The sequence below is a fragment of the Rhopalosiphum padi genome, chromosome 1 (assembly GCF_020882245.1).
Source record: "Rhopalosiphum padi isolate XX-2018 chromosome 1, ASM2088224v1, whole genome shotgun sequence".
Taxonomy (NCBI): Eukaryota; Metazoa; Arthropoda; class Insecta; order Hemiptera; family Aphididae; genus Rhopalosiphum; species Rhopalosiphum padi.
Genome location: NC_083597.1, coordinates 3,753,953 through 3,898,131, shown reverse-complemented (window position 1 = coordinate 3,898,131; position 144,179 = coordinate 3,753,953). Strand labels below are relative to the sequence as shown.

At 26.2% G+C, this 144,179-nt stretch overlaps 2 protein-coding genes across 2 annotated transcripts; both read right to left on the bottom strand.

The window, feature by feature from the left end:
* Window positions 1–9,342: 9,342 nt before the first annotated feature.
* Window positions 9,343–11,069, bottom strand: LOC132918666 (uncharacterized). Its single transcript, XM_060980073.1, has 2 exons — window positions 10,994–11,069; window positions 9,343–9,986 (listed from the first exon to the last, which is right to left on the bottom strand). Exons 1-2 carry the CDS (start codon window positions 11,067–11,069, stop codon window positions 9,343–9,345), a joined length of 720 nt encoding a protein of 239 aa, XP_060836056.1.
* A 16,350-nt stretch (window positions 11,070–27,419) lies between these two features.
* Window positions 27,420–143,736, bottom strand: LOC132917254 (lutropin-choriogonadotropic hormone receptor-like). The gene is made up of 15 exons (XM_060977901.1): window positions 143,460–143,736; window positions 87,528–87,750; window positions 87,392–87,466; window positions 85,468–85,542; window positions 80,027–80,104; window positions 60,736–60,810; window positions 60,586–60,651; window positions 50,849–50,917; window positions 50,677–50,751; window positions 50,210–50,327; window positions 47,308–47,400; window positions 47,062–47,185; window positions 42,615–42,962; window positions 37,250–37,478; window positions 27,420–30,318 (listed from the first exon to the last, which is right to left on the bottom strand). The coding sequence occupies exons 2-15, from the start codon at window positions 87,740–87,742 to the stop codon at window positions 29,379–29,381; spliced, it is 2,580 nt and encodes an 859-aa protein (XP_060833884.1). The 5' UTR covers window positions 87,743–87,750; window positions 143,460–143,736; the 3' UTR covers window positions 27,420–29,378.
* Between the last annotated feature and the right edge of the window lie 443 nt (window positions 143,737–144,179).

The window sequence follows — 144,179 nt, the reverse complement described above, 5'->3', positions numbered from 1 at the left end:
AAGAATAAATCTCAGGAATAAATAATATATTAAAAAGCTTGAATTGGCGTCAGATATTGTTCTTTTTTTTTATAATGTTGTATAGATTAAAATGTTAAAATATATAATAGAAGCTTTAATAATATCTCTTTAAATTTAAAACTGATACCTAACTTTTTTATGCTCCAATAAAAGGTTTTTCACACAGAAAAATAAATGGTCTGTTTGTATTTTTTATACTCATCAATAAATCATATGTGTGTGAATTATGATTGTACTGTATGGTAAAATGTAAGTATTTATGTGAGTTAACTAAAATATTTAGTGTGATTAATCTAAAAAAATAGTATCTGTAAGGTAGCTTTTAAATTATTTAAAAAAGACTATGCCAATAGATTGTTTCATTATTGATTGTGTGAATAATACAAAAAAAAAACAATTAAATATATTATGCCATTATCATATTATTTTTCAATTCAAATTTACTAGATAATTTACTTATATTAATTTTTTTTTTCTAAAATGAAAAACATTATTATCATTAAATAATGACGTATTATAATATAAAAGCTACAAAATGTTAGATAGTAAAATAAAATTAATTTATTACAAACTTAAACTATTTAAATTGTACACTTTCCTCTATAATTAATTAATATATTCAAGTTATTAGAAAATATTTAATATCGAAATATAAATTCATCATTATATTTAATGCTATATACATAAAAATAAATTAAAAACAATGTACAGCCTGATACTGTTTGAACTTGTAATTGTTGTTTATTAGTTATTATTTAGAATTTGGAATTTATATTTCATTAGAACTCCTTTTTAAAAGTGTTCACTGTAAAATTAAAATGTTTTATGTGGTCCATAGTTATGTCCCTTGAGACAATTTTACTGTATCTAATTAAAACCACAATAACATATTAACACGTTAGTGATAATAGATAGTAATAAATTTAAAAAATAAAAAAATCAAATGAAAAATATTACTGGTAGGTAATAATTAACTATAAGTGGATATTTTCATACTATATATTAGTAAATACTAATAAGTACGTATATTAGTTATAAGTTATAACTTATTATACTCGATGACTTCAGTTAATTCATACTAAATTGTTCACTGAAATTATGATTAGTGTTCATAGTTTAAAAAAAAAACACAAATCATTAGAATATGAATAGCTTTACCTAACTATTAGGTAGAGCCGTAGAAACGTATAATACTCAACAACAAACATTTTCATACTCAATTATAAGTTATAACCACAGATGTATAAAAAGTATTATACAACAGAAATACGAGTATACATTTATATTATATTATAATAATTATTATAAAGTTCATTTTGCCGTACCGAATTTTTTCTTATTGACTATTACATACCATTAATAATTATTATAATCTTTGGCCAATACATAGTATTATACTTTTAGCCTATATAGGTATATATATTATTTCATAATTTTAATTTTTATCTAATACACGTTATATTCTGCATAGTTTTGGAATAATTTATTGCATTTTAATATATAACCATGTCAATTTATTTAAATGTAGTTTGATATTATTCTTTTATTTCATTGTATACATAAATGTATACCTTACTGTTTTTTGATAAATAGTGCAGTTAAAAAAATCATTGTAAATGATGTAATATAATAAGTTACCTTAATCATTCAATATTATGTATAATAAATTATAATTATGTCACATACGTATATTAAGTACACATTTAACCCTATTACAAAAACAAACAATACATATTATATGTCAAACTTTTCCTTATGTAATGTAAAATATTAAATTAACTTTTCCAACTTATAACTTGTTTACATTAAAATTTATTCTCATATAGCTTAACATAAAAACTTTTAATGCTTTAAGATTTTACAGACAACCTTACTATAATAGAAGTAAATAGATCATTATTATAGAAAAGGCGCAGACAGTTTAAATATGTATATATGTTTATTATATTGGAAGTCTTAAATCTAGAATACACCTAACTAAGCACTTTAGTGAACATTCAATAATATTATTAAGGTGGCCACATTAAATCTACAATAAGCTACCTTTCAAACTGAAAAATGTGTAGACACTGCTCTTATTTGAAAAACATACATTCGTATCTTCACAAAAAGACAGAATACTACTCCTTAAATAGTATAAAAAAGTTAAGAGTTTTAAAATATGGACTTTAATTATATTTAAAAATTCTTAAAGTTAGATTTTAAATTAGTGCATTAGTAAAGAAAAAAGGGGGGGAGCATGTATAATGAATTATTCTATATATAGTCTTATTCAGCAATCTTAAAAGAACTTCGAAGCTCTTAATCTCATGAATTTAAAAATAAGCTTGAAGTCAAATAGAAGCCAATCCTGTATTTTTTAAGCGTAATATTTTTGGCTTACGACTATTCTCATCCATTTTTTTATTTTAAATATTATAGCTTTTACATTAAATGTTCAGCCATCCATCGCATTCAGTATCATTTAATTATTAAAGTTGGATGTAGTATCTAACGTTATTCTAGCGTTCTAATTGTTCGCTATTTTGATAATTATGATGAATAGTTAAAGCATACACATAAAAAATAACACATTTAATCAATTTGTTATAAAAATTGTATTTTATATTGTGGTACGTTAAAAGTACGTGATACGTATGATACGTACGTACGAGTATATATATTTCAATAGAACATAAAATATAAAATATCATTTATGGATTATTATTTTATATAATTATTATTTATTACCTATTATTATATTATAAATACAATAAAATACATTACATAATAAATTATAATCATACATTTCAGTCATTTTAGAAAGGTATTAGACGTGATCAATTTTTTTGTTAAAAATACAAATACTTTTACGTTATATTAAGCTTACAACAGTACAAATATGAAAAATTAATAAGTGTTTTGTAAAAATATATACAATATATTAAATTAAAATATGTTAAGTATTGTACAAATAGTTATAAAGTTAGTTTTTTTTTTATGTACAAGTTGTTTACATTAAATTAATGTAATATTTCTCATGTATATTGAAATTAAATATAGAGGATAGTTGAAGTGTATTTTATTTATCTGAGAAAGACTTAAAACGGAAAAAATTAATGTTCTAATTTATTTCGATTAAACATTTGTAATTAGTACCGATTATGGTAAAACGAAATGGTAAGTGTTTTGTATGCTATTAATTTTAATATAATATAACATATCATGACAATTATTGAATATAATATTATAAAATATAGTATTTATCCATATTATATAAAAATATAAAAAATAAGCCACTCGTTGTAGTCTTAAAAATATTCAGACTATAACGTCAAATATAATAATATATATGAGAACATTTATTTAAATTTTATAATTTATAAACACAATACATTTTTTATTTACCTTGCACAGAAATTTCATATGATCATATTTTTTCATTTCAATACGGAATATATACGAAGAGATTTTGTTATACTTTTGAATGCAGCATGTTACAGTGTGATCAATTTCCTGTCACCAGAACGTCAAATTATGGATTATATTAAAAGACAAAAGTATAAGTGTTGTTAAAGTTTCACGTCAAATAAATTATTGAATTATTCATTAGGTAACTTTTTTTTTTATTCAATTTAAAAAATATATATATTACGAACTAGTGTCATATATTTTGCCTAAAATATATTTGTAATATAATTTGTATTTTGTTTTATTTATATCGTATTTAATTAAAATAGTGCTTAAAATTAATAATAATTTTACACTTAAAGTTTTAGCGTTGTTACTGACGTACAAAATAACTGTACTGCTGAAGATGGTTATGTTAGGTCTCCGTTTGAAAACCACTTTAATATTGTCATAAAAATGTTATCGTTAAGTAATCCGGTATCCGTTGGTAACGCAAGGCATGTGTGCGCAGGACGACGCGACACGTATATAGTCACTATAACTGGCCTGTGGATGAACGCAATATAAATGTGCAAGGACCATATTTATAATAATACCTACAGTTTATATAGGTACTCGTGTGTAACAAATATAAGCGATTTTTTTTTCATTTTCATCTGTTTGTTGGAATCTTATATTGTTTAGTAAAATAATTTTATTCCTTGTAGTTGTATGTGTAGTTGCAACCAGTGCTTTAATTGGGGGAGGACGTGGGGGGGACGAAGTCCGCCTACTTTTTTCTTTTTTCTTTAGCGTACCCCTTCTATTAAATTAAACGGAATGCTGGAAACGCAACATTTGATGTAGTGAATTTGTAAATCATTAGTTTTTTGAATTTTTTCTGATGCAAAATATACCTCTATAACCTATTAGAGCCATAATATTTGTATATTTGTATAAACTATGAAAAAAAAAATTGGTTAATAATAATAGGTAATTAATATAATCAATCGTTGGACTGCGGCGACCACACCTAGACCTTTTTTCTATGCGACCGCTGTAATCCTAGATATTGTGAACGTAACTATTTTTCAATTTTATTAAAATAAGATATAAAAGAAGAAGATGTCAATATATCAAATCTATGAGTGTTTTTTTCAACAAATTCTACACTAATTCGCTTTTAACATCGATTGGTCACAGTTGAGTTAATTGCTCATTTTTTGTAGGAAATCTATAAAAAAAAAAAGTATTCGTAACTAGGTGTTTATAAATAATAAACTTGACTAATCACGCGATAGACGGTCATTTGTAGGAATACATTTTTTGTGAGTGTTCAAGTAATTTTCCCAAGTATATTCGTAAAAACCCCGTTTCCTTGTGCGTTATCCACATTGTCGACACGCGAAGAGCTACGGCAGGTTACGTTCCGCAGAAATGACAATTCGCGCCTACGTCGGATCTAGTGAGCAGATATTTTATTATTATCATTTTTATTATTCTTATTCCTAATCTTATTATTATTATAAATATTACTATTTTTATTATTATTATAATTATTTTATTCTTAAAATAACTGTTATTTATATTATGCGATTATCGGCTTTTGCACTATTAGGGTTTCGACGGTTTCTTGTTATCTGCCACAAAACACCGGACCGGTCCTGTGTTATCGCTAATGAACTAGGTATAAAAGGCCCTGTGAAACGACCAGCATTGACATTCACTGTCTTTCCTCCGTCGTAGCAAGACCCACCCGGGCAGACTTGCGCGATTAAGGAAGGCATCTGATGTCTATATTTTTTTCAGAGATATTTTGATATTTAGCATATTTTATGTTTCCTGCACATTATATCGCTTTTACTCAAATTATTAAATAGTTATTTTATTCATACCTATTCGTAGCTCTAACATTTCCTTAGTTCAAGCTCTGGTATGCACAAACAAAATTCGACCTTGGCTTTGTTCCGTGGCTTATATAAGTCTGGCACAGTTCGGTCGCAAGACTGCCAGTGTTTGGTGAGTTGCGGTTGCGGGAACACTGATCGTTCACGTCTGTATTAAATATTTGTGTATTTTATTTTATTTTTTATATATTCCCTTATCACGCGATAAACAGTTGTTTGTAGGAATACATTATTCGTGAGTGTACAAGTAAGTTTCCCAAACAGAACGTATATTCGTAAAAACCACGTTTCCCTGTGCGTTAACGACATTGTCGACACGCGCAGAGCTACGACAAGTTACGTTCCGCAGAAATGACGATTCGCGCGTACGTCGGATCTAGTGAGCAGATGGCACGGTTCCAGTGACTCGTCAGAGTTCCGCGTTACGGGTGTATCGCTCTCGTTTGAGCTGCCCGTCTCGTGTGCCACTGTAATGATCTGACAACGCGTGCGATTCGATTCTGATCCGATTATTCGGTGGCTGCGACGTCGTTGAATGACATACGACTCTGTTCGAAACATTGTACACATTACGATAACGTTAATTTATTTTTTAGTGTTTGTAAAATTTTAACTTTTAGTAATTTTTGGAATGAAACACTTCATCGGCTCCAGCGCCAGAACGTCTTGTGCTTACTTCAAGGCGACGTTCCCTTCTATATGACGCTTGTAAACTTTCCATCTCCCTCTTAATTTCATTTACACTTTTCTTCATCTCTTTACTTATTTCCATCCAAAAATCAATTTTTTTTTTGTCATCTTGTATTGATAATAATCAATAATGACCAATAGGTCGGATCCCATAGAATTGGTCTGGCTTTAAACATTTCATTAAGAAGTAGACATTCTTCGTCCGTCCAATTCATTATTTATTTTTTAATGATTATAATAATTAATAAAAAATATAATAGTTTTTTATATTTTTTTTATATTGTAGTAATAATTTCTGGCTATTATCACTTATGCTGGCCATTCGATAACGGAAATTCAATAATGTACGCGTTGCCTATAAATAGCCAGGTAAACAAAAGGTTTGACAAAAGTATAGTGCATAATTATTATTGGTAGCAGAATTATTATTGGTAAATATTTCCTTATATTTTCTGAAATCGTAAATCATGCTAACATTATTTTTTCTGGCATTGCCATATCTAATGGCTGCAAAAAAGAAATTGTTTTCCGATCGCAAGATGAAAGAACCAGAAAGAAAAGGTAATGAAAAAATATCTGGTAAATAATATTTATTAAAGTATATTACTAATATCGGGGTTTAATTCGAATATTTTATAAAAAAATGTAGGTAATGGTTTATAAAAATATTAAAAAATATAAATTTTTAATAAAATCGTTGGTTTGTTAACAACTTGAAAGTATGGAAAAAAATGTTTTCAAAAACACGAATACTTTTTGAAATAATGAGTGTTATGATAAAAGAATCATCCTGTAGATTTCCGATGAAAAACCATATTTAAATTAACTAATATCATAGTTTCACATGTACACTTAGGGTGATTAAGAACTTTTGGGTTCGGCGGTATTTTCAACCATCAGAGTTTTCAATTAAGTCATAAATTCCAATGATAATGGTACTAATAAAATTATTGTAGAGGATCGAATCGATTAACCGCACATCAATTATCCACCTCAAAAAATGTTTGTACAAATTTATTTTTCGTTTAATTTAATTCAGTTTTATCATTTTTTATGTTCATTTTATCGTGTATATATTATGAAATGCAAGATTATTTTATTATCTTTAATGGCTTATATATCATATTATAGGTACGTTATACACAGATTAAATTAGTTTACTTTATTTTTAATGCTTAGTTAATTATCTGTATAAATAAATTATCCGTACCGCCTCCGCCTCGGTCACAATTAATGCAGAATATCGACGCTCTACTGTACATTATGTATGATGATATTTACCAGAAAGATATATAGGGAAACAAATTTCATGCCGGTTTCGCACCAAAATGGTGGGGACCGGTAAGACTATACAAACGCGTAGGAAAAAGCGTGTTCCTCACGGATCAACAACCACCGCGCAAAATGCACGTGTCATGTCTTAAACGCGCGACATCCACAGCACACCCACACCCCAACACCACCACAAACAGACAACGGCAGGTAACAATAATTATTGGTTATTTTTTTTTTATCATTGCCCGCACACAGCCAACAACAACAACATAGTGGACAAGCGGTCAACAGCCACTACCCCTCTACAGCAAGCCGCGGAACTGCTGAAACGCAGCCAGCAGTTACTGCAGGCCGCGAACGCGGAGGCAGCCGCCCACGCGACTACGGCGGCACGGGTTCGCCGGATGTCCACGGCAGAGCTACGCCGAGACCCGGTACTGTGGGTAGCCTACACCCGCGGGTGGGACGACCGCGCGGCGGTCTTCAGCAAGGCGATCAACGTGGGTCCGAAACCCGCAATAACCGACAGGTCCCAGTGCCCAAGACGGCCCGTACAGCCAGCTGGCACACCGCGACCGCCCTCGATACCGCAGTCTGCACGGTTGCTCCGACCACCCCCCCAACCACTCATGGCAGTACTGGTCCCACGACCAAAATCGTTTAAACCGCCATCACCGCCATTGACGAGGAAAGTGGACCAGAAAAGTGCTCAAAGAACACCGCCAGAACAGACGACAACAGCGCAACCACAAAATTCGAGGCAACGCTGGAACCAGTCTCGGATGCGGGAATACCGGGGACAGAAAAAGGCCGCCAATCCCACCACCTCCCAACAGTACCGCCTGGATAAACCGGCACCCTCAACCACCCAACCGGCACCAGGCCCAATGTTCCTGGAGGCAACCAACACGCCTGTCCCCGAGGCCAAGACACCGGAGGTAGCAATGCCTACTGGACAAACCGAGGCCACGGAACAACCGTACACCGCCACTTCAATACCGGTCGATATGAAGACATCACCGGATGAGGAGAAGGAGCTGCTGTGTGACATGATGGATGTTTGTCCCCCAGACGACGTGGACACGGTGTTCCAAATCACCAGCCCCGACCCCACGACGCCACCCCGACATGAGTAGACAGTCCGAGCGCGACCGCTACACTCAGCCGGAAACTGTCTACTCCAGCCACCGATCCACCAACACACCCACCGGAAGCGGCCGGACAACCGCCGTCACTATTCTGTGATTGATACGATGATAGCATACAACACGTGTGTCAGCTCGATTATATTATTTTCTGGCCGTTGCACCACATAATAAGAAAATTGTTGCACCTAGTTTTGTTTAACCTGTTATATTGTAAAATACACTGTTTCATACTTTATATCTAATATGGTTTAATTTTTTCTACTTTAGATAATCCTATAATCCTGACATTGCAATTATTACTCTGAGTATAATTGAGCTCTTACTAATGTATGAAAGTGGGTTCAGTGTTGTGCAAACCAACCTATCGTTAACACCATCGTGTTTTTATTTTGTCGCGGGTACTCATTTTACCTTGTTTTAAGTTTTAAAGATTTTTTTGGATTGCCAAATTTGTTTATGCATTTCAAAAAAAAAAAAAAAAACAGAAAAATCAAGATTTTCAATTGTCTATAAATAGCTTAAAAAAAGTACCCGTTAGGTACTTAGTTATATTGTGTATATACCTATATAGGTATATCGTATCCGTATACCTATATGTTGTATTAAAACATTTTTTATAAAGTGCTGATTACATGCAAAAATGCTTCATTCAGTAGCTAGGGCTTTAGCCTCTCCCCCAAATCTCAAACGCTAAATTATATATATATATTATATATAATATAAAAATTAAACCGTATTAGTTATGAAGTATGAAACAGTGTATTTTACAATATAACAGGTTGAACAAAACTAGGTGCAACAATTTTGATATTATGTGGTGCAACGGTTAGACAATAATATAATCGAGCTGACACACATGTTGTATGCTATCATCGTATCAATCACAGAATAGTTTCCGGCTGAGTGTAGCGGTCGCGCTCCGGACTGTCTACTCATGTCGGGGGTGACGTCGTGGGGTCGGGGCTGGTGATTTGGAACACCGTGTCCACGTCGTCTGGGGGACCAACATCCATCATGTCACACAGCAGCTCCTTCTCCTCATCCGGTGATGTCTTCATATCGACCGGTATTGAAGTGGCGGTGGCCGGTTGTTCCGTGGCCTCGGTTTGTCCAGTAGGCATTGCTACCTCCGGTGTCTTGGCCTCGGGGACAGGCGTGTTGGTTGCCTCCAGGGACATTGGGCCTGGTGCCGGTTGGGTGGTTGAGGGTGCCGGTTTTTCCAGGCGGTACTGTTGGGAGGTGGTGGGATTGGCGGCCTTTTTCTGTCCCCGGTATTCCCGCATCCGAGACTGGTTCCAGCGTTGCCTCGAATTTTGTGGTTGCGCTGTTGTCGTCTGTTCTGGCGGTGTTCTTTGAGCACTTTTCTGGTCCACTTTCCTCGTCAAGGGCGGTGATGGCGGTTTAAACGATTTTGGTCGTCCCACCCGCGGGTGTAGGCTACCCACAGTACCGGGTCCCGGCGTAGCTCTGCCGTGGACATCCGGCGAACCCGTGCCGCCGTAGTCGCGTGGGCGGCTGCCTCCGCGTTCGCGGCCAGCAGTAACTGCTGGCTGCGTTTCAGCAGTTCCGCGGCTTGCTGTAGAGGGGTATAGTGGCTGTTGACCGCTTGTCCACTATGTTGTTGTTGTTGGCTGTGTGCGGGCAATGATAAAAAAAAAATAACCAATAATTATTGTTACCTGCCGTTGTCTGTTTGTGGTGGTGTTGGGGTGTGTGTGTGCTGTGGATGTCGCGCGTTTAAGACATGACACGTGCATTTTGCGCGGTGGTTGTTGATCCGCGAGGAACACGCTTTTTCCTACGCGTTTGTGTAGTCTTACCGGTCCCCACCATTTTGGTGCGAAACCGGCATGAAATTTGTTTCCCTATATATCTTTCTGGTAAATATCATCGTACAAAATGTACAGTAGAGCGTCGATATTCTGCATTAATTGTGACCGAGGCGGAGGCGGTACGGATAATTTATTTATACAGATAATTAACTAAGCATTAAAAATAAAGTAAACTAATTTAATCTGTGTATAACGTACCTATAATATGATATATAAGCCATTAAAGATAATAAAATAATCTTGCATTTCATAATATATACACGATAAAATGAACATAAAAAATGATAAAACTGAATTAAATTAAACGAAAAATAAATTTGTACAAACATTTTTTGAGGTGGATAATTGATGTGCGGTTAATCGATTCGATCCTCTACAATAATTTTATTAGTACCATTATCATTGGAATTTATGACTTAATTGAAAACTCTGATGGTTGAAAATACCGCCGAACCCAAAAGTTCTTAATCACCATAAGTGTACATGTGAAACTATGATATTAGTTAATTTAAATATGGTTTTTCATCGGAAATCTACAGGATGATTCTTTTATCATAACACTCATTATTTCAAAAAGTATTCGTGTTTTTGAAAACATTTTTTTCCATACTTTCAAGTTGTTAACAAACCAACGATTTTATTAAAAATTTATATTTTTTAATATTTTTATAAACCATTACCTACATTTTTTTTATAAAATATTCGAATTAAACCCCGATATTAGTAATATACTTTAATAAATATTACTTACCAGATATTTTTTCATTACCTTTTCTTTCTGGTTCTTTCATCTTGCGATCGGAAAACAATTTCTTTTTTGCAGCCATTAGATATGGCAATGCCAGAAAAAATAATGTTAGCATGATTTACGATTTCAGAAAATATAAGGAAATATTTACTAATAATAATTCTGCTACCAATAATAATTATGCACTATACTTTTGTCAAACCTTTTGTTTACCTGGCTATTTATAGGCAACGCGTACATTATTGAATTTCCGTTATCGAATGGCCAGCATAAGTGATAATAGCCAGAAATTATTACTACAATATAAAAAAAATATAAAAAACTATTATATTTTTTATTAATTATTATAATCATTAAAAAATAAATAATGAATTGGACAGACGAAGAATGTCTACTTCTTAATGAAATGTTTAAAGCCAGACCAATTCTATGGGATCCGACCTATTGGTCATTATTGATTATTATCAATACAAGATGACAAAAAAAAAAAATTGATTTTTGGATGGAAATAAGTAAAGAGATGAAGAAAAGTGTAAATGAAATTAAGAGGGAGATAGAAAGTTTACAAGCGTCATATAGAAGGGAACGTCGCCTTGAAGTAAGCACAAGACGTTCTGGAGCTGGAGCCGATGAAGTGTTTCATTCCAAAAATTACTAAAAGTTAAAATTTTACAAACACTAAAAAATAAATTAACGTTATCGTAATGTGTACAATGTTTCGAACAGAGTCGTATGTCATTCAACGACGTCGCAGCCACCGAATAATCGGATCAGAATCGAATCGCACGCGTTGTCAGATCATTACAGTGGCACACGAGACGGGCAGCTCAAACGAGAGCGATACACCCGTAACGCGGAACTCTGACGAGTCACTGGAACTGTGCCATCTGCTCACTAGATCCGACGTACGCGCGAATCGTCATTTCTGCGGAACGTAACTTGTCGTAGCTCTGCGCGTATCGACAATGTCGATAACGCACAGGGAAACGTGGTTTTTACGAATATACGTTCTGTTTGGGAAACTTACTTGTACACTCACGAATAATGTATTCCTACAAACGACTGTTTATCGCGTGATAAGGGAATATATAAAAAATAAAATAAAATACACAAATATTTAATACAGACGTGAACGATCAGTGTTCCCGCAACCGCAACTCACCAAACACTGGCAGTCTTGCGACCGAACTGTGCCAGACTTATATAAGCCACGGAACAAAGCCAAGGTCGAATTTTGTTTGTGCATACCAGAGCTTGAGCTAAGGAAATGTTAGAGCTACGAATAGGTATGAATAAAATAACTATTTAATAATTTGAGTAAAAGCGATATAATGTGCAGGCAACATAAAATATGCTAAATATCAAAATATCTCTGAAAAAAATATAGACATCAGATGCCTTCCTTAATCGCGCAAGTCTGCCCGGGTGGGTCTTGCTACGACGGTGGATAGACAGTGAATGTCAATGTTAGAGCCACGAATATAGGTATGAATAAAATCACTATTTAATAATTTGAGTAAAAGTGATATAATGTGCAGGCAACATAAAATATGCTAAAAATCAAAAAGTCTCTGACAAAAAATATATGTTTTCCTTAATCGCACAAGTCTGCCCGGGTGGGTCTTGCTACGACGGAGGAAAGACAGTGAATGTCAATGTTAGAGCCTCGAATATAGGTATGAATAAAATCTTTATTACTAAAAATCAAAGTCTCCGACAAAAAATATAGACATCAGATGCCTTCCTTAATCGCGCAAGTCTGCCCGGGTGGGTCTTGCTACGACGGAGGAAAGACAGTGAATGTCAATGCTGGTCGTTTCACAGGGCCTTTTATACCTAGTTCATTAGCGATAACACAGGACCGGTCCGGTGTTTTGTGGCAGATAACAAGAAACCGTCGAAACCCTAATAGTGCAAACGCCGATAATCGCACAATATAAATAACAGTTATTTTAAGAATAAAATAATTATAATAATAATAAAAATAGTAATATTTATAATAATAATAAGATTAGGAATAAGAATAATAAAAATGATAATAATAAAAAGGAAAAGAAGAATCTAGAACCTTATCCGTGCATCTCCTCGACAGGAACCGAACGAAATAATCTCCCCTCTCGGGCAAAAAATTAAAAATTAAAATATTAAACAATTATTTATTATGTTCAATGTACAAACTTTTCACGGGATCTTTAGATGTTTTCAGAGTTTTTTCCAACGCGTTCTTTTCGTATTCGCGTACCTAGTTTGCGTCTTTTGAAAGCCGTGCGTATATACGATTTTTTCGCCGTACGATCGCCGACAACAGTCCCCCGGACGTTTTTCTTCATTCTTTTTATTTTCGCACATAGGATCGCGGACGCCGATCGATGTACGTGATATTTATTCTAATGTTATTGCTCTAATGTACACGTATATAATATACGTTTGATTCGAAGCCCATTTGTCGATGTACAATACTGTTTTTTTTTTTTATTCAATAAATTGCATTATATATTTATATTATTTTTGTTGTTCTCGGTAGCTAAACCTTTACGTCATACTTATATCTTCAACCATAAAGCCGTTTCTCGACGACGTTTGTGTCGCATAATACTGTATGTCTGTATACATGGGTGTATTGGAGTATATATATATAGGTAATGATACATGATAAGTTTTTTGTAGGTGTATTGATGGAGTTATTATAATAACATGTTATACATCTTTATAAATCGTAATTTAAATTATTATGGCATTGGATGATGTGTAATAAATAAATAAGTGTTTCTTTATTTTAAAATATTTTTATATAATAAATGTAATGATTTTTGGGGATTATGGGTGGCTGAAGGTGATGTGGGAGGCTTTGCTCCTCACAGTAATATGATATTGAATTTTGTGTAGAACGCTAGTTCATCCGATATCCACTGAGTCCCACTTCTAGTTTTTTTTTCCAAATCAAGCACTGGTTGCACCTTTATGTATCAACGATAAATGAGTATAATCAAAAATTATTAATAATGCCTTAATTGTTTTTAGAATAAACGGCCAATTTTTGATTTTTAAACAACGTTTCAATTGATTAATATGTTAATACAAAACCTTTTTAGATTTGATTTAGCGACGAAGTCTTCACTGATACTAAAATGCATAGTTCATTGTAAAATACAATAGTCTCTTTACTGAATTTGTTATCATAATATTTTATAATTGATAAATATTACAATATAAAATGTTATTTTAATTGACCTTTTTATATTTAAACTGATGGTATTTTCACACTGCAAGTTTCTCTTTTAGGATACACTTTTTATTCATTTATCATAAATGTCAAATATCTGACTATTTTTTTTTCAATGCTATTGTTTTTTATGATAACCATGACAATAGTTTTCAATAATAAATTATTCCTGAGGGTATTAAAATAACTTATCCTATTTTCACTTGGATCTGAACCCGTTATTGGCTTGTAATTATTTTGAATGAGACACCAGTAATATATTATTATATGTTCTCGTATGTATGAAACAACTGAAAACAAACAACTGACCATTATTACACTGTCCAGAAATGATTATATTTTTGGCAAGTATATGACTTTAAATCAAAGTCCAATTATACTTATCATTTTTTTTTATAATACAATTATTTTCCCTAGCCATATATTATGTATTAAAATATTTTATGTATTTTTACGTTATTGAAAATATTATTTATCTACTTATTATATGTTGAATACAACATTTTTTACTAGGATTTAAATTTGTATACAATTTGTAGTTAACAATTTTAAAATCATAATATATTTTGTAATATAAATTAGTACACCATCATGAATAAAAATATTAATTTCAGACGATTGGTGCAAATAAAATATTCACTTAACGATGAACAAAATTTTGTTTTAAGTAAAAACAGTTGATTTATAATTATTTCGCTCCAATGTATAAGAAAAAAATAGTAATCGTTTTAACTATAACTTATGCCATGAGATGAAAGAGTTTAGGACGATATTAAAATACTTGGGTTATCCTTAATTTTAGTGCTAGCTATAACTTTAACCATTGTTAAGCAACGTTATAAGCCACTGTTCATGATGATCCACCACAACTCGATGATCCCTTAAATATACAATAAATAAAGACGATTGTGATTTTTTATTGTTAATTCCAAATTATATGGTAACACGTTATAAATCTGAATCAAGTGAATGTTATTAAGGTTAGTTAAACTAAGTCGGTACAAAGTTTTATTTGTCACAAAATTGCACGTTTAAGGGTTTTCGTAACTATGCAATATTAAATTGTATTTTATTAAAACGCACGTTTTTCGTATTATAAAAACATACAGGTATTGTAGGTATAATATTTGTAGTTCGTGTTACTGTACTTTAAACTTAATGTGAAGTAATAAAGATAAAGAAGCTGTGATAACTAAACGTTCGATAGACGGGTGGTTATATCATAATTTATAGTAATACAGTACTATAGTCTACCCTCCATAGCTACACGAAGAAAACCAAGAAATGTACACGATGGTGAAATTTAATAAAATTTAAATTAGTTATTAAATTGTACCTACACTGAAAAATTGCTTGCCAATACATAAACAAATGTTATTTTACAAGTTTTGAAATTTTAATTGCACATTTTTCATGTGCTTACTGCATAAAAAAACTAGTTTTTAATTATAATTAATAAGATTTGAATTGTTATTGAAAATTAAAATGTTTATTGAGGTGAAAAGATGCATTGATGTGTGATTGCGTGAGTATACACAAGAAAACGCAATAAAATCTAAACAGTTAGTGTTTAAACAATAAACATACTTTAAGTCTTTGAATTCTTAAAATTAAATAAACCATCAATGACAAGTAAAATAAATTAAAGATCAGATATTAGATCGTGTTTTGTTTAGCAACTATTCTGTATACTCATACGCCATGTACTCATGCTATTGTCTTATGAAATCTAATGCAAATCATAAAAGTTATAAGTTTATCAAAATGTATCAATGTCAGAATAAACTGCAGCATATAAATATTACATAATAAACTTGCGGACCAAAAATAGAAAATATCTAAAGAATATTATGAAAAAATGAAAAAATCGATTTTAACTGAAAATTAATTATTATTTTCAAATAAGTTTATCAAACTACATTAATAAAATTTAACTCAAATACAAATCATTAATTTGAGAAGCTTATAAATAAAACAATTTCTCGCAAATACACAATTATTATTAATCATAGTGATGTAGGTACTACAATTTGTAAGATACAAATATGGTACCTAAAAAAAATTACAAAATTATTTTTAATGGTTATTATATAAAACTATTGACTATAAGAATATTTTATTAAGTTACACAACTTTGTAAGTTTTAATAATCGCCATGATCGTTTGGTAAACATAAATATTAAAAATATAAGACCTGTTTATTTTTCTATTCTATTATTGATCTGTCTGTATGTGCCCGTCACTTCAATTCCCAAATCTTCTGATATCATATTACTACCAAAATTTTAGTCAGACTTTACATGCATTATAAATCTCCTGCTGTCTCCCCTTAACACAGTTTTAAACAAGCTTTTTCGAGACAATATATTAACCATTATCTTATCTACTGTATTTTTCTATAGTTAACTCATTATTGTATTTTATCTTCACGGTACCATATCACTTTATAATCATGGCTATGTGTATTATGTAAATATTTTTTCCCGTATAACTGTAATATCATTTTTGATTTACAACAATAATATTTTGTTAAAGGTTAAATTAAAATAATAGACTAGATATATTATTTTATACTGTGTATTTAACTTATTCTAACTATTACATTATTACTTCTACCTATATGCATACATTGAATAATAATGTGTTATCAATAAACGTTTTTAATCAAATAATAAATTATTCTAAGGATCGTTCGGGGAAAAAAATTTCATCATAATTTAAATTAAATTAAAATATTATAATAAATATTAGGTTTTTAAATTTTAGTCACATTTTCACAAAAATATGTATAAATACAATATGACAGTATTTTCAAATATATGATGTATAATTTATAAAAAAAAATTACCAGTGTAACCCTGTATTTGGCCCTAAAAAACATAAAATTGTAACAGAGAACAAAGATTTTATTTTTGGTCTGGTCCCTAAAATTTTTACTAGCTTCTGGCTTTACTTCAAAGAAAAACAAACACACACCGCACCCAAAATATTGTGTGTATATTATGGTGAATGTAAACATACACGGTAACGTAAACGCATTATGAATATTTTATAAATAACGGAATTTGTGTTTTTTTTTTTAAGTTTTAATCTTGTATTTACAACTAATACCTGTCACGTATTGCTATTATATAATATAATATGATTTACACAGAAAACACGTAAACAGAAAAATGTATGTAGAGGGTGTATTAGTCAAAATCAATATAAATTTAAATTTCAAATTTATAATACATACAAAAGACATTTATTCATAAAACATTGGAGGAGAGGGAAATTTCAAACGCCTGGAAATTTATTTTATACGTTTTTATAATTTTCAGGAATAATTTAAGTTATGTATGATCTACTCCAAGTTATGATTATAAATCGATAATAAAAATAACGTTTAATTACGGAATATTTTCTGTATAATATTTAATAGTTAGCGTAACGTACCTTTTTTACTAGTAATTCCATTTGAAACGTATAATTTATGTACTTATCTTAGCGCTAATATCTATATTTTTGTTTATTTTTGTTTTACTTAATACATTTTTCAAGGAATTTACAGCGTCGTTGTTATATCTAACACGTAACAATTAATAAATTAAGTGGTCAAAGTAAAAAATAAAATATTTTTATTTTTATTTTTATGTGCTATTGATAATTGTTCAATAATATTTCATTAATGTTTGTGTAAAATCCTTTATACTGTCAGCACGAGACACGCTAGCTATAAGTGCTATTTTACATGATTTTGTTTCCATGCATCACTGAAGTCAATGTCAAGCAAAAAAATATCACAAATAACGTGGAAAAGAAAGAAACAAGTTTAACGTACCAGAGTGACAGCAGTAGGTATTTTGGAAAAAAATAGTCGATCAAAAAATGAAAAATCTATTACAAATTTAATAAAAAAAAAAAATAGAAATTAATGTACCTATATTATAACCAGTCACGTTACAATAGCTATAAATAAGCAAAGATCTATTAAATAGGCCCCAACAAGAGTGATGTTAGATTGTTATGAGAATCAAAACATTAATGAACATTAATTAAAATATTGTGGCTGTCTGATCAAATGTAGAGGTTGGAAATTATATTTTAAATAGGAATAAATTAAAAGTATCAATATTATGCATTGATATTTAATACTAATATATTTACTAAATCTTTTTTCTTAATTATTTATTTTATATATTGTGCTTATTTTACATTTACAAATATTAATATTGTATTATTATAATTGTTTTGTTTTGTTATTATATTTTTTTTTTTATTAATTCATTTTTATTGTTTTTTGTCATACAAAATTTTACTGTTTAAAAGTATGCATATTTTTTACTGTAGTTTAAAAACAAAATATTTTTAGAAAGAAACAATTTATGTGCATTTAAAATCGTTAAAAAAAATTAATAATAGTCATCAAAAATAAAAACGTGTTTGTTTTTCAAGCAATAAAATTCGGGTTTTCCTATAAAATGTTTCACCTGAAAATATACTGTTATGTTATGTTTCATATGTTTCTTATATTATTTAAATAATCTTTTCATTAAATAATGTTTTGAATTGAATGATATCACAGACTATTTTTAAAACAGTATTATTTTTATATATTATTATATAATATAAAATATGCATATGTAATTATTACCTACATTATTAAAAATTACGTCGTTAAAGATAATATTAAAAAATAACCGTTTACTTAACGAATTTTATAAAAAGTTAAAAGATATTTTTATAACATATTATTATTATTATTATTATTATATATATCATTACTTTCATGAAACGGTTTTTCCTGTCCTCAGTCACAGCTCATAATTCCGTTTGGTGTAAGCTTATGGAAAATAATGTTTAACATATTAAACTATATAGCAGCAACATCATCAAACGTTTAAAATAACTACATCGTTTGCGTACCATTTCCTTAAGGTAGGTAATAGAAAATAATTAACATTTTTACTCTCAGAGTATATATTTTAGTTTGTTGAACAATCTCTTGAAAGTTAAAACTATAAATTCACTTTGTAAAAAGTAATGTGACAGATCTAGTTACCTATCGACAGTATATATTCTTTATACTCTAGTTCTCTAAGATAATAGTTAATACCTACAACTGTTTATAAACGATAAAGTCTTTTCCTTCTATATGATTAAAACATTTATTTGGATCTATTTATGTCAACTCTTAAATTCCTTGCGAATTTTTACTACCTATAGTGATCAGCGAATGATTATCTACTATTTTCTATGACCGTGAACTTTTATCACAATTTATACAGAGTGAAAAAGGATGACATCCCGTGGGAAATCCGTACTCAGTATACTTCGATTAAAGATTGTATTTTTTTATTACTCAAAATTGATGTTTTTTGATTATAACAAGGGTTGGAATCCTCTAAAATTCCCGGGAACGTTGCTTTCCGTAAAATTATGGGAATATGAGATCCGTTTCCGCTATTATAAAAATTAAAACGTACCTATATTTTTAATTGATTTAGGTAATTCATAGTTTTTGGTTAAAATGAGATAATTAAAATCGAATATAATATACACTTTTCCCTTGAACATGTAAAGCTAGTTTTAAAAAAATCATATGATACTCCTTCACCTACAAAACCAAATTTATATGAAGTGGCCAAAAATATGTTTTCCAACTGTATCTTGGTAAAAATTAAAATCTTTGAAAATTTTTTTCATGAAAATAGTGTACATCATAAAGGATGTATGCCCTTAAATCTACAAATAAAGTTTTCAAATTTGCACGTCAACCCTTTACACATAAAATGAAAAATACATCAAAATGTCCAGAAATAGATTTCACTCCATTAATATTAAAAATGAACTTTTTACAGTAATTTTGTGATGAGCACCATATTCTTATGAACAATCCTATAGTCTTATTAATATTCTTACAAAACTCCTTCCTCTTTTATAATTTTCTAGTGAAAATTAGGATTCTCAAAATATTATTTTTATAAATATAATGTACGCTATGCACTTGAACATGCTAGTATAGTTTTGAAATTTGTACGAATATTCTTCCTCCGTAAAATTAAGTAGAATAAAAAATATACGGAAAATGGCCTTCAATAGGTCTCCACATATTATCAACAATAAAAATTAACTTTTTGGAATTTATTTTTTTTTTGCTAACATAAAACATGACATTCAAGTGTAAACAGGCTAGCTTTTAAATTTGCAAATTTACATAACACTTCTTCCCCTAAAAAATCAAGTTCGAAGGGAGCGGTAAAAAATACATATTTTTAGCCGTTTCCTAATAAAAATTAAGATTTTCAAATATTTTCTTTTATGAAAATAATGTGTACCATACCTTTTGACAGTCAACCCCAAACTCAAACTCATTGCTTTTTTTGTGTCTAGGTCATTAAAAGTAATTGCGAATTAAAAGTATGTTTCTTCTGATAGAAAAAAATATAATTAATAAAATATACTTAAGTAAACACTTTTCAATATTTTTTTCAGGATCAAGAAATCTTGTGCACCAGCCTGGTCGGTTAAACTGTTAGCCTTTGTATTTTAGTGTTATGTAAAATTTATCTATTACTTTTATAAAATTATTGTTACTTACAAATGTATGTACCTACTTTCGATATTACGAATATTAATTATTCACAACGTAGCCAATCTGAACATTGTCGATATTCTAAAGAACATAAAATGTTTTTTGTACAAAATATATTTAGGTTATTTAATTGAGATGTATACCTGATGTATATAGTGGAACTGTGATACGTCGAAAACTTTGATAAATCAAAATAAATGTCATTCCCTTGTGAAAACCTCGTTTACCCGAAAGAAAAATTATAGATAACTCGAACATTCTAAGTTCCGAATACAGACACGTTTTTTATGTTTATTATTGTATTTTTGATTCGATTTATTTTCACTAAATTTGGTAATGTCAATTGTATTATATATTGTATAAAAATAGTTTGAATTTAAATCACCCACTATAGCTGTAATGCCTGTACTAAATCTTTGTAATAATTAAATTATAATATATATATATCAATTGGCAAAAGATATATTATAAATACATAATATAATAATATAATATACCTGCTATTAATTATTATTATCTAATTACAAAATATGAAATATGATTCAGGATCATAACTCATAATGTCCAATTAGAAATTTCTAAAATTGGATATATGTTTTCCACTTGTGGTTGGAAATATTAAAATATTTTTGTACTCACTACCAGTTAAAATTAAGAAAATGTAGATTAACCGTTATTTTATCTAAATAGGTTGTATTTAAATTTTTTTTTTTTTATTTCTCCTAACGACTCATTTAACTTTTCATAAGCTGTTCATGGTCTTGCAAATATTGAGACTAGGCCTTTGTCTATCAGTTATTTAGGTATATTATAAGTTCTTTAATTATTTAGTATTTGACTGTTATTTTATTAATTTATCAAGTAAACCAATATTTCAATGTAACACTGTAAACCGTTTTCGTATCACGACTACACGTTTACTACACTTGACAGATCCACTAAAAATAAATGAAAAGCTCGTAAACAAGGATACAATAATAAGCGATTACAAAGCGTATACTGTATTATGGTTTTTACTTATTAATATTATGTTTATTATAATATAATATAATATAATATGTTTAATGCTTGTAAATTATAATACTTACATATTGAATATAATATTTTGATACCATGTAAAAATATAATTAAAGCATAAACGTAATTATTATAACTTGTTTACCGTCAGCGTCCGGACGTACCAATTTTAATATTTGATCACTGCAGATCAACTCGATTACACCATAATATAATATTAATACGTGGTTGCACGGGTATATAAAAAGGCGAATAAAACGGTCTAGAACGTTCGGAAATTGGATATTATCTTATACACATTACGTACGCGCGATCAACCGTGTTACGATTTACTAGTGAGTATCACACACAAACTCAACGTGTACGGGAATGTGCGTGCTAATATAATCGGGAGATTTAATTTTCGTAGTCACGATCGTTTTTCTCCCTCGTGAATTTTACGTTTTCTTGACGAACCCTCTCGTGCAAACTGTCGTTATTATTTTTCACTGCATCACCTACTAACATATATACATGCAATAATCCACAAACATAAAATATACCATATAATATAATCTTTTTATTTATAGGGTAAGTTTTTTTTTTTTATAAAGCGCAGACTCTCTTTTCACTAGTTTTTTTTTAATGAACTATGTTTTTGAAACTATATTTTTATAAAAATATTCATTTTTTTGACTTCAAACACTCTTCAAATATTCATTTTGTTAAGCTGTTATATTATAACACGATAGCACAATCACATAGGTAGCGTATGAGTATCACAAGCTAATATAATATAGCTTGAACCTATATCACAAACATTTACGCATCCATACACGTGTGAGATGATATTTTTAGTTTTAAATTATGCTTGCTTATATTTTTTATACTAATATACAATATATTTATATTATACAGAATGATTCACAAAACACATTCACTGACATTTTTCCTTTAATAATTAATTTACTCAAATTCTATTTTTTGAATTATTTTTAGTATAATATTTAAGAATATTTATAGATTTAAAAATAAATTCAAAACTTTAAATTTAGACTATTTCTACCATTTAAGGAGTGTCTTAACTGTGATGTAACGAAACTTCTTTTTTTTTTTAAATAAAAATCATGTATATTATATTATTTATATTGTTAAACGAATTTCATGTCATAAAATTATTGGTGGAGATAACTTTATAATCATTGGAGTATTCGATTCGCATTAATTTTCAAACTCTAGATTCGAACTATTTTGTATATAAATATATAACTCGTATTTCTTAAGTTTAGTAATAATAATGACAGGATGCTGTTCAGTTGAGCTGTTGTTCTGTTGATTATGCATGCTTAGTGTAATATTTAAATTTTATATTAAATTGTTAAAAGTGCATGCATTGTGCGGGAAGTACCTATTTATGCGTATCCCTTCTAATTATAACACTGAATATTCAGGGTTTTTGCACCCGCCTCTCTATTCTAATTTTTATTTCCCGATTCAAAAACTGAATTATTAATAGAGTTATATATACTCGATAGGTATATAATGTATGTGTATAAAGTAGAATATCGGCTCGTTAGTTCGTTACATATTCGGTATGGAAAAACAACAACGCATTATGCCGGAAATTCCAGGAATCGTATACATATTATATAAATATTCAAAAATTATTGTGTTGGGGTAATGGGCTGTGGTCTCGAGGGTGTGACTTCGCGTGGGTTTTCCTGCCATTGCTGCCGGAAATAGCGTTGTCGTTACTGCAGTGCCGGTAAATCACACGACGGTCCGGCCGACCGCGTAACCGGAAACGCGTGTTTCGCGCTTGAAACGCTTAGAGAGACGGAGATTGCGTGTGCGAGTAAAACTTTTGCCATACGCGATTTGTCAGGCAAAACGGAAGTAACAATGGTGGTGGTGCACAGGTATGCTAGATTCATTATAGACCTCCTATCGTTTTATATGCAGTATTAGATTCTGAACGGAGTGATGAATTTATTGATTTTACAACGATGTGTGTTTTTTCTTTTGTATCTGTCATCACGTTTTGGAGTAGTAATAGTGCTTTGATTTTTAACTTTAGCCTCTCCCTAAAAAGGAAAATTAATCTAGTTAGTACCTTGGGGGGAAGTCAAAAGTACGATTATTTTTTCCCTCACCACTTTATTATTATATGATCTCGCACACAACTCAAGGAATAGATATTATATATTAATGAATGCGTTTTATGCAAATAAAAGAATAATACACGTATAGATATGTTTGTCAAGTATTATTTTATATATATATATATATAATTTGTCCTACTATTTTATATAGGTATGTATTTTTTTCGATTATTTATACATATTACATATATTATATTATAATAAAATAAAAATGGTCATTACGACAACACAGAAACAATTAAAAAGTATTATATTATGTGTATAATATGGAATGAGCGTGAGCTTAAAGTATACTTACTGAAATAATCCCTTAAATAATTAGCACCAATTAATAATTGATTAATTTTATTTTATATTCGCCATACTGTACCTGCTTTACATCACAACGCACGAGTGATATAGATCGTGGCTACCGCAGTCATTGGAATTCTGCTGAATACACTGGAACTCCTTCGAAATAATTTAGTATTTTATATTTTCCAGCTGCTATATACGCGTATAATATAATATAAATCAATAGATGTATATCCGTAGCGTTACAGAGGTTTATGACGCGTCTGTATAATAAATAAATGATAAAAAAAAAACCGGAAAAGAAGAAAACACCGTTGTTGTGTTTTTTATACGTATATATAGGTATATATATATATATTATTATGGCCACGTAACACGCAACATCCCTAGCTCTATTTCGAATATTATTAGATGCACTTCGGCTGAAAACAAAAAATTGGTCGCATAATAAAAAAATATGTTTACGATTGTTTTCTCTACGCTCTCGAAGAATTGGATGGTTCGATTTTCGGTCGAAATAATTCTCCGTTATTCTACAATATTATGTAATATAATATATTACAAATAACTATAATAATATAATACGGTTGTGTGTGTGTGTGTGTATTATAAAGCTAAAAACCAAACGGATTTGGAAATAGCCAACGTTTAAGCGCACGCAGTAAATCGACGGTTTATAGCTACGTCGTATTAACGCGCATCGTCCGCTTCTAAGGATTTCGCGTATATTCCCCCAATAAGAATACGGGATTTACTCAGATCGCAATAATTAAACCGGAGTGTATTATATTCACTGCTGCGGACCGTTTTCAGACGATAAATCGGACGAGAAACTTGGACCATAACCAAACAGATAACGTACCTATATGAAACCCTCACGGGGTGAACTGGTTTTATTGTTAATTAAAAACTTGAAATGATAATGTTCTAAACGGGTAAACCGTTAAACGAAGTCCGTATAAACTATATAATATACAGTAATAATATTATTATTATACAGCCTATAACATTATATTATAATACACCATATTATTATTATATTCCACGAATGTTGTGATAAAACACGCGTATGTAATCCCTGAAGGACGAGGACATCTTATATTATGCAAATGTATATGTGCGTACGCGATATGCCTACTTAATACCTAATAATCGATACTTACTCGGCGATTCGTCCGTTTTATGTATATATAGGTACTTGCCGTGTAAAAATGTTAGCAAATATTAACTATAATAATTGTTTAAACCTTAAAACCGATTATTATACTGTTATTGATATTGAATGACGGTAAAAAATGTATACATAAAATAAACCATCACAGTTTCAATATTAAAGTTCTCATATAATTTAATTTGAAATAAAACATGTTCAATTAGATGTAAACATCCAATTAGGCGATCGTATTGATATACTATTGTACGTCTATAGAGTATAGCTGTTGTACGCTTATATAAAACGTTATGGTGAATAATAATAATAATTATAATAATTTATGTATTTTATGATCGTTGGTTTGCGTCAAAGATAATATTCTGAGTACCGTTGGGATGATTATACAGAAATTAGATGAATGAAGTGAGTTTAATATCATTTATATAAGTACAATTTATTAATGAAATGCTGTTCGCTGGGAATCCCATCACTCGAGAATGGTTGTACCGGTATGGCTCATTTTTTTTTTTTAATATTCGGATTCGGAATAGTTCAAGTATGGGTTTTAAAGAAATAAAAATTGGTAAATTCGGGAATAACATTGCTTTTCCATGGGGTTTTTGTAAGAAATCGCAAAAATATGCGTGGATATTGACTGAAATTTAATATACAATATGTATGTGCACGTAAAGTTTTGATGACAACACTATACTATGGTTTAATATTTTATTATATATACTTTTTACAGTTGAATACTTTGTTTATAAGTTTACGTATGAGGATACTTTATTTACATTTATTTGCTTACAATTTTCAAATAGCTTTTCATAAATTCACAAAACAATCACAAAAAAAATTACCTGAACAGTACAATACAACGTTTTTATTTAAATATTAAACTGATTTAATAATTTTGTAGACCTTTATTTTCTAATTATATAATGTATTAAGGGGATTGGAAGCGGTAATTTTCTGTCTTTGTCTTACACACGTGGAACATAGGAAAAATAGATATACGTGCCTGACAAAAATTTAGGTACTTTTAGTTGTTCGATTTAAAATATGTAAAGATAATTGAATTGGTATACATGTTTACTTTGCATGGGTCGAAGCATATTTTTAATATTTTTAATATATTTAATAATAAAAATTGACAAATTTATCAAATTTAAAATATTTATTTTAAATAATAAAAGTAAACTTGTATACCAATTCAATTACCTTTACATATTTTAAATTGAACAACTAGAAGTACCTTAATTTTTGTCAGGCGTATAGCTATGTCCCACGTGTGTTAGACAAAGACAGAAAGTCACCGCTTCCAATCCCCTTAATATTACTTATATAATATATAATATCGTGATTTTTTATTTGCCGATAAAATGTATTTACATACCTATAAACTCTTGAAAACTAATTATAACTGGATGATAAATACTATTTTTCTTCATAAAAATAAAGATTAATACCTGTATTGTGGATGTCAGATAAAATTTCGTATAGTGTTAGACTGTAGGTATACACGAATAAATATTGTATGGTATAATAAATATAGATACTCATTTTTCAATATATACAATAAATCGACATATCATATTTTTATGTTATATAAAAGTCTCTTATAAATTCTCGTAATATATTTTATTTTGTCGATTTAGCTACGTATTTTTTCTCTAATATTGTTATAATAAACATATATTTATATTTTTGTTAGTTTGTTACTTTAGTAAAAATAGTAAATACATCATTGTACGAAATCGATTTTTTTTTTATATATTTATGTATAGATCTTCTGACATGCATTCGCTTGATTTGTTCACAATAACTCTTTAAAAAAATAAATAACTTACGCTGGCAATTGGCTGGTATTCTGGTACTCTGTTTTTTCCTATAATAATAAGCGAACATCATATATATTGTATTGTATATTATAAAACAATAAGAAAGCCCGAAGTTATACCTTATTATAATATGGAAAAATTGGCAATCAATATCAAAATTTGAAATAATAACCATCGCTGATGTAGGTTCATAAAGTTATTTATTTTATAAACTGTTTTTGAAACATGAAAAAAAAGTAAACTAAACAACACACACTTAGGGGGGTAGCTACTCAAAGTTATCAACACTATAAATATCTTTCGTAATATTATATTATAAAACAATGTCTATAGTCAAACCGTTATTCTTTTTTAAACTAAAAAAAAAAAAAATAATCATACATGAATATCGTACATTTGTAAAACAGTATAATATGGTACATAAACACTTAAATAACTAAGATTCTCAATATTCTATACAAAACATGACTTTTTGAGATTTTTTAAACACTTTATATAACTATATAATATTATATGTGTAAAGTAAACATACAACTAAAATTATTATTTAAACTATACAACATTAATTATTATTAATTATGTTGACTAATCGACTTTTCACGACATGCGTCGTGTAACGAAAACACACTCTATAATATGTGCCGCTATAACATACTATACAATACACGTTTTATATATATTATGTATATACAAGTCTGGGCATTAACGAGTTAAATTACTTTTGACTAAGTTTTATAAAAAGTTACTTTTTTTTTTAAAACGTATCTTCTAAGTTAAGAGTTTAAATGTATCCCATGATATGCGGTTAATAGTTACTAAACACTTAATTAATTGTATAGTCAGGTTAAGATAATATTGTTTTCATAATATGAACATTTAAAATAATATACTTACTTTATTTTGTGTAAATTAGTTTTTAAGTATAAAAAAAAATTGTTATGTACGTGTATAATATAATGTTAATTTTAAATTGTAGACTGCCGATGTGTTAAATTCATAGTATTTCTGATTTAAATATGGATCAAATCAACTTTCATGGAAAATTCCATTGCCTCACACACATTTATTAAAAATATTTAAATTAAAAAACTATCATCTGAGTGATTATTCAGTTGGAAATTTAAAGGGATACCAGTAATCGCTTGAAAATTTAACCTAAATAATTAATAACTCATAAGTATAGGATTTATCATTTGATGGCTTCTCTTTTAATCAGTGGTGGCTTGAGTCTTCATAACTCAAGGAGCAAGTTTCTAAACAACCCACCCACCCACCCACCAACTACATTTACTAGGACCAATGTAATATTTTTAGGTTCTTCTTTAGTTACATTTTTCATTAACTTTTACAATTTTCGATATGAACAAACTTATTTTTACTTGAACAATGATCAATCTTCTGTTATGAATTACGAATAAACCTATTACACTTTAAACATTTTTTCCCCCCATTTTCGGAGAAGGAGCAATCGCTCTTAGTATTCTTATAACAAACCGCCTCTGCCTTTTAATTAATTATTCTTATGTGTATTATATTGTTTTTGTCTTTGTGCGTATGCTTAAATCAATCGAATTTATTTATTGTGATTTTTTATTCATTGTAAACATTAAGAAAAAAAAATGTACCCTAATGGATTTATAACTAAGTTATCCAAGTTGCTTTTTTTCTATTAAAAACTGTAAAAGTTAAAAAGAAATAAAAGTAACTTACTTTTAACTGACATCAATCTACACGCATAATACCAGTTAAAAAATACGAATACCAGTTAAAAAATAAATAAATAGTAAATTCACCTAGCCTCGTGTATTGTATATAAATGGTATATAATATGTAGGTACACTTACCCAAACTTACCCATCTTAAATCCGTACACGGAGCTGGGCCAAAAATGGGAAGTGGTATTTATTTATTTTATTTTTTTTATATAAAAACCAGCGGTTTCATAATATCATCATCATCTCATCAGTAAAACGCGACGGGCCAAACTCGTGCAAAAGATCTGGCACGCGCGCGACATTAATAACTACGAGATCGTTGTCATCGAAAACGTGTCGGGCGGCGGCGAAGGTTTTGCGCTCGTGTTGGTCCGGTTTAATAACGTTCGACGGCTGATCGTTGGCGGCCGAAACGCCGGCCGGCGTGTTACTCGCCGCACCCGTCGCGCGATCTCTGCCGCAGTTGCACCGAAATGACCGACACGGAATCGTCGTATTCGTCGTCTTCGTCGCCGCCGCCGCCGCCGTGCAGCGGCATCAGTTCCAAGTTCTGCTGCAGCGGCGTCATCAGCGACGGTTGCTGCACCGGCGACGGCGTGTGCGGCGGCGAGTGCGCGCGGTGCGCCGCGTACTCGGCGGTGCAGTTGAGCTGCTGCTCCTGGAGCGGCGTCAGCGAGCCGGGCCGGCACGCGATCACCGAATCGACGGACGTGACGGTGGTCATCACCGAACCGCGGTGATGGTTGCTGCCGCCGCCGCCGCCGCCGCTCTGTCCCGCGTCGTCGTAACCGCCGCCGCCGCCACCGCCGCACCCGTCGCCGCCGCCGAATCCGCCACCGCCCCCGCCGCCCCCGCCGCCGTAGCCCCGGCGGTCCCGGTGCCGCTGCGCGTCGTTGCAGTGGGCCTTGCGCCGGCCGCACGGCACCGGGCCCGTCCCCTTGTACTCGTCGGCGCGGCGGCTGCACACGCCGAACCGGCTGAGCAGGACGAACAGGTCGCGGCGGTACTGTTGCGTGAGCAGCGCGTACAGGTACGGGTTCGCGCACGAGTTGAGCGGATAGAAGAACACCAACAGGATTTTGGTCTTGGGCACGTCGATGAGCGGGTAACCGGCGAGCGCGGTCAACCCGAAGAACGCCACTGGTGCCCAGCACGCGAAGTCCGTGAACACGAGCAGGGCCATGCGCTTGGCCACCGTCATGTCGGACCGGGCCACCGACGCCACCGCTTCCCGGCCGCCCCTGATCGACGCGTACATCTTGGCGTAGCACGCGCATATCAACACGAACGCCATGCCGTTGAACGTCAGCAAGGAGAACAGGTACACCTTGTCGGTGAACGTCGTGTAGTCCATGGGCAGGCAAATGCTGAAACGGAACAAACACGTATTTTATAAAAAAAATAAAGTACATAAAGTACGGACGATTAGTGTGTGACGTCACGTACGTTATTAATCCTTATCGATATTTCATTTCGGATCCAAACAAAACAAAATACACATTTGAAATGAATATGAAATAAAATAAGTTCGTAAGTTACAGTCTTTTAAAACAGCTGAATCTATTGGATCTATTCACAAAATAAAAATGCTCTAAACTGTTTTAAATTGTTTTAACAAACAAAATTAATTTAATAATTTATTTTGTATAAATTTTAAATAAGCACCTTAGTTTGTTTGGATCCAAAACGATCCGATTGATAAAATGTATACCATTTGATAACGCGTATGACGTAGGCACTAATCGAGCGTATTATTGTCGTATGTTATTATCGCGGTTAGTGCCTATAAACAGTATAAAACTGCTATTTTACCACCGATGTAATAATATGTGGACCGCTCCACATGTAGTTCTGTCCTGGCACAGCGCTGATATGTTATTTTGTATTTTTTTTTTTTTTTTGTTTAATGTCAAGTGAACAATATATGAATTACTATATGTGTAAGTAATAGTTTAAAATGTAAAATCAATTTGAAAACTCAACGAGAAATGAGACGATCGTCGTTTGCGAATCGCATACAAGACTACGTGTAGGCGAGGACGTGTGTGATAAATAGTTAGTATAGGAAAAGGAAACATATATTTTCTATAGGAAATATCGGTTAACGTTTGGCGAGGGGAACTCCGATAATATGTTTTCGGGAAAACAATGTAAGAAAATTAATCTAATTTACCAAAAGTTTTCTTAAACAGTTTAAATGAACAGCTTGTCTCTTTAATCTAAAATATAGAAGATAGATTTAAAGCTTTTTGGTGGTAGTCACGATGAGAGCAGGCAACTTTGAGGATATATGATGCAAAACGTAGACATTTACGTTGAACTCTTTTCGACATTTTGAGTGTTACACTGTCAGTAGTGGCTGGCAGATCTCAAACGACAAAACTATATTCAATTAGAGGGCGAAGGCAAACTAATGAACACAGAGAGTTTTTAATGAAAAACATTATTTAAATTCGGAGAACATTCGTTGGATAAATTTTATCCATGCCAATATTGTTATAAATATTATAAATTAAATTATAAACTAAAACGTATAGAGTAGCTTAATTCATAACATCAATTTGAAAGCATTATAATTAATAATTAGAGCCTATTATAAAATATTATCAAAATAACAATCTGTAATTTGTGATTTTTATATTTATTTATCTGATGAATGGTAGTGCTCTGGACAGAAAATGGTAGTCCACTCATTAGTATTAAATTGTAAACTTATCAGAGTGCACTAGCACATTAATCATTGTCCACTCTCTGATTATCTATTTATATATTATATATAGTTCGCTAAGTATACTATTCTGTGTATAGGTGGTTGCTACCTTTAATGTAACATCATTTTACACCATGTTAATCATTTTATATATTGTAGATAAATTCAAAGAATGTCACATTTATTGAAATTAAATTTTTTAATATTATAGATGTTATCTTTATACCTAATCATCGATTAATCGTATATATTATTGGACCGAATCTAAGATAGTTTATATAGTATAGTGGAATTGCAGCAGACGGTATACTACCAATTCTATTTGATGTTTAAATATTCAATATAAAAATGTCCAAAAAGAGGTTCGTATAGAGTGAAAAAGCCAGACGACAAAATACTATATATAGGTAAACAGTTTATTGGGTTATATATTACACTAATGCCATGCGGTGTCTTTTGTGAATTGATTTTATTTAAACCCAAATATCTATTTAACGTATAAAATATAATAATAATAATAATTATTAGTTTATTTACGCGAAACGGTAGTTTAACATGGTTACAAAAAATTGACAAAATAAGACGTAATGATATGAAACAAATAACATATTATAAGAAATTAATTAATACAATAATAATATGTAGGATAGCTAAGTATTGGTAGGTAAAAAAACAAAAAACAAAAATAAATAGTATTAATAATGGAAGACAATCTAAATGTGTGGGACATGGCCTAAGTAATTAAACTGAATTCACGGCTCTAAGTATTCGATGTAATATGTGGTTATGTCCGTATGATGTTTTATGTACTGGGATATAGAATAACTCTGGGAGAGAAGTACTTCAATGTTTTTTTGATTCTTGAAGCTTTCAATAATCTCATATTAATAAAAAACAACGTATATGTGTTGTAAGCGATCTACACCAGTGTCTATCGTACTTAGGTTTACCGTTTAGGCAGGCAATCATATATCCGAGAATGTGCATCTCAAAGCCAAATCTATACATTTTGTATTTTAAAGAGGGGCTCCTGTAAGGATTTGTTGTCTCACAAAAAAGTATATTGTTTTGTTTGTATAGGGTTGCCATCAAACATGGAAAATAAAATAGTTATTATAATTGGATATCGTTTTAAATGTTTAGATATTTAATATTTTGTAAAAATCACCCAAATTAATGTGTTAAAATATGTGCAATTCACATTTAACCGAGTTTAACATAAGATAAATTTACTGTCATTATTTAATTTGTCGCGGGTAACGCCGTGCAGGATCAGCTATTATAATAAATATATCTACCATTGAAAGTCAACGGTATAAAACGGATGTCCCTTATGCAAATCCATAGTTTTCAGCAAATTTTCATAAAATTGTCTTCAATAAATTCAGCATCATGCGCAGTGTCATTTAAGTCTACCTTTTATTACTTAATTTTTACTTTTAAACGCATATAAATGTTAAATATATAGTTGACTCACAAAAAATTGTAATTTTTAAAAATATATTTTGTTGCCATTTACAGAAAATAAAATAGATAATTATCATGATTTATTGGACATCATTTTAGACCTGTATTTTATATTTGATCAAAAAACCCAAATAACGTGTTAAAAATATGTGTGATAAACATTTAACGGAGTTAAAGAAGGAGTAAATCTACTGGCATTTAATTTGTCGCTGGAAACGTCGATTTATATCATAGTAGAAAGCAACTCTCTCCAAATTCTTAAGTACTTAATTCTTTCAAAGAGATTTGTAAGTGATACCTCCAGATTGTTTGTAAGATCGCTGGAGTTAAAACGCTCACCTTTGCAGATGGTTCTTAGCCGTTTGGTTTTTGTCGATTTTCTGGGTTCGAAAATAATCATGAGAAAAATGTACACATGTGTCGGGCGAAAAGCATAGTCAGAGATTCTGTAAGTTAGATAATGGTGTATATTACACACTTGTGGGGTGTACGAAATAATACGTAATATGCAAATTCGACCTTATAATAATCATCAAGCGCTTTTATTCATCGGTTACATTTTATATACACCGTCGTCGCCGTCTACTCGGCGTCACCATAGCCATAATATTATTATTTTACGTCGTCGCAAGTATAAGTTGGCACTTTGTGAAAAATTAATTATATAAATGTTTGTTTTATTTGAAAATCGATTAAAAATTAACGGTGTTCTGAATCTATACAATATATAATATCATAACGTTAGATTCCCCGTAATGCGGTAGAAATATTAGAAAACGTTAAAATCAATTACTTTTGTTAAGCACTGACTAAAAACTAAATATAAATTAATTAAAAAATTAATTAATAAAACTATAACTTCACGCAAAATTGTCAAAAAACATACATTGCAGTTTTACCATAATACCCCGCTTACAGTAGTAATATTTATACTTATAGATAATTGATCACGTCATCGTTTGTCGAGAAATTTGACGTGCCTCGCAATCATCGTCACACTTGACTATGTCCGACCATTGTATAATGAATAACGTCATTTTTATTCGTTCTAAAAAGTGTACTTAAGACGCGCAAAGCCCATTAAAATAAATTTAATTCGACATAAAAGAGATGATTTTTATTTTTTATTTTAAATAATATGTTTACGTTAACATTATTTTGACATAATAAGACATAAATCGTCCCTAAGTCGGCAATTATGACAAACAAAAAAGACATTTTTATCATTTGTTAGTTTGGAGCGGTTTATGTACTGCTGTGAAATATCAAAATTTGGCGAACAAAATCGATTCAATGAATCACGATGAGATAAAAAAAGAGAACAGTGTGCAAAATTTCGTCGATTTTTCTCGTTAAGAACATCGTCCAACATGAAAACTATTAACAATTTTAGCGATACACGGACACGGTTCGAGATATATCTTTCCCTCGAGATTTTATTCGTCGTAAATCGAATCCCCTCTGTCTTGGATTTATGTTCATATTTGGACGTCATTTGGTTTGTGGGTAGTAAAAAAACATACACATATGAAATATTTCAAATATCATATAGTACAACAGGGTTGGTGTGTATTAGCAATTCTAATGAAATGAAATCGTTTGCTATTGTCAAAATAGGTTTTTGTAGAAAAAGAAACAATCATTCCGTAGCTTATGAGTTGTTAAAGGTATAAATTATGTTGACGTATAATATTCAAATACTATGATTATTATTAGCACATTTAATAGAATAATATTATATTATAAGTTCGAACAACTATTGAAATACTCTATAACTTCTATCTTATTGTTAAGATAAAGAAGAATCCATAGTATTATAGCACTGTAATTTGTGCGGGTATTGAGTATTAATTAAAGAATATTAAAATATAGCTAAAATATGTATGTAGTATGTACTTATATTCTTATAATGTTGATGATTTTGGAAATGATTCCTACTTGAAAGTATATATTCGTATGTGTTATTTCAATGAGATGACTTATTTATTGTTCAATTCTTAATTTTATGAAATGGAGTGGGGGATCTCACAATATTCACAATATTGTATAATAATCGTCGTACTGTATATTAATATTATAATTGATAAAGGAAAAATATTAATGTTTTTTTTTTTAAATTAAACGATTTTTTCAGTTCTTTTACTTAGGTTGAGGCATATTATATTTTAATGGGAACTGATTAATATACATACACCTAACCTTATTTTAAATACTTAAAGCGGTTATGTAAAAAAATATTTATTTTGAATCATGCATTAGGCTGTGTGCATTCTTATAATGTCTAGGTATATCATGGTAGAGTGTGAAATCAAACAGAAACCTTCCATAGTAACAATTTGAGGTATAAGTACACTTTTGATGATTATTGTATACATTGAATTGGAAACTATGATTTATTATAAATAATAAGCCTTTCATCCTTTTTTTGAATCGTATAACAAAATATAGAGTTAGCTTTTTATATTTAGGTTTATCACCAAGTTAAACAATCCGTTTTCAAAATGATATAATCTTATCTATAAAATAAGGTAAAATATAAAATTTGTTTCTTTATTACGGTCTGTTGTTTTAAATTTGCTTTTTGGAAACTATTGATTTTAAAATATTTATTTTTGTTTAACAGAATACAATCCACAGGAAAATGTTTTTAAAATATTTAAAGTACATTAAAATTTTCACCTGATTCTATAGAAAGTAATTATTGGTGACTTATTATAATATAAAATATCATTGAATATATTTGGTTACAATTAATTTAAATTTTTTACAGCTTTTCCACAACGTAAAATGAAATACGATACACGTTGTATAACTTGTAAGAAGCACTTAATCAAACGTTACATATTTTTTAACTACATTTTTATTTTTAATAGCGTTCTACTTAGCGTTTATTGCGTATTGGCCTTTACGTTGTGCCAAAATTGCATAATATAATATTTATTCGATATTTTAGGATAATATTATTTTTTGCTTTATTTCAACTGGAAATTTTTTTTTAATAACTTTATTAAAATATTTATAATTATAAGTACAAATTTGAAATTTGTAACAAGAAAATAGATGAAAAATTAAATTTTGATTTTCGGCTATCTGTTATATTGAAAAATATACTCTTTATACACTATTTATTTTTTCTTTACTTATCCCCATAATAAAAATTACTTTTTTGATATTTATATAATAGCCTATATTTTTATGTTAAGTATAATATTTGAATAAACTTTTTTTTAAACTTTAAATAAATAATCAATACAATAAAATGTGCAATGGTAAATTTATAAGTAAATAGTAAAATATATCATACACGAATGAGGTGTTTAATTAAGGGGCGATACTAAACTTTTTTTTGTCCATGAACGTGTTAATATTATATTATTTTTATTTATTATTATTTTTTTTTTATTGAACATGGGACATTAGCTATTAGGCCATTAGTTATTAATATACATTTGGTTTACAAAAGATTTACATTTTAATTTTAGCTTAGATTAGGTTATATAATTTTATTTCTTTTAAGATGTTAATGATGTTTTTATTTGATTACATTTTTATTTAATTTCTGTTATAACGTTAATATTATTATTTTAATAAAAAGTCACGACACCACTTCCTTTTAGTCTTCATCGAGGATTTCCTGCCAGTATTAAGATTGAAAGGTCATTTATCATGATAATTTTGAAGTCACAATGGTTCTCCTCCAATTGTTTTTATAGCAAAATCGTTGTAAAGATTTATTAAATTGGAAATAATTTGCAGTGCGTTCGATATTCGTTATCTGTTAAAGTGTAGCATTTTTGAAAACTTGATTTTTACTTAAGTTTAATATTTCCCCGAATCAATAAATTAAAATTGAAATTTAGTATACATTTTTGTGTTTTTAACTATATGAGTATACTCGTATTTATCATTTTTATCTATTAAATTGACAGAATATCTCTTTGTTCATCGAAATTAGTCAAATTCGAGAATCAGCTTTACAGGCTACAGCACACTCATTTTTAGTTATTTTTTGCCTCATAAAATAAAATATGTTTTATAACTTATTATCCTGCAGTAAATTTGGAACGGCGTAGCCTCTACCAAGATCCCACCTAGATGTATAGGTCGAATTTATATCTCACCTGGTCTTCGAGTAACCACTGGTGCCCATCAGTGGTAACGCACCCATAACCAGCGAGAACAACCAACCGACGGCCATTATGTTGACAGAGGCTCCAAGCTTGAGCCGACGATTCAGGTGTATGGCGTAAGTGATAGTATACCAACGTTCGCCGGTGATGATCATCAACGTAAACACGGAGAGCATGCACGAAAACACGGTCAGGAAACCGGCAACTTGGCAACCGATACCTGTATAATTATAATGCAGTGATCTTGAGAACACAGTTGAGGTTATAACATATAATATAAAAAACGACGGAGGAATTCTTATGTAATGGCCACACGAATTATTGTAAGTATCCGACAAATTACTCATATACATTATAGTACGTTAGTACCGTCATACTTATACTTATAACGATCGTATTGTAAATAATAATACAACGTATCTAATTTCATCGTTTAAGCGATATACTAATGTTCTATAAACTAATTAATTTATGTAAGTATTAATATATTATTGTGTGTATATAACTATATTAAGGGTATGAACGTATGACAGAAAATAGTTATTATAGTTTTCTTTGGGTTTTATTCGATTGCTTCCAATCGTCGAGAAAAATATTACTATATTTAATACCGCGCATTGGTACATTGTCTGGGTTCAATTTATTAATACGACATGTACATACCATAAATCTTATTTCGTTTAATCTTCAATATTATTTGTCTATAATAAAAAAAAAACAACTAGAAATTCAAGAACACGAGTGAACTGAAATTATACTATTATTTTTTTACATACAATTTTTGTAAATTTATTTCGACGTTACCATACACTTATATGTATTATGTATCGTCCAATCACTACTATTTACGTATACATACACTTATAATAATTTTTATACGTAGACAATTAATATGACCAATATTAAATAATCGTGATTATAGCAGACTCATGTTGTGTACATGTTTATCAAATTTATCAAATTATTATCGAAATTCGTCAAAGACCATTCAATTAGTAGTTGCCTATAACCCAACAGTTAAAATAAAACTAATTTTTTATCCAAAGCATATTGAACACAAGATATATCGTAAATATTGATTAAAAACGAGTAAACGAAAATTTGTTTTCTATTTTATGTCAAAATTACAAAGAACTGTGTGATGAACTTTGATGGGGCCTTTTTTTGTCATAAAAAAAGTCAATCACGAAAAATAATTAAATTTTATTTTCAAACATCACAGGGAATATGTACTGAAGGTATTTTCTATGACTATACACTATTATCTGAACAGCTACCTCGAACATAATTAACTTATGTTAAATCTCATAAACTAAAATGAATTATAGTAAATTAAAACAAATTGTGGACTTATAATTACACTAGAGTCTAGAGATGGCATACATGTTAAATCTTTAAAATAAAAAAAAAAATGCAAATATAATTAATAACTTAAATAGTTAAGTAATAATTATTCTACAAAGTGCTAGTACTATAAATGCTAATGAGTATTAATGAAGTCATAAAGTATTTAATATATTAATGATTATTGGTTATTACTCATAAATTCAAATCACACAATTTTCAATATTGTACGTATTCTGTACACACAATTAATTAAAGTTAATAATTCACATTAATTATAATAATAGTTGTAATAATGATAACGCGTGGTATTATAGTTTGAAGGTTTTTTTTTTAAATTTTAATATTACTTTTATTGATTTGGGTGGTAGAAAAATATGAAATGGTATAATAATATAACAACTGTTAATTTGTCATAAGAGAAAAATAGTATAGGTATGGTACAATTGGCACAGATAATATAAGATTTGTCTAGGTAATATAGGAACAATGTATATTGTTCACTCACATGATAATATGTCTTAAGTTTAAAGTTGGCAGACTGTATTAACTCTATTTAATAATAAACCAATATTTAGTTATACATTAATTATAATATGCGTATGTTTAATAAAATTAAAATTCGGTATACATAGCAAATCTTAAATCATTATTACCTACATAAATGTATACGTAACGTAAAAAATGTCCATCAAACTGTTATAACTTATAATACTTATGAATTATAAACCAATAATTTAATTACTTTTAAGTCTCCTAAAAATAAGTTTTTTTTATTGCATTTAAATACACGGCAGGTGATGTAGTTAAGCCTCTCTATAGCAGAAACCATAGGAGTGGGGCAAACGAAACGTGTCCGCTATTGAGAGTTACCTATCAAGAGGTGTCAAACAATACATCTTATAACCTATAATTGAGTACATTCTACACATATTTTAAGCGGAGACTATTTTCCACGTATCTCTTTTATACACGCACAAAGTATGGCGTCCGCGTTTGTAGTAGCTATGTGCAGGGCACAACGACGCGACGGTGTACGATAAGGCACCGAGTTGTGCTATAAAGTGGCATTTATGGCGTTTAGTTATTGCCGTTTTAAAGGACGAGGACGAATTTAACGTTTTTAATGTCCTTTTACACAACTAAACGTCCTATATTGTATAAACCGTCGTTATCAATGTTAATAACCCGAACAACTGCATTGTGTATAAGTATAATATTGTATTGTACCTTGGTGGTGATTTAGCTAACTAGTTAAACCGGGAAATTGATTTTTTTTTTTTAATTTATATAAATGGATACAATACAAATAATAAAAAGCGATAGTAAATTTTTTTTAATAAGAAATCGTATAATGAATAACACTCAAATGAAATATTATAGTATTGGATAAAAGCGCGACCGGATTGTTGCAGTTTTCAATGTTTTCATTATATTATATTATGCTCGTACTATTAACAACTGTGGTGGTACTATATAGACACAATTATAATTGTATGCACTTTTTAGGGTTTCAAATTGAGCATTTTAAAGAGTCTTTTTATACATATACAATATACATAGTGTATATACGCGTGTTAAAAAACACTGTCACGCAGACAGTAAGTGGTATGAAAGTATCGAACTTTGAAAATTCGCAATATAAAATAGCAACAAGTATATATACCTATATTTAACAAGCAAAAACTAATAAATATCGTGACAATCATCGTCACCCATTTAGTATGTGATGAGTTTTATTTTTTAATTTAAAACGATGGCGTGTGCAATATATTACGTATAATTGTATGATGTCTACCAGGGATGGCCAAAAAGTAGGTCGCGGACAATTTCAAAGTCTATCATGTTAGAATTTATTTTTAATCAATTTTATCGAATGCTCACCATCGGAAAAACTGGATAACCTTTTTTTGGTAAACATATCTGTGTGAAACAGCATTTTCTCCCATAAAAATTATTAAATCTGAATACCGAGTTACATTTTCCGGTGTCTATTTAGACCCGTGTCTTAGTTTAGTAGTCAGCGACTATTAATTATTCAGATTATAACCAACTTATCAAAAATATAGTGCAACTGTCACAATTCCACAACAGCGAAATAATGTATTATTGCATATTTGCATGTTTAAATAGATTTTATAAATTAGTTGTAAAATAGATTTTTATTTTATCATTTATACAAAATATAATATGTCTGTTAATAATTATAGGTGAAAGATACTCAATAATAAAAAATAAGTCGATCCTCAAAGGAAGAATATGTTCTTAGTAGATCTCCGTCAAAATAGTTTAGCCACTCCAGATGTATACAATCAAATCGTTTTCGATTACAGCATTCCACTTCGTTCTTGTATAGGTACAACAAACTTACTCACCGATGATAAAACAATTTATTTGTCGTGACTCAAAGTTAACGGTGTATTATTTTATTTTTGTAATTAAATACGGCCCATAAACTGCGATGGCTGTATAGTATTATATACTCGGTAAAGTTATGTAGTATCGCGTAGCAGATCCCGTGAAAAGTTTGTTTAACTTGTTACGTCTCGTTGTTTTTGATCGACGAACATCGTTCAATTAATATGTCCGATAATAATACCTATGAATTTCAAAGTGCACGAGCAACAAACTCTGAATTAATTTGATCAACTAAACAGATACGATATTTTGCGGCACGGGATGTCCCACGGGACCATAGTGATTAATATCATATATTTTAATAACATAATTATAAATAAATCAGATGCATATTTTTACTACTTTGCTTTTGTTTTCATCAACATGTAATTGTTGTATTTCTTTTTTTTTTTATTATTATTAACGACTTGAGGTAATGAAATACAATTTTCATCATTATCCTTTTTTTAGGTTTTTCAATTTATTTTTAAAGGACACACATATTTCTTATTTCTCAATGTTAATATTTCTACTATTATTTTATTAATTTATATAAATATGAAATATTTAATCAAAAATTGTATTATACGTTAGCAACTAATTATTGTCGAGTAATATATGTCGTAAATTATAATATACCAAAAACTAAAAATCATATAATTACTATTATATTATGCAGAATAGTTAAGAATTTAAAAAAAAATGTGTGTATCATGTACAATGATTTAGGCAGTATTTTTTTATTCACTTCAATTATTTTAGATGAAAATGTTAATGATTATACATTAATAATGGTTCAATGGCGATGATATATCTATAATTTATGATATTTATAAAACAAATGCTCATAGTAAAAAATTAAAATTTAGTAAAACTATAAAAACAATACGCTAAACAATTACAATTAGTTGGAAATAGGTTGTAACCTATAAGCACAAAACATGATACAAACGCAATCTAAAATGATAAAAATAATTAAATAGGTAAATATCCCTTAAGCACAAATAAACTTTACTAAATTAATGTGCATTTTATTAAAATCATAGTCAATGAATACTTTAATATTAAACTTGAAACTTGAAGATCACAGTTTTTAAGTAGTCTAATCCAAAAATTTTTGAAGATTCGTAAAATTACGATACAATAACACTAAACTTCAACTCATATCCATTACTGTTTTTTTTTTCAATAGAACAATACAATACATTTGAGAACTAAATATAATTAGCGTCAAATTTTAAGTTGAAACTTACAGTACAACGGGTAAAATATTGTATCAGATAATAAAATTTATTTTTGCATTTTTAACCTATTACCAAGGTCCAAGGACATAAAACGAATTTGCGATTTTGGGTAAAACCGTAGAAATGAGTATTTTGAGTTGGAAAAAAAAAATACCTAATTCTTTGTATAATAATGTAGTTATGGGTGGAGGCAGTCTCATTTAACACATGTAAAAATTATAAAGCTGCAAATAGGACCCTTCTGCTTACTATACCGCCTCAAACAGAAGAAAAATATCTTTCGTCTACAATCACTTAATGTGTTTGTAAATTGTAATGATATTTATATTGTCGCATACGAAACATAATATACGTAATATTTATTAGGTTACCTCTCTGCCAGAATATGGCGTGATTGAAGTAATGTCCGATCGAACGAGCGTCCATGACGGCGATCAGTAACAGATAGAGGCCCATGCAAAAGTCAGCCATGGCCAAGTTGCACATGAGGAACTTGGGTACAGTCAATCGGAATCGACTGCTGAGCAACACGAACAACACGGCCATGTTTCCCAGCAAAGCGGCCACGGCCACGATCCATACGGCCACTCGTAGTGTCCAGTTTCCCATCAGGTCCTCGCACGGGTTAAACGCATCCGGTTCCGGGTAACACTTGACTTCCAGATAGTTTTTCGAAACGTTTCCGCAAATCACGTCAACTTTGGTACCGACTGTCACGTCTGCATCAAACGGTTTAGTTAGTCGACATTACTTATATGTGATCGGTTGTATTCGCTGGTTTTGTTATGGAGGTACAGGGGGTTAAATGTGGTATAAACTATAATATTTTAAAGGCGAGATGTATAATTTGATGTAATTTGAAGGAAGATGCGGCTGCGAAGGAGTGAATTTGCATCAAATGATTTTGTTGTTGTGCGGTTTCGGTACCATTAGTAATTAACAAACCTACATTTATTTCACTTCCTGTCATCATTTGAAATGACGCCACTGTACACGAAGTGTTTGCATATAAGAGTATATTTTTTAAAACTAAATCCTTAAGTTTTTATCGAGTAATATTATGTTATATTAAAGGTATTTAAATGTTTTAAATGTTTTAATCCACTCTTTTCATTCAAACTTTTACTATTTTAATTATTGATTTTAGAGTAATTTCTCTTTTTTTTAGAACGATATAATATTTTTTGTTACGTATTTCAGATATTTTATAATATTTAATCTAGATATATTTTATTGTATTAATATGTGCCAAGTAGGTATCAAATATTGTCGAATATAATTTATTATAATTAAACATTTTAAATTGAGATAAGCAGAGATATAAGATAAATGTTTGTATAATATCACCTGTCTGAAACTTAAGATTCTGAACTTTAATGATGAATTTGTTACAATCAGGAAAATGTTCAAAATATTTTCAAAAAAATGTTTAGTGTAATATTATATTATAGTGTTATTAAAAATTATGTTTGCTATTTAATTAATGAAAAACAGTGCCAAATATAAATATAACATTTAATCCTTATTATATTTTTCAATTATGTGTAATCAAAAGAAAAAAGAAGCAAATAATAGTTATTTAAAAAAATATAATTATAATATATTTTTATCATATTGTACATTGTATATTATGTGTGAAGATTTATACGATAACGCGTGACGTTAATATACTGTCACTGTCATAAACTGAAACTCATAATTATTTATCACTGAACAATGTTCGTTTTGGGTTTAGTTGGAAAATAATTGAAATGTGTTATTGGACACAATTCAACTTTATTATTTGAATGCTTAATTTATTATTTAATCGATATTGTTGTTAACTGACATGTATTTTTAAATACACATCTACGGGTAGGAACCTACCACTGTATTTAACGATAACTTTGTAAATTATTAATTACAATTTGAGTTTATATTGTCATCAAAACTTTAATCTTAAACTATAATAAGTATGCATCTCATGTGAAGTAGAGATTTTTTATTTTAAGAGCCAATTTTTTTGTTTAAAATATTTGATTAGTTGGCAATGTTAAAAATTAATATCCAATATTAATTTGTAAATTTAATATTGGTATTTCTTTATTTTATATTGATTTTGTAATAGTTTGTATTCTATGGCTATTAAAATTATCTGTATATTATATAATATATAAAAGAAGATGTTCCTAATTTTGTTTAAATGCAATTGAATAATACACATTCATTCAGACAATTATAGTGAGTTTTTGGATTAAGTATTAATTTATATTGCTGGTGATTTTGAAAAGAAATATTAAATCCATCAACTATCTAAACAACAAATCCACCACCCTTAACTAAATGGAATGTTTAATAATTCAACTAAATCAGATTTATGATATATTTACTGGTAGGTACAACATTAATATTATTTTTTTACAAGTTTTCAATATTAATAATTTGTGTGTCTAACCTGTATTATTGGAAAATAATTTATTGTCTTAATTATATTTTTGTATTTTTCACAGAGATAAATATTAATAAGTGTATTTTAAAATACAATTAAAAATAAATATTAAGTATGTATTTTATAAGCATATTATAAAATATAAAATATTTTAAGACTAAGTATTTATATTTTTTGTTTTTGATAAAATATTTAAAATATTGGATAAAATTATTTTATTTATAAATACTTGCATAATGTAGTATATTATTTAAAATATTTTTTTAAAACTTTAACTAAATTAAATAATTTAACAATAGTTATATTCAACGTTCCAAAAAAACATATTGAAATATTGTGTAAAAACGGAATTTGTATACTTAAAGATTAAAATGAAACATATTTTATTGTATACAAAAATAATGCTATACTATTTTATTTTAAATAAAGTATTCTATAGCAAAATTGTATTTAAAACCAATTCACAAAATATTTGTGTATACACACTGCTTTAGGGGTAAGAGCAAAAAAAATATAAATATGAAAATGTATAGTAATAATATATATATATATTATATACGTAATATACCTAAATGCCTAATTGGATTTTTATGGAAGTCCGAGGTCATAGTGAGTCATATTTTAATGCAATCTAAATTCCTTCCTACATTATTTTTACAGCACAAAATTTGAACATCATCGTTCACATTTTAAGTGTGTGGAAATAAATTATATTTAAGAGAAGAATCTATTGATGACTTCGATTAATACAAATTACTTATCATTAAAACATACAAATCTATTTGAATACTATTATCAAGGTAAATTCTATTTCATTTCAAAACGTCTATATTTCCATTGTGTTAATCCTGACTTTGTTGTTTAAGTCACGATTTCTAACTTGTAGATTTTTTTTTATACTGCAGATATGTGTTTTATGGCTTTCGTTATTTTATAGGTACAGTTGCAGTTGTGGTATGATGACAATAATAATTTCCAACTAAAAATATCATGTTTGAGGAACAATATTTTATAGTTTTTGTATGAACACATATAATATGTATATAGAGTATAAAATATATCATATACTAGAAAATTTTTTATTATTCATTTCGATTTAACCATTCTTTGTAAAATGTATAACTTTTAGGTACCTTATGAGTTGTTAATGGTTTGTAAATTAATTATTTTAAGAAGGAAGGTACATATTTTAAATTTACAACCAATGGTATATGGTAATAGTAGTAAACATGAGTTATAAAGTTTTTTTTTTAAAAAGTAGATTTATTCTAGTTTTGTCTGGTAATTTTTACAAACTATTTAAAATAGATGAATGAAAGTTATTTATATATTTTTCTTATGTTTATATAATTTATTTTAAAATTCACCATATTGAAATTATATTGCATTATTAGGTACATATTAATTTCAAATGATATTAAAACGTTTTAGCTATTGAAAAATAAATAATAATTGACGATAAAAGTTATTAAAAATAAATCGATTTATTGTAAAATGTCCAAACACTAAAAAGTATTATAAATAGTTCATATTCATAATTTTTTTTTTTTTTGAAATTAATATGTATTAATACTCCTTATAAGTTATAACAATGTTTTATATAATTTTAATATTTAAATCTTTTAGAAACTAACGAAGAGTTGTACGTTTATGTCACGAAATAAATGGATACATTATAAATTTAAAGTTTGATATTATTGTTTTATTTAAATAAAATTTTTTAAACTGCCGTATAAATATTTATTTTTATGATATTCTTAGTATTTCTTTAAGTACATAATCTCTGAAAACAGTTAATTTAATAAGTTAAGTAAATAAGTATAGTTTGTTCATTTGTTTAGGTACTTTAAAGTTTTAATTTTATATTTTAGTAGGCTAAATACAATTAAGTAATATTTCATGTAGATATTTTGAGTTAGTCATTCATATAATCATATACCAGGTCGAAATAATTATTGGGTCATGTTTTACATTCTCTTTTGTATATTTTATGAGTTATATTCTTAAATTGCAACTAACAGGTTGTTGCAATTTATTTGTTGTCATCACTATTGAAATTTGATGATTGTTGTGCAAAATTAACCAGTAAACAAATTTTACTTTCTATTTATCACTACAAGTTTAATGTTAATTTTGCTATACATTTCTAGTTATACAATCACTTCATAAATATTATAAAATAAAAAAAAACAATTGAATTTTATCAAGTCTCAAGTACAAACTTTAAAGTGGGACAGTGACCCAAGTTCAATGAAAGTTTAATGATGGGTTTACCTAGTTTGATGTTCGTATGGATTGCGCGAATATTACATACGCAATAACATATTATCATTGTAATATTATAATAGTATAATAGTATAGTAAAACACTTTTTAAACATAAATACTTACCGCTTGAATGAAACATTTCGTCGCCGATAAAATTCTCCGTTGTCGAATGCATTGTTTTTACCGTAGACATCGCGTCAACAAATGGTATATTTTTGCATTCTTGTAACATTTTTTGTTGAAGTTTCTAAAGAATATTAATAATAAAATAAAATTTTTGGTTTTGGTTAGCAACAACTAAGATATATCAAATTTTTTTTTATAATTATTTTAGAAATCGTAGTATTACCACATAGTCAGTATTATTACCTCATGGTTTGCGTATCCTTGAGGGTTGTGTGTTTTAGGAAAATGGAAAGCGCAACAATGATACGGATATGTCAGCCATGCTTCTTTAATGTTCTATAACAAACCATTATACACGTACTTATAATAACAAGGGAAAAAAGTCCGCGGAACGTATAGTCGAGAAAAAAATGTCACCATTATGTCTTGTGGACATTTAAAAAAAACAACTTATAATATCGAAATACGCGTTTATATAGCATATTATTCTATTAGTCTGCACACGCGCCAACGACGAGTATACTTAATTTCTTGATTAAACGCAATCAAGGGGATAAAATGTATAATATTCACAGCGAGTGTGTAAAGTTAATCCGACCACATCCGTCTTCGTTGTGGTGATAAATTTAATCCTAAGATATTTATCGAGAAGTGCTTAAAACATTCAAAGGCGATTCGTGGGTAAAATAATTACACACAATGGTAACAATAATGATAATAATTAGCGTGAGCCTAAGCACTATACATACACATTCCGTTGACATGGACGGCAAAGATATAATCTAATTCACAGACTTGCAGAACAAACCGTATGCAAATACACACACACACACACACATAAAGGTATGTATATAAGTTGTATGCTGTATTAGCTCTAGTCCGATGAATAAACCATGAACGACCGTTGTAACGAGTAATGCTATTTGGGGATAAATTGCAATCGGTTAGATCGCCGATGACTATATGTCCGCGTAACCGTACTCCATATTATTATACAGTATACACTATTACACTAATATAATACCTAATATGTTATATTAATATACTTCTACTTGTGAAACTTTAATACCGGAACGCGGTCACCGGTCACATTTATAACGACATAGTATATTATTATATATATATATACACTGTGGAGGTGTGCTGTGGCCCGCGAACTCGTAGCGCGTGTGGTGCATTACAAACACGATTCATTAAACTCAGATCACATAAGAAAGAGTTTTTTTTCATTTCATATTTGAGTATGTATTTAGGATTAGGGAATATAACATAAGTTTCCTTAATGTAATATCTTGAAACAATTTGTCAAATATGAATAATAAATTACTTTCTTTCTTTTTTTTAAATTTTAAATTATTTTTATTTGGGAAACAATTTTTTGTCAATCATTTAATAATTATAATATTTTGAATTTTGGTTTTGTTTGAAAATTGTTTAAGTTTCTAACAATAAATATGCGGCCAATAAATAGGTATTTAATTAAAAATAAATAAATTTTTACATTTTATTGTTATTCGTTGATTATTTTCCTTATTTTTAATATGATAGTGTAAGGGGAATATTTGTTGGTTGTTTTAGATCATATAATTTTGATTTTTTCTAAATATAAAATCTGAACCTAAATTATTATACGAGTAATATACGATATCGGTGATATGTTGGAATGGCCTAAATTATAAAATGTAGAGATAAATTTGTATTATTGTTTCGTCGTTTTTAACTTCTCATAGTACACGATATAAACTTGATATTTGATAAACCGAATAATACAATATCGTACTTTATTTTGAACTAACTATAAATATATATACGTATATAATTTTCGCACAGAACGTGGTTTAAAACTATATATTCTACATAGCAGCATGTTGTTTCTTTTTCTGTGGACACTATTTTGAGTATAACTTCGATAGTTTCAAACGTTTCGCAAATAGTCCCATTTTTTGTCGATTGAAAATTTCATCCAGTTCGTGCTTTTTACGATGGTATATGTTTTCTGATTTTCGATGAAGAAGTTTACCCAAGCGAAAGGAAAAACTATATAAAAACTGCGAAACATTATACCTATATTAAATAAATGTAAGCAAGTGCCGTGGTTCATGTTTATAGCTATCCAAACTTCGTTCGGAATCGTTTTTCGAATTCTATGTTATATAATATTGTTATGATTATTGAAGAATTCAATATCACAACGTAAACGTTATTCATCCGGCAATGTCCAACTGGAACAGTGGAACACCCAACTTCAGGATTCCAAAGTAAACTTGTATTTTCTTTCAATCTATTTTGGATTTAGAGACCGTTATATGTATCAGAGACCTTTTTAACATAATAACACCACCACCATCACTACTACTAATACTAATACTACTATTTTTATTTTTTTTTTATTTTTACGCCGGACTTGAGAGAGGACTGCTTTTACTTTGCTTTTCCGCCAAGCCGCCATATTTTATTCATCTAAATAAACTTTATAGACGTTACTTAGGTATACTAAACATTCAAAAATTGTATGTAAATAAAAAATTAATTAATTAACAGCAAACATCAATATAAACACCACAGGATCTTAGTTTTAACAATATTACAGGTCTGTGAATTTTAACTCGAATAATTTTTAAACTATTAGTCGGAAACTTCTCAGACAGGCATGTTCGCCCGCCACCTTAGACCTCTCGTTGTATCTCCCCAACCACTCTTCTTCCTTTTTAGTCCCCGAGATTAGTGTAACGTACCGTTCCACAGCTTACCAGTTTCTCTTGCTGCGCATCATGATCGATATTATTATTTCAGGAGTAACATTTTGTCCTATCGTGACTTCCAGCTCGGTAAGATCCTTGCCTCCTCAGTCCCACTTATACTATATCTCACTATTCTCAGACTACTACTATTGTTTTTTTTATCTGTTTGTTATAATATTGATATACCAATTGATTCTGGGTCACAGTAATTATCACTGAACATATTTTAATAAATCGATAGACGTAATCTACTAATGGTCTTTTAAACATCGTATAGTGATCGGTTCATTACATTCTTTTGACCCCCATTGAATTAATCAATTTTTTTTTATACAACCTGAGGTAAGCATATTATATTTAAATACAACGTTCTGTCTTAGTAAAAATTTTGTAATTTATTTTACCTTAAAATTGTAGATGGACGGGAAAACATTCATAGTGTAGGTTTTTTCGATTTTCAAAACGTCCAGTTCTTCGAGACCGGCTGTAGGCAGATTCTGTATTGATGTTTCTGACAGGTCTCTGAGGAAAAAGAAAACATACAAATACATGTATATGCAGTGACGATACATGAAAAATAGCTCGGCATTGTGTAGCGGCGTGGAAGAGTGAGCATTGCAGCTGCGGAATAATGAAAACGCGGAAAGAACAAAAAGTTACGGATGACACCTATTTCAATTCCTTTAAAACAAAACTTGTTATAATAATATAAGTTCACACGAAATTATCTTTGAAACTATTTGTACATTTCGTTCTACTGTTTTGTTGTGTTGTAGGTACAGGTAAATGCCCCGAACCCAAATCGTGTTACGTTTATTTAATAAAAACTTCGTAAATGCTCATAAAATATCTTTTGCGTCTTAAAACTTACAGTTTGCGAAGACTTTTAATCCCAACGAAAGCTTGATCGTCCAGTTTTTGAAGTTTTCGATTGCCTCTCAGGTTACTGTAATGACATAGGTAAATATACAATAAATATTTTATCTTATTGGCTACTTAGTGAGTATTATTTAATATTTAAAGTTAAATTTAAAAAAACTTACACTGTGGCAATTTCGGCGTTTATGAAAGTCAATGGTCCTACTTCTGTAATACAATTATAATTGAGCTGACTGTGAAAAATAAAATAAATCTATTCAATTTCAGAATATTATTTAGAATTGTATTTGATGAAAAGTATTATAATATTGTCTTGTGTACCTAATATATACAATATACATATTACAATAGGTAATATTACACTTGTACCTTTCTTTGTAAAAAAACATATTCGTTGAAAAATAGATTATTATACATGACATATTTGATTAAATCTATAAACGTATAATCTATAACTCAAGGTCAAAATTAATTTTTTTTTTATGGTTTAAAATATGTACGTATTATTAATATTAAAAGATTTTTTTTAAAGAAATATTAATGAAAAGTATAATTATATCTTTTTTCTTATTCTAAACTAATTAAATATGCTTATAAAGTTATAAAGGTACCATTGTAAGTATTAACATATTTAACAATTATTATTAATTATAGTTAAAAACCAAAATCCAATCAGTTTATTAACTAACCATTTTCTGTCATCAATATCTGTCGTTTTTATCATACGAAATTTCTAACTAACAGTTCCCTAACAAATAAAAGTTATGCTTTTACATTATACGTACATATTGGAATAGCAAAATGTGAACATCTAAGTAGGTTTTTACGCTGAATAAAATAAATGACACAACTTTTCATCATTTTGTGATTTTTTGTTCTATACTGCCTGACAAATTACTCTTTGGACAAATACCTATTAAATTTTAAGGGTAGATGTAGGATAATTGAAGATCATATATTGCACTTTCCCTATAAATTACTTGTTTTTTGCAATATATGACACGTTAAGCTATTTATATTGTAAGCAAAAAAAAATATTGTGTTAAAGCATTTAATGAGAGCAAGAACCATGCTAATAATATAACACATGACGTTTAAAAAGTTTCAAACTATCATAAAATTATATTTACTATTTATGTAATTCTGGAATACCTTCGTTTATTGTAACGATTTATTTTTTATTCGTACTCTTTTGAAAACAAATACTTTTTTAAAGTAGAAGTATTGGAGCATTTAATTTAATTTTTAAAAATACTATCTAAAAATCGCGAAAAAAAATATTGAGATTTAAATAAAATCGATATAGTTTATTTCGACGCAATTTAGAAATGTAGTTACTATAGGTTAATAGTTTATAAATAACTTAACTGAATAATATGCATAGATATTTAGTATTCATCGATTATTTATTTAACTATTTTAAACAGACAAACCTAACGTAGTTATTATTATTTGCATGAATAAATAAACCAAATCTGTCTTGAAGAGTGAAGTTTCATAAATGGACAACTTCTTTCATTGTTTTTTTTTTATATATATATTTTATTTATAATTATCAAATACATTATCTTATTTACTTATTGTGTTTGGAAATATACAAATTATTGTATTTTTTTTCCATTAAAAAAACCCGATTAGGTATAATTATTATGTTTTTAATTTTGGGCTACATTAAGATTAAATCAAATCATATTTATTTTTATAAACAGCATAAAATAAATTTTATTAATTGTCATTAAATATTTGACATTTTTATTCGTTTAATAGTAAACAATATTTGTATACCATAATAAGAATCAAAAATCAGTATTTTGAACGTTAACAAAAAAATTGCGTTTCCAATAATAGATTTAAAAAAAATAAAATAAACTCAACATTTATATTTTTTTGTTTTTGATTCCATATACTTCAATTCAATATTATATACCTAATATAGCAACAAACAAATATAAATCCACGACGTTTCATTTTCTTTAACTAGACAATAACGATTTCAATCCATTATTTTGGAATATATATTTTATGGGGTTCTTTTTATAAAATAAATTATTAATTAAAGAAATAAACGGCTTCTTTATAAGAATATATTATTTTAGACATGAAATGGAAAATTAATTTTAACAGTTCGCTTTTATGTTTTATTATAAACGTTTATTTTTCTTAAGAGTAAAATTATGTATATGTATTAAATATATATATTTATATACAGGGTAAAATATGATATTATTCAGTAATGCAAATTGGACGCGTTTACGTCTGAATTGCTAATATTATACGTAAATATAGAGATTTTGTTATTTTGAAACTTGTGGTATTTTGAAGCCACGTTAAATAATTTTATTTACAGTTTTTATTTTATATTATATTAATATATAATATATTTATATATCTATCAAAATTTATGTAGTAAAACTTTTAGTTTATTTTAGACCAATGCAATATTTTATGAAATAACCAAAGACATATATATATATATATATATTGTGAATATTTATTTAATTTATTGTACCTCATAACATTTGATAGATCGTATAATAAATGAATTCAAATATATTTTATTTTATATAAATTTGTCTGCAGGATTATACAACATACATTTAAAATTACTAAGAATTATGTATGAATCTATTAATTATTTGCAATTTAATTTTTAAATATTAAATCACATACCTACTAAAATATAGAACAAATTATAATTTATGAAATATTCTTAGGAGAAAATATAATGCTAAGTTATATAAGGTATAGATAATAATATCAATTTATTTTTGTTATTCCGTTGATAGGTTTGAAAATTCAACGAATTTCACTGTGACAGGGGTTCTTGAATAGACTGTGATTACTGATTGCACCCTCCATTAGAATTATCCTGTATTATGATTTCAGATTTCAGATTTACGATAAGTAAATAAGATTATTATAAGTACACTTGTTAGTCCCATTGGTACTTTAACCAATAAGACTATTCCATCTTTGCCCCATTGAGTAATGATTAACAATGTGATTAACAATTTAATGGTGAATAAGACTATTTTTTTTTATTATTATTATTGATTATGAATTATGGCGTTTTGTACCTATAATAAATAGTAAGAATGACGAGTCGTAAAAGGTCGAAAGCAATTTTTTTTCAACTGTCTCTAAAATACTACTTTATAGGATTATTTACTTTATAGTTTATCAAATTATTATTTCTAGAATTTTCAACTATATTTAAAAATCATTATTTTATTGGTTAATTAAAATTTAATAAATTATGAATATTATAGCAATTTTTTTTATATAATAGTCTTGCTGTTAGTATGCCCAAAAGCTTATAATAATTTTTTGTTGGACTTTCAAGTGTGATTTTATTTAAAATGGTTCTTAAAACTATTTTGATTTATTTCCATATCTTTGAAAATATTATTTTTAGCTCCACCTCGTATCAAGAGATTATATTGGAAAATTGATTAATAAAATGCGATATAAATATTCTGAATAGTTTGAAGTAGTAAAATACTCATATTTCCGAGTTTGACAAATTTATAAAATATGAAACGTAACTTTACAACTAAATTATAAATATGTTGATTTTTATCAATAACGACAATTTTGGATAATACATTTAGTAAAAATATTTGGTTTTGCAAATTGTACACTGTTGAAAGATTAAATATTTATACTAAAATTTTAAAATCATAAATAGATAGCCTCTATATTTTCCAAACCCATTATCATAACTACATAGTTCTTAATACAAAAAAAACTAAATAAATAAATAATTACTAGTTCAAAGTTCGATTCATATGCATCACCATTCTCAAAAAACTCATCAGATTAAAAATTCATAGGGAAAAATGGATGATTTTTATTTAATTTTAATATAATAATTTTACATTAAATATTAACGTTAGTATGCAAATCTTAAATTGAAAAAAAAATAGATATATGCAAAAGTATAAAATATGTCTTGCAAAATATTTAAATGTCTAATTTATTAAAATATATAACTAGAAAGAGTACATAAAAATATTTTTTTTTAAAGAAGAAGGACTTTACCACGCGCTTACCTACAATTTAAACACCGTATGTATACATTTCATACTATTATATTATATTACAATTAATAGTATATCGTTAAAATTGTGGCAAGTATGAAATTTTTGATTTCACGCTTATGAATTTCTGAAATTTTTTCGATCTTATAAAATGTAATATGACAACACGATTTTTAATATATTTGCGTGCATAATTTTGTTCTACAAACAGATAAATGTTAAAACACGGCAAATCTCACCCAAACGCATGAATATTAATACGGGCTGCTGACATAACCAGTCAACGTCTAAAGCAACGTTATGATCCAAAAATTATAATAGAACACGAGGTGTCTGATTACGAAATGATGAAATCTTTTGTTTGAAATGTAAATTAGCGTGAATAACGAAATGTAGACGAATGTGTCACCGAGTTTTCATCACCGTGTGTCCTTCGAACTGGAAAAGCGTGTACTAATTTAAATATTATACAACGTTTATGAGGGTTGAACGTGGAATTGTAAATAACAGTTACATAGTACAGTACTATTGGTGTCTCCGCGTTAATGTCTAAAAACCATGAATTCAAATGTTATAATAGTGACATAATATTTTTATGCAATTTCAAATGATTCAAGTTGTAGGTATACATATATATTTGCTATATATTATGTTTAATAAATAATTATTATTCATTGACTATACTGTTGATGCAAACGGTTGAAGTCACGGATTGAGAACAAAAAAAATTAGATTAATTACTTAATGATGCTGTATTTATTTACTGTAAATAAGATCAATATGATGGTTATAACAGACGACACACATCATGCGAAAAATCTAAAATACAAATTTAAACTAAAGGAATAATAACTAATGCATTTATAAAATGATGATTTATTGATAAAATAGTGTTTTGATAATAAAACAATTTAATAATAATTTACTTCAGCATTGTCATTATAATGAAAAAAATAATGTACAGATTAATTGTATTGCTTTATGTAACTATATGGCCACACTATATGATCTCACTGTGTTTGTTTTTGTATGCGTATTATTGCGTAACACATAAAAATGTAGCTTATTAACATTCAAAAGGTAAATTATTTTAACTTAATTTATTGTAGAATAATTAACAAGTATTAAAAAAAATGTTGATTTAAAAAAAATGTAGGTTATATTAACAATTAACTTTAAATTGTTGTTAATATTAACTAGTAAGTACAACATAACTTATGTATTTTTATAAACAGTTGTTGGTAATAAGTAGAGTACGATTTTTATGTACTAGATAGTATCTCAACATATCATTTAATATTACGTAAAAAAATTGTGAAAATAAGAAAAAATTATTTAAAAAAATAGTTAACATTAAAAAATAAAAATTGTACACATTTAAATTGTTTATGAATTATTATTCATTTATCAAGTATAAAAGCAACTGAATTTGATAATTTGAAATGCTCAATAAAATAAGACTCATGTTTTTGTTTTGTGAAATTGCTTTATATATGATTTATAAACAAGAAAGTTCACTTCCTGTTGAAAATAATAAAATGTATATTAGTTTACCGAATAACGAAAGGTTTATAGACGACAAAATATATTATTAAGATTTTCTACATCAATGAAATATTATTTTACATCATTATAAGATTCTTCAAGTAGAATGTAATTGAATTTCACATCAGGGTCGTTATTATAATGAGCACATTATACATAACAGCTTAATTTTACTAAGGTAAATAGGTGGTCTCAGTATATGTCCTGTTTTCGTAAACATACTACTGCGAATAGCCAAACAGCTAGCGTACTTCTAGTACATACATTATGGCTTAAATATATGTATATTGTGTATATACCTATGTATATTTAAGCTATGGTAAACATTTTAACAGCTTCTTGCCTAAACTTTAAACCGTACGTAGGTAACTTGTGTGGACAGGTACTTAACAAAAATTAGAAATCTAACCTTCAAAATATTTTTAAAAATCGACTTAATGAAACAACCATAATAACAGGCATACCTCAAATTTTAATATTTTGATTTTTGATTTTGAGTAACAAAAAAAATTCTCTTATACGGTAATAATTTTCTAAAATCTCGTCTTAAAATTATTTATCGGGAAAAATAGACATTTACCCGAGACAAACACGGTAAGACATCCTGTGCACACATAGGGTGTGTATTATAACATATTTTATAAACGACCGGATTTTATAATACATTGTGGAATATTCTTATATTATTATTACAATATTTATGTCATGGAAAATATATAATATATGTATACTGTTCACGAGGTGCATAATTATTATGTATTATTATGTCATACGAAAAACCCGAGGATACACATAAATAATTAAGGACGTGCTGAAGATTGAAGCAGGAGTTTAAAATATATTATCAAGGTATTATTATCTACATTGTTTCGGTACATCGGAAATACGTCTATAAATTATAACATTTATAGGTATGTAAAATCCCGCTGCAGAGCTTTCTGGCCCGAGACGCTTATATTGAACATTTGATACACAAACATAAATATTTATAAGAATTCGATTTTACTTTGTTTAAATCAAGACGCGGGGCGTTTATTTATTACCATTTTTTTTTTTGTTAACGACGAAATAAAACGAACGCTCGCCCATTTTCGACTTCATAAACGTTATTTAATCTTTACACGAATCAATCATCGAATAACTATAAAATATGTCGAACAACCATATTTCGGTCGCACGCCATACACTTAAACCTATTTATATTTTCTTATTTTACGAAATCCCAGATTGCACACAGTAAATAAAAAAAGTTATTACAAAATAAATGTTCGTTTTTTTATTATTTTTTTCTACGAATATTCGAATGATTATTACGCATACGTTTTAAATCCGTCGCGCTTATTACATATTTACGTAATGCGTTTTCATACCACTATATAGGTACATAGGTATATGTACATCGTTTATTACTTCGTACTTATATACACTCACAATGTTGTATGTATGTTCGTGGGTGTACGTGTTATGTAATATAACATGTTGTTTGACACTAAACTCCTGTAACGTATCGATGAGACGGATCACATCAACAGGTTGGCAGTATATTACGGTAATCTTACACTTGAAAATATACAGATGATTATACATTATTGTTTTTTTTTTCTTTTTTTAATGTTAACTAACGGTTTCCAAAGTATGTATTAGAGTACATAACTTATTACTCATTACTTATTACTACTCCAGAAAAAAAACCTTTTTATGTCATCTTGTTTTATTAAATGTATGTATTTACCTATAACAATAATTAATATCTAATAACAAGCGATAATAATAATTGGAAAATAATCAACAAGATATTATTTATATAGAGACTATTCATTTTTTACTATGCGTGAATCTTCACATTAACTTTCTAGTTTTGTATTTGTAAAATAAATTTTAAACATTATATAATAATTTAAACCATTTTATTAAAAACATTATATGAGAAGCTTTTTCTTGTATTACTATATCTATACCTATTTATTGAGTGGTTTTTAAATTAAAAAAGTATAAGCTATTGAGACATAAAAATAAATATCAGAAATATATGAGGCGATCAATTTAACGTAACACTCATTATTTTAGAAAACACTAACTATTGTAAATATTTAAAATATTTCTTTTACATAATTGTTAAGTTATCCCAAAACAATATTTTTGCTCTTTTTTTATCATTATCAATTTTTAAGTTTTTATATACTTTTGAATGACAACATATGTATTTTTAATTTCATATTTCGAAACTTCGGAGTATTTAAATCTATAAAAACCAAATTTTGACAAAGTAGTTTTATGAGTTATTAAGTTAATTATTTAAACTTGAGATGAGTAGTGGATTACCACGTCACTCTACTCGACTAAAGTTTAAATACTTATAAATCATAAAAACTTCTCGTTCAAAATTCTCAATGTCCTAACATTTTTTTTTTTGTTATAAGAATATGACATTAAAAATGTATTGTTATTTAAAAAAATTAAAATATAATTACTTACTATAAAATTGGAAAAATGTTTATTTTTTAACTATGTTAAAAAATTTAAAAAAATGTATGGATATTATTTTTTAAATCGTATCATTGATATTAAAAATCAGAATAGTTACATATCAATTTACGAATATTTAATTATACATTTACAAATCGTATACGTATAATAATAAGTTATTTTAAAAATACGAGTACATACTCTAACCTTTATGTATGTATATATAATATATATATACCATCTTTAAATACTATACTATGGAACGAATTGAGGATTGATTTGTGTCTTCAAATTTGTATAATAATAATTATTAATTATGCTCAGTTGAATCAAAATGCCTTATATGCTTTTGTTCTATCGTAATTTCTAGACATTTCCAGTACGAACAGGTAAATTTTAAATTGGGAATACTGCGCATGTTTATAAAAAATTATGAATAATAATCAAGGAATAGTATATGATTTAGTATTTCAATCTAAGATTAGCGGAGTCATCGTAACATACTATAATAATATAATAATCAATACGTAGTGTTTTTAAATCATCATGCGAATCATTTACTGGTCAACCTTGGTTTATTTTTATTATTTTTTTTTAACCTTAAGTTATACTCAATCTATACAACATGCAATGTACAATACGCTTCTGTGACGAGAGCGTAATGTTTACTGATAATTACACGAGAACAAAATCGTTTGTTAATGTCACTTTCGACGGGGAAAGAAATATAATATAAACAAGTATACAATAATAATTTACATACATAATGTTATATATATATTTTTAATTTTTAAGGTCGTGCTACCAGCAAGATGGCAAGATAGATTTTCGGGCATATCATCATTGGTTAATTTTAATAACAGATCCCATCGAAATGTATTCATATATTTAATTATTAGATTATTATGTAAATCAACTTTAACCGGATTATATATTATTAAGCCAACAATAATGCAAGCAAATTTTAACTTTTGACGACAATCCGTGATATATAATATATATACGCTTAATAATGGAGATTATGTATTTAATTCAATACCTTATAGTCGCATATTTTCATAGAATTCGTAATAATATTATCATCTACAGTCATTACATGTACTAATATGCATATTATTATAACATCGTATGCATACATCTTATATTAATGTATATGACGCTCTACTGTTTTAAAATTCGAAGAACAAGCGCAACTGGAATAAAAATAACTTTACCGGAAACGAACTGTATTCAAAAGGACAACGGCGCAAACCGTCGTCATTCCATCGCTTACCCTTAAACATGTCGATTAATTTTTACAACTTACGGGTCAATAGCCAACGCTCATAATATAAAAGCTGTAAACACGATAAGGATGGCGCCACATATGCGACGTCGTTGATTCGTACAGCACTGGTCGTAGTAATATTATTTATTTAAATCCGCAACGAATAAATACATATTATGCTTACATTTTTTCACATCAAATTTACATTTTGAACAGAAGAACCTGTCAATAATTATCGTTTTGATTTTCAGTGATACGATATTTTTTTGATTTTATTGTATTTGTGCTAATGAGTTTTGAAAATGTTCAAAATTCATAGAAATTAATATGGAAAACTTTTTAGTTTATTTGAAATGTTGATACCTACTAAAATAATTTAAATATGTACCACACTATTTAAATACTCAAATGTTTCACATTTTGTTATAAATGATGTATATGAATATAAAAAACAGTAAAATATAATTCAAGAATAACTCTTTCATAAAACAAAAAACTTGTGTGGCTTAATAATATGGAATAATTGGTTGTGCCATTCTGTTTGTATCAAATATTAAAAAATATTTTTTTACTCAATACTCACAGTTGCTCTGCACTGATTGACAGGTCTCCTGAAATTAATTTTTCTATTTGATTGCTTTCGAGATCTCTAGAAAAATAAGATCGTAAATATAATAATTGTATTGACAACTATTGTTGATTGTAGTAATTTGACTTAAGTTAAGATACTTACACTATATGAAGATGTTCTGTAGTCTTCAATACACTTAAGTTAGGTGGTTTCTTGATTCCCGTTCGAACGATTCCCCTATATTTTAAAGTAAAATAATATTATAATACTTATTTGATTAAAACAATTGTCTGTGAATAATATATTACTTATACTTATAATATTATAAAAAATATAGTTATGTTTTTTTACTATCAGAAAATATTTCTAAAACAGTTAATGAAACAAAAACTGTACAATGATTAAATTATAACCTTAAAGCTAATTATGTATCTATAAAATATCGATGCCTGATGGTCGGAATATAATAAAAACTAACAAATTATAACTATGTCATATTATGTATTGTAGGCAGGTATTTCATTTACGTGTGGGTATATTGAAAAGTTTATAAGAGTATTTTATTAAATTAAAAAAATATAAATTTCAAAATAATGATTATAGTTAAAAATAACTACATGATAATTAATGTAATGTTATAGAAAAATATACACATATCCGTCAACAATTTTTTTTAAATACTCATGTACATATATTATTTTCTTTCAAAAATACAAAAAATTGATTGAAAAAAAGGAAAATAGTGTCCTGTACTGTAAAGTGTCACTATAGTGTTAATCACTATGTTTAAAAGTTCAAAATGTTTTTATTGGTGATTTCATAGTTTTAACGAACAGAGCTTTCTGCAACTACTGTTAGATTCATAGTTCGACAATAGTTGTAGAAACTAATTAATTTTCTTTCTTTTTTTCTAGTTGTATTAAACTTAGATGATATACTCGTATATTTCGATCAACGAAGTAATAATAAATAGGGCTTCAAAATTAAATAGCTCGTAGACCTTTTTTAAAACCGTTTAATTAACGTATTTCTAAGCAAACATTACAACATATACGTATACATTACAAATAAACATAAAAATCTATCAATCATCTATGTTACTATTTTTATCTTTGTAAGTATTCGATGAACTACAATAAATTAAATGTTTATCGAACAAATTTAAAACAAAACTTAATACTTCTACTAATTGAATAGCTCTTCGATTAAAATTATTTATTCAAAAACGATGTAAATTTTTAAGATGCAATCGACTAAAATCTTAATTTTTATAATTTGTTGTTATTATAAGATAATTATATAACTGATAAATGATTATACTATTTCGGTCAAAATTCCAATATTTAACTGTAATCAATTGTATTTTGATTATTGAATAAATTTATACAAATGAGAAACCAGACTACTAGACTATATATTATAAGTAGTTGATAGATAATATGTATAATTTCACAAAAAATAAATCTATATCTAAACGATAGAGAAATCAGATTTACTACGTGGAATAATATTATACAAAATTGGAAATTGAGTTTTTTCCACGTGATTTTTTATTAAAGTCTCAGAATTTCCAATCATGGAATTATGAAATATTAAAAAAATCATACTCTTTTTATGCAGATAGATAATAATGATAAGAATATTATAATAAAGTAAAAGTATTTATTTAGGTTTCACTAAAAATAAATATTGTCTCTTGGTCAATATTGTACAAATTAGGTACAAGTAGATTGTACTCTAAGAAGGTCGTTTTTGTCATGAAAAATGTACATTAACATGACTTTTATAAGACCAATTTGAGTTATATAATGATCGAAAACTCACATTTTCACACATTACAGTAATAATAATGATATGTTATAATATGTACTTATACACCTACAATATATATGTTATATGTATATATATATATAACAGGTGTTCAATAAGTTTAAAAACGGTTTGTTTAATTGCCGTGTGCTTTATTGTTCAATCGTTTAGTGAGTACATGCTAATAATAAAACTAGAGAAGAGATTATACCCCACCCCCTCCTCCCACCAATCCCTCAACTAATACATCACTGAATATTTTTTTGTAAGGAAACAAAATAAAATAAATAATTATATTAAAGTTAAAACATTTTAATATAGTTAATTGAAGTTGTAAAATGTATTAAAAATATGTTATTGTACCCATTACCTCAATTTTAAAACTACATATAAAGACAAGTTATTATTATTGTATAAAATGTGTATAAACATTAGTTGTGTAAGTCATATAAATGAATATTTCTCACATATCTATAATATTGAATACAAGTGCAGGATACAATCGCAATGAATTGGAAATAATTTAAACTTTTTAAAACTTTTTTTACAATTTATAAGTTGTGTTGTTAAAGTTAAATTTGCTCAATTTTAAAACTAAGTTACTTATACTTTATTCATATATTTGAATTGGTCTTCATATACGTAATACGTGTCATGTATTCAAAATAAGTCAAATTCGTGAAAAAAAACATATCTAAATAAATATTTATTAAAAAATAAACATCTATAAATATTTTATTCCGATAGTATAAATTAATTTTATTGATATATAATATGATATTTAACAAAACATTTTTTTTGGTCGTAATTTTAATCCATAAAAACCGGAAAACCTAAACTTAGGTAGGTATAGTGCGTTTTGATTGTAAATTAAGTTGATCGCTGTCAGAGGAATATACAAGGAATATTTTCAAGAGGTGAAAAAATATTAATTATCTACTACTCTGAAATTATAAAAACAACTCAAGCAACACAATATTTAATGAAAACAATTTAAGACACTAAAAAATATAGTATGTATATAAAATACATGTGGCGTAATCCACAAAACTACACAAACCGGTAAAGTAAAAAAAGTTCATTAAAATATTTGTAATCAAAAGCATAATATAGCTCCAAAAACTGCTCTTTTGTTAGTATATTTAAATTAAATAAATAAGATCAAACCTCCTTTGTTGAAAAACTACGCTCAGCAGAAATTATAGATACAGGTAATATAATGAACTATTTACAATGTAACCACAACCACTAATATTAGCTTGTTCGAATCAAGAATAAAGATAAATATTTGCAACTATGATTATTAAATAACGGGTACGAACTAGAGATGATTCATGATTACATCCAAATTATACTTGAAAATGTCGCTTGATTACATTGTGAATACGAAATACAACGATAAAATTATCGAATTTGATAAGTGATAAATATATATAAAAAAAACGAGTAACTGATAAAATTGAAGAATAAAAACGAATATTTTACAATAAAAATTCCGAGTGGCCAAATGGCAATATCCTCCCCCTCGAGTATATAACTGGTCACTGCAAGGAATAAGTTAAATTTGATTTCGATTATAAATTATTGTACCCGAAAAACGATTCTGAAGCAAAACGACGAGTGATCTTTATAATTTTTTTCTATTAAAATACGGTGTGTATTTTTCCAATATTATATGTATTGATGAAAAGTTTGAATTATGAGATAATAACTAGAAACTTTGAGCAATAAAATGTCATTTTTCGTTTGAATATTTTATTTTTTTTTATTTGAACTTCAAATTTCTCGTATGCAGAAAACCAACGTTACACAGTTTTTTGGTAATTTTGTTATAGTCATTCCTGAAAATTTGAAAATTATTGGTAATTTTCTATTATAGGTTCAATTTTCTACCAAAAACCACAAACTTTGAAGTTTGAAGTACATAATTTTAGAACTCTAAAATATTATATTAAGGACAATTAAAATAATAATAATAATAAAGCATAGGTGCATAATATTTTAAAATCAACATATTCTTCACTTTGCATAATAAAATAATATAAAATATATTCATTTTTTATAATAACATCGACATTCGACATGGTAGATTAAATTAAAAATAATAATAATAAATATAAAAATAAAAAAAAACTATTTGTTGAACAATATTATGTAGTAATGTCAGTTAATTTTAAAAGAATTATTGTGACATTTTTATGTACATATTTTTATTAGAGTATATATTATTAACGAAGGTTACGTGACTCAAATTATACTTTGTTGACATTTTAAAAAGAATATATTCACATTAAGCTAATTATTAAGGAAAAAAAATCATTCTATGATTTAGAGTTCAGCAATACTGATTAAATTATTAATTAAATTAATTTTAAACAACACACAAAAAACTATGTGGGTATTTATTTAAAAATTTAATAATAAAAACATTAAATTTTCTGTAATAATGGGTAATTAATGAATAAAATGAAGTAAATTTAATGTAAAATAGTATTTTAGTTATTATTTACTAATGTTTTAGAATAAAAATTACTTGTGTTTAAAACATATTACAAGCATATTTAAAAAATATTTGATTATATTTTTATGAAAATATTCTTATAGAAAATGATTTTATTAGTTATTTATTATTATTTTAGTTATGAAAATAATATAACATTTTGAACAAGTAACAACATCACTGCTACTAATTTATAAGACGTTTCTATAGATTTCTAGACATTTACAATAATTTGTGCATTATCTTCATCAATATAACTACTTTGATTACTGTGTGATTATGAAATTTGTTCTTTGACAAACTCATTAAACATAAAGTTTTGTTTGTGCATAATCTTGAAGACTGATACTAAAAAATATTCTCGCAAGCTTGATACCTTGATTAGCATCTCGATTTCAATGTTTTATTTTTATTAAAACTAATTCATAATGTTGCAAATTCGAATATAAAATTGTTTGAAAAAAATTATTATATCCTCGTATTAACGTTTCACACAATATTATCAAGGTTGTTTTGGTGAAGATATTATACGATGCTATAAGACTTTTAATGACCATTGAGATAAGTTCGGAAGTATTGATAGCGCGTGATTGCATTTTTTTTTTGTGAAATTTCGTTACGGAATAGATCTCTTGTAGTTTTCTGTGTTGTATTCCTGAGGTTGTAATTTATTTTCTAATCAATAATATTATGTCATTACACTATAGCTACTAGATTGTAATTGAATTAATACTGACAAATCTTCGTAAGTCACTTTTATTTTGAAAAGATCTCTTCGAAAGTTATCTCAACAAATTATGAATAACCCATCCTTGATTTAAGTTAAATTAAATATTTAGGTATATTATTAGATAAATTTGACCCAGGGTCCTCATCTTAAGAAAAAAATACCATCAGTCAATATTTGATTACATCTTCTCCCTTCTCTTCGAAATTCCAAAAAATCACTACATAACAAACATCTAATAAATGACGAATCATAAGGTCTGTTTGACCCAATAGAATTGCAATCTGGGATCTCGCCAAACCCTCTAATGTCAGATCAATTCAGTCTTTCCAATCCATTGCACATCTACTGAACTATATCAAAACGTTTTGTAAGCGTTTTCATCAAAATTTAAGCGCACACTATAATTCACATATTTTTATGTAATCACACTTCCAAAAATCCACTAAATAGCCAAATTCAAATGGTTTAGAGGTATTAATTTAATTAAGATATGTTACCACAAAGGGATATTTTTTTGTCCAGTTATTCATGACATGTATTAATTTATAAAATTATCTTATCTTCCTTATTGTTAAAATACTGTAAAGATTGTGAGTTCACGTGTTCAATAAAAATAATTTATAATAAATTATTTAACATTTATGAATACACGTACGATAATGTAACTACATAAGTTATCACATAACTAATAAGTATTATATGATGGACAATAATGATGTCTACGATATTGCTTTATTTTGCATTTTACTTTTGTATTTATTTGTTCGATATCCTCAATCATAAAATAAATCGTAACTGATTTTACGAGTTTATTAACTATTACGTACTTACTACTTAACATTTCACAGTATAACATTACGGCGGCGATAAACGTAAAATTAAGATAATAAAACAATTTTAATAAGACGAAATATACCTAATTTTATATTCTGAATATAGCAAATCAACCTAATCAGGATTCGACAAATCGGATTTGTTTTTTGGTGTAGTTCAAAACAAACAACTTAAGTTTTATGTCATTTTTCTAAATGTTTCAATTTTCTATACACAATTCCTAAGATAATTTGACTCGTTTTAGCTTTTATTGGCCTAAGTCATTTTTATGATCTACAGTTGAAGTAGCTCTACTAAGTATACTAACCCACCTTGGCATTTTTACATTAAATTTTGTTTGGAAGAAAAACCTGCAATTTCGATCTTAACACAGATCGCAAGCATTTATACTTGAGTATTTTATGATCGTACCTACAACAAATGAAAAGAGAGTAAGGACACTAATACAATTTGGACTATAAAATGTCTGTCTGGCAGAAAAATTTAATATTTTGAGATACCACTTTTTTTAAAACTAAATTATCATACCTATCTAGAACAACATTTTCGAGCTTTATATTTTTACGTTTTTATTAAGTTATGTCATATACTTATTCTTATAACTTATTCAAAAACGCATCGAATAGCAACAATAAAAAATTATAGTTAAATAGTATGAAAATCATAATGTAAAATTGAAAAAGTTTTGTTTTTTGTATAAAAATAAAAAAAGAAGAAAAATACGATATTGTAATACTAATAATATATTGCAATGGAATAGGTACATTTTTAAGTTATATAAATAATTGTTTTATTATTGTAACCGTAATTCGTAACGAGAGTAATAAAGTAAAAATAACAGTTTACAGAATGAAAAAACTATCAATTATCGAATTGATATTTGGCGCAGAAAATATAATACGAAAATGTCGGTACGGCCCAGCGTATACTAGTGTTATAATAGTAAAGCGAGGAGATGAAAACCAGCGGAGCATAATAAATATATTGTGAAAAGTGTAGAGTGCTGGAATACGGTTTATGAGTTACGAGTGTTATGACAGACGAACGATCGTTTTATAGACGTTTATGTAGCATCACTAACATTTTACGGACGATGTGTCTCCGGCAGGGGCGTCGCGGTACACCGGACCGATACTACGTGCACGCACTATTATTATGCGACGGTGTTGGCGGTTTTTACAATTTTTTTTTTTTCTTCATACGTAATGTTTCCAATCTTCATTTTATATTGTACACACTATTCAATAATGTATATAGACGACATATCGTGTAACTCAGACGATGTAATAGGTATATAAACAACGCGTGTTCGCAGGTTTATTTATGTGTGCGAATCGAATAATAATATATAACCACAATATTATTATATACGTACGAATGTGTGTCGTGCACAACCTATAATATATTATTATGTATAACGTATTAACGTGACACTCGAATTTAATTTATCGCGAAAAACAATGTATTATGTTTTCAACCGGCCGTTACCACAATGCGCGCGGGTGTTGTACCGGTGCCGACGTATTGACGATCCGCTATTGACACGAGAAAATATCCATACCGTCGAAATATCGTTATTTTTCGGTGGCCGGAAAGAACGCGTTCAATTTTCAAGAAACCGACTGGAAGACGAACGTTTTTGGTTTGTTAATTTACTGGTCAATTTTCACGGTTTCGTTTTATAATATACGCACCGGAGTGAACAGTTTCATCCGACATGTGTACCGTATTTTTATCGAAGCAACGTAGTGTTTCCGCGAGTGGATTTACGTATTTTCATTGCAGTTCGTATTATGAGAATTAAAATAAGAGATTTCAAAGATTATATTTTTGTATGTTACTATGTGTATTGTTTATTGTCGTCGGGCGTCTATCAGTCGCAGCAATATCCGCATATTATATTATTATTTATATGGAAACTTCCATATAACAAAATATTTTTGAGGATCATAACCAAACTATGGACTTTGTATTATGGAAGTTTCACTGAAATTTACTGTTTGACCTTAGTCCGATTTTATGAATCTGAAATTGAACTAGTTCATTTTTAAAAATAACTTTCTCATTATTTTTATTTTGTAAGATATGCATACACACTTACACAGATACCACTCAATTATTTTATCAATAACACGCACTTGCATAATATTCAAGAAATCACCGAAGACCTTTATTATGTTCACCGTAGATATACCGTGCAAAATAACATTAGGCAACTGTCGGATGTACACCCGTGACGTTTAAAAAGGTTTACTTTTTCTATTTATCACGATTATTATCTTATTATTATATTAGTTTAAATATGTCTTTCACATTGTAATGGTAACTACAATAATAAATGTTTAAAATGATCGCCAATAATGTTTATAGTGTTTATACTAAATATGAATTGATTGTATTACTTGCTGTGTAAAAAAAAAAAAAAATAGAATAATGCAATTACAGTAAAGTGTAATATTGGAAGCGGCAATGGGCCTAAACGGCCTCGAATAAATAAAGAAAAATTGTATTATATTTTTCATAATCGATTTTCATAAATATAACAAAATAGCTAATTACCTACTTAATCATTCATTTAATATTCGAAGCCAAAAAATATATCTAATGTTATTAGATTTTTTACGTATAATTATAAAATATATAATATTATAGTGGAACTATTTATGATTCTGAGCGAGAGTGAAAATGCTGTAGGTTAATACACCCAGTGGCATATATAGGGGGGTTTAGGGGTTCAACTCCCCCCCCCTGAAATGTATGGTTGGTACTGGCATTGATTTTAATTGTATAATTAATTGGAATTTAAAAATGGACATTTTTTTTTAATCCCCCTGAAATTAATTTCTTTATACGTCACTGAGTACACCTATAAGTATTATTGGTTTTGAATTTGTGCATGAATATATTTTTTCGGTAAAACACCATTAAGAGCAGTCGAAGTTAAAATAAATATACGTACCATGTTCCGTATACAATTTATAATAGGATAATTCAGGGATCAGGGATATAAACCTTGTTGCAACCAATTGTCACGCAAGTACGCAACCGTATTTTTGAAATTGACATGATTTTTCTCTTACGAGCTCTGTCGCAATATTTATCTAATCACTACTATATAGTTGATTTATGATACTAAACATACTGCTGATTTACTTAGGTCCTTAAACCCACTATAAATTATTCATGCCAAGTGCCAAGTATCGTGCAATACATATATATGTATATATATGCACGCAGTGATCAAGCTTCCGAGCAAGTATTACCTATAGTTATAGCTTTAAGTTCCCTTTATGCAGATATATTATATATCTATCGAATTATATACTTATTAAGATTAGCTTATTATTATTATTTTTGACATAACTTAATTATTAATAGTATTTCAATTAAAAACTAAAATACACATACGTATTATATTTTTTCAAAAGCGTTGATTGGATTTATCACATATGAATGGTTTATCTGATATCCTATTAAAATAAATCCGGGATTAATATTTTTATGAATAATTAATTATAATCTATATTGTAAATATTTAACCTTTTAATTTTATAATTACATAGTAAAACAATTGTATAGTAATAAGTCCAATTTAAATGCATCTTTTTAAAGGTTTAAATTAATTAAAATCTAATAATATTTCATTTAAAGTTTAAAATAATAATACCATTAATAACCAACACATTTGTCTTCAACATTGTCAAATTCTATCTACGTGAAAATCATTGTATTCATTTTTGCTTTAATGCAAAGTTTATTGAATTTTCAAATGTTTTTTATACCATTTAAAATAACATTGTTATTTTTATTTTTCAATAACATATGTCTATGATCTGTGAATTTAGTGAAGTGTCAAATTTTTGTCTCATAAATTATGTGCCAAGTGGACTCCAGCCACATTATGTGTTATGTAAATAAATATTATATTATTTTATTAAAAGTATTAAAATTCTTTTGACATATCTCTCGTGTAGTTGAAGAGTATTTGTGACAAGGGTAACGACTTTTTTAAAAGTTGGCTATAAAAAGAAACTAAGAGTAAATATGTGCAATAATATAATATAACATATTATAGGCAATGAATATATATTAGTTCACTGTTATTTATATTTATTTTTAAGTAAATAAGTATTACAAACATAACTCATAAGCCATGAATAGGTACATATTTGATAATTGTAAAATATGAAATTTTAATTGAAAATAAATAAAATCATAGATTTGATATGTTTAAGTATTTTTTGGAAAACTTTGACCGTTAATGTTTACTTTTTACCGTATAATTTTAATATATTCAAAATATATTTTAGATTTTGAGCGGAGTGATGAATGTATTCATTTTACAATGATGTGTATGTATGTGTTTGTATGTATTGAGTTTATATAAATTAATAGTTAAAAATACTACATTTCCAACTAAAAGGGTTGTTTTGATATCAGATGTAGTCTGTTTAGAAAAGTTAAATTAAAAATATCACAATAATTTTTAAAATAACAAACAATATTAAGGAAAAATAGAAACTTTTATGTAGATAATATCGGTACTTGGTAAAATTGGTTTTAAATTTTTTACTAAATGTTTATGTTATAATTTTCCACATAATATAATTTTCATAGTATTTAAGCTATTTATAGATATTTGATTTTTTTTATATACGTAAATATAAAAAACAATTTCGATGGATAAAAATAGTTGAAATTTTAAAATGAAGTTTCTCATAAGTGATATAAGTGGTAATTATTCAGGGATATTTAAAAGTTTTAAATATATTATGCTATTTTATATGCGATGACATTTGTAATGAAAATATTTTCGTAAAAAATATATTCAACCTACTGTACTGTTACTAATAGTAAAATACATTGATTTAATTGCAATATCATAAAACCACATGACATAAACTTAGTGATATAGGCTAATAGACCGTATCTATTCAGAATCGTTTTTCGTATACAATGATTTATTATTGAATTCAAATTTAACACTTTCATCACAGTGACCCAATCAACACCTACGGTACATCATGTAAAATGGCACCCACTTTTTTATTATTTACGATAATTTTATTCACTCTCTTACGGGTGACACGATAAATCTATCAAATACAATTTGTTATACGACCTTCTAATAAAAAAAAACGATAACAATCTTTTGTCACTGTTATGTCTATTTAAATTAGTTCTATGGGTATATTTTGTATGTAAATAAAATACTTAATATAATTTAGTTACTATATAAAAGTACATGCGCTTATATACTATTCAAAATAAAATTATATATAGGCATTTTTAAATTTAGGTAATACAAGTTTGATCGTTTATTATATTTTTATTCTATGGAAAAGACTTGCATTAAAAATAAAAAAATACAATAACATAAAAATTTAATAATTTTTTTATATAATTATAAATTTGTTCTATCATATAAATACATTTGCTGGCGCTTTCATGTATCTACGTGATTTTATTAATGTACCTACACGATTATTGTTTAGTGATTTACATCAATGTATTATTATTGTTTTATTATTAGTGTGTGTGTGTGTGTCCAGTACATTTTTTGAGTTCCACTAGTTGTTACAGATGGAATTTTGTAAGTTGGAAAAAAGGAAAGTTTACACAAGTTGTGTGCCGAAAAATGTGTCCATTACGACATTACGATATACATATAGTTTACTTAAGAATATATTGTTGTTTTATCGTATAATTAGTTTAAATTAAAAGCAAAAACAAATATATTTACGTATTAGACAGCAAAAATGTAAATGAAACTATTTTTTAAGATTGACTTATCTTCAGGGCACCTTAGTTGTGTACCTTAATTTTTTTTGTCAGAACAAAACTCGTGTATTTACTCTCTTTATCATTTTAACACAACTTGTATACTGGTAATATTGGCGGGATACAACTTATTAACTACGAAATACTCAATCATTATGAATACCTGATACCCCACGTAATTTAACAGATTATAAACAAAATGTATTTAAACTCAAATAGTCACGTGCATTAGAATATGTCACGATTAATCAAGTTTTACATAAATCAATGAGTGTGTTATACAATTCTCACGTCAAACAATGGATTTTAGTTTTAACATTTACACATTTACAAAATATGTTGGGTAGGATTCAGCGGACTAATAAATTAACGGCTAATGATAATGATGTGAATAATCCGCAAGGAAAAATGATTTTCAGTGTTGTATGAGGGAACATAACAGACATTTATTGTGACTCAGGAATCTCAGCCAATAAAGGTCATTTACGAATTTATCTAAAGAAAAATGTATGTCATTAAACAAAGTCAAGAATGACGGAATGATTGAAAATTAAATTTACTAATGACATATTATATGTACATACTTGATCATAAAATTATTTTCGTTTTGTATAATATTCTTGAAACCACTTTTGAATTAATTATATAATATTTTTTTTTAAATTAAACTGTTCACTATTAAAAGAAGCTATGTTTACAATTCAAGAAATGTCTATATAAAAAAATAATATTATTTCTATATACGTGCATTGTTCATATGTTTTTTTGACCCTGTACGACCTATAACTTTTCGGCATTTTGACATGTGTCTGATTTGAATAAGATAATACTTTTTCAATCTTAAATATATAATAAAATATTTTTATCATTAAGATAGATATACCATGTTTGTACCTAATAAAGTTTTCTCATTACTATTGCCAGAGGATATTTATACTGTCCGAGTTAAACGCGACAATATACTATATTTCCGCCCGTCGGTAGGATACGGCGATATTATTATAAATGTCGAATTTACGCATGTTTTGTACAAAGATAGCAAACATTTTGTTATCACGAAGCTGCCAAGAGCAGGATCGGTTCCTGTCGGTCTACTGCAGAATGCACGAGTCGGACCGTTATAGTACGTAGTTATCGCAGTTATACGTTTTGTATTTAATAATATGACGTGATGACTGATGAGCGATGACACCCGCGCACGTTACAGGGGTCAAAGTACCTACATTCTACAATAAATATTTGTAATCCGTCCGAAACCAGTAGTACAAATACTTAGGAAATCAATCGCAAAACAATATATTTTATAATTCAAAGCAATTATAAAACGTAAGACTACGCTGAGACGTAAAGTATTGTAATGTTTTGTAGTCCCTGCACCATTTCATATCTATACAATTAGTCAATCCGGTCAGACGAGTCGATTGGAAACGATAGTATGTACTATAAAAGATATTTTTGGGTATAGACTGTGTGAGTTATATGATGCAACAATACAGCGATTGATTTGAGCGGTTAGAGTGAGAGCTGTAGACTTGATCACGACAGATTATATATCATTGCCGAAAAGCTTGTTGTTTCGCGAAAACGAAAAATAATCGTATTGAATTATTATTCAACTGTTATTATTATATCTACAGGTATAAAATTGCGAGTTAAAACGCAAACTAATAAAGTTAGTAGAACAACTATAATAAACATATATTATATAAGTCTAATAATAATAATATGATAAATAGTGTAATAATAATAAATAAAACATATTAAGCAGGTCTAATATTTCATTTTGTTTGATATTTGTTTCGAAAGTAAATAAAAGTAGGTGGATTCCGTGTAAATAATATTATATACCTTCACACAAAAATATGTAAATAGGTAGAGAAGTTAATTTTGCACACAAAAAAAAATGGTTATTAGTTATTATTTTTTACTTGTATTTGTATTAGTATTTTTAATAATTTAAACCAAATATAACTAATAATTAAAAAGTGTAAAGGCAAAGACAATTTTTAAATAACTGTCTAAGTTTTTACATAACATACAATTATATACTTAGAACTTAAAATTGTATTGACTGTACATTATACCTTTAGCTTTGTAATTTGTTCATACCATTATTAAATTAAATAATGTTCTATATTGATATTCCATCGTATATATTTCTATTCTAGTTCACGTTTGCCTATTATTTATACATCAAAATATCAAATAACATTACTATACTTTTATTTTGTTCACTAAATATTTGGCTTCAACTACCCAGTGCATACATAATAATATTATATCAAATAATTTTTTAAAAATAAATGTTTCATAATATATTCTTATCGTTAACGTATTATATACGTACCATTAATCTAATTTAACAATATATCTAATAACATTTTCATATTGATGTTACTGGAAGACCTCTTTATTGTGCCTTGGACTGGTCATAATATGTAACAATAACGGTTGGACGAGCTCAGTGGATATAATATCTTTAAAATCATATAAGTGTACAATGACAAAATATTATACACATCGTCTGTATTTATAATAGTTATTAGTTGAGCCAAATTTTCTATTTTTAAGGTGCTGGTGATAGAGGTCTACTAGTAGTTTGTGTTTGTATGACGAAATGAGACAATCCGATGAATATAAAACAAATCTACGTTATAACCTATTAAAAAAAAAAAAATTATGTTTACTTGAATGAGTAGAACGTTAGGATATTATTATTGGTTTCAATGCTTTCATTAGTGAAATACAACTTCAATAATTATAAAGACTTCTAAGGAAAATGATTTTGAATAGCATGCAATCTAATAGATTCAAAGAGATAATGTTTGAAAGCTGAAAACTAGAAATTGAATTAAATATGCACCCCTGCCGTGAAAGCATAATATAGTTTTATATTTCAAATACATATGAGGTAAATAAACATGGCTGTATTAATCGATACATTTTTTTTTTCAATTAATATACAAATATTGACTTATTTTGTAATCTAAAATCCATATTATATTCGATACAAAATTATAGTTTAAACATTACATAAATCATATTAAAAATGCTTATTTCTCTGTACAGTATATTTAAGGACAAAATGTAAATCACACATTGAAATTAATAGTACCTACTAAGTATTTTTTTTTTTCAATACATTAAATATATACCTAGGCATTAAGTTTATTAGGATTATCAATAATAATTTAAAACTCGTAGCCCATAGGTATAATACTTATTTTTACACGATTTTAGACTATCTAATATTTACCAATATAAACGACATAATATAATATTATTGATTTGTAATTTGTGATGCAATAATAATGAAAATAAGACAACATCCAAAATTTGTGTCACTGGAATAAACTTGTTATATATTAAAAATTAAAAATACTATCGAAAACACGATAAATTATAAAGATTTCATAGGCATCGTGTAAATTAAAATTCGAATAAACATAAACAACTAAAATTAAACTTCTCAATATGAAATCAACAGTTTTTTTTTTTGTATTCATAAATCTTTCAGCGATTTATTATTAGTGTTTGTGGTATAATTTATGAGTGCTAAATGCTTGCTTTGTAAATACTCCCCAAAGGACCCTCAAGTGCTCTCGTATACGATTTCTTGCACGTCGTGTCAAATCTAACAAAGATTTTAAGACATTTCATAGCCATATTTTCTAAAACCGTTTTTACACAAAATATTTTAAAAATTCATCGGTTATTTTTTTTTACTCTACAATCGTCGCGTAGATTATTTTCTTTCGTTGTACTCTCTATCTAAAGTTTAAACACACACACACACACACACACACACACACACACACACACACACACACACACACACTGTTTAATAATGTTACTTAAATCATCAACAACACAAAATATACGAAAGTCATCCCAATAATATAGATACAACATCAACTTTTTATTCCTCTGCGTTTGCAAAAAACGAGAGAATAATTTTTCAAGTTTACATTAATTTGATAGTTACAGTAAACATATACCGCAGACTCCATCAGCCGATGAATTACGCGTTTAGAATTTCCAAGTGGGGTCGGAAAATCACTTTAATATGCTCTTTAAAAACCAACCATGTGGCGCGCATGTAATTAAAAACAAACTGGAAAGCACAATTCAAAACTGAATTTAATATACGCGTATATAGCCGCTATGTAATATATTATTTAGTTATGTCATTTCGTACCTACGTGTATAATATTATCGTGTACGTCATCGTATATAACCTACCTGCGCAAACAATAAACATTTGAAACGGTTTAAGTAGGTAAGTTTATACACCAAACAAATATACATATTATAATATCGCCTATACGTTTATTTATTGCGTATAATAATACGTTCAACAATTATAACCGCAGCTGCGTTTGTTTTCGTCGAAATTCTAATGAAAAATCAACTTTACAACCGCGTACACGGAACACCCGCGCGCACACACACACACACACACCACTGCGTAAATGGCGGCAATCAGTTTTTCCTCGATTAGTTTGTCTCGGGAAACACGTTAACGGTTTTTAATCAAATATCGAGTTCGGCGGGTTGAAACGTTTACGCACTCTCGCACACCGCACACACTCATTAATGTCAATAAATCGTATACATACTATGGAACGCATCACTTATAGGTAAGATTAGCGATTTCAGCTTATTAATAACCTGTAGTGTTCGTCCTCGTCAATAACTTTTTTTCTATGTTATAATCAGTGCTTTTTAAAATATATAATTTATTTCGACTCGACTCGAAATAAAAATAAAAACCGAACAAGACAGTAACCGTTCTACTGTACAGCGTATATGTGTCGAGTAAACCTCTCGTTATTGAGTATAGACCTCTGTAATAGATGTATTGCACTTGAAATCGTTATAATATTATACGAAAAATGATTCTGAGTAACTGCGGTGTATTAATCTATATTACTATAATAAGTAATACTTACTAAGTATATTTTATTGTAGTAAAATTCGTTTTACTGTTATAGTAATGCGACAGGATAGGTTGAATTAATTATTGTCGACACATTTGAGACAATGTCGATATCTCGTAGAAATGCATGAATTATAGGTTCGTGGTATACCTAAATAGATAATAGCTTAAAAGTACCTAATACATATATTTTTTAAATGTCAATATATATATAGTAAAATATAATATTAAATACAAAAGTTTTAAGTAACCCGCGAATAATATTTGTGAATTACAAGCAAAAAACTAAGTTCTTTATTCTTAGTTTAAATATTTCATTTCGTCAGTGTGAAATGTTTATTCAAAAATTGAGTTTATATATAAATAATTTAGATTTTTTGGTTTAAGTAAAAAGTATTCGTAGAAATCTCGTATATCGCATTATATTTTTAAGCTTTTTTACGGAGTCTACAGATTTTTATCAATACTAAAAAAAATTCAAGACTCAATGGTTTCGCGGAAATTGGTTTAGAATATAAATTCTTATTATTTTATTTTATTATTCTTGTTTTGATTATTTAAAAAAGTTTTGAGAATTTTCACATTCAATCTCCTGAAGGACCAATTAGATTCAATTTGCCAAAAACTACTTAGGAAGTTGTAGAGCAAGACGTTTTTTTTTACTTTACAACTGTAAATAGGTACAAAAACACACATTATTGTAGAACAAGTACATTTGATCAAAATCTAAAAATACTATTTTCATATTGATTATAACAATGTATAATATATGAATTCCTATTTACAGGGCTGATTATGTGCTAACCTTTTAAAACTTGTGTTCTTAATATCTCTAATCAATAGTACGGTCAAAGCGAATACGTATGCCCAAAAGTTTAAAGCTGAAGACTGATGAGAACCGCAAACGTTGGGAGATACCTTATGGTTAATTTTACGAGATATAAGTATATAATAGCAATGAATAGCAGTAGCTTTACCGATGATTATTATCCTCTATTCGTGTTTATTACAAACCATAATAATTTAGTCAACAATATAACTATAAGTTCACACACATATACATTATAATATATAGGCGACCACACAGGCTTTATATTATTGCTGTTATTATTATCATGATTATATTGGTAGTGAAACATAAACGCGTAGTTATGGCCTTATGTCACGTAAATATCAACTCTTAAAAGTATATAGCAACATTTGCTGACATTCGACCAGCCCGGTTATCGCGATGTGTACGTTTAATATAGCGCGTATCTGTAAACGTAAAAAAAAAATTATAATGTTATTATAATTTACGTTATAGTTCAAATAAGACATATAAATAAATTGACAAGAACGACGGTGTAAATATGTCTATACATAATATGTGCTAACAAAAATATCTACGAAAGTGGAAACACGAAATTGTAAATATACGCTCGTTTAACGCCCGATTTCATTTCCAACCTTGAAACATAACCATATCCTGCAGTATTCATGTTCATATTAAAGGGTGACGGGAAGAACTTCCTCGAGGTTCACCTATCTAAAGGGCACATACAGTATTGTCAGCTTAAAATTGTATTAAGTGGTTGTTTGTAATTATTATAACTAATGTAAAATTATTACAGTATAAGACAAACTACAGAATAGAAAAACTATAATACCATATTATATTATATTCAATTAAAAATAGTTTGTACCAGTACCATATACATTAACAGTATACTAGCTGTGTAATAACCAGATGGTGTTTTCAACCATTTTATATTTTAGAATATTATTTTACATTATTATATCCCCGGAAGACGATGATTGTCTATGACGACCTACTCGACCATGATAATTGTTATTGTATCAATTATTGTTTATCGTTTATTGTTTATTTGATAAAAAAATTAATTAAAAACCAGATAAAAACATAAATTTGAACTTTTAAATATAATGAAAAATAATAAATATTAAATATATATCATTAGTAATGTCTAAATAAAAAAGCATCACAAAAGAGCAGGAAGAAAAAAAGGAAAATATGAACACTTTTGTTAGTTTCTAAAAATGATTGTGTTTTTCGAAAAAAATGTATTTATTCGTATAAATATTTAAGAAATATTATACTAGGATAAATATAACACCTAATTAGTACATTAATCTTTTATAATAATTTTAAGATAAGAAAATATTATTTCATCGATTTAATTATCGAATAAAAATAAATGTTGTTAAACTTTGTAATTTTTTACCCAAATTACAATTGAAATTATGTGATTTTATAGAAAATTATATAATAATATATATAACATATATTATAATGAGTGCTGTATTATATATAATATTATAAGGTAATATTTAATATAAATATATTAAATTAATAAAAACGTGTTCAATTTAAAGATAAGAATATTATCATTTACTATATTTTCATAGGTAATTTGTATAATATTAATCAATCAGCGATATTATTAAAGGTATTATTCCTTAACAGTGATTTTTTTTTTATTATTATTCATTTATTTCAGCCAAAATTAATTACAATTATATGATACAATAAGACGTAAATTATTACATTAATAATAGCTGATACGTATAAAAACAGCTGATTACTTATAAAGCTATCGATGTACGCAATGCGGCCAATATAATATTATGTATAGATTACGATTTTGTAAACGTTGATAAAATAGGACTGTATTTGTTGACCATTGTAGAGGCCTATAACAAAATATCAGCTTCTGGGCCACTCTAGATCATAATTTGGATTTGTGTATGTTATACCCATCGCACAACGAAATACTGTCGACTAGTTCATCGCATTAGTGTATTACAACTATATTTTATACTAGGTATACTAGGTATTAGATATATAGTTGATACTTACAAGATTTTCAAACTAGGCAAATACACATCGAATAGCGACGAGGAAATCTCTTTCAGTTTCGGAGCAATATGAATAATACTGGAACAAAAACAAAAAACATTTATCATCACTTACGTATTATTGCACAATGTTTGGTTCCAATAAATCATAATACGTATATTTTATTAAATTTTAAAAATGAAAGTTGCTACTATGGTATGTGTTACACGCTGACATTTGCTTGATAAAGTGCGTTAAATACCGATACATATTATGGTGGTCTTGAAAAATGATATACCTACCTTATTGTTTTAAAATATAATATGTATCTCTTTGTCTACGAAAGATAGGTTAGATATTTTGTATGCAAATTGTAATTAAATTTGATTAATATTACATGTTTACTTAATTTATATTATAAAATATTTAAGTGCATATTTTTTTTGTAACTAATTTATATATATTTATAAAATTAAAATAATAATAATGCCTTAAAATACTAATAAGAAATGTTTTGAGACTTAGTTTTTATGAAGAATTGAAAATAAAATTAAATAAAATATAATAATTTTAGTAGCAGTTTAAATTATATATAGTTTAAAGATATTTATTCGAAAACAGTTATAATAAATACAGACCGAAGACATTTTTATAGTCTGCACCTCTCAAATTCTAAATTTAAGTCAAATTAAATGATCGAAGATTTTACGTCCATGGTATTTTGACATGTTCAAAACAAAAATACTATAAAATTATCTTTATTTCGGGTAAATTCTTGATGCAATTATCAAATTGTTCATGCGGTTTTTTTATGTTTAAATCCCGTATATACTTAAATATGAGTGTTAGTTGCTCGATTTAAGTTTTTTTAAATCGATCGATTATGGCTCAGTAAAAAAATTATCATTAATTAAATTCCAATCGATTTATGTTCAAAATAATAAGTAGAACTGTCCTATTATTTAAATGCATGTCCACTTTGAGCACAGTGATTGATCACTGCTATTATCAGAAAAAAAAATCTTCCCTTATGTTAAGATGTATCATACATTATATGAGGTTAATCTACAACTCTTTCGAGAACCCTTGTCAAAATGCCTGTCATGCCTGAAATGATTTCCTAGTCTTCCCCTGCATAAAAGGATTACAAATAGCAAATTACCCATGACCGCTGGTTTTAATTTATGTTATCGTAATACGAAATTTAATTTACATTACTCATACCTACGCATGCGTACACAAATATACTGTGTAGAAATCATAAGTTTAATAATTATGGTGTAGTTAAGATTCGAGTATCCATTGTTCAAAAATGAATAGCGTAATTACAATTTTAAATACATTTTAATTTATATACGAGTAGATGGTTACACATTGTACCTGCAATACAAACGATATTCTCGGAACCTAACCGTTTATTGAAATATTACGGTCATAACACTTCGCATCATATTCTTGGGTCATCAAAATTTAAATTTAAAAATTTAAAAAACAACAAATTTTCAACATTTTCAATTATTAAATAGTAAAAACTTTTAATTCGAATAATAAAATTAACTTTATATCAAAATATGACGTGAATAACAAAAAGTATAATCAGCGAGTATTTAAAAACTCTTTAGTAGGGGTATTACTAAATTTTAAATATTGTTAAATAATACAAAAAAAGTTTCGTTTCAGTACTAACTTCACTCCTACATGGTACTGATTTTATTTCATCTTATTATTACGATGGATAGTCAGTATTTTCAAATAAATAATGTTAAGAATGTTTTTTTAACTTAAAACATAAATTATTATAAAGTAATATTTTATAAATATAACAATAATTTTAATTATAGTTTTAACGATATGAAATAATATTATATTATGCTTAAATAGTGATAATACAATAATATGTTACTGAACGTGTATATTTGCAGAGTCAGCTACAACAATTTGTAAAAGACCTATTAAAAATATGACATCCAAATATGGATATTAAAAGTTCAAGTATCGAAGTCAGTCAATTTACTCCGAAGGTGCTTGTACGTCTAACACACATTAAATATGGTTTAAACATTAAATATATATATATATATCTACCAAATAATAAATCTTATATTATAATAAGATATAATATGACCATGAATAAGATTACTCAAATAGCCAAATATCAGTAGGTAATGGAACATTTTAACACACATTTTGAAAAAAAATATATATAAAAGAAACAGTGATAATTGTTTATAATATCTAACTTGTTTTTCTTTCCAATAATACCATAAAATAATTCAACTTTATTATTAAATATCGTAAAAGATTATTATTTTCTTTGAAACAGTATAATTCAGGATTTTGTGTTAAAAGAATTACGCTTCGAGTGAGAAATAAACGTTTATTATACAATATTATATGGGTTATTGAACAGAAACACGGTGCGATTCTTCTTTGAATAACACATTTTAGATGACTAAAACTATATGCATTCTGTGCATTAAATTATAAATTTATAATATCCTTTTGATTGGCATTGGGCGTAACTTTTAAGAAGGTGTCTGTGTCGAAATTCCAATTATTTTCTATAAAAACTTAAGACACTGCAACATCGACTTAATCATTAACAACAATTCTGACAGAAATGTATTTGTGACTTTACAACCAATTTAAACTGAAAAAAATATGCAATATAATTTTTACTTTTGTAAAGGATAGCATCCATTTAAAATGTCATATTCAGAAAAATAAATTTTTTTCATTAGTAAGCAGTCATTAGTTATTTTTAAAATTTGTGTTTTTCATAAATTAAATAGTATATTATAGCAAAATTCCTTACAAATAACATTACATTTATATATATTATGTATATATTAATCCCTTATTATTTATAATATATCGTTAAAATGTGATAAGAGTTTTTACTACTCCAAATGAAAATAATATTCATTTTTTATTTCATATTTAGGAAATGAATATTTTTTTGTGAATTTCATATAACACAATCCAATTTAAAAAAAGTAAAAGAGTAGCTAATTAGTTATAACTTATAATTTTTACCCTTTTATTAACCCTCAAAATGTAAGTCCAGTGAAGTCACTCGTTTAAACTTTAAATGATTATGATTTATAAATAATTACATAAGTACTAATTAAAAATAGATTTTTGTTTTTCTGAATATAAAAATCTAAATAGATACTGTCGTTTACAAAAGTAAAAATCTTAAAAAAAAATACAAAATAAGCAAAATATAATTTTATTTTTTTAATTAGTTTTATAATGAATTCAAATTACATTATTTTTTTTCGAAAATGGTTATAATTTTTGATAATTAATTGCTGTTAAAATACAATCACTTAGTTATATTGGAATACTTATTATTACAATGTAATTTAAAGATACATATTCGTATTTCATATTTATTTTTTGTATTATATTATATCAGCGCTACTATTACCTATTTCGAAATGTACAAGTTTAGTTTAAAAACATAGAAATAAAAGTTCTAAGATCTCATAAATCACATGAAACGTAATCTTAAAACAAATAAAAATAATATGTAGTAGTAATTTTTCTTTATATTCCACTAATATATAAATTTATAATATATAGTATGATATATATGTGCACAGAATATATTATTATATTATACTAGTAAAGTGTTATTAGTAATATATTAGGTATAAAGTAATAAGTTATTGAGTTTTCCGTATGGTACAAGTATAAAAATAATAACTATAAATCTGACAACGGATATAGTAGAGTTAGAATAAAAAAGTATAATCAACTTTTATGATAAATATGATACATCGGAACTTATAATTTATATAGAAAATAATATAATTATATCATCTATAGTTTATTATTTAATTTAAATGTTGTTTTCCGCCGAGAATGCGATATTATCGACCGAGTATAAAGCCTTATGAAAAATAAACTTAATACAAAACTATTTACTATAGTAACGTTTATCGATCGATCGTATAGCATACCTGCAAGCACCATAATGTTTATTTATTTTTATTTTTTAAGAAATTAAAAATATCAAATAAATCACCAAATAGACGTATTTTGAAATACATTTTATCAGAGTACTAAAATTATGATATTTAAATGTTCAAAGAAAATACATATAATATTTATATATATATATATATATATATATAAGTATGTATGTGTGCGTGTTTTTTTTTATTAAATGCACTTACTGTCGAGGATTCAATTAAGTCAGTCAATTTAAAGATTAATTCAAACCTCTCAGCTCCCGAGGGAAATATTTTACGCGTACAGGCAATTTGTTAGTGAATCAAAGATTTTGACAAAAAAACTTTGGATAACACTACGTGTCATGCCACAATATACAGTGTATGAAAATTATAAGAAACTTTATTTGTGGCGGAACAAAACGAATGAAAGAAAAATATTCTTTTTGGCTTGGTATATTTTATTTTCATTTTTTTTTTTACTTGCATTTTTAAACATTTCCTAGAAAAGTTAGTTTTTACCGCTTTCATAAGACAAACTTCTCAGTGAAACTATATATAATCAAATTGATCAAAAAAAGAAAAGTGTAATCTTGTAATTTATTATTTTTGTTTTTCTAATGGCAATATAAAATAATAGCTATTAAAAGACGATCATGCTGATCGATAATCACTAGTTGTACAAATATTTTATTTGTACTTTATTATTTAGAAATTAACACTTATATAATATTGAAATGATTGACAATATTTTATCTACAATTTTGTAGAACGTTTGAATTGTTTGAATGTACTTAACAATTGTTGATGTTTATTTCTAAAATTAGAACTAAGTTTAAGTTAGTAATCTAAAAAATATTGTTCCATTATATTTTTATTAAGAACTATTAAACTCTAAAATGGCTTTCTAAGACACTTTCGTAGTTTCGTAAGTAACCAGTGATCAATGTTTAAGTGTTTTTGTTGGTTATTTAATATGTTTGAGACAATAACAACAATCACACTACAATAGTATTCTGCTTTTAATGTATAGCACATTTAGTACTTTATTGAAAACAGTGAACGTTCATCAGAAAATTGCTTTAAGAGAACGCTTCATTTACACGTTTTGTCTCTATCTTATAGTCTTACAATACAGTACATTTTACGCTCACAATAATTAATTTTACTTTGTTATTTTTAAAATTTTAAATTTTTAGTGTTGAAGCAAGTTATGATAATTTTAAAATTATTAAAAAATGTACAGTTTTAAAATACTCATATCTTATTTCGTAATTAAAATATCAATAAAAGCTTCCGAGATGTTAAATAAAATAGTGTTACCTTAAAACTGTATTATAAGCTAATTCGTTATAATTTAAAAAAATGGAATATTGTGAACATAAAATTTGATATATTGTACATTTGTAAGACGAAGAAAACACATATAGATGTGACGTTCTCTGAATATAAAATATCTATGATAATCATAAATGTATTTATACCATATCCGTGGGTACTTACATAGTTCGTAGATGTTCCATATTATCAAAAATGCCATTTTCTATGTAATTTAAATTTCTTAGGTCTCTTAATGTTCTGTAAATAAATACGAATAAAAGATATTATTTATTATCAGTTGCAATATTGAAAAAAAAAATGTATTACATTTATTCATTTACGTGAATTACGATTTCCAGAGTTTAGTTCAACGAGGAAAATAAATATAATACCAAATATTATATGGTAGGTATTTATCGGGTTAAATATTCGAAATTAACTTAAATTTAAATAATTTTTTTAATAATATTTTACATTTTTTTAAATCAATAGATGAAAATTAATGAAGACTTAAAACAAAGTATAAAAGAGTTCATATTGGACACATTCTATATATGTGTATTTTGTTAATATTTTTTTTTTCGTTTACGTGTCTGATAAAAATTTTAATTTTTTAATACACAATAAATTTATAAATTTAAAAATCGCGTGGTTATTTGTAATTAATTTGAAAAAAAGATTTGTAGCTAAATCTGAAACATTCACATCAGATTTCGTTCCTAATTTTAAAATTTAATAAATGTATACAATATCAACTTTTCTGTATAGTTAAAAGTTATTATTATTTATCTGATTATTGTAATTTATTAAGTCACAACCCGCCACCACTAAGCCACTGCACACTACATAATAGGTAGTACAATTAATTATACTCCCGTTACCACAAATCCTCAAATCTATTTATTTTTTCTCTTTACTGTTTTTTAAAGCATTTACCACTGTACTGCATCAAATAGTAGGTAAGTCAAGACTACATAACACTATTAATAGCAGTCGATGTCCATTATTACATGTACCTATTACTTTCCCAATCGTATTATTATTTATACCATTAACGTTATAATTGTTGATGAATATATAATTTAACTTGGACATCTACGAGCATCCATTATTGTATAAATTTAATTTCTTATTATTATTCTTGGGTGAATATTTTGCACCCACCCAAGCTTTCATATCCAGGATAAAAGATCCCTGAGTAACGATAAATTTCTTTTTTCTAAATTGTTAAATTTATTATACGTTTTAGTTTTTAAAATATATATTTTATATACAGGATCAAGTGGATCAAGTGGAGTAAATGAAAATGAAATTTACATGCTTAAAAACTTTTTTATTTTTAGCTTACATACAAACTATTTAACTATACATATAATGCTCCTAAAATTGCATTTAAAAGTAAAAATTGTCGATTACTAAGAGAAAAAAATAATTAAGAATTACCTAAAAAATTTACATTTTCCCCATACTTTTGGGGTACACGAAAATAACTATTTCCAACTGCAAGTATTTTACTGAATTCACATTAAGGGTAAATTAAATCATTCTGCTGTAACTAGCATTATAATATTGTATATGTTCAATACCTACAAATTTTCATTCGTCCCGAATAATATAGTGTAGTGTGGGGTAAATGAAAATAAAAGTGTAATTAACAATTCTATAAGTCTGGGGAAAATAAAAATTTGTTTAAATTACATAAAATACATTTTATTTAATCAAATAAATAGTTATTCTTTATTATTTGAACAATATTTATTACAGTTTAATACTTATATTACTAATACTACTAACCTACTAATATTATTTATAATTTATGTGTCTCCTACCTACACACAAATCAAGCATTGCTGTCGAGATGTTATAATATTGTGGGAAGCAGTTTTCATTATCTAATACAATTATATGTATAATGTATATAATACAAAAACAAAATTGTTTTAATAAATAAACTATAAAACTTTATCAGGATATAAGTCTGAGATTTAAAATTGTTTAAAATAATTTGAATAAAAAAAAATATTTTACCTATATTTTCTTATAATTAATATTTAAATATTTTTATTTTTATTTAAAATACATTATACTTATATAATAATATACTCACATATCTCTTAGGCTTGTTTTGTATTTTGCGAATGAATCTTTTGTTAAATTTGTAATTGAAGCTTTTCCAATTATCCTTAAAACAAAAATATTTATGAACAATATGTATTAAAAGATAACACATTTTATCATCTTACAGTTCATGTAAAGGATTTGGCAGATCATTTGGAATTTCTTTAAGTTCACTTTGAACACATGTACATTTAATTGATCCGTTATCATTGGTCATGTTAAGACATTCGCAAAATTTATGAGCAATGGCAATTTCCATACTTCCAACTGAGCTACATAAGTAATCAGCGAAAATCAAAGCAAACGCTAAAACACCAGCAATGATATGTTTATGTGACATATTCAGACCTAGAACATAGAAATATAATTATTTTTTTATTATATAGTTTTTCAAGTGATAATAATGTTAAATCACATGCCATATTTTTAGGGGATAATTAATTGATTTCAAAAATTATAATTTAAAAACGTATTAACATAATAATAAATTATTACATTTTAATTTGTATTACGTTTATTATGATAGGAACGTTATCGGGTCTAAGTTTCGGAAGACCGAGGTGCGACAACTAATGTTGGGTATTAATTAAAATTAATCAAAACAAAAATTTCTATTTATTGATGGATTAATTACATTTTTTTATTTTATAGGTACTTGAGAAAAATTAAGATTTAAATAAAAATTAAACTAAGTAACCCACGCGTTACTTCAAATTAAGTCATAGTACGGATAAAACTGATGCATAAGCATAACAGTTTAAAATGAACGGGTCTTGGCAATTTCTCAAAATATATATTTTTTTTTATTTTATTGACCATTATTTAATACCTATTTTTTATAATTTATCACTTTATGATGTTAGAAAATCTAGTATATCAACCCGAAACCCATAAATAAATAGCCTTGAGGCTCCGGTGTATTTCACTTCCTGTATCTACGCTAATTTCGGCACTAAATATACATCCTAGAAAAAAACAACATCAGATTTTTTTTTTATCTTATAAAAACAATATTAAAGTTATCTTTGTACGTTATTCTTGGGTGGTTTTACATAACAGATCAACGATAGACCACGCTTGGTCCTTCAGATGGAACAGACAAATCCAAATTAATACTGATGGCTGGATGGCGTGGTCTAGTGGTGGCAAGTGGCAACGTTTATTTTATTTATAGTGTTATAGTGAATGTGTGTACTCATGTTATATAGTTATATGTATATGTGTTGACTTTGAACAGTGAAAATTGATCTTGGAGTTCACACTCAATAGTTACAGTAAAAAAAATTTTAAAATGTTATACGTATAATATATGTATAGTTTTTTTTTCTCGAAATTTAGTGATTTTGTGAGTTGATACAAGAAGAGGTTAGAATAATATGTGATAAATTTATAAATATGATGTAAAAATCTTAACCCTCATCATAATATTTTATAATACATACTTGGAATACGATAATAATCTCAAAAATAAAAATACATAATTGCAAAATTAATCGTATGATATATCAATATAAATTAGAAATTACAATGCGTTGTATTATAATACTCGTATTATGTTAGGTATAATAAAATATTGAAAAATGTTTAAATATAACTCATTGCGTAAATATAATGTGTTTAATACTTGCATTTTAATATCATGGTGAAAATTTTAAATTATCATAGTATTCATTCATTTATATGCCAAGGTGGAGAATTTTTACATGATAAGTATTACTTTATTCTGTCAGCTTGCAAAACAAACTTCACGACAGTATAAAGTTGTTTTTTTTTCACCCTAGATTAGTGATTACTATTAACATTCACATGGAATTATTAAGTGGAAAATGTCATGCCTGTGGAATTACTCTATTGTTGTAAAAAACCTAAAAAAAAACTACGAAACTTTTCCTATTAAATTGTTTAAGTCCCATCTGTAATTTTTTGAACACCAAAGTCTAGATATTATACGTGAGTTCTCGTTCGAAATGTTTTTAAACAAATGAACGACCAGGCGTAATTCCCCTGGAGAATAACGACGTGCTCGACACTGAATGTACTTGTCATTTGGGATTTTAAATTATTATTTAAAAAAAAAAACTAACATTTTGTTATTACTTATTCGAAGAAAAGTTCATGTGAATAATGACGCATAAAATACAAATAAAACCATTTTTTGTGTTATTAACATACGTAAACACAATAGTATAATACTGAACAAAACTTAAGACTAATAATGTATTTAATCATTTAAAATGTGATTTTGATTAATTATTTTGTCTGACTTTTTATAACAAATTTGTTTCTAATTTAGCATAATATTTTAAAATCGTTATTGTATAAACAGTTTAAATTATAAATTTGTTTAATAATAAATTTACCCTACTTATGTCTTTGTACAATTTCATTATTGTTTTTTAACATAATTAATTATTTATAATACAATATTTTATTGCAAGATGACATTGTTAGTAGTGTATGCAAATAAAATAAGCCGTATGTTTACACGTAATGACACATTGGCTCGATAAATTATTTATTATACGCACGTGAAACATTTCAATTTTATATTTTATCATTGTAACTCGTCGTACAATTTTATCTCATCTATTTTGGTACCGACATAAGTACACAGTTATTAAGTAAATTAAGTTATACCTAACTACTACTACTTTGAAAGTAAAATCATGAGAAACTTAGAACGAGAACCGCAAGGTCATTTGTATTTGAGTACCAAAAAACGCAGACAGAAGTAAAATAATATGTATTTTTTAATAGTTTGAATTTCTTTATAATTTGTTAATGTTTTGGGTGTAAACTGTTTTTAAAAGGAAAATAAAACTGCGTGGAGATATTCAATTATTCTGTGTTTATGTTTGTTGTAACAAAATGTTAAACTTGAGTCATAAATAAATTATTATTAACTATTGGAAAATCTAAGCGAATGGTTTTTTTTTACAAATTTAACGTATGTGCCACACGTGTATAATATGCACTTTTAAGTTTTAACAATGTATATTTACATGCAGCCTTTTAAAACCATATTGTTGTACGATAAATTATTTATGTATATATGTGTTATATAATTATAAAAAGGTGACTGAGAATCTTATTTAATAGTTATAATAATTATCTAATAACTATTAACAGTTAAATATACTTATAATTTCTAAGGACTTTAGTAGTAAACGCATATTGCCGAAATATCAAGAGGTATATAAAAAAAAAAAAAGCTCGCGAGTGGAGGATTTTGCACAAAAACATGTCTACAAGACCAAAACACAAACGTAAACACAATCGTATTATCTAAACCGTCATCAACGACCGGTACCTTGTGACTCGAATTGTCCGGTGAAATATTAAAGTTTCTAGTCTCCATGTGCGGGTCAGAAAGTGAGATTATAATGCATTAAACTCAATAATAATGTACTTAAATCGCCCATATAATATTGCGCGACGAAATGGCAGTACATTGCGTTTTATTTTCGTCGTAATAATTTAAATCTCCGTTCTTCCATTTTATGCATTAGGATTAAGGAGCTTTAAAATTTACTATCGAAAAACACTTTATATTTAAAAATAATATGGGTGATATGGCTAAGTAATAGGTGACCGTATAACCCAATCAGAAATAATTTATGATCTATTTATCGTTTAATCTTTTTCAAATATCGTTCAGTCTCCGATAAAAGAATCTTCATATTATTATGTTATAATTTATTAAATGGCTTCCTGTGTATAATAATCACAGAAGATTACCAAAAGTAGAGTAGACATTATTCTTTCGATATAAAATCGTTTTTTTTATAAATATTTGACATGTTAAACACAAATCATATTCAAATAACTATGTAATCATTGTGATCTCTATTTTTTACAGTCTAATTTTTTTTTAATCGGATTACATAAAAACAAACCTATAATTTCTGAACATTTTCATGTGGTAAAATGTTTTAGTGTAATTGTACATTTCTAAGAACTTTTATTATCAAATAGTTATAAAGTTAGTAAATTATAAAGTAATTATTTAAATTATTGACATTACTCCAAAATGTTTAATCAATCAAGAATTTTCTGCTCCTTTCTACTTAAAAAAGAAATTTTGGTAAATAACGAAAATTAAAAATGCACTTGGACTGATGTACATTGGCCAAGTATATATACTATATATACTATGTATTAAACTATTATAGCATATAGTTTATTTATTTTTTCTGACTTTTAATTCAAATTTAACTGTACATTAGCGTTAACATTTATTAACATTTAGAATGGAATTTCCAGTAAATCAAGACAATTTTCAAATTCCGAACTAGTTTAATAATAGCTGTGTATTATATGTGGACTTCGGCGCCAATTGAGAATGAATCTGTTAACATGTTCGAGAACAAAAACCAATGCTGCATTTTTCATGCGTTCTGTCTGTCTTTCTCTCTCTTGAACTTTACGCCTTAAAACCTTTTTAGAATTCATTTATTCCGTTTTGTAGAAGATTGATTGATTTTCACTATCACAAGGTTATTATTGATCGGTACGATTGCGTTTAGCATAGAATGTTCTTTGTATTAATGACTGAGAGAAACAAATTTTAGATATTTATTTAATGTTTTAAACATTTATTCATTTGTTACTTTCTTACACACAACAATATTATATAATAAGATATCTACCTACAATTATAAATATTACTATATATAGTTACATATAAAAAAAAATTTCTCATAGAATATATGTTGTAAGAATAATTATTATTATGGGTGACTATAATTACCATCAACTTGTTTTTCTATTAATCTGATACAAAGTATTCTATAATATAGTAATTTTATTATATTATTTATTGTTATCGTTACGTCAGTAACGATTTGACTTGTATCACTACTTAATTAATTCGTTTTCGATGAAGTTTGAAAATCAGTATTTGACATTTTAAATTGTGTTAATATTATAATTTATTGTATTATACTAGTAATATACATCAATATATATATATATACTTTGCAGTAGGTATTAGGCAATTTTAAAATAACCCTATTATGATTGAATATATATCGTGAATGAAAATATTATGGTGGGAATGTGTGAGCGGTCACACCAGTAATTGCTGTCCAACATTAGTGTCAAGCCGCTCCTCCGATTCCTTGTTATCTGGATTAGTGACCACTCGAAAATTAAGTAACACAACACGTCACGTCTTATATAATAATATATTCAAACATTAAAAGTCGTGAGAAAAATTAATCAACAATTTGAAAAAGTTATATTATATTGTTCTCTTAAGTATTATCCGGATGCATAAACAATTGATTAGTTTAATGATTCACTTAAAAATTTAATGGGCCAATCATTGACCACTGAATAATATTTAGCGAATTTCATTACTGATATTTTATTATATTTAGTGATTGTTTGTACGACACGTCATGTATGAGGTATTGGAGTTTATATAGATTAGCTCATTATAATTTGTTGAGATGTGTTTCGATACCCAAATTATTTAAAGTATCTAAATTGTATAAAACTTAAATATAAATAGTTAATATTATACTTAAGATTAGCTACAATTTTTATTTTTTTTATTACTATAATTGTATAAATTATTAAATTCTTAGAAGTATATTATTCATAAATATTAATTAAAAGATAATTTTTTTTTTTAAAGTTCATTAATGTGAACAGATTTTTGGTTTGAACAAAAAATACTCCTTTTAAAGCACCATGTGTTACCTTTAAATATTATGTTTAAAATAAACATAGAAAAGGTCATTTTTCAAAAGTTTGTTCAAGTATTATAAAAAATATTGACCAACGTAGAGCATTTTTTTAAAAACTACAAAAATGTTATTTTAACCAAAATTTGTTGGAAAAATGTTTTCGATATTTATTTTTGTGTTAAACTGATTATGATTTATAGTATACATTATACATCTATCCTGAGTAGATATAAACGATTTGAGACAAATTTCGAAAATCTAGTTACTGTAGTATATTATATAGTCTAATTTTTGAAATTTTAATGTCGCAGATGTCACAGCTGATATAAATAATATTTTTATTTATGTGTTAAACATCATTCTAATTCATTTTATCAATATAGTATTATTATAAATACTTATAATATTGTTGAACTATGTAAACAACTGACTTTTATAGATCTGTTATTGGAACATAAATCTGTTATACATATATTATTTTAAACATTAATTCTTTAAATCCATAAGACAGACAGATTACTGAGATTACGATACATTTTTTAAAACATTATCCTCTTTTAAATTAGTTGCTCCCTGTTATATTACATTGCACTAAATTCAACCAGCCCATTACATTTTCTTACCACTAAAATCAAGTTTGCGGCATAGTGATTAATTTATCAACTTATCAAATCAAATATCAAAATAACAACTCGAATTTACTACCCATTACTGTTTAAGACTAGTAATTTGATCTTTATTTAACATATTTTATCAATTTAATGACACAACGTTAATGACTGAAATTAACATTTCTATATTTATCCAATAATGTGGCAATATTTTTTATAAAAATATACAATGTCTAAAGCTGGATATTATCAAGTTAAAAAGTTAGTTAACTCGCAATCCTTGTATATTATCATACTGAATTTGAGCTCGAAAAGTGAATACTTATTGAGTGAAAAAAATTTATCCATTTTATTTCTTACAATATAATAAACTCCATAATCCATTTGAATTAACTCATTAGTCATTACACTCATGTGCAATAAAGCAACACGTATGTTTGGTTTTTTTTTAAACAAAACTGTTATGTATTTAAAGATCCAACTTATTCAAAAGCAGTATTTTATTCATTAATACGTTCATTAGTTGAATGTGGTTCAATTATATGGCTCTTTAATCAAACTAGCCACATTACTAAAATCAAAAAATACAAAACCTTTTCTCCGTATGATCCGTTACAAACTTAAGCAGATACATGGTTTAACAACGGTATTTTTTTCTTATATTCCTAATTAATCAAACAATTTAATTGGCAGAGCTCTTATCCAAAATTTCTCTAAATATACCACACCACATTACACTCTTCATTCTTTGATTTTTTTTATGTACAACCTCAAAATTGAAATTATAGGTAGTCATTGTAATGCCCCTTTAAATGAAATTGTATTAAATGAAAATTACATTAATAATTTTGAATAAAGTAATAAAATAAAATATAATATTATATATTATTTTTTTAATCTACCAAGCAAGTTGAAAAATGTCTAAGTAATAACTTGTATTATTTATATTTTCAATTTTATATTAATATTTAATAATTATGTATAAACGAAATTTATTTAATATATATTTAATTATGAGATAATTAATTAATAAAATAATAATTCAATTAATTGTATTTAATTGTTACATTCCTACTTTATACTACCTATTTACCTTACATTTTCAAATTTTTGAATATTGATTGTAAGACTTTTATATATTTTATTTTACATTACTGCAATATTTACCCATAAAGGGCGTTATAACTTATTGTAAATTCCTTATAATAAATTATCATCTATTCTGTTATTTTTCATAAGATACAGTTAATATTTAACATGAAGACATCAAATTTCAAGTTTCAACTTCAAACAACAACTGAAAGGATTTTCAAACTTTAACTATAATAATTAATAATATATGATTTCATTGATTTCATTATTATTTTAAAAACTTCTGAGAGAGTCAGGAAATCCTTTTAGTTATTCTTTACGGATGAAAGTTGAAATTGTATGTCTTTATATTCTTGTCTATAGAAACTTATAATAAACAAATTTATTATAAAATAATAAATAAATCAATACAAAATATATATAATATAATATTACTTATTACCTGCTGTAGTTAAAGATTTTAATAAAATCAATTATGTATAGTTTAACTTGATTGTTTTTATTAATACGATTTTTATTAATGTTACTATAAATATTGCTTTCAAATATTTTGGTAATTTTCAATCGTTAATGAATAGCAAATATCACAAATTTTAAGTACTAGATACAATAATGGAAAAACATTGATTTTATATTTATATAGCTACATATTCATATTAAATTAATATCAGAGATCTAAATTAAAACAAGATTAAAATATAATATATAAATAATATTATACTGGATGAGTGTTAAGGCTATATTGATCCTGAATTTGTTTTAATGAAAAATATTAATATAAATTGTCGGTCATTTAATATCACCATCCTACGTTCACGTTTAATCGTAAATATAAAAAACAGTGAAACCACATTCTAAATAATTAACAAATGCCTATCTATATTATCTGCAAATTTTGTTTCCGACATTACGTCTTGTTAAAATATTTTTTTTTTCATACAAAATTATAACTAGTTTTCAATGTTTAGCACCTAATAAATCCAAATTTACTATAGTAAACGTAACTATATTATAAAATTATGTTATTAATGAACGTGTGTGTCTTCAGAAGTAATTTAACATACCTACGTAATTTATACAATCTGTTAGTAAATCGTTTCGGGAAAGTATAAAAAAACTTGCTAATTTTTTTATTCGATTGATAAAGTGCTTAACAGTGTTGAATTTCTCATTCCATCTCTAGTAGTCTAGTTACTTAAACCTTTTAAGCACTTTTCAAAACAATTACAAGTAAATAGCATTAACAGTTCATCTAACAATGTAAACGTAATAACCCTTTTCTTTTGAAAAGAAAATCTATCTAAGCATTAAGTTACAATGTCAAAAATAGGGTACTTTTTCTGAACGAAAATCAATACCATAAGTAAAGTGTATACAAATGCATATAAGACATTAAAAATTAACAACGATTGAAATGGTTTAGTTAAAAAAAAAAAAATGTGTATACTTAATTAAACAATATTACATAGGTACATATATTACATTATAATATATGTGTAAAGAATTCATTAATCATGATATATTAATGATTCATTATTCATAAATGTTGAGCATTTGAGCCGACTGTCCTATTCATACGTAAGACGCATTTCGTATTTTATACTAAATTATGATAATTTTTAAAACAAAAACATTATATATTATTTTATACAATTGAATTAAATTAAACTTTCACCACAAAAATATAAATTATATAATACCTATAGAGTAATGCAATATAATTCTCAACAAATAACCAATTAAAGACATTTTTTTTATTCAAACACATTTATTTATGTATTATTTTTTCATAAATGTTTTTACATGTATTTAAAATTTATAAAAGTTGATTAGTGTAATTTTTTTAGCACGTTCATTGTAAATATGGTTATAATAATATTATGATTGACGAGAACATTTATTTTTAAATGTATGACGGCGTTCCGAATATGCAATTAAGCTACACTTAATACCATAAAAATAATAATAATATAATATACCTATATATATATATATATATGACAATATTAAATGGTTATTGATATTGTTATTATTATATTAATATAATTTTATTTTGCCTCTGTTGGACAAATAATCACGGATACCTTTAAGTATAATATATTAATATATAATATGCATATACATATTATAATAAATAATAATATATTATATATTATATTACATAAAAATTAATTTAAACGGTTTATATTGTTTTATCATTATGCTATAATATATATTATAAATAATATTTACAAGTTTAAATATTATACAGTAGAAAACTTACAGAGTTTTCAGTTTTGCGATTTTAAAATAACTAAATTTAATTTAAATGATAATTAATTAATTAATTTCTGGTCGAATTCAAAAAGTTTTTATTAATATTGCCTACTATTTAAATTTAACATTAATTTATAATTTGCGTAAGAATAAATTGTTGGGAAAAAAATATTAATAATAATTTGACTTTTATAATAACCACGAGTCCTCAACTATACACATAATTATTATTCACGAGTATTCCTAGAAAATACAATTCATATTTAACAATATATTGAATGAAAAATTCAGTTAACTGTTATTTTCACTCACTAAAATAAGCAGCGAACATATTAAAATTGAAATATATCAAAACAAAAAGTCAAATAATATATTTATGTTTATCATAAAAAAAACGTAAATAATTGTTTACGTAAAATATAGGTATTAACGAATATATTTTTAATTTATTTTTATTGTTGATCATTTAAAACTGTATAACATATTTGTTTTTATTTTGAAGATTAGGGAACAATTTATAATTGTTACGCAATGTCGAAAATATTAGTTTAACAACTAAACAAAATTCAACTACCGAAACAAATTTATTTTATTAGCAGCTTAACAGTCAACTTGATAAAAATATTCAATTTACAAAAATTAAATTTTTTTTTTTTAATTATGATCTATATAAATATTATTTAAATACATCATTATTAAACCACGAATTACAATAATTTTTGAATAAAAAAAAGTAATATATGACTTTTAAATTTAAATTAATGATATTAATTTATTGTACTGAGCAATTAAAAAAAAAAGGAATAGAAATAGCGTCAGACTGCATAACCTTTTATTTTACTTTTGAAAAATGTACTAATGTTTGTAATACAATCATTAAACAGGCCTATAATCATAAAATGTAATTAAAATTACATTACTGTGGTAATTATTATGATTTTAAAAACTATATTAAAATGTTTAAAAAATAAACTAAATGATATACTAATGATATGTTATAATGCATTCAACAACCTATAATTTATAGCAATGTACTAATATAAATTTCATTTATTCATTGGCATCTTGTAATTTATTATTTGCTTAGTTTAATATGAATCATACCTCGTATTTTCTCATACATACATTTATAATTAAAACCAAAACTAATTTTGAAAATGAAATATGGTTACAACTTAATTTAGGTTATAATTGTGTCTAATATATTAATACTAAATTATGTGTGACTGTACAATTACTACTGTAATACTGTGTGTTGTGATTAATTTCAATATATTATTAGATATCTATGGACTAACGTTGTGGTATAATAATCTATACAATAAACATTGCTATGACAAAAAAAAAATTTTAAATTGTAAATATTTAAGTGAAAAAAGCATAAACATAAATTGAAATAATGATATACAATATTACTAAAAAAAACTGACTGGGTTAAGATTTTGATTATAATAAAACCCCATCTTGTGTGTAATAACGTTTTACTTTTACTGCTTCTTTTCTCAATACGTACCATGCAATGTATTATATATAAATTGCATGTATAAGTCTACGTGATCTAAATTCCAGAAAGTTGACAGAATTCGCAGCGACGATTTTCAATTCTACAACTACAATAACACTTAGTACGTATTTCAATGCTATGGGAAATGAGCATGATACTCGAATTTTATTTATTTATTTTTCACGTATTCGAACACAAATACATACACAAACAACACATTTTTCAACCCATATTTACTGTACGTGAAATATATAGTTTATTATTGAAAATAACCATATATTATATTGTATACGTGATATCTTGTATCATTTATAATGTCATTATAAAAATTTATGTATAAATAAGTAGTCATAAATATCATATTATATCATTAATAATTATACTAAAATAACTATTATTATTTTTAATTTAATAATAATGTCGAAAACTAATCATTTCTTGGTTAATTAGTAAATCAGTATATATTAAATATGTACTACAATATATAACGTGTTATAAATAAAATGAAAATATACAATCGATATAATACGCTGCTTGTGATTATACCAAAACTAAGAGCATTTTTTATATTCCAAAAATAAATCATATGATATATATTAATTTAGCTACAAGTGAGAAAATTGTACAACTAAAATTAAATTACATAACAACTATATTATTATTATTATTATTTTCTGCAAATAAGAATCAGTACTAACTCATACCCAATGTAAAACTTTTTCTACGATTTAACTATATATTATTGTATAAGAAATGACGAAGTTTTTAATTTTGCTTTATTTCACTTTTGATTTATATTCTAATATCAAAACCTAAGTTACCATCGCCCATCAATAATATATACTTTTTTTCTAATTTACTTTTGAAAATAGTTTCTTATCAGGCACCTATAATACCAAATATATGTATTTGTTCTATTCCTTTGCCTGATATTATTTATTAGATATTATTGATTTTCTTACATTCTACTATAGGTTTTCAATGAAAATCTATTTAAATAGATAATGCTTTATAAACAATTCAAAACTAAAAAAAATAGAACCAATAAGTTTACTTGGTAAATATTTAATTGTCTTCATTACAAAATTATGTAATAAATAACTATTAAATAAAATCATATATAACTTATATATTTTTATGTTTTCATAAATTATATCTACTTTAAATAACTAATAAGATTTAATAAGATATCTGTGCATTTTAATCTTTTATTTTGATAATTTTATTTCATAATAGAATTTTAATTATATTCCTAGCTAAATTCCTACAATTATTATCAAGTGCACTTTGTAAAGTATTACATATACAAAGAAAGTACGTAGGTGCTAATAGGTAACGTGCAAACTTTGGTAGTCTTGCCCTGTTATAGTGTTATCCCATAGGACTCATTTGCAAGTATTCATAAACTATATGGGTACGTCCTACATACGCAGGTACATTAACTTAATAGTTGAAAAAGATATTGTGGTATTATTGCAATTGATATTTATTTTATAGAAGAGTGAATTACCTTGTAGTCATAGTGGTGATCAAATTACATGATACCGCGGCCTGCCACATTCAATCCACTATAAACTATTATCTGGTTGGTCGAAGTATTCTTGATTTAAGTGTATAAATATGTAATTCGTATGTCTGTCTCTTTTTATATAAATTTATATACGTTTGTGTACGTTTGAAAAACTACCGAGCCAATTAGTAACAAATTATGTACTCTTGTTTGTTATGACTTAAAGACTGTTTATAGTTTCATTTCAACCCATATGAAAAAAAATAAAATCGAATTTCTATTAAAAATCTAAAGACAAAGTTAAAAACTATTTAACAAAAAAATGCAGCCTATGAAAGTAGTAATATTTACATTGTGGTAAAGTCTTCTCTTTCTTTACTCCATAACTTGGTCAATTTATTACATACATTAATACAATTACATTGTGCCATAATTTATATTTGTTTATTTTTTTTCCCGAAAAAATTCAGACTATGCAGTTAGTATTTTGTATATAAATAATAATATATTCAATAATGACTATGAACCTAACTCTAATGATGTTGTAGGTCAGTGAAGTTCGCTAGTTCATGAAAAGCATCAATTATTGTCATAGTGCAAAATTTTAGTGCTTAATAAGTGGTTTCAAAATATTCATAACTAAAAAATAGAACTCTCTCAAAATCAGAGTTATCGTTATATAGTAATTTTAAAAACTAACGGGAGCATGAAAAGATTTAATTTTTGCTATTTAATGTATAAGATGCAATAAGTATTATTGCGATCAGTATTTTAAGTGACTATGAACTGTACAACCTTACAACTTAACAAGGCACCCAATCCCTTGCTCCACGAACCTGACGTTATTTTTTAAAGACTACGTGAATTAAATACCATAAAGAAACGTCTATTTTGCATGCACGTGATAAGTATTCCGTAGAGATCCATTCAGTTAATCGACTTGCCAACTATATCGTAAAACAATAGCTTGAGAAATGCAGTGCCTAATAAAAAAGCAATGAAATTAATTCTGTATAATATATTTTCCGGATCCTTGGCTCACCATGAAAACGTTTTTTGTACAGACCTCGGCAAAAAACCAAAAAAAGATGTTGCTTGCCATTAGACTGTAGCATATCCCTCAACCACATTTTAGTTCTAAAATTGACGAGACTTAATTATAAACTAATTGCTAAAAAAGTGAAATGTTTAGTAACAGTTATATAATAATATCAATAAAATGTTTATTGACAATTACAATACCCGGGGTTAATATTTATATATATATGCAATATACATTAAATATATATTTTCCACGTAATGGAAATATGTAAAACATATAACTACATTTTCAAAGAAACAATTTTGTTTTTTTTCTCATTAATTTTTGTTAACTCTATTTAATTGTCAAAGTTAAAATAATAATAAAATAATTCTAATGCATATATTATTATTACTTATAAAACATTTTTTTTTTTAATTTCATTTGAAAATATCTTAAAAGATTACAAAAAATAAGAAGTTTTACCTACGCAATAGTAGAATCATATAATATATCATGTTTTGGAATCTTAATTTTAACATCAACTACTTAAATCACCTCAACCACACCCACTCATTCATTACACATTTTTATCATAACACTGAGTAGTGGAAAAAATAAGTGTATTAAAGTAAATACTAATGATAGGTAACAACTCTCAAGAAATGTATTATCAGAGCGTAGATCTAAATGATCTTTGGAACAATAAAATGTCTTGAAATACAATTTATACTTTAATAATAGTACAACACATATAAAATTAATTCCCTTTAAAATTGTCTCAAACTTACATACTTACATACTTTTTAGTAACAATTATTATATTTAAATTGTATAATTATACATGATTTGTTATTGATGAAATCTGTAAAGAAAATTATATGTGCCAATATGAGATGAACGTTTTATTGAAAGCCGTTACGCAGCCTCTCCAGTTTTTGTCTGTTACATAGGTATAAACACGAATAATACTACGCAGCAATAATAATAAAACGAAGCAAAATTAAATATTTTATTTAATTTTTACTTTTATTGGAATAATTTAAGCTGAATTTTTATTAAGTTGTTTCCATTTTTAAAATATATAGGAATATTTTATAATTTATAAAATATATGAAAATAATTATTACAGCTATAATATGTATTATATTATATAAAATATGTACTTTAATTAATTAACTAAACTTTTTTAAACACGAATAACAGTATTGTATTTTTAGCTTTTTCTAAAACATATTATTCCATAAATTTTCCTTTTATAAAAGAAGGTTACCTACTGGGGAATCTATCTTTACATCCTCTCGTGTGACACGTGTACGTGCCTGCTTTAACAGTAGGCATGAATGTATGATACACAATGGCCCGTACGCGTAGTCCACAACAGTACTAGTCTATCACGTAACTTACCTATCTATAATGTTATACCCTTTGTCTTCAATGTATGATATAAATTATCTACATCCGATCGATCGAGTATCTTTGATATATTGCACTCTTTTTGTATATGTCACTATACACGTTCTTCTACCTCACCACAACTTATCATAATATTGTATAATTTATGAATTCAGGATAAAACATTATACTATTCTAAATTAGGACTAAATATGAAAAACTTACGATGCACTCGTTATTCAAATTAGTTAATTATTAATTTAATAAAATTAAATAATTATTTATTTTTAGTGAGATGGATTAAGATTGCTGCTTTTTGTGAAAATCTTGATAAGATTTTAAATATTACTTACTTTGTGTTAAAAATAATACCAACCAAGACAATCGAATAACATATATTTTTTCGAAGGAAACTCTACTCTGATTGGTGTTAAACACTCAAACAATGAAAACTGCGCAAACGTTGGACAACAGAAAAAATCTCGCTTGAGCTTAGTTGGAAATATTACAAGTTTTATTTACACAAGAGAAAATATGATTTTACCAGTCTAACGTTCTTGACACCACTGCATGAAGTAAAAAATATTAAAAAATAAATAAAAGAAACGTGTCAGTCAATGTACGTGAACAATAGAAGAAAGACAAACAAATAATTAATCTAGTACTCCAACTAAAAGTTGTCAGAGAAGAAAAACTTTATCACTTTGGTTTGTTGCTGTTAATGGAAAAAAGAAAAAAAGTTATTATACCTTCATCTCAAATAAATTAGTCTCGTCTTGTAATATATCAAAATAACGCACATGCTGAAAAAAATGTTATTGTAAACCATTGTTTTGACAAAAAAAAAAAATTAATAAATAAATAAATTAAGTAAAATAAATAAATAGATGCCACAAGATGGACGCAATAAGCAGATTTTGCAGAAGGTATTATATAAATCCTAACCTATATTAGACAGAACGACATCGCATTATTGCTATGATTATTATTATCCAAAAATATTTTGAAGCGTTCATAAAAAAAAATAATAATAATAATGAAAGACACAGAGAGAGTTTAACAAAATTTCAATTACATATCATATGAAGCCGGTGAGTTAAAAGAAATATATTAATTATTATCATTTAAACTACTATTGTTATGTTATAGATTTATATAATATAGACCGGAGTGGATCAAACCTAAATAGATCGAGTTTTAAACAATAATATATTATTCATATTCGTAATATAATGCATACCAATATGATGTCTATTAATTAATCGCCAATCAATCGAGTAGTGTTACCTAATATAGTTGGCCAATTTGCTAATAGAACACGTACTCAACCCGCATAAGCTCGGTACAGTGGACAGTTCAACACGGAAGGGAAATTTGAAAACATGTCATGTGATTCATTTAACTTGTTCCTCTACAAGATACAAAGCCATATCACATAATATTCATATTTATGATTTTATCGACTAACAATAATTATCTATCTATAATACAACCACCGGTCGTTTACAGAATTTTCAATTATTATATAAACTACCTATAGTTCCTTGCCTCTTAGACATGTAAAATGAGTAAATCTGTAAGCTACATATTTTATAATTTGTACCTTGTAATAGCTGGTATTAAATTTTGTTAAACTGTAGGCTCGAGTAAAGCAAAAAATATGAGTATGACATAAATTTAAATATATTGTATATCTTGTTAAATAATTGTATGTAACAACTAAGTAAAGTTATTTAATAAGTTACAGTCAGGCAGACTATTAGAGTAATAGTTAATAACTAAATTAATGTTTCATACACTTTTAATCAATAATGGTTAAATACTTTATTTAGTTATTCAATAATTAAAATAATTAAATATTGTAAAATATGTTAATTTAATGATTCATTATAATACGAGTATAGCAGTATTACTATTTAACGTAATTATTCATATATTTGATTATTTATTTTCTATTCTAGGTATTATCTAGTTTTAATTAATGTTTACTACGCAGACTGTAAATATTTATTATTGGTAAATGCTTTTTAAAAAATAAATAAATTGAATGCTTCAAATATTTTCAAGAAAAAAATTGCAAATGTTAAATGGTTAAATGTTATATTTTTATAAAAGTTGACTGCTATGCAGTACAGGGATTTAAATTCAAACACAACTCCACATTAAAAACAAATAATAAATAGTCATTATACATATGATTTTTAAATTTATTTTTGCAATCTAGTAACCTATCGTAATTTTTGTTTACTGCACAGATTAAAAATATTTATTCAAGGATAATTTACAGATATGTTTATTCAAGTATTTACTTATTAATTTTATAAGTCTATGAATTATAGTTAGTAAAAATAATAACTCTGAATAATTCAAAATACTATAAACAATAGTGTATTATATAAAGTAGCAAATTATTGATTATTAGATAAAATCACATACTGTGATAATATATAGCAAATGGGTCATTAGATGGAGGACGCAAGTTAAACGAGTTGGTCATGACACGTTTTAAAATTTCGCGACCACGAAGGTATAACATCGAGTTATTTGACACGGGATAGAGAGCTGGACGGTACTCTTGGTGGATGTAATAGATCAACATTTTTAAATATAAATATACGAAGGTGAGTTTTTAGGTGGAATTATTGGGAGGGAAGGTGAGTTATAGTGAAAAAAACATATTCTATATGGGATGTGCAGGAGAACCTACCAAAACAGTATAATGATCAGAATAACAATAAAAAAATCAATAACAAAAATTTTACTTTAATAATATGCTACCTATACATCTTAAGTATAAAATAAGATAAAATAAAATGTTTATAAAATTACTGACTTTTTTAATTCGATGAAATTCTTAATGTCGATAAAAACATTGATCGCGGTCACGAACTAAATGCAATTTACTTAAATGCTGAAAGTTTGATAATTGTACGGACATGTGAACGCATGAAAACGATGATCCGATAAAATGTGTGCGTAAAAATAGAAGCAAGAGGAAAGGTAAGATGATAAATAATATAACTTAATGAGAGGAAAATTGTGGAGATTGAAGGGTAGAATATGAAATACATAGATGTTTGTGTATTTGCATATTTAAGTACCAACTACTATTTTGTTTACAAAATATATGTAACTTAAATATTTAATCACATTACATTTATATATATGTAGGTATTTATAAATTATAATATACTTTAAGTATACTGTATTCCAAGTTAAGATGGAAAATAAATTGTCAACATAGCTATTATTTATACTTGTTAAAATTCAATCAAACGTATTTAATAACATTTAGTAGCTTAATATTTATCTTTTATATTTACAATTAATTGTCTAAATATTTACGTTTGAGAGTATTAGTTTTATGAAAATAACTTATCATTTCAAACTGTAATCAATTCAAAAACCAATGAAAATTTGTTGAACAAAATTTAAATATTGATTTTTTAACGACAAAAAACTATTTAAACTAATTAAGAAGCTAGCTGTCTCCGTATATTTTATTTCAAATGTAACTCATTTCCGCTTACAAATTTTTTTTTGAAGACACGTCATTATATTCGTAAAACTAATACATTCCTTAGAATCTAATTAAACTTAATTTTTCAATTGGCTATAGTTTATAATAAACCATAATTCATAAACGTGATAATAAATATATTTTGAAATTATTAATAGCTCTAGCCTCTAAGTATATATTATGGTATGAAATCAATTTTTAATGATTTGGTTTTTATTACTTTTATCTTATGGCTATCTATAACTAATATTTCAAATAATAATAAAATATTAAAATTTAAAAGAATTAAAAACATATAATTCTTCGTTCAAGTTGCCTATGTTTTGTTCTAAATATTGATTTATATTTTACTAAATCTAATAATTTTTGTACTTCATGATAAAAGTTAACAAATTTATTAACAAAATACATGTATAATACAATACACCATAAATGAAATAGAAAAAAAATATTAAATTATACACAATTAAATATACTTTTTAATGGATCTATCTATACTTTCAAATTCAATTACTGATAAATAAATAAGACGTTCCTTGTTACCTTCGTAAATTTTTGTGGAATAATTTAGTCATCATTTTAGCATATTAACTCCGAATAAATTATAAAGCACAATAATAATAATACACAACGATGAATAAAAAAAGTCATTATATTTAATTTTTTTTTTTGACTAATTATTAATTAACTATTTGTTATAAAAATAACGTAATTTTGAGTAATTTAATAAATAACTTATTTATTCGTTATAACATTGGTTATGGTTTTGACGTAATTTTTATCCAAAAAAACAAAATCATTTTCATTTAATAAAAAATATTTAATATTTATAGAATTTTATAATGTTCAAATAGTATATAAAATCAAATCAAGCGTATACAAAATGTAAGGTGTACATAAAATACAAATTGTCAACAATATTATTATTAAATAGTCTTCGGAAAAACTTTTCATCTGTTTGTGAACTTTGAGTATTTATTTAAATTTATCAATCGTGCAGTTCATTTCAAGCATAATAATTGTTAAAGTTAGCTTGATGATTTCACTCAACAAACTGATTTTCTTCCATTCTATATTATCAAATGGTAGGTATTATAATGCCGACAAGAACTTCTAAAGTCGCGCGAAAACACAATATTTAATTTTCTCAAACCTCTTTATTTATTATTTTATAAATGCCTTATATGTATTGAAACAGTAATGCATTTTTATACACCTACCCAAATTCAAATAAAATGAATGAAGAACTATTTATTTATAACATAATATTTGTATATAACAAGCTCGTTATTTAAATTTAATAAAATCAATAATATATTATGTTTTATACACCTACCTAAATTGTCTACAGTTTTGGGTTTATTTATTTTTAATTTGAGTTGTTTATAATTTCTTCTTAATTTACAGTTAATAGTTCACTACAACTGTATTGTGTAACCTTGCACAGAATTTAGTGAAACGAGAAGAATAAGTAATAACCAAACGCGCTATGGTCTCTGTAATTCAAACTGTCTCTACTCTATATTTAATGTTATCCAATTAACTGTTTCACACTAAACCCGTTTAAGTTAATTATCGTGAAATTATTTTTGCTTCATATACTATAATAGACTTCTATCAATTCTAAGTTTTTTAATAAAAGTTGCATTGTTAATATGTATGTATCTTAGCTCTTTAACAAAAAACAACGTAAAAGTACCTACGGCGACCTATTTGTAAATTAAATATTTAATTACATGATATCTGATGATATTCATCGAATTCGTTAATTATATATTAAGAAGAATATATAGGTGTGTCCAATAATATTATTTTTAGGAAAATTACTGTTTCAAATGGGGAGTAGAAATTGTTTCAAATTTCATCTTTTAATGAGGTGACCACCATCAGCAAAGCAAATAAACACTCTCTTAAAGCAACCGAAAATCATGTTACACTGTTACATAATGTATTTCGTTCTTGTTAGATAACAAAACAATATGGTTTTTAACATACCATATAAAATTAAGCATCGTATTCAACGGTATATATAAAATATTTGAAGGGCATACTAATAACAGCTGATCGTGAGACTTTTCGAAACTGAATGAGTAATCTATTTAATTTTAATTTCTTAATTTTAATTTTTTTTTTTTTTTATAGGTTAAATTTTGTATTGGTTTTGGATAGTAAAAATACTATACATTTTTAAATATAAAATAATTTATATAAATTTATGTAATTTTGATAAATGTTTTCAACATTCGAATTCTTTACTCGGAATCTAAAACGTTATTATAAATTTCCTATAAAAACTAAAATATTTTGCATTATAACTTATGATCTATAAATTATATTATGATTATCAATGTGTTTATAATTATTATTCTAATAATATTTGACTAATAAAATATAAAATAAATTTCACATTTAAAAAGAATGTTTTTATTTGCTAGAACGCGCTCATTATTATAATCTAAATCTCTCACAATTTTCGATGTTACAAATACAACTCCACTTGTCAAAAGCAACGATATCTGGGAAGTTAATAAAGAAACGGAAACTACCCAGATGAAAATATAATTGGAATTAATAGCATTAACAGCACATCGAGTTAATTTAATTATCAAGACATTGACTTCCTTGTATTTTAGTTACTCAAAACATAATATTTCTACTTAAACCTAAGCTAAATGTGGATTTCATAGTCCATATTTGGTTAAAAGTTGTATGTGGCCCGTAAAATGTGTTTCTTTGCCCTTCGGCTATTGAATTATAATAAATATATTAAGTACAGTACTAAATAATTCTAATTTATATCAGTTATCTACCGTGCCCGATTTTTTAGTAAACTAATCACCAAAATTGTTTTTATTTATTAATCAATTTTTATTTTCATTTTTGCAATATACCAACGTATATATTAAGACATATTATAAAGCAGACAGCAGTATAGCACAACAATACAGTAATGGATATTGTTTTATATTCTATTGTTAGTAAACATATTATTTTAAATATTGTATACTGCTAAATTATACAAAATCCAAAATTATGTTTTTTGTGAAAATACAAAAAAATCTATTCAATATTGTCTGTTTTATATCTCTTTACTAAAAAATGCAACTCGCAAGATGTATATAGTTTCTCCTAAATGTATCCGGTGTAGTTATATATATATGAATTCTTTACTCATTATTAAATATGTATGATAGTCGTCATATTTTGTTAGGTCAAGTTGATATTAGTTAATATTATATTTGTTTTCCATTTACAAAATGGTCATTAACATTATTTTATCTTCTAGAGAAATTGTAATTTCTTTGTCATGGTTTAGTACAATATTCTAGATATTGTAAAGGATATCGTTTTCAAAAACTTTTTTTTTAAGTTATGCCAAATTTGATATATTTTCAGAATTCAACAAAACTGGATACAATAATTTATTTATATAAACAAAATTAGTTTTGTTATATTTTTAATGCGCAAACTAATAATAAGTATCTACCCAAATAAAAACGAAAAACAAATAAATAAATAACAAACATAAACCAATCGTTTATTCAATGTTAATATATTAAAAATAAAATAATTTTATAGATTTGAATTAAAATAAACATTAATTAATGATTAATAATTATGAATGAATCCAAAATACAATATATAGTTACACACAATATCTTATTTACTTGACAATCATTTAGTCTTAAGAAAACAAATAACCATTTAAAATTCTACGGCTACAACATATTTATATCTTTATTGTAGACTTTAATAATGTTTATATTCGACCATCATTTTATTATTTATTATTATTATTTTTCTATGTATTTATTATAATTTGTAGTTTGACAACAAAAAAATGTATTCAATTATTATATACCAGGGGTGGCCAAACCGCGGCTCGCGTCATGGACTTTTGCGGCTCGCATAACATTTTTACAAAAAAAAATTTTAATATGAATTTATATATATATATATAAATTATATAATAAGGGACCGCATATAAACGAGGAAAATTTTCATAAAAATATAATAAAAATATTAAATATTAAATATAAAAATGATATAATAATATGACCTTTTTTTTTATTTTACATTTTGGCTCTTTTCTATATATTAATATATTTGGTGGCTCGCAAGTCTTCTCGCTGGCCACCCCTGTTATATACCAATAAAAACTAAATAGTTGATTGAGAAAAGATCTAGGTCAAAATTATAGAAATGTTGAGACTTTAATCATAATTTATTTGAACTGTTTAAAACTTAAATGGTGACTTCTTTTATCATATTTTTCTTCAGAGCATAAATTGAAAATGTATGTATTATTATTATCGAAATATATATATTTATATATAATATATAAAATTGGCTGCATCCCAATTGCATGCAAACAAATTATATTTCAATGTCTGTCTATGGCATGTCATGTCTTACAGATTAGGGTTACAGAACATCCAAACTGCATGCTATGTATAATTTTAATTATAAATACTTATTTTATTTTTTATTTTAGAAATAAAAATGAAACAAAATCTATCAAAATTGTTTAGAATATTTTTTTGTGTTCATGAAAAATTACATATTTTTTAATTACTTCTTTAAATTAATAGTTACTGAATTAAAATTAAATTAAATTGGCCTTTCACCAAAATAGTAAAATAATATTATGATATGATATTATAATAATTTTAAAATCAAAACATTTATAAATTTAATACGAAATTAAAAATTTAAACATTCTTAACCACAACAGTACAAAAATTAAGTTTCGATTTTCAGTCCGAAGTCTGCAAAAAATGTCACATGAATTTAATTTTAATTCAGTAATTTAACAATTGGATGTTACGGCCTTATGGCGTATATCAATGAATGTTGAATTGTATACAAACAATGTGCCTTGCAGATATTTCCAATAACTATTTGTCGAAATGTAATAAATTTTATACTCAACCAATTGTATTGAACATCATATGAAATTAAAATTTGATGATATTCATAATATTTATTGTTATTATATAATCAATCCGTAGAGTTTGTTTTTTTGTTTGATTTAATTTCTAGAACTGCCAGTTGGATTTGAAAAATTATTTTTGCATTTGGTAGCTTAATTCGTTAGGAAGGTTATAGACTATTTAAAATCATTCTATGACCCATAAGAACCGATCAAAAAGAAAATAAGTCAGAAAGCGCGGGTGGGTAATGTGACACTGATGATAGCGTGCTGCAAATGTCCACAATGTCAGTTAATGATGAAATGAGTTTTAAAAAGTTCTATATAAGAGGTTAGGTTTATTTCACGGGCAACGAAATGCACGGTGACAGCTATTTAAGTTTTTTTTAGAAATTTTAGTTAATATCCGTATAAAAAAAAATGATCTGATCTGATAACACTTATTTAAAGCGAACTAAACAGCTTTTTTTTACATGTTACAAGTTGATTACGAGTCTACGTTTAATTGATTATTTTTTATTTATTTTTTTCAAATTTATAGAAGTTGTGATCTGATTTAATGTATTTTATTTTTTCCCATACATAATGCGTTTAAATATATTTTGCTTTCTCTATTATTATACCATAAAAATATTAATATACAAAAAAAATCTTTATTTACTTATTGACTGTATTATATTTTATTTTACTCTGCTGCCTAAAATTTTAAGTTTTTTTTTTTATGGAAAAAATATACTAAAGGTTTCTTTGAGCTAAAACTCCATGTGTGTTTAAAGTTTATTTATTTATTTTTTATTTTTTATAGAAAAATACTATGGATAGTTAAAAATAAGGAATGCCACGTACTTTTTAACCTCTTTTAGAAAAACGAAATATATTTACGTAACATCATCAGTTTTTGACAAAATCCATTTATTTTTTATTTTATTTTGTAATTCAAACATGAACAACCATACAAACTTTATATTATCACCAAATATTTATGGTATAATTTTCTAAAAATATAATTTTAAAAATATTTTGAATCTTTTTGAGTTATTAATTGGCTTTTTATATTTTTAACATTTTTAACTGTTTTATTTTTTTAATTTATATTATTTAAATATGATTTTATTAGTAGAAAAGTTTAAAAATATCAAATAAGATATCTCATAAGTATTTTTTTATAACGATTTAAAAATATTAAAAATACAAAGGCGTAATTTATTTATAAGCGTTTGATGTTCAAATTAAAACTAAATTGTATATTTGTGAAAAATAATATTTAATGATTTTAGTTATTTTCATTAAAATTTAGACTTATAAGTTAATAATAATGATATATGATATACTGTTTTAATAATTATCACCATAATATAATATATTATGATATCATTTTGGTAAGAATTAATTTAATCTACTGTATTATTTATATTTGTGTGAAATCGTTTTAAGATATCCTTAGAAATAGTGGCTGACATACCAATGAATTATAATTTATCACATCAATTACGTGATGACCTACTCAATAATGATATATAATCGAAATTTACTAAACAGTAGAGCGAAATTTCAGAGTTCTCGTGTGTTTTTTTTTCGTGAACAATATTAATTGCAACATTAACTGCTAAATAAATTGATGAATGTCGACAAATACCGGTGTATAAGCATTAACCATGTTAAAATAATTTTGGTAAGATCTGATACAAATATTATGGTATGTGTTGTCATACACTGCAGGTCGATCTGTTAACATGAACCAAATACATTCATACGCGATCCCTGTTAACTTAATCATTTCTATCTAAAGCCTATAATATTTCACTATTATACATTGAATATATTTTGTGAGACATATTAGTGACAATATGTTTTTATAGATATTTAAATATTTCTGTATAAATTAATTCTATTATTTGCATATAAACTTTTTGAAAACATTTTCATAATTTATACACTAAATTATTTTTGTTAACCTACTTACAAATGATTGTAGAAAAAAAGATAAAAATAGTGAATACATTTCGATTGCTGTAATACTTTGATATTGCTTTAATTTTTAATTCAGTGGCCAATGTAAATAAATGATCAATGACACAAATTCGATTTATCGTTTCTAAAAGCTAAGTTTAATAGCTGCAAAATGTCTTCATGTCAAACTGTATATAGTCAACTGCGATCCTATATACATTATAAATGTAACTATGTTAAAAATGAATCATTTTTTTAAAAAAAATTTAGTTATTATTTGTTATGAGACAAATTTAAAATCCATTGATTATTGTTTGTTAAAATTAGATATTTTATGTCACTAACAAACACTTAGAGGTAATATTATAGGTTCTCTGATGTATAGTTATGTAGCACACACTACACTATTAATTATTAAATACCAAAATGCATACCAAAAGTTATAGACTATATTTTTTCAATTAGTTATTTTTTGGACTAAATTCATACCTATTGCCGTCAAATCAATATATACAATTTAATAACGATGTATGTATAAGATACAAATTACAACCAAAATAGTAAATTCAATACCTATATATATTATTATACTTCATTATTAATATCGATAATACTTTTAAAACATCATCATTACTTGTTTTTGTACATACATATTGTATCTATTATAAATGTATACACATACTGTAACTATACTACTATATATTATTTATTCGTAATATTATTAACCCATAGCATAAGATTATGAGCCTATGGCTGTGATGTTAGAATAATTAATTATCTACATTCCTGTTATTGTTTGTGTGTGTGTGTATGTGTGTGTGTGTGTGTGTGTGTGTGTGTGTGTTTCTGTATATATTATATACCTTCGTAGATAATATCATCTACTCTAAATTCCCATCAAACAAACTGAGAGTCAAGTACTTCCATTGTCATTTGTCCAGTTATATGTTTGTATGTTCTCAGTATCCACAGTCGAGAAGGTAAGATTGTTAGTGATCTGCAACGCAGAGTTGAGAGGTTTTCTGAATGATAGCTCGGCAAATACAGACCCTATTTTGAGTTGGGAACCCTGCAGTTTCAGCTCTATTGTACGTTTATAATATATATACAAACATTATAAACTATGTATTCAAGAAAATATTTTCATAGAATATGACTATATTTCAACGATTACAATTTACTATATGAAAAAAAAAAATGAGCAGTACTTGTTGTTTTCAACCTTTATAACCAACAATTATTATACAATTATTATTATTATTATTATTATGCATTAATTATAATACACTTATGAATTTCTATATTTTTTCAGAAGTTAATATTATTTAATCATTTTGTCACAATTAATTCAAAAGTACTACGATTATTACATGCATAAGGCTACAGTGTGCAATCAAACAAACAACACGTAAGTTTCCCCAGCACGCTACGCAACAAGGTTTCTTATTTATGAGGCAAAAACCAAGGTCATACAAATTTAGAGAATGGTCATTAATACTACTACTATTATTTAACTAATAACATACATCGCACCCCTAACGAAAAAATAAAAATAATAAGGACTTGTTTTGGTCTATGTGCAATGTGCATGAATCAAAAAACTACTCTATTACTACTAAACATTGTGACAATATCAATTAAAATTTTAATAAAGTAATTGAGTATACGTTGTTTAGTCTCCCGCCCACAGAGCAAATTATGAAATTGCGTTGTGTACATTTAATAATTATCAGTTTAAGTAGATTTTTTATAAAAAGAATCATTTGTTTTACATCGATATTATATTCTAATAAGTTACTATAGAATCATATAAGTATATTCATGCTATATAAATTAATAACTAAGGAAGTCTAATATGTTATATTATAATACCGTATCATTTTTGTTCAACTTGTTGAAGTGGCACACTAACCGTGTAGCTTTGATATACAATATACTATTCAATAGGAATATTATCTCCAGTATAATTTAAATGTATTTGGAATATTTTTATTTTAAACTAATCAAAATAAAAAATAGATCCAAATATCTATATTAAATTACCTACATTTGTCAAGAAATTTAACAATGTTTTTTCTAAGTTATTTGGAGAATGTAAATCGTTTTTTAATACCTATATAAAAGGTCCAAAATTATTAAATTTAAAATGTATTTTATTTATACTTACGTAACACTACGTAACAAGAGTGTTATTATAAATTAAATCAATGACAAATCTTACAATTCAATATGTATATGTTATGTATACTTCTTAAAAAATGTATTCGATATTTCATTTTATTCATAAACTATTATTATTTTTGTTTTAGTATTTTGATGTATTTAATTACCAATATTTAAACTTTTAATACGTAACTGCTCAGCAATTTTCATGGAAATATATTGAATTTTACTTTAAACTACAATTCTTAGTACATTTATATATTGTGAATCATAAATATTAGAGAAATTGAATTTTAAACGATATTAAAATAAAAATACACAATAACTTTTCGACCATGAAAAATAAACAAAAAAATATATAATAACTACCAATCATAAATATTATGTGGTGTTTTTCTTTTGATAGAATTGTACTGTTATGAAGTACATACAAAAATATTTTCAAAATCAAAACAAAATAAATTTTAAATTCAAATATACATAATATACGTACAGCATAATATAATATGTGTAGCGAAAACTCTACAAAGGATAGAAACTAATGTTATGTTTGTTTAAAGTTTAAATATATTCATAAACTACCTACACTGAAGGCAACAATATAGCCCAAATACGAGTTTTTTTTTATTCAAATACGAATGTTAAGTATTAAAATGTTTATAATAATAAAATAGTTTACCAAAAAGTGAACATATTATTAATATAAATAGTAGCGCAAAAGTGTGAATACAGAATGTGTGTCTTCAAAATAAAGAAGCTCTTTAGTAAGATAACTACATTATTCAGAATGTATTATCATACTGATTAGCTGTGTTATTGTAACGGTATTTGAAAAAAAGTGAAATTTTTAAATGTTAAGAATATGAATAGTAGTGAATAGATACATACAAAATATGACTCAGACATAAGATACGTTTGACAATCGTGATAACGCAATAAAACGTTCATAATATATTAATTTAAAATTTTCAATAATAAATTAATACCTATACCTAATATTTTGTACAAATTGAATAGCAATTAAATTATGTAAATTATCTATCGTACAGTTAGTCTATAGAGTTTTGATTCATCAATTAATATTATTGATCTCGTATGAATTAATGACAGCTAGATGTGTATAATCAAACATAAATTTATATTTTCCAACGATCCGCATTCTTATATTCTCATATTTTCTCATCATACGCAACCTACTCGACTTTCTCATTTTTCGAGTATGATAATATCATATTACATAATATTATGTATCATTACAGTTATTAATTTTTTTAATCAAATTCCACTATTCTGATAACACGGCGTTATGAATAGGCATTTTAAATACATCACACTATCGAGAGTTCATTGTTCGGCTATTATAAATTAATAACAAAACATAATACACTAATACCATAATAATACATAAAAATAATATGGTATAAATGTAATTATGAAATAATTAACTGATATCATTTTAGTCTGTACTATCAATAATTATCCGTTAAAATGCGATATATAAATAAATAAATATAATAAAAGTTAAGTATTATGATGATATTTTGAAAAAATTGTATTTTAATTATTACCAGAGTAATAACTCGTTTAAACAACTTAACGCAAAATCACTGAATATCGTAATTATTTCACTAACATTTTTAATTTAAAAAAAAAAAATTCTATTATTAATAAAACAGATCTATTAAAATATAACCATTACCTGCATAACCCCATTAGCTGTACTGGATTTTATAATACAATCATGTTCATAATAACTACTATACTAACTTATTAAATTATTTTTGGCAACTATTAGATGATTTAAATGAATTACAATCAAACATTGTATTACTAAAATAATATACTTACGTATATCGTATATGCAATATATAAAATAAATCTTTTATCTTTTGTAAGAGTACAGTCTCTCGGATTTTAATTTATATATCAGCTAATAATGGACATATACGACGTTTATAGTTAGCTACACTTAACAAGCTCAACGTGAAATTTAAACCAAAAAGTAGATAACCGCTTTGTTGTATGGTAGGTGTAGAATATACCTCGTCGTTAAGTAAGACACTGTAATGTATGTATTAAATTTTAATTCAACGATAAATCATTGCATGTACGAAAAACGATTCTAAGCGAAGATAGTCTGGTTAGCCTGTATTATAAAGTATATTTTATGATAAATTTACATTGATATGAAATAATTAATTTTGCTATAGTAGTAATACGATAGGTCGGATTAATTTTTCCTAAAAATATTGCATTTATATTTTATAATGCTATTAATATATTTTAATTATAATAGTAGTATCTGTTTATATGTATATTATTAATATCATATAATAATAATTATAACTATTATATACTTTTGAGTCAATATCCATTTATTGTAGAATGGTATTGATAAATAGGAAATAGCGTAAAATAAATCTAAATATTTTTAATATGTCACTATGTATAATAATATCTTTATCTTTTAAAATCTTTATCTTCTGTGTTCAAATATTAAACAATTATTTCCAAATTTTAACTTCAAAACTCTTTGACGAAAATTGTATTTATATCATGTTTTAAATTGTTTGATTTTAAAATAAATTGCTCATGAGAGATTTCGTATTAAATTGCAAGCTTATTGATGAGATAAAAAATATTATATAAAAAACAAACAAAAATTTAATTAAAAATCTCAAATGTCTATAAGCGCTATAATACATCAAAAAAAGTAAAATAATTATTAAGTTACATACCACGATAAATGGAAATTTGATTTTCCGGGGAAATATTTTCATGCGAAATTCACAAAAAAAAAATTTCGAAAATGTTTATTTTTATTATTAAAGGAACGGCGAGACTAATTAATGGCTTTTACGATTTTCTACTTCTGGTTATGTGAATAATAATATTATCAAGTGCATTTCGAAGCTAGACTTGGAAATTACGGAAATTCTATGCTAAATATTTGCGAAAAATGTTTAAAAAAAATATTGATTAAATAAAAGCTAGAAAGACATGTTTCTTTAACCTTCCACGTGAATTTAATTTTTGGATGATAAAATTATTGTATAACTTTAACTAGGTTTAAATATTTACGTAAATAGTCTACTAAATATTCACAGCAAAAAAAAATGTCGGAAATGTTAATATTACGTATTAACTAGGAAAAGCTTGAATAGCGTATTCTATACAATTCTATCTAAAATTCATTTTTCTAGGGAATTAATGTCTTGCAAATTCCACAACAAGACACATACAAATTCGTACGAATCATGTTGTAAATATTTTCTAAAAAATAATTTTTTAAATAATTATTTTTACTATCTCGGTTGTTGAAATCTGTTGCTGGCCCTCTCAATTATTTTTTTTTTTTATTGTTGAGCCCTCCTAAATTATCCCCTAGATTATCTTTCCTGCCAGAAAAAAAGTTGAAGTATTACAAATCTAAGCATTTCTACTGTTACAAATGAGTATGACAGACATAATTTTTTTTATTTTTTAGTAACATTAGAACTCTGTTACGAATCTAAAATATTCATCGATTTTTTTCAGTGCTATACTTTTAAGTACCTTAGTCACAGGTTTAAATAATAAAGTCTAAAACATATATACAAATACACGCTGATTGGCCACTGCCGATTAGATACCTAAAATACCTACATTTTGTTATTAGTTTGAGTAAACTACACGCACAACAAACGCACTCGTGAAATACACGCGATTATTAGTGTTTCTTTACTTTTTAACGTGAATACTAAACGCTTGAACTAAATTCTCATTTTACACTTATTGCAGGTCAACATCGGGTATCACGGGGAAATTTATTATTAAAATTATTCCTATATTAATCAATTTATATTATTTTAAAATATATAGCGGCTCTATTTAAACTCGATATTGATTTGGGTTATCCAAAATATTAATAATATGATCTAAATTTACGCTAATAATTAACCAAACTGAAATCCATCTATATTTTTTTTGTTATTATTATTACTAGAACTATTTATAAATCTTATTAAGAACTATAAGGATTACATAAATGAATTTAGACTCATAATAAGCACAAACCTTATTATTGATAATTAATTTACATATAATTTTATTTTAATAACCATACTTAAGTAACTTATATAGGTACCACTACTATATATTATTTTAAGTACATTACTATGGAGTTAAAAAACACTTAAAAGTAATCATAAAACATTGAGTAATTTTTATATCTATGTATATATGTTTATTTACTATTATTTGAAATTAAACGATCTATACAATATGTTTTTTACGATAAGCTTAAGATTAATTGATTATAAGAGTATATTTTACTGGAAACTTTATCGATGTATAATAGAAAATAAAAATAAATTATAATTGTAGAACATAATTACAACTTTAGGCAAGATTTCCATCACGTTATGATTTATTTTCTACATTTTTTTTTAAAACATATAGGTACAAAATCAATCCAAGGGTATGTTATAAAAATAAACAGCAATATATGCATACACATTTTACATTCAAATTTTTAATTCTATATCACTATTATAATAACTAATAATGGACAATGGACATCTATAAAGTATAGTAAGTGTATTTAGTCAAATTATGTCAAATGAACATTATAACCAGAGTTCAGGACTTATGCATTTGCCTATTTGTTTGGGAAATAGATAGGAGAAATCGGATCCGATAAACATTAGTTTTGTGATATTTTCAAATTTAAAAATTTGTATTACATGTCTTTTTTTTCTTTACATGCATTTTGAAAATATTTATTCGTTTTTATAATATATTCTATTATTTTTTTATTTAATTAATATGGCATTTTTGAAAAATATGTATTCATAACCCATTTATCATTCTCAATTTTGACTCGATTTAAAAATGTTATATAGAAAACAAATGTTTGTTTATTGCACCTTGTTCGTTATAAATCTATTTTATCTGTATAATTGTGTCTGCAATATTGTCGATAAGGCGATAATCAATAACTCGACTCCCCATTTTATTCGGTAAACACATTTTATTTTTATTCATCTGACTTTCTACAGTATTATTTTGTTTTACAGTACTCAGTTATCGTTATCGTGTCTATGCGTTTATGCATATTTTGTCGTCTTAGTGTTCATGACTTGTGACTCGTGCATGTTAAAGTGCTCGTATTTGTAATATAATTTTCTTCATTTAATAAACATGCCGAAAGAAAAACAATCACAAATTAGTCGGTTGAAAGAGTTTATTTCGAAATTTGGGGATAATGCATTTTCCACGGATGGTAGAATTTTATTTTGCAAAGTATATGAACTTAAAATAAAATATGAACGTTAATCTAGTATAACACAACATATAAAAACAGAAAAACATGTAAAAGTTATTAAATGGAGGGAAATTTTCAAGAGAAGGACTCAACAAATGATTACACAAACTAAAATATAATATATTTCGATACCTAATAGGTATAAGATGTAAAATTATTTTTGTTTTTAATTTAATTTATATAGATACGTCTCTTTTTAATCAAAAATAAATACATATTTTTATACGTATGCTCATATTTTTAAAGATCCGAGCCCTGATTATAACATTGAAAAAAACTTATTCGAAACTATTACATTACTTACGTGTTCTAGTTACAAATACTCAAAAAATGTATTTACTTTTTATATTTACTTTAGTAGGTTTATATACATAAAAATTGTTGAATAAAAGGAGTAGTGATATTGGTAACTACTTTACTCTGCCATACACTCTGTTACCAAATAAGATTTTAAAACTTCTTCAATATCCAAAGTTTTACCATATAAACCTTCAGATTGAAGCACGTATGATATTGTTTTAACTTTTTATTTACTAAATTATATCATAAAATTAATATAATCGTTTGTATAAAAATAGTTTAAATTGTTTTATTTTGACTATTTTTGAGCTGTTAAAGACATTTGACATTATCGAATTATTATCTATAAATATTGATTGCAATTTTATACTCCCTCGGCATTTAACGCTTGAAAATTGAATATAAGTTTTCTCAGAAAAAATAATTAAAAAAATAAAATACGTACTATTTTTTTTTTTTTTAAGAATTTGAAGTTCAAATTCCACGAAAATTTGTATTTTATGAAATAATTTTTATAGCAAAGGCTTGATAATTTAATACAAGAAGATTCATAAGTTATTCCAACTGAAGCCATAACATACAAATAAATATATAAATACAATTTTGTATAGACATTTTAAGTCATAATTTGGGTGAAATTAGATATTTAAATAAAGAATAACGATTTTAGTTATTTTTTTACTATTAAAAAATATTATTTACGACTAATTGAACTTACAACGTATATTATCATATTATTTTATAGACACAATGACATTTTAAAATGCAATGTTTGTAGCAAAACTTAGTTCAGCTCACTGTATTACTGATTTAGGTAGTATTAGTTACTTTAATAAGAATATACATACATCATCAAATATACTTAGTAATAAAGAACGATAGACCATATCCGCTCAGAATCGTATTTCATATGCAATGATTTCAAATTATGGAATATGCATAATTATTATGATTATATTCATTATAATTTTCTTATTATAATTATTAATAAGAATATACATACATCATCAAATATACTTAGTAATAAAGAACGATAGACCATATCCGCTCAGAATCGTATTTCGTATGCAATGATTTCAAATTATGGAATATGCATTATAGTGACTTACTACTCAATGACGAGGTCTAGATATGACCTAAAGATTCAAATTAAACTTTTGCGTATTCCTTCTACTAAAATAAAATAATATACACTAACATTGTAAAACCAATACAGTGAAACCTCCCTTAACGGACACCTCCGAATAGCGGACACCTCTAAATAACGGACAAAATTACAGCCGCCGAGAGTGTCCGGTATTTAGAGGTTTCACTGTATATTATTTTCTTTGCTAAGAATATAAAATATAATCCTAACGGAAAAGTTTTGTTTGTAATGAAATTGCATAAAATATTCACACAATGTAAATTATTTAACGAAAAACTTAGTTAAATAATAACAAAAAAAATTCCAGTTAAATATCAAGTAAAATACTATGAAAGGTAGTAACCATATACCTTTATATAACTCGAAATCAAAAGAAAATGGCGATAGAAAAAAAAATGGTCAATCTTTTTTGTTTTTTATTCTAGACTTCGTTCAATTTATATATTATATATAATATACATTCCGAATTCCACGATATTCTATTTATAACAATAATAAATAATAACCATAAAATGACGTTTTCTTTATTATCACGGTGGTTATTATTAAGTATTGCTTTTATAAACTAAGAAAAAAATGTTATTTATAATATTAACCTTTCATACAATAATACGAGCTATAACTAATTTTAAACAATATTAATAGCTTTAAAATTCTTTATTATTCAATATAAAATTCTTTATATTCAATAATAAATCGGAATATTTTCAATTTTGAACTATTAATAATTTATTATTCATATTTTGGGTATTATTGTATACCTATTTATAATATAATATTATAACAAAATGTGTATACTATATATGCCATACATTTAATACAGAAACCTTTGTAAAATTTAAGGTAGTCATTCATAAAATGACATATTTCATTGATATAGATCTATATATGGTCCAATTTGTGGCCCGCTGAAGACTTTTTTTTTGGCCCTTCCGAATACATCAATCTATATTTCATAATTTAAAATGGAGGAAAGTAGATAACCGTTCTGTTGTAGGTACAGTAGAAGTCCCAAGAATATACCTAAAGAATATAACAAGTCACTACAATGTAGAGATTAATTAAATTTTTATCCAATGGTAAATCATTGCATACGAAAAATGAATCTGAGTAGAAGTGGTCAGTCAGACATTATTATATATTCATAAATATTTTGATATTAATTATTATGGTAATTTATTTTACTATTACAAATATAGCATTAACTGCAACAAAAAAAAGGCAACAACATCAAATTAATCTAACTGTTTTTAAAATGGCATTGTTTATGTAAAATATAATATATATATATATATATAAGTTTCAAGACCCCACTACAGCGTTACAAATATTTTTGAATTACAATAAAATAACTAAAATCTGTTATTCTTCGTTTTAATATCAAATTTCATTTAAATTTGCACTGTATGTACAATGTATATAAAAAAAAGTAAATTGTTCATTTTTGAAATACAACAAAATTATAAAATCGTTTTATAGGAAATCATTATTTTACGCATGAATATTCAATTTCTTCAGACGCTCATAAAAGTATTTATGGAATTACTTTAAACTTTTTTCTTTAACTTAAGTAAAAAAAATCTTAAAACAAACCTTATTTTAAACTTTCAGGCCTTAGCTACAAAAATTGTACACTATACATTTTTACATTTTTAACTAAAAATATATTAAATAGGCCATTTTAAAATAAAGGTTGAAACACTAATATAGATAATCAAGTGATTATTTTATAAATTAAATTTAGAGTATTACGCCACATTAGTGGAATGTCCAATTTATGAAAAAAGTTACGAAAAGTTAAGATTGAGTGTCCATTCACTCAAAAGTATCTAGTTTATGAAATGTAAAATTAAGTGCTTCCGTCTCGTGGAATGGATAAAACGTCTTTTTGGTAAACAAACCTAAGAATGGATTTCGGAAGATGAATAAAGTTCATGAACTGAATATCCATTTCGTAAACGTAATATCAATTTCACTAAATGGATCCTACTTATAAATTTATGTAATATAATAAACGTGAGGGATTTCATTTTTTTGTATATCACGGTATATGGGATTTTGAACATCAAGAGAGAATATTATACATGTCAGAACGCTATAATAACTTTTAGAATGAAACGCCGACGAAGTCTAAAAATGATTGAAAATGTGCACTTGAAAAAAAAAATGTTGAGCTCCACTCAACGAGAAAGTATGTGAGGACGACACCATGTATTATACAGGCAAAAGTCTGAAAAAGAATGACGAATAAAATTGTTGGATATCTGCAGCGCCACGGTGACTCGTGTAAAAACCACTCGAATTGGTATACCCTTAAACGCACGCACACGTGGTCGAATTCAAATAATGGATTAGGTGTTTCCGAGAAATAGTTATACTAGTAGACGTTTTCTAAATGCATACATGCATCTTAAATATTCACTTTCACGTGAAACACTTATAGTCAATATACGCACAATAATAGGTGGTAGATGTGTATGTTAATATATTGTAATGGCACGATAGAATGTCGATGGAATATTTTCGTAAGAGGACAAAAAAATTCGAAGTGATCAAAAAACGAAAATAATACATACATAAACATATTATTATCTAATATAAATATTATAATATTATTCGGGTGGATTTTCTTCTCTTCTGAGTTAACCGGTTCTTACGTTTAAACAAATTTATATAAGTGCCTACTCGTATATACATCTATACGATTTTTCTTATTTCTATGAGCTATTGTAATTCCTAAGACATAAGTTGCGCCTAAATATTTAACAAAATAATATAATTGTATAAAACACATATTTTTTTTTATAAATATATACAGGTGTAAAAGCTTTTTCAAAATATTTTTTAATAAAGTGTCATTAATTAAAATGCAATATTATATTGTGGGTAGTATCGGATGTCAAAATGATTTTCCATAGTAATTTTGTTGTCATAAATTATTATAGATTATTATGGCAACAGCTTTTTACTTTATATAGGTACTTACGTTTAAACAAAAGCCCGAAACGGTGGATCGAGGGATTGGAATATTACTTTACTATACAGTATACTTGAGTTATATTCTATACGCGTGATACCATACTTTTCTAATTACACTATACGCTAATTGTATAATAGTTTAATACTCGAACACGATCAACTAAAGAAATTAAGAGAATATTATTAAAACACGCCATGTTGGTGAGATCATCGCTGTGTTGGTATTATATTTTAAAAATACTGCACCCAGTGTTTATCATGTTTTCGTACATACGTAGTAAAATAAATGTAATAATATAATCATTTATCAGAGTATACAATTTGATCATAGTCGTACTATACTTATACTTTGTATGTATCAGTGGTGTTACTGAAGCTCAAACAGGGGTGCATAAAATGTATTGATATACAACTCGTTAAGCATATTATAGTGCTTCTCCTGCCACATATTGATTATTGGTTTATTGATTTTTTTTATTTGCTAAACAGCACTATTTATTTGTATTTAATTAAATTCTATTAATTCGCGCACATAAAATTGTAAAATATGCAAAATTAAAACAAAGACCAAACTTCCATACAAATCCAATCATCTGCAAATACGCCATTGAATTGTACCGCAGAGGCTAGAGGATATACGTAAACGTATACATGCTTACAAATCGTTCCATGAGAAATGTATCACGGCAAACGTGTATGGATATTATAAAATATAGCTGACCACCATTGTACATAACCGTGTCCGATTTCCGCTTTTATCTGCGCCCGATAAATATAATATAAGTACGCAGTAATGCACTTGGTATGATATTCGCGAGCTTTCGGCATTTCAAACACAAAACGATTTATTATGTGGTTAGGAATCACAGTGATTTATACGCTTTTTGAATTTTTTTTTTTTCATGATTTGTGCACCATGATTTGTCAATTTAAAATCTCAAACGGCATATAGGACATTTTTCTTATATTTATAATAATGGATGTCAAAAAAATATTTCTTACGGATATTATCTTTTATTAATTTTCTTTTACTCAACAAAAAAAGTGTAAAACACTTTATTATAACCTACAGAAATATTTTGTATGCTGTAAATAGTCTATGTCAAACTATTTAAAAAAAAATTTTAATGATCTTAATAATCAAATTAAAAAAATACTCGAGACACCGTTAATCACTTTTTATGAAGATGAACAGTACATAATTATAACAAAAAGTATAAGACTAGTAATTAATAGAATCAATTTATTTTATAGTAGGATAAAATACACAAAAATTACTTCAAAATTCAATAATTTTACATGATTTGTCATTTGTCTATAATATATTTTCACTTTATGACACTTTAATAATAATAGAAAAAAATCATGATGAATCGAAACCAATATTGAGTTTTTAAATTTAAATCTCCAGTATAATCAAATTCGATATAATTAAAAGTTCCCGCTAAATACCAATATAACTTATTATTTAGGCCCTAAAACTACCTATTCAATTTTATTTTTACTTTTGAAAGATTAAAATGTTTTTTAATCATTTATCTAAACATTATTTTTATATTAATATATACAAAAAAATCATAATAAATTATATTAATAAGTAAAGACTTGTTTACCATAAAACTAAAATAATTTTAAATTTTAATATTACACCATCATCATTCGCAATGATTTAAATTCACCTTTGTTTTTTTGTTATTTTTGTATTTACCTTTCCAGATTTCAATATTTATCTTTTATATGTTTATTTATTTATTAAATGATTGGATACCGCATCCAATATTGTTGTACGTTTATGTATTTAAGCTTATTTATCACATTTTTATCATATTATTACTTTATTAAATAGGTAAGTATATAATAACTAATAATATAAATATCATTTTTTTTTTTATTTTAGTATAATTTTCTTTTGTTACTAAAAGTGACAAAAAAATAATATTCACAAAAGTTCGTTGACATTTGTTTGGGATAATATAATACATACTCGTAGAATACTGAATACTTATAAAGTATAAATATAGACAAGATTTTAATAACTAAAAACGTAACTACTTTTGTTTCCGGTTCAGTAATACAAACAGCATAATATGAACAAAATATAATTATTACAAGGTATTTTTTTCTTAAGGTTTTTAAACTTGAATTCATTTCTTCGATTGGTAATCTTAAACTCGTAATTAAAATTGTAAATCAAATTAAAACTCTGATGTTTAAGTTTGTTTCATTTTACAAAGATAATTTCAAAGGAACATGATTGATTTGAAGTTGAACAAAACACTTTGAAAAATAAATTTATAAAATGATCAGCAGACCGATTAATTATAATAATGAATCATTTGAAATAAGACATATGTTCAATCAATATGATTTAACGAGCGATATTAATTTGAGTAATTAAATTTGACAATAATAGTTTTATTAGTACACAACTGTATACGCTATAGATATACTGAAATATTATGAGATAAAAACAATCTTTACAGTTCGTACTGTTTTTATAGGCAACTATATATCTAATTGATAATTTAAGGAAACACAAAAAAATTCCCCGTACTCTTTCCAATTATTAGGGAATTATAAAAAGAACAGCAAAAAAATACAAAAATGTACGCAAAACCAATTTTTGGCAAAATTTGATTTTTTTGTTATAATTCTAAAATAAATAACCGTTGAAATGTAGACAGGTACAATATTTTCCAAAACTTTATAATATCGTTTTTTTAAAGAGTGTATTATGTTCAAAATAATGTAAAATATTTTGATCTATTAGTAGGTATAAACAATTCACTCGATAGACAATGATTAGGTTTACTCGAAATAAACGAGTACCTATTATGGACTAAATGCGATTTCTCCGATATTTTTAATACGATTGTATTTATAAAATCCAATAATAATATAGGTAGAAAATTGTGTATCTAATTCAATACTATATTTGTAACTCTAGTATAAAAATACAGAAGGTAAGAAAAGACACCGCGTATTACATAATACCGTTGTACCTATATATTGTATACATAATGGTTTTTAATAAAATTAAACAAAAGAAACGAACATAAAAATATGGATAAAAAAAAACAAAATAATCATTAACCAATTTAAAATAAATATGAAAATTTTAATGGTCTAGAAGAACTATTCAACTCGAGCACTAGAACCTTGAATAAATAATTAAAACCCAAAACCACTATTGTTCTTAGTAAAAAAGTTTAAAAAACCGCATATCATGCACCAATTCAATTGGAATTCAAAAACCCAATACAAAGGTATGTATTTAATGTTCTTATTTGAAGTATACAACATTAATTACTGAATTAAGCATCTATAATTTTAATTTTAATTTATATTTTGAGCTAAGCAGCCATTATAAGCTTAGAATATTTTTTTTATTCTTCCTTTTTATATGAAAGGTTTTAAATAATATAATGGTATGTACTTAAATTTTACTTAAATTTTGTTTAAGAAGTATTTATTTTACGATCAAGTATGTATAAACGAAATCATGGGATCAGGAGTCAGGGCAAGTAATTAGTCTTAGAAAATATATAGACGAAAAATGTAATATATTTTTATTTTTATAAAAAAATAACTTAATTTCTTCATAGTCAATGGATGTCGTTTTTTATTTATATGAGTAAGTGATTGCCGCTGAATAATTTATTTGAATTCAGTATTATATCTTATGAAATCAATCGTCACAACATGAATAAGTAATTAAAAAACAATTTTTATGTGTATGGCAATCGAAATTCAAACAAGTATTCACTGAGTTATTAAAATGTATGTGCTAAGGGTAATAGTCCACGATGGTAGGATTTAATGATTTAAGGTATGACGACTAATTGGCTTAATAATTATAGTATTAATATAAATATAAATATTTTAGAATTTTATGTTTGTAAAAATAGTCCAAGTATAAGTACTAAATTTAATATTACATATCTGTAATACATAATATAAAAGCATTGAGTATTATGATTGCCTACCTATAATATTAAGTATAAATAAAGTTTAATAGGTACCTCTATTTATTTATTAACTATTTATTCAAATTGTAATTCAAAAAAAGTGATTTGTTTAAAAATGTATAGTGTAAGAGAGTGATTCTATTTGAAATAAGCTATATAAGTGACTCTGCAGCTATATCGGAGGCACAACGGAGAGCCATTGAATTAGTCATAATAATGCATGCGTTAAATATAAATTCAATAATAAATTATTGCATACGATAAATGATATGAAAAGTACTGAGAAATTTTACTTGAGTTTGTGCGTGCCCCTCCCTTTCAAATAATATAAAAAATCTAAGTTTCTGAAAGTATAATTTAAATTTTTAAGTATACTTAAAACAATTAAAACAAAATAAAATTTGATTAAATGCGTTATTAGAATAAAAAAAGACCATACTGATATATCATTGAATCCCTTTTTATATTATTGAAAAATATGTATAAATAGATGCTCGACAAAAACTAAATTATTAAGAAACTGTTTGATCACTGTCAACACTCAAAAGATACCTATTAAACGTTACACGTATATGACATTAATAAAATCCATATTCAATGATTTTTATTTTAATACGTTGTAATATTGTTTTCATTTCCTTATTGTATTTCAAATCGACATCACATATAGCTGATATATTTAATAAATTATTCGAATGATTGATCGTTCAAAAAAGTTAAAATTATTATATGGCTATTCTTTAATCCTTACACTTTTCAGTATTATGTTTCTAAAGTTGATGATCATTATTTTATTTTTTTAAATTAAATAAAATCATTGTACTTATTAAGAATGCCATACTTGTAGAAGACATGTGTTTTTTATTTTAAATGTATTTATCAAAGATACTTTGCATTTATTTTAGTTGATGAAAATCACTCAATAATAGAATAATATTTTATATAATCACCATTGGCCATTATAAAGTCAATGTCCAAATGTGCTTAATACACAATTTATTATTTTCTTATTACAAAGTACTAAATCCTATTACAATTTATTTAATTAGACTTTTTCTCTCGATGATTTTCATGATTTTTCTTGTCAGTAAAAAATAATAATAAGATAATATATCTTACATAACTAATGAGTTGTCACAAGTTCTTAACTTTTTATATGGTATACAATCATTATTGTTTAAATAATCGAATCATCAAACAAATAACAATATTCTATTTGATACAAATTTATACTATAAAGAAAAATTAAAAAACATACACAGCACTTTCCTTTTTCAGTATAGATCAAAGTTGTAACTTTATATAGTATATTATTTTTATTTTTAAATATTTACATTTGATAAACATTCTAAAAGGGACTATAATATGTATACAGTTTAAAGTTTAAACCAATAAATATATGATATAATATTTTTAAAAATTTAAGATTTCATAAAAACAAGTTATTTTTAATAATTGTTTAAATTAATTATAAGTACTGTGTTTTAATGAAAAAAATACATCACAAATTAAAAATGAATCATAAATATGTTGTCTTAAAAATTAATAAATTTCAACTCAAATAAATTTAAAATTATTATAAAAAGATGAATGAAAAAAAAGTCAAGTTTCCATAAGATATTTTATTTTAATAACTACACAATATAGACGGTAATTTTCTAATTTTAACTATGCTTTTAAAATTTTTAAAATTTTCAAAAATGATATTCATAAAATTCTTGAACTTTAGGTCTATATCGAATGTAAACCATCTTTTTATCCTTGATATTATAATTCATTAATCATTATATTAAAATACACCTATTCCTCACATCTCTTAGGTTAGGTGACTTAGTTATAAAATAAAAACAATATAATAGCAATAGTTTTCATGACAAATTTCCGTGATTGAAAAATAATTGCAATTAAGTGAATTTACTAACATAAATAAAAATTATTTTAAATTTAAATTCTATATCAGTTTATCATTAATTATTTATTGAATAAATCGTTAATATCGTACCTACCTATAACTTCGATCTTTTGTACATTTTGGTAGTACAATATAAGTTTTATAACATACTTTCACTGATCATATTCATAAATAAAACAACAATACACACTTTTCACCAAACACAATATTATTATAATAATATTATACAAACCATCCTTATACATAAATATGCGTTTCAGAATAAGAAAGTGTATAATATGAATGTGACATCAACTTAAATTATGTAAAAATAAAAATTACTTACGACTAGAAATAAATTACACAGTAAATATGACATAAATTATTAAAATAATAAAGTTATTTTTTAATCAAAATAACATCCCCACAAAATTACCAAAACCATTTGAATATTTAGATATCTAGGATATCTTCTGCGCAACTTTCTCACATTATAATTTAACTTAATGTCAGCTACATCACTACATAATATTGTATTAAAATAAAAAAAGAACACAAAATAATAATATTTGCATTTTAATTTGTGTATAACATTTTATAAATATAGTGTCATGGCATTAGGTATAACTCATATTATAATATTTTATTGAAACCAAAACTATTTCGTTTTCGCACGAAATAAAATAAATAACGAGCACGAAAATGCCGCACTTAAGCTTTAAATCTGTACGGTTAATTATACACAACGCACTGTTAAAATATTATAAAATGTAACAATAAATGTACTAAAAAAATTCTAACGGTAAAAGTTTCCATTTAAAACGTTACACCAACAAGCCTAACGTCTATGAAACCGTATATCGTCTAAGTGTGCATATCTAACGTTTTGAAATATTCTGCAAAATGCCTATATTGTTTAAACAAAAGGATAATAATAGTCGAGCGAAATTTCGCAGCCAATAAAATGCACAAAACTGCCTTAGTCCTTCGTCGATACAGGTAAATCTCGTAACACACATAAAAGCGTACTGCACCGCGAGAATATATATTATTTTCATTTGACGGTTACTCGTGAGTACCTTTATTACGGATAGGTGCTGTATATATAGTGTAGACTGCGCGCGATTGTGCCGCATCGTCGTCTGGATTTTTCAAAGATATCGTATTATTATGTTTCACACCGTCGTCAGCTTCTCTCGTATAATAACATAACCATATTATAACAAATAATTATATTGTCCGCGTTTTTCTCGTCGAATTATTATATTATCATGTCGCGATAACGCAACCCATAATGGAATACGTTTGACTGTGTGCGGCGTAAGTACTCGACAGAATACGCTACACCGTATACACCCGGTTTAATGTTCCCCCCCGCACAAGGTATAACTATAGATAATATTATACAGGTACCTGCGCGCCGTGTGCATGTAGACCGCGTTGAGATCTTTTATTTTTCGTATTCTGTCGCAACCTTCGAATGGCTTTAACGAGTATTATATCATGTATTATGTAGAACACACCAAAGCATAATATAATAGATACAAGCCATTTCTTTTATACAAATATTATGAACAATACATTTTTTTGTTCGACGGGTTTTCGGTCGGTTTTCACTCCCGTATACACTAACCCGTTGACTTTGCACTCTGTGCGCTATGACGGTAATTTATTTACAATATAATACTTAGTCACTACTGCAGCTTGTCGATATCCCAGCACATACAACGCATAAGTACTTATTATATAAATATACGAAGTACATATTATTGTGACAAAAAATAGTCTCAATTAATTACAGTATTGTTGATCGATAATATTTTTATTTAATAAACATTCAACAATTGTTTTTAATTTAATAACCGTACAGTAGGTACACGTTTACCCGTTATTTTTGTTTATGCGATAAAAATGTACGTTTTTAAAACAAACACTATCCAGTGTGAGGTCATTAAAAAAATGCAAAAGTAAAAACAGTTTTGGCGACAAACGACAAACATAAAAAAAACAGTTATAAAACACTACGATATAGATAAGTACCGAAACTATAATATAATAATATATTATATTAAGAAAATAAAACCCTTTTAGTAATATTATTTAGCTCTTATAAATCATAAATAAATTGTTTAACTTTCTTCATTCGCACTGTTTGTCTAATGTTTATATCGCATGATCGTAATACCTATACCTATAACACTAAATAATGGTTATTATTATTTTTTTTACCAATTATTTGTAAAATTTTACAGTATAAACCACGCAGAACGTATTTTTAGCTTGTATAGTATGATGTAATGAAACGCCTTTACACGGTCCAAGACTCACATCTTTGTATGACAGCTGCGAAAAATATCAAATCATCGTATACAAATATTTGTATATCAAAAACTTCTACATAAACAGATTCGGTCTTGAAGAGTTCAGTAAATAAATACGTGCGTTTAAAAGTTATTTTCAATATTATTTTAAATTTATATTTGTATTACTGTAATTAAACAATTATTGGAAGGAAAACATGTTTAAATACTAATTTCACTTTTGTACTCGAATATTATACTTTTTTTAAATGTATTCCATAAGTACTTTTCACAAATGTAGATTTTACAATATGCAATAAAGCAATTATTTAAAAGTACGACTATAACTCTTTCGTCGTTAATTTCTCATCCTTTTCATTTGGGTACCTGCAATGCGTATGGCAATGGCATATTATCGGCCCGCGTACGCAGAGATAATATAGCGAGATACCTCTCTCCATCATTCTCTTTGATCACATGGTACTTATTATTTTAAATCCTGCATGTCGGCCGTTTTGGTGATCTGCCAAACACATTTTGTTGCCCAACCGAAAGCTAGTTTCGAATATATATGAATATAAACACCACCGGAGAAAAAAATATATCATGATATTTACATGGAACATATAGGTAATGCAATAACATTTTATCTCGTATCCGGAGTTTTTATAATTTCGACTACAATTCTTTACTATACCCAAATGGATTATTCAACTGAGATGACGCGATCGTTAATACATCAATCAGCCACAACATGAGTACGTTTGAATAGTTTAAACCGGCGCAAACAATAGTGTATGAATTCAGAATTTATGTACTATCTGTTGAACAAAATAAATAGATGATCCTACTTGTATTAGTTATATTATTTATGAATCTAACATTTTAAAACCATTAGTGAAGTTGTATTAAACATGTACAAGATATACTTATAATTCTTAAAAATGTATTAAGCGTGTTGTATAATTTTATATTAAACATTTCAGTGAAAAAATAGTTTAAACAACACTTATGGTTTTTTTATGACACACAGTAATTTACAATTGTTTGTCACTTATATCACAATTCACAAGCATGATTTAAATTAATTTATATAAAATGTACTCTGTCAGTTCCATTTTAATTATTGTCACAACTACTATACTGTTCAAATATTACAATTTCTAAACCACAAGTCACTAAAAAAAAATGGCCTCCCAATCGAGAAACGCTGACAGAAACAAAAATGTACAAACAAAATGCCTTTTATTTATGGTGTTAGAATTTGAAATAAAACATTTAAAATATAAACATGTTTAACAAAATTATAAATTAATATTATGAAAAATAAAAATAAAATAGAAATACATTAAAAAATATGGACACAAATTTCGTAAAATTCTATTTATTTATTTTTAAATTAAGATACTTATAGTTTTTATGGTTATAAATATTAAAATGTGTTATTCGTATATAATTTAGATTTAAGAATAATTTACATATGTTTTTACCTATTCGGCTATTCATATCATTGAAACTTAAAATAATAAATCGTATATATGAGACTCATCAAACAAAATGCTTTTTATTATCTACCCTGCAATGTTTGAAATCCCATAAATAATTTTTCTCATCGCGCTACAAACATACGTGTCTAAATATAATAAGCCTTTTTAAGACTTAATTGTTACCATATCAACTACACTGGATGCAACGAAGCAGCAATGTCCAATCTTTATCACTAAACTTTATATGAAAAAATAAGCTACACATTTTAAATTGTGTTAAAATAACTTAAAATCATAAAATGTAACAAGTAGACTATTTTTAGTAAAAAAAAAATCAAACAACATTTTTGGAAGTAATATACATTAATAAGTACATTATAATATTTTAGGTACCACTATGATACCTATTATACATTTAGAAATACAATTTCACAAAAATTAAGACCGATAGAATACGGGACAAGAAAAATTAACCTTTTTTCAGTGTTATGATGAGATTTGACTGCCAAACGTCTGTTGGCAATTATGAATCTTCAAAATTAAACTAAATTATGCATAACAAAAAAAAAAACCATATTCGATTAAATTAAAGTATTAACACTCAGATAAACCATAAATTTAACAGCTAAAATTTATTTAATTTCGGCATTTTCATATAATATATTAATGTTATAATGTAAATATGCGACGCAAAAATTGAAACGATTGTTTCTGACGAAGTAGGTACCTTCACTTGGAGGTCTCTTCACTTTGTGTTTCCTGTGATGTGTAAATATTATATCAATTAAGTTTACTGTTCTATTATTTCAACAGACTGCCTAATACAAAATTATGTTTAAAAAAATACATATTCCTTTATTCGATATTGAACGATTTATAATTAAAATATCTAGATCATTTTGTTTACGTTATTTTACGGACTGAAAAAATGTTATTATTTCAAGCACATTTCAAAGTTAAGATAAAAAAAATATATCTTATTGACTTTAACAAACGACAAATGAATCGATTTTTGGTTCTATAAATATTGAAGAACCATATGATATTTTCTTTGTCCTTAATATAATGTAAATAGTTGTAAAAAAATATTTTTAAAAAATATCTTATTTTAAAGTCCTTTACAACCAATAATGAAGAACTGATAGTAAAATATTTCATACACAGTCTTTTTTAAATATAATGGTATTATTAATTTTAAATTCTTTTCTTTAAACAAGTCTATAAATGATAAATGTTTAAGTAAAAAAATCATAAATATAATATTACATCGAATTAAATTAACTACATTTTTGTCTTATTTTATTCACGTTCTAGTTATTAGAAGGTTAAATTAAAGATGAAATAAATTTATTACATGAATATAAGTAAGTATCTTTATATTATTTAAGTACATTTAAAATTTCTTATTACTATGTTGAACATTTGTATATAAATGTGACGTCCTCTTAAGTGCAATTATTTTCACGATAAAATATTGACTGACATTTAAAGAGAATATTTTTGGTAAAAAAACATTATAATTACATAGGTATTTTTTATTAAGAGCCGAAAGTTTAGTATCTGTTATAAGTATATTCGTTTTACAGTTTTACTTATTAACAGTAAGGTATTAAACAAATAACACAGTACCTATGTAAATACCGTGTTTCTCTCAAACTACATGGTTACTTCAAAACAAAAAAAAAGGTATTTATGATTCAAACATGATATTATGTATAAAAAAAATATATGGTTTCGTACGCTTTTTTTAGTATCTATAAATTCCTCCAATACGATTTTTCTTCACTTTCACTACTGCCAATAATAGCTATTACTATATTAGACGGTACATTTTATCGTTAACTTTTGAGTTCTTAGTACCTAATAGATAATATAAAATATGGTGAATTGTATATTTAATAAAAAAAAAAATTACAACAATTTAAAAAAATAATAATATTATTAATAATATTTGATAGGTTAATAAAGAATACAAAAAAGGGTCTACTGACATAATGTATGTGAATATAAACAAATAATAACAATAATGTATATTTTACAGACGATTTTTTTTCCCAAATACTATTTAACTTAATAACTAAGTTTCCTCTTTCATCGTCTTTTTTAAGCAACAGCTTGTGTTGGAGGTATGAAGTTCTTATATTAGAAGAAAAATAAAAATAATATAGATATTTATTAATCATAAAATGATGTATTAAGATATGAGTTTAAGATACCTAGTCGATATTATTATCAAAGTAATTTCAAAATATATCTAATATGTATATATATTATATAATCTAAATTATTATACATATTGCGTTACACTAATCACGACTAGAATTTATTATTACAATAAACTATAACCTATACAAGATGTACTTATTTATACTTTTTTTGATTATTCCCAATCAAAAATAATTCGTTTTATTTTAAATTATCGCGCTCCAGTTGTAATATCCATTAACGAAACGACACCAATCTTAATGATTTGTATTTGCGTTAATTGCATTATCCTGATTTCAAATACCAATAAGAAATTGATTGTGTACTTTTGTGTCTCTGAGATAATGTACACAAAATAAATGTTTCTTCTTCAGTACCAGCCAGCCCGGGTACTTACAATTATGTGAGCTTGTTTATTTAAATGTATTAATGATTTTACTATACGTCATAATGTGTGTAGACAAATACTCAAAGTTCAAAGATATAAATTATTCATGATAGAATATTAAAAATAAATGTTTTTGTTGTAAAAAAAAAAAAAAAAAAACCCCATAAAACGATACTATACAAACATTCGAATTTCCATTCTTTTGTCTTTTATTATAATATTTATTTTGTGGATTTAAGCAGCACGAGAAATCCGAAATCCGTAAATAATACAGTAAACCATTTTTTCATCTTGATAAGTGTGTATAAATTGTATGTATTACTTCAAACCCCAGATCCACTAATTTATCATAGTTTAAAATTTGTACGTACAAAATGAACTCAATTCATCGGAATAAGTTTATTATATCTACAATAGAACAGTGTTGTATAATAATATTATTATTCTATCGAAGTACCTATCTGCAGATTTGTTTTTTAATCATAAAACTCGCATTATGTCAAAACATACAATATATAAATAAAAATTAAATAAACTTTTAGTTAATCTTCAGTGCGCACAGGACAATGTATTCCGATTTAAATATTTTGTTAATATAAAAATAATTATTTAATGTATTCAAGAAGGTTAAAATGATCATCCTCGTTATTGTGTTTTAAAGTAATAACAACCACTGTTTTTCAACAGAAATCTCTTCTTTATTTTACAATTATGATTCAGAAAATGTTTACGTTTCATATTTTAACAATCACCGAGTTTTGTATTTACATTATATTGTAGAGGAAAGCAAAGCATAGGAGTCCTTTATGTATATATATATATATATATATATATTATATATATAAAATCTATTATAGTTATACCTCATGCATTCCAACTCTTGAATATTGGCAAAGGAGGCAAGTAGGCGGACATGGTTGGCTTAAAAAAAATACGTACCCTCAACTTTTCTTTTTTAAAGTCAACTTAAGGTGGATATTACTCCTTCCAATAGTATTTTAAAACTTTTTGAATCAATAAAATTGTTATTTTCAGCAATTGCCTAGTTTTTAATGTTTAAAAATTAAGAACTTTCTATAATATTTCATAAATATACTGAAACGAATAAAAAATGGGAACTTATCCAATGTTAAAAGAACTAAGTTTGTGAGATACTTCACTACTTAAGATATGAATAGCTCTTGGGAGAGACGTAATTCGATTACCGATGTTCTATATTCATCGACAAAATGAAAATGTTAATATTTTATCAAAGTTTACATTAGTTTGTTTAAAGGTAATGTTCTTATTTATCTATGTAATCACATCTTCGGAATATAGTGCCAAAAATCACTAAAAGTTAAACTTCTATTTTAACGATTGATAAAGAATATTTAATCAGACATTTAAAAATGGTTTGGACCATTATTGTTTATTACGCAGTGGAACTATCTAAGTTATTTTATATTGTATTTTACGATTAAGTTATTAAAGTATTTAATTTTTTTAAATTGCTTAGTTATTTATAACTATTAATAACTTTCATAAAAATCAAAATATTTTAAAATCGTCTAACAAAACATGGATAATGGTATTTATTATAATATTGTTGTAATGGATCCTAATACAATAACTTTAACAGTTACAATCAGTGGAATATGGAGAGAAATTTGAACAATATTGCAGCACAATTGAAGACAGGAAAAAAATTATCTTGGGTGCCCTCTGAACTTGAATATTTTAACTATGTAAATATTTATTTTGTACTGACTTGCTGTACAAAAGGAGAGAAAAATTATTAACGAATAAATAAAAGTTATACCTCGTTGTATAAACTATGAAGTAATTTAATTATAACCGAAAACTATATCATTTAATTTTAATTTTTCTATATAGTTTAAGATTGTAAACCTGAATATATTAATTTAGTTTTAAAAATTATAACGAAACTATTTCATATTTTGGACTTTATATCTTATAAAATCTATTCAAAATCATTGTTCGTAAAAATATTTTGTCCAAATATAATAAGCTCAATATATATATAAATTTATAATAAAACAAAAAAACTTGAACAGTAATTTACCTATATAAATGTTAAATGCCTATAATGTAACTAATTCAATTATTGTTTTCATCAATAATTTAATTTATTTAATCACAATAAATGTAAATATATTTCATTTCAATGTAATGAATAATCTAGTATATATATATATATTTATAGGTATGTACTTTTTCGAGTAGTGAAAGCTATAGATACTCCCATTATACCATATTATACTAATACTAGGAAATCGTCAATGTTTTTTATACATATTTAAAATTAAAATTACCATAGTTCTATTTTATTAATTTTTTTTTTTTTATTAAAAATATGCTTGAGAAAGTTTTTACATAAAAATATTAAATGTTTAACATTTTTACATTGTTTGCCATTAAAACTTTTTAACGAAATCGTATGATATCAATTTCAAGATAACGCCTCATAAGTATAGTAAGTTAACAATAACGTAAAAGCACTTTTTATGTATATATAATGTATTATATTCATAACTATCAATAAATAATTTATTTTCTCAGTCCCATCTAATTTATTCCTCCCTAAATACAATATTATTTATATGATTAATACCTAATAATTAATATTTGTGCAAGCATAAAATATAAATGCCTTTCACCATTTATTTTGATTTCAGAAGTATTTCAGTAGTCTTTTCGATCATAAAAATATTTTATTATTTATATACCAATAATAATGTACTTACTTAAAGTACATCTTTACGTGTAATTTTTATAAATGTAATTTTCTGTTGACATATTAAATTGCATAATATTTCAGATTGATTTGATACATTATCATCTACAACCATAATCATTGTGAATTGCGATTGACGTCATTTTATGTTGTACTTTATAAGCTTTAATAATTGTATTAGGTATTTTAATCTATTCTCAATACTGTTCAAAAGTTAATTTTTTTATCGTGTATTAAATTATAAAATCCAACTATATATTAGTTTATAATATTCTATATTTTTAAATCATTAATCCTATTATAATTGTTATTATTATGTTTAATAATGAACCACGGCTTCGGCCTTTTATACTAAACACCGTACAATTACACGTGGAATCTGATAGTAATGAATAAAAATAAGCTCACCATTTGATAATTTCCTTTTTGCAATGAATAAGATGTTGCAAGAAGTTTAAGATAAGGTCCAGTTTGAGTACAAAATAAATTATACCATATTGTATGGACTTGACCTACGAATCAGTGATGTACCACATATGATAATTTTAAATCATTATAAATCCAAATAAATGTTTATAGCCAGATTATGTACATACCAGATTTTAAAATAATTGTTTGAACGAAATTAGAACTAAATTAAATCAGATGAGAATGCTTTTGAATAGTTTAACGTGTTTTCATTTAATATTAGAATCATTTAAAATCTTCTTTATTTATTTTATAATTGTAGTAAAATTTCTATTGGTTGTCAAAATTACTCAAAACACAATAAATCATATTTGTTAGATTGGTTACATTTTCACACGTCTACTTGTTTGTGAACATTATATATACTATATAGGTACAATGTATAAAATATGCTCAAGCCGTAGATAAATAATAGGAACAAACAGTGTATCTCCTCTCGCGATTACTAACACGTTTTTTTTTTATTATTTCATATGGCAACTAACACGTTGAAGCACCGATACCAATAATCTTAAATAAAAACTTTAAGTAGGTACTCTGTGAACACATTTCAGTTACCTATGACTATAGGCCATAGCTGGCGTATCTAATTTAATCATCGTGTTTAATGTGCGCACAGTGTAAAACAAATGTGCCATCTATAATAAGCAAATATTTTACTATACATTATAAACGAAAAACGTGCGTAGAATAATAACGAAAATATTGTAAAAAAAAAAAATGAATAAATTAATTAACGAAAATAACAGAAGACGATTAGACGACAGAAAGACAGGATATAAAAATTATATCTTGAAAAGATTATTAAGGTATTTAACAAAACATAAATGTATACAACTAATGTTAATTTTGTACGAAAACTATTAATTTTATATGGATACTTGCATCCCGTAATATTTTTAATCGTTCCGTTAGAAGAAATAAATGGTGTTGGTCATTGCTGAATATGAAACTGAAAACCCATCATCGTATAGGAGTATAGGACACATTATATATATTATACGCGCTGCAGCTGTACAATAATAACGCTAATCCATTCCGTTAGGTTTAGATAAAAATTAACGACACTATTTACCAAATATACTGTTTTAAGAATCGTCTAATGATAACGGTCGATATAATAATTTTATCCTCCTTCTAGACGTTACCTAATGTGTACTTCCGACACATATCTCGTGTTCAATGAACTTTGGAATTTTATGTGTATGGTACATTATGATAGTGAACAAAGCATCGAGAAAAATGAAGGGTACAACGAAGTAAAAGAAGAACCAACATCAATTATATATATATATATATATATATATATATATATATATTTAAACATTATCTTTGCAGCTCGGTGTAACGGTTTCTTGCCAAAAATTGTATGTTTAAAAATGTATCTTAAACATTTAACTGATTAGATGACCATTATAATGTACATAAAAAATAAATCAATGATGAAAAGTTTCACTTTTTACTTTTGTAGCAAAAATCACTTTTATTAATGTGGTTAAAATGCGATAATTGCTTTTATGTGTTTAATCAGTATTTGAAATTACACTATTAAGTAAATACAAAATGAACAAAACCACCCAACGTGATTAAAAACTATATTGTGGTTTGGTGTTTAATAAATTATATTAGAAAAGTTAATGAAAAGAAGTTGTACGAAAATGCCTATGAACTTATGGATGGTTAGGTTATGATCGCAAACTTGCAAATATTTAATTTACTTTGATATATTATATCATTAAATAGTTACAAAGAGTTATTAAATACACATTTAAACATTTTAAATCCCTAAATGTTCAAATGTCTTTAAAAACAAATACTATTATTCAAAAATACTTTTTTGAATATGTTCGAGGACATTTTGAAATAAAAATACTTAAAGAAAAGTAAAAGATCTTTGAGCATTTAACAGCTTCAAAAAAAAGTTTATCAAAACATATAAATAAAATACCCGCGTATATGTATATTAAATAATAGCTTTTGCACTCTGCTTAAAATATAATACAATAAAAAATTAATTTATATAATAAATTATTTAACAATGATAACTAGAAAAAATAGTACATTAAACTAATGACAGTTATTTCAAATTTAACTATAGGTTTAAATCCATATGAACAAATATAGATTTAAAGAAAAATGTGTGCGTTTTGTAAAAAAAAAAAAAACGACAGGTACAAATTTACTGTAAATATGATCTATTTAGGTATTCATTTATCTATATCTCAGTGATTTACCGATAAAATTAAAATAGAAGTAATGGATAAAATATTTATATATATATATATTATAATATAACTTAATAATGATCAATATAATAATATATTTACATTACTGAAACAATAGAAACCATACTTTACAGAATGATGAAAATAACTTTAATAACTTATGAGTTATAATTATTAATTTTTCTTTCAAATTATATCAATAATTTATTTTAAGTAAATTTATGAAATTGTATGCAAAATAGAAATTATGTGTCTCTTTGCCCACCGTTCAGCATGATGTACCCGCGTTTCAGGAAGTGACAATAAAATAGGCCAACATAGTCTACAAAAAGAAGTTACCATACTATTATACCTACATAGAAACCAATAAAATAGATACTTTAGTATTATTTGCATAACTTATTATTCCGTGTTTATCTATTTTAATTAATATTATTTATTAACAGTTAACATCAATATGTTTTTTAAATCATCAAATTTGTAAGTTAACTACATTATTTCATAAAATAATATAACTTTATCGTAAAATTTAAAAATACTATAAGAAACAATTCATTTTTTAAATAATAAATTATTAATCAGCAATAAACTAGAGATTATAAACAAATAATAAGTACCTACAATATATATGTCGTGTTATAATATTATGACGTAATCAATGGTAATTATTTGTTAAATAAATCATTCAAATATAAATTAATTTAATGTCAATTAGTAAACTTAATAATACTTAAAAAGTATAATTTTTAAACCATTATTAATTTTTTTTCTATGTATATAAATCTTAGTTTAGTTTTCTGTTTACTAACTTTACAAATGAAAAAATGATATGTTAAAAATGTATTTTATACAGACGTGATAATATGTTTGTATATAGATTCTTAACACAAATATAATATTCATGTCCGGGTTCGATAAATTAATAACCATTGCAATCGATAATGAATAGGATAATATCAATAGTTAAATTACCGCATATTATTACATTTGAATTTAAAAGCTAACATACCTGTATGTGTTTATATTGCACGATCAATTTGAAATTATTATCTCGCTTTTATTTTTGTTTTAATTTCGGGTTTTTTTTACTTGTCTTAACATTTTCACGGGACGTTTGAAAGACAATCATATTGAAATTAAAAAAAAAAATTGTGATAGATTTTGTATCAATAATGAATATACAGTTTTCGCTTGCCGGAAATAAATAGAAATATTACGACATGACTCGTATAAAATCACGTAAATTATATCGTTGTATACGACGCGACGTGTTAGTCGTTCCAAGCGCGTGGCACGACTGACGAATTTTGACTAACAACGCGCCTCCCTTGAGCTTCAACACGCTTGCGGCTCTATCTGGCGAATCCTAAAGTTTCTTTGAATCATAGTCGTACATGCGTCTGGCTGATTGAAATGAGTTTTAAATGGTTTAAATGTTCGATTGAAAATTTATATTTTACGGCATTAAAATGTTGACATATTTCCTAGATTTTAAAATGTTTGTATAGTCTACTTTATGCATATATTACTTGAACACAAACATTTAAAATACATAACAAATTTATAGCAAACTCATATTATGTAATAAAAGTAAAACTTTTCTTGAATCAAATACTTTGATCTTTTTATCTTCTATAAATATAAACCAGCTAAAAACGTTGTTTAATTATTATACTTTCAAGTGGCAAAATAACTTTTACGATTCAAAATTCAAATACGCACTGTATTA

Bases quoted from the DNA above. Each gene is read 5' to 3' on its own strand.
- LOC132918666 (XM_060980073.1), bottom strand. From the start codon at position 11,069: ATGGCTGCAAAAAAGAAATTGTTTTCCGATCGCAAGATGAAAGAACCA. The intron at 9,987-10,993 runs GTAAGTAATATT...ACCCCTCTACAG, and splicing joins AGGTAATGAAAAAATATCTG to CAAGCCGCGGAACTGCTGAA.
- LOC132917254 (XM_060977901.1), bottom strand. From the start codon at position 87,742: ATGTCACATAAACATATCATTGCTGGTGTTTTAGCGTTTGCTTTGATT. The intron at 80,105-85,467 runs GTAAGTACCCAC...TTTTTGTTCCAG, and splicing joins ATGGAACATCTACGAACTAT to TATTATTCATATTGCTCCGA. The intron at 50,752-50,848 runs GTAAGTTTTTTT...ATGTCATTACAG, and splicing joins AACGCCGAAATTGCCACAGT to TAACCTGAGAGGCAATCGAA.